The following is a 144,179-nucleotide window of genomic DNA, read 5'->3' as shown; positions in this document are numbered from 1 at the left end:
TTCACCTCAAGATTGAACCCATCTATTTCCTACCTTGATGAAATTTCCCTCTTCCTTGGGGGGAGTGGGGTAGGCCTTGAGGGTCTCTTGAAGAGGCCAGAGGACACTTGCATGTTGGGTATCCATTTTATTTATTTATTTGTTTGTTTGTTTATTTATTTTTATTTTTTCATTCATATGCACATGTATAGTTTTGAGTCACAAAATTTCCTTCCACTTTCCTTTCCCACCTCCCTCCTCACAACAGCAGTCAGGTTAGCATTGCATATACATATTTTTGATAAAAATGTTTACAGATTAGTCATTTTCAGTATGAGGAATTGGTATTAATGGAAAGAGATATAAAAGAAATAATTTTTATAAAGTGTTCAGATTCTGAAGGGATGCTTTTTGTTTTGTTTTTTCTTCCTCTGGATGGGGATAACATTGTCCATAGCCCATCTAATACAGTTGTCCTAGCTCTTTGAACTGCTGAGAGTGGCTGCTTCCATCAAGGTTGTTCATCTCATAATGCTGTTAATGCGTGCATTGTTCTTTTGGTTATAGTCTTCACTCAACATCACATGCCATAAGTCATTCCATACTTCTCTAAAGGCCAGTCATTTATTTCTTATAGAACAATAGTATTCCATAGTATTTATATACCATAACTTGTTTACCCATTCCCCAATTGATGGGCATCCCCTCAATTTCCAATTCTTTGCCATTGTAATGGCAAAGAATTTTTTGTAAAAAGAACTGCTATAAATATTTTGGAACATTGAGGATTTCTTATTTTTTTATGATTTCTTTGGGATATTAGCCTACACTTGGAATTTCTGGATCAAAAGAAATGAACATTTTTATTGCTCTTTGGGCATAATTTTATATTGCTCTCCAAAATGGTTGTATCTGTTCACAACTATGCCCACAATGAATTAGCTTCCCAGTCCTCCCACAATCTCTCCAACATTGATCATTTTCCCTTTTTTTCTCATCTTGGTCAATCTGATAGGTGTGAGATTATACCTCATAGTTGTTTTAATTTGCATTTCTCTAATCAGTAATGATTTGGAGCATTTTTTTCATATGATTATATATAGCTTTCATTTCTTCATTTGAAAACTGTCTATTCATATCCTTTGACCATTTAACAATCAAAAAATTACTTTTAATCTTATAAATTTGATACAATTCTCTATATATGTTTTTTAGAAATGATGCCTTTATCTAGTTGTGAAGATTATATCCCAGATTTCTGCTTTCCTTCTAATTTTGGCAGCATTAATTTTATCAGTACAAAACTTTTTTAATTTAATATACCTTATTTTGCTATAGGGTGTGAGATGTGGGTCTATGCTTAGTTTTTGTCACACTATTTTCCAGTTTTCCCAGCAATTTTTATCAAATAGTGAGTTCTTATCCTAGAAGCTTATTTATGTCTTTAGCTTTGTCAAACAGTAGATTGCTGTAGTCATTTACTGTGTTTTCTTTTAGACCTATCCTAATTCACTAATCCATTACTCTGTTTCTTAAACAGTACCTGGCAGTTTTGTAACTGCTACTTTATAGTATAGTTTTAGATCTGGTAGAACTAGGCCACCTTCCTTTACATCTTTTTTCATCAGTTACCTTACTATTCTTGACTTTTTGTTGTTCCATATAAATTTTGTTTCTATTTTTTGGTAGTTTGATTGGTATGACACTGAATAAGTACTTTAACTGGGGTAGATGGTCATTTTTATCATATTAATTCAACCTAACAATAAGCAATTGACATTTTTCTATTATTAAGATCTTACTTTAATTGGGTGAGAAGTGTTTTATAATTGTGTTCATACAGTTACTCTACATTTGCCTTGGGAGGAAGATTCCAGAGTATTTAATGTTGTCTATAGTTAATTTAAATGGAATTTCTCTGTCTCTTGCTCTTGAGTTTTGTTGTTCATTTATAGAAATGCTGATGATTTATGTGGGTTTATTTTATATCCTGCTACTTTGCTAAATTTGTTAATTGTTTCAAGGAGGTTTTTAGTTGATTTTCCCTGGTTCTCTAAATATACCATCATATCATCTGCAAAGAGTGAAAGCTTTGCTTTTTCATTGACAATTCTGATTCCTTCAATTTCTTTTTCTTCTCTTATTGTTACAGTTAACATTTCTAATACTATATTGAATAATAATGGTGATAATTGGCATCCTTGTTTCAGCCCTGATTTTATTAGAAATGCTCCGAGTTTATTCCCATATTTGTTGGAAAACTCCATTTATTCCTAAATTTTCTATGCTTTCAATAGGAATGGATGTTGTATTTTATCAAAGGCTTTTTCAGTAACTATTGAGATAATCATATGATTTCTGTTGGTTTTACTATTGATATGTTCAATTATGTTGAGTGTTTTCCTAAGATTGAACCATCCCTGCCTACCTGGTATAAATCCTACCTGAACATGGTGTATTATCCTAGCAATAACTTACTGAAGTCTCATTGATAAAATTTTATTTAAGATTTTTGCATCAATATTCATGATTTTTGCATCAATATTCTATAATTTTCTTTGTTTTGTTCTTCCTGGTTTGGGTATCAGCACCATTAAAAGGAATTTGACAGAACTCCTATTTTTTAAAACAGTTTATGTAGAATAGGAATTAATTGTCCCTTACATATTTGGTAGATTTCACTTGAAAATCCATCTGAACCTGGAGACTTTTTGTTATAGTATTTATTGATGGTTTCTTTAATTTCTTTGTCTGAAGTGGAATTATTTAAATAATTCATTTCCTCTTCTGTTAATCGGCAGTTTGTATTTTTGAAAGTATTCATCCATTTCACTCAGTTTGTCCAATTTATTGGCATACAGTTCAGCAAAATAGCACTGATTATCTCTTTAATTTCCTCCTCGTTGTTGGTTAGTTCACCTTTTTCATTTTTAATACTGGTCATTTGATTCTCTTCTTTCTTTTTTATTGCATTAATGAAAGGTTTGTCTATTTTATTGGCTTTTTCATAAAAACAACTTTTATTTTTATTTATGAGATCAGTGGTTTTCTTGCTTTCAAATTTATAAATCTCTCCTTTGATTTTCAAAAATTTCTAATTTTGTATTTAATTGGAGATCTTTAATTTGTTCTTTTTCTAGCTTTTTTTTTTTAGCTGCATACCCAACTCATTGGTGTCCTCTTTCTCTATTTTATTCATATTGGCATTTAGAGATATAAAGTTTCCCTTCAAAACTGCCTTGACTGCATCCCATAAATTTTGGTATGATGTCTCATGAATAACATTTTCTTAGATACGATTATTGATTATTATTTGCTGTTTGATCCATCCATTATTTAAGATGTTATTTAATTTCCAATTAGTTTTTAGTTCATCTCTCCATTATTACATGTAATTTTTATTGCATCATGGTCTGAGAAGTATATATTTATTATTTCTGCCTTTCTATATTTGATTATAAGGTTTTTGTGCCCCAGTACATGGTCAGTTTTGGTACAGGTACCATGTACCACTGAGAAAAAAAGGGATATTCTTTTCTATCCCCACTAAGTTTTCTCCGGAGGTCTATCATATCTAAGTTTTCTAAGATTTCATTCACCCTCTTAATTTCTTTCTTGTTTCATTTGTGGTTAGATTTATCTAGTTCTGAGAGAGGGAGATTGAGGTCCCCCATTATTAAAGTTTTGCTTACTAGGTCTTCTTGTAATTCACTCAGCTTTTCCTTGAGGAATTTGGATACTATACCTATAGGAGCATACATGTTTAGAAATATTACAGTTTCATTACCAAGGGTGCCTTGAAAAGATGTAGTTTCCTTCCTTATCCATGTTAATGAAATTGATTTTTGCTTTTACTTTATCTGAGATCAGGATCACTACCTTTGATTTTTTCACTTCAGCTGAGATATAATTATCTTTTGCTCCAACCTTTTTACCTTTACCCAGTATGTATCTCTCTGATTCAAAAGTGTTTCTTGTAAACAACATATTTAGGATTCTTGTTTTTAATCTATTCTACTATCCACTTCTGTTTTATGCAATAGTTCATCCCACTCACATTTACAATTAAGTCTGTATTTCCCTCAATGCTATCTTTCTCTCTTTTTTCTTTTTTAATTATTTATTTTCATCAATATTCACATGTATATTTCCAATTTACAAAATTTCCCTCTACCCTCCCTTCCCACTCCCCTTCCCTCAGCAGGGAATAGTCAAGAGAGCATTTTACATACATATTTTATTAAATAAGTAATCTGGGGCATGAGGAATTAGGATTAAAGGAAAGAAAAAAATGAGAGATAATTTTTTATAAAATGTTCATCAGATTTGGAAGAGTTGTTTCTTTTGTCTGTTTTGTTTTGTTTTGTTTTTCTTCCTCTGGTGAGGGGTAATATAGTCCATAATAAGTCAAATACAGTTGTTCTAGCTCTCTCTGGACTGCCGAGAGGAGCTGCTTCCAAGATTGTTCATCTCATAATGTTGTTGATGTGTTCATTGTTCTCTTGATTCTACTCCCTTTGCTCAGTATCAGATCCCATAAGTCATTCCATGCTTCTCTAGAGACCAATCCTTTTTGGTTTCTTATAGAATGGTATTCCATAGTATTCATGTACCACAGCTGGTTTAGTCATTCCTCAGTTGATGGGCATCCCCTCAATTTCCAATTCTTTCCCACTACAAAAAATGCTGCTATGAATATTTTGGAACATGAAGGACTTTTCCCATTTTTTTAACTTCTTTATAGATGTGGAATTGGAATTGCTGGGTAAAAGAGTATGAACAGTTTTATTGCTCGTTGGACATAGTTCCATATTGCTCTCTAGAAAGGTTGGATCTGATCACAACTCCATCAGCAATGCATCAATATCCCAATCCTCCCACAACCTCTCCAGCATTGATCATTTTCTCTTTTTCTCATCTTGGCTAATCAAATAGGTATAAAATGATACCTCATTGTTGTTTCAATTTGCATTTCTCTAATCAATAGTGATTTGGAGCATACTTTTCTTTTTCTTTTAGGTTGTTTTTTTTTTTTTTTTAGTGCTTGCAAGGCAAATGGGGTTAAGCGGCTTGCCCCAGGCCACACAGCTAGGTAATTATTAAGTGTCTGAGACCAGATTTGAACCCAGGTACTCCTGACTCCAGGGCCAGTGCTTTATCCACTGCACCACCTAGCTTCCCCTTGGAAAATATTTTTCATATGACTATATATATAGCTTTAAATTCTTCATTTGAAAATTGTTCATATCTTTTGATGATTTATCAATTGGGGAATGACTTGTGATCTTATAAATTTGATGCAATTCTCTATATATTTTAGAAATGAGACTTTTATCAGATCTCCTGGCTGTAAAGATTGTATCTCAGCTTTCTGCTTTCCTTCTAATTTTGGCAGCATTGATTATATAAGTGCAAACATTTTTTAATTTAATATAGTCAAAATCATTCATTTTACAGTTCATAATATACTCTAATTCTTGTTTTGTCATAAATTTATTCCTTTTCCATATATCCAATAGAGTATTTTTAGGTTTATTAATTTATCTGTAGTATCACTCTTTATATCTAAATTCTGTACCCATTTTGACCTTATTTTGGCATAGGGTGTAAGATGGGTATCTATGCTTAATTTTTGCGATATTATTTTCCAGTTTTCTCAAAATTTTTTTGTCAAATAGTCAGTTCTTATCCCAGAAGCTGATATCTTTGGGTGTGTCAAACAGTAAATTGCTATAGTCATTTACTGCAGTTTCTTTTGAACCTATCCTAATCCATTGATCCATTACTCTATTTCTCTTTTGTTGCTTTTTTTTTTTTAGTTTTTGCAGGCAATGGGGTTAAGTGGCTTGCCCAAAGCCACACAGATAGGGAATTATTAAGTGTCTGAGGCTGAATTTGAACTCAGGTACTCGTGACTCCAGGGCTGGGGCTCTATCTACTGTGCCACCTAGCCACCCCCCTTACTCTTATTTCTTAACCAGCACCAGGCAGTTTTGATGACTGCTGCTTTATATTATAGTTTTAGATCTAATAAAGTTAAGCCACCTTCCTTGCCTTTTTTTCCATCAGTCTCCTTGCTCTTCTTGTCCATTTGTTGCTCCAGATGAATTTTTTTACTATTTTTTCTAGCGAGGTAAAGTAGTTATTTGGTAGTATCTGTATGGCACTGAATAAGTAATTTAATTTTAGTACAATTGTCATTTTTATTATATTAGCTTGACCTAACATGAGCATTTGACATTTTTCCAGTTATTTAGATCTGACTTTATTTGGGAGAGTGTGCAACCTTTTTCCATTTATATTTTTTTCTCTTTCCTTTCCTCTTATTCCTCCTCACCAAAATTTTATTCCCTTTTCACTTTGACTTTTCTTTTAAAATTAAACTTTCAACTTATTTTCACTTATACTTATGCCTTTGCCTTCCCCCTTTTTAAATTTTAATTTATATTTTCATTTATTTACATATTAATAAAATAGTCTTGTTGTAGGAGTAAACATAATCCCCCACCCTCCACCCGAACAAAAATAGAAAACCTCGTGAGAAAATGAAAGAAAGAGGAAAAAAGTGCTTCAGTCTGTGTTCAGATATAGTCAGCTTTGTCTCTGTGGTAGAGCACATTCTTTATCATAGGACCATCAGAGAAGTTAACTTCCATATTTTTCCATAGTTGCTGTTGCTGATTGTAATTCTCTCCATCCATTCTTCCTTATTACCATTTATTATATTTTGTCTCTACTTTCACTCTATCCCTCTTCAAAATTGTGCTATGAGGCTGCCAGCAGGTGCAGCAGATAGAGGACCAACCCTGGGGCCAGAAGGCCCCACACCTACATCCCACCCAGAGATCCAACAACCATCTAGTCCCATAGTCCCAGGCAGGCCATCCAATCCCACCATCTTGCAAAAAGTAAAAAAAAAAAAAAAAATGTGTTGTATCTTACTACCCTTTCCCATGATCTACCCTCTCTTCTATCACCTACTCCCCCTCCCCTCCCCTGTCCCCTTTCTCCCATCCACTTTCTCTACTTTTTTCCTGTAGATTTCTATACCCTACTAAGAATGTATGTTGTTTCCTTTCTGAGCCATTTACAAAGAGAATGAAGACTCCCTCATTCTCCCTCACCTCCCCCTACTCCACTCCATTGCAAATGTTTTTTCTTGACTCTTATACATGAAATATCTTACCCCATTCTACCTCACCTTTTTCTTTATCCTAGTACATTCCCTTTTTAACCATTGACTCCATTTGTACAATATATTATACTTTGAAATTCAGCTCCCTCCTGTGCCTTATCTATATGCTCCTTCTAACTGCTCTATTAAATGAGGTTCATACGAGTATTAACAGTAAAATTTTCCCATGTAGGAATACAGATGGTTCAGTGTCATTAAATTCCACATAATTAGTCCTTCACTTCCACCCTCTCTATGTTTCACCTGGCCCTGTACTTGAAGATCAGACTTTCTGTTCAGCTCTGGTCATTACAACAGGAACATTTGAAATTCCCTTATTTAATTAAATGTCCATCTTTTCCCCCTGGAAGAGGATGTTCAGTTTTGCTGGGTAGTTAATTCTAAGTTGCATTCCAAGCTCTTCTGCCTTCTGGAATTGTATATTGCAAGCCCTACAAGCCATTTAGTGTAGATTCCACTAAGTCTTGTGTAATACTGACTGTAGCTCCATGAGATTTGAAGTTGTTTCATTCTAGCTGCTTGTAATATTTTCTCTTTGATTTGGGAGTTCTGGAATTTGACTATAATATTCCTAGGTGGTTTATTTGGATCTCTTTCAGGAGGAGATCAGTGGATTCTCTCAATTTCTATTTTGCCCTCTGCTTCTAGAATATCAGGGCAATTTTCCTGTAGAAACTCTTTAAAATTGAAGTCAAGGCTCTTTTCCTGATCATGACTTTCACGTAGCCCAATGACTTTTAAATTGTCTCTTCTGGACCTGTTTTCCAGCTCAGTTGTTTTTTTCAATGAGATAGTTCACATTTTCTTCTAGTTTTTCATTCTTTTAGTATTGTTTTATTATTTTTTGATTCCATGAAAAATCATCAGTTTCTTTTAGCTCCATTCTAAATTTGAAGGAATTGTTTTCTTCAGAGAGCTTCTTAATTCCTTTTCCATCTGGCCAATTCTGCTTTTAAGGCAGTCTTCTCTTCATTAACTTTTTGGACTTCTTTTTCCATTTGACCTAAACTGGTTTTTAATATGTTGTTTTCTTCAGCATTTTTTTTGGATTTCCTTGACTAAGCTGCTGATTTGGTTTTCATGTTTTTCCTTCATCTCTCTAATTTCTCTTCTTAATTTTTCCCTCTACCTCCCTTAATTGATTTTTCAAAATCTTTTTTGAGCTCTATCATAGCCTGAGCCCAACTGCTATTTTTCTTGGAGGCTTTGGATACAGAAGCTTGGACTTCATCATCTTCTGAGTGTGTGTTTTGATCCTCCATGGGACAAAAGTAATTATCTATCGTCAGGTTTCCTTTTTTTCTATTTCCCTAAACCGTGCTCTGATTTTTGGATGCTTCCCAAGTTTTTGAGTATTATTGGGACACCCCTGCAAGGACCTCAAGTACTTCAAAGTCTTATGAGAGGCTCTGACTGCTCTCCTGACTTGTGCTTTGGTCTCTGGGTGACCACAAGCACACCCTTCTGTCTTGGAGCTATGAGGAGGGTCCCTGTTCTGTTAGGATAATATGGGGGCCCAGACTGCAAAAAGGGCTGAATAAGACAAAGCATAAGAGTCCTGTTCCAGAGACAGAGGAGAGAACTCAACAGTCTCCCATCACCCCCTTACCATCTATGGATTGAGTCCTCTGGGAGTAACTGCCAGGCATCTCCTTGCTGGATAATCCCACAAGCCTCCTTCTGTTTCCTGGGATCTGGGCTGCCCTGAGGGCCATGATTGTGTTGAAGGTCAAACTGGCTCCCACTCACTCTGGATGAGCTTTACCCAGTGATCCTCTAAGTTATTCTTGATGTTCCCTGGGTTGGCAGGTCAAGAAACTACTTCTGCTGCCAGGAGTCAGTATTCCCAGGGACCTAGGTGCCCATGGGCTGTTTCCAGATGGCTGGAGTTGCTTTGCTCCAGCCCAATGATCCTGGCTGTACTGTTGACCCCTCCAGAACCGTGGAACAGAGCCTTCCCATGATCTTCCAGGTTATCTTGAGCTGGAGAATGGCCTCACTGGATCTTTCTGTGGGTTCTGCCTCTCAAAAATTTAGAGTCATAATTTTAAGGTTTTTGAAATATTTTGGAAGAGAGCTCTTGGGAAAGGCTGTCCTCATACCACCATCTTGGTTCCATCCCTTTGCCTTCCTATCAGTCCCTACTTCCCTTATTTTTCCCTTTCCCCAACCCCCCATAGATTAGGATAGATGTTTAAACCCAAGTGGGAATATATCTTATTCCCTCTTTGGGCCAAATCTAGTGAATAGAATTTACTCAGAGTTCACACTCTCCCTTCTTTCTGATTTAAAATTATAAATCTTTGTGCCTCTTCACCTGGTGTTATTTATCACTCTAGTACTATTAATCAGGTATCATCAATCACAGTTTGACTATTTGACTGCTTGATAAGCTCATATTGTTATCAAAGTATCATCAAAGATTGATTGCTTGATTAGCAGCATTGTCTCAAATTACATCAAATTATAATTTTCTACCTTATCCCCTTTTCAAGTACTCACCAAGGACACACAATGTTCCTCATGAGTCAAAGTATGATCCAAAGCCAAATCATTTCTTGAACTATTTGTACCCCTCCTCCAAGGTCTATTTTCTCTCACTCTCCCCCCCCCACTCCCCACCCAAGGTCCTTAACCCCTTGTTAATTGAAGCACAGATTAAGTCAAACCCTGATCTAATTAACTACAAGAATCTTAAAGATCTCTAAGTACTAGGAGGATCTGGAGGTCTCACCTGAGAACTTTACAAATGATTGTATGTTACAGAGACACTGACCCAGGACCACCCAGCTTATGATGTCCTCATTAGACAAAGTGCTAAGTTTTGTCACCAAAATAGAGTTAAAGTGGGTCAAAGGATATTGAGATGCTTAAGCTTAGAGTTAGCACTCCAGAATTTTATCAGGGCTTTTTTTGTCTCAAACATAGTGATGTCATCTTGGACCTCTTCGTTGGAGAGCCAAGACCCAACTTTACCTATATCCTTTAAGTCCAATCCCTTCAATTATATTTGACCCTTTAATTATCCTGAGTGAAGTAAAGTTCTTAAGCATTAGAAGTGTTGTATCTTCCCTTTTAGGGTTGTATACAATTTGATGGTCTTGACAATTTGTTTTGTTTTGTTTCTTTTTTCCTTCCCTTTTTCATTTACCTTTTTCTGCAAATCATGAGTCCTATATTTGGTGATTGAATTCTCTGTTCAGTTTGGATCTTTGTGTCAGGGAATTCTGGAAGTCTTCTATTTGGTTGAACATCTATCTTTTTCCTTGACAGTCTATGCTGAATTTTGCAGGATAGTAAATTCTGGATTGTAATACCAGTAACTTTGCTTTCTGATATATGGTATTCCAGGTCTTCTTATCCTTCAGTGTTGAGGCTGATAGTTCCTGTGTGAGTCTGATTGAGTTTCCTTTGTATTTGAATTGTTTTCTTTTTTGCTGCTTGCAATATTCTCTTCTTTATTTGAGAGTTCTATAATTTGGCTATAACAGCCCTTGGAGTTTTTTTTTTTTCCTGGGGTCTCTTTCTGGAGGGGTTCTGTTGATTCTTTCAATCTTTAAATTATTTTCTTGTTCTAGCATATTTGGACAGTTTTCCCTTATAATTTCCTGCATGATGTTTTCCAGGTTCTTTTGTTGATCTAGGCTTTCTAGTAGTCTGATGATTCATATATTGTCTCTTCTGGATCTATTTTCCAGGTAATTTGTTTTCCCTAAAAGATACTTTAGGCAAGTGGAGCCAAGATGGCGACAGGAGGGGTTGATCTCTTAGGTGCTCTCTCTCTCTGATATTTCCAAACTTACAAAATAAGGACTCTAACTGAACTTTCGAGAGACAGAACCCACAGAGGGAACCAGTAAGGAAATTCTCTAGCACAAGATAACCTGAAAAATAGTGGAAAGGCTCCGCTCCACGGGGTTAGAGGGGCAGTCACCAGAGTGAAGGAACTTCAGCCTCCTGGAGGCAGACCCAGTGTGCTGGGAGCCATGGCTCATAGCAGCAGGGGCAGTTTCCTGATCTACACTCCGGGAAGCACTGAGCATAACTTCTGGGATCAGCGGGGGAACTCTGATAAAGTGAGCATGTGAAGCCCAGCCCTCAGGGCTCTCAGCAAGCAGAGTGGCCTCTGCAGCCCAGGAACCAGAAGCAGGCAGAGCTGCTAAGCAGGAGGCCCCAGGAGTGAGTGCTGAGTCTAGGTAAGGGAGTGGAGAGAGACTTCCAAGGTCTGTCCTCTGTACCTGGAACAGGACTATGGGGCTCTAACCACATTCAGATCCCGATCACAGTCTAGGTTCCCTCAGAGAACAGCAGGGCCCCCCCACCTCAGCCCCAATGCAGAGAGGTGTACTTGTGGTCATTCACAGACTAGGAGGGAAGACAGAGCTTCACACAGAGAGATCCTTGTGGGGGCATGTCCCAACAATACTCAAAAGCTCAGGACACACCCAAAAACCAGGCACAGGCTGGAGAAACGAGTAAGCAGAGAAAAAAGAGGAACACCATTGAGAAATACTTTGTCTGTGATCCCAAGAAGGATCAAAATACTCAATCTAAAGATGATGAAGTCCAAGCTCCTGCATCTAAAGGCTCTAAGAAAAACAAAAATTGGTCTCAGGCTATGACAGAGCTCAAAAAAAGACTTTGAAAATCAAGTGAGGGAGTTAGAAGAAAAACTGGGAAAAGAAATGGGAGAGATGCAGGAAAAACATGAAAAAGAAGTCAGCAGCTTAGCTAAGGAGATCAAAAAAAATGCTGAAGAAAATAACATGTTAAAAACCAGCATAGGTCAAATGGATAAAGCAGTTTAAAAAGTTATTGAGGAAAAGAATGCTTTAAAAAGCAGAATTGGCCAGATGAAAAAAGAGATAAGAAAGCTCTCAGAAGAAAACAAATCCTTCAGATATAGAATGGAACTGAGGAAAGCTGCTGATTTTATGAGAAATCAAGATACAGTACTTCAAAACCAAAAGAATGAAAAATTAGAAGAAAGTGTGAAACATCTCATTGAAAAAGCAACTGATGTGGAAAACAGATTCAGGAAAGATAATTTAAGAATTATTGGGATACCTGAAAGTCATGATCAAGAAAAGAGCCTTGACATCATTTTCAAAGAATTACTACAGGAAAATTGCCCTGATATTCTAGAAGCAGAGGGCAAAATAGAAATGGAGAGAATCCACCGATCCTCCCAAGAAAGAGATCCCAAAAAACCAACCCCTAGGAATATTATAGCCAAGTTCCAGAACTCCCAAGTCAAAGAGAAAATATTACAAGCAGCCAGAAGAACACAATTCAAATATCGTGGAGCTGCAGTCAGGATCACACAGGACTTAGCAGCAACTACATTAAAAGCTTGTAGGGCTTGGAATATAATATTCCAGAAGGCAAAAAAGCTTGGAATGCAACCGAGAATCAACTACCCAGCAAAACTGAATGTCCTCTTCCAAGGGAAAAAGATGGACTTTCAATGAACCAGGAAAATTTCAAATGTTCCTGTTGGAATGGCCAGAGCTGAACAGAAAGTTTGATATTTGAATAAAGGACTCAGGTGAAGCATAGAGAATGGAGGAGAAAGGTAAAATATGAGGGACTTAAAGATGATGAACTACATGTATTCCTACATAGAAAAATGATACTGAGAATACTCATATGAACCTTCTCATTTAGTAGAGCAGATAGAAGGAGCTTTTATAGACGAAGCACAGGAGAGAGCTGAATTTGAAGATATAATAAAATGTAAAAATGGAGTCAATGGCTAAAAGGGAAATGAAATGGGAGAAAGAAAAAGGAGAGGTAGAATAGGCTAAGATATTTCATATAATAAGTTTTTTATGGAAAGGGGGAAGGCAAGGGGGAATGAGGGAACCTTCACTCTCATCAGAGTTGGCTAGTAGAGGAAACAGCATATATACTCATTGGGATATAGACATCTAGAGTAAGAAGGAGAGTAGGGGGACAGGGGGAAGGAAGGAATGTGAGTGATGGAGGAGAGGGTTGACTCTAGGGGGAAGAGTGGTCAGATATAACACATTTTCTTTTTTACTTCTTGGAAGGGACTGGGATTGGATGGCCTGTCTAGGACCATAGGGCCAAGTGGTTGCTGGGCCTAAGGGGTGGTATGTGGGCTCGGGGGCTCTTAGCCCTAGGACTGGGGTTCTATCTGTTGTGCCACTCAGCTACCCTACAGCACATTTAAAAAGAGGGACAGAGTTAAAGGAGAGAGAAAATATAGTATATCGTAGTGGGGAAGTACGAATAGAGGGAGTCACGATCAGCAATGGCAATGGTGGAAAAATATGGAAGTAGCTTTTGTGATGGACTTATCATAAAGAATGTGATCCATTATTATTATTTGGGGGGTTGCAGGGCAAATGGGGCTGGGTGGCTTACCTGGGGCTGCACAGCTGGGTGATTGTTGGGTGTCTAGGGCCAGATTTGGGCTCAGGTACTCCTGGCTCCAGGGCCAGTGCTCCATCCACTGCACCACCTGGCTGCACCTATTACTGTTACTATTATTATCATTAATTTTAATTTTTTTCTTTCTTTTCCTATATCATTCATGCAGGTCTATATTTTTTGGGGGAGGGGTATTATTCTTACTCTTTATTTTTTAGGTTTTTTCAAGGCAATGGGGTTAAGTGGCTTGCCCAAGGCCACACAGCTAGGTAATTATTAAGTGTCTGAGACTGGATTTGAACCTAGGTACTCCTGACTCCAGGGCCAGTGCTTTATCCACTGCACCACCTAGCTGCCCCTTATGTTTACTCTTTAACAAGAATATTTTAGTAATGCACAAAAAAACACCCTTTGTACAAAAATAAGAATAAATAAATGAAGAAAAAAAGGATGATTTCTCTCTCATCACACTCAATTTGGATCGATGTATACCATGAAAGCAATGTAAAGAAAGATACTTTACATTTTCTTCAATTTTTTTCAGACTTTTTATTTTGTTTTATGGAACCTTGAAATCTTGTAGATTCATTGCTTTGTATTTGCTCATTTCTAATTTTTTTTTATTTTCTTCATTTCCCTTTTGTTTTTCCTTTTTAAAAGGTATTGAATTCTCTGGTCAATTTTTCATAATTTTCCTGCAAGACTTGCATTTCTTTTTTTTCCCATTTTTTCTTCTTCCTCTCTTCTTTGGTTTTTAAATTTCAAATTTCAAATTAAATTTCAAATTTTAAATGTTTTTAAGTCCTTCAATGAGCTTTTGTATTTGAGTCCAAATTATAGACTTTTGATACTTCTGTGAGTTATTTTTCACTAATTTCTTCTTCACATTGTTATCATCTTTGTCTGTAAAGTGGTTTTCTATAGTGAGTGTTCTTTTCACTATTTTGTTCATCTGTTGTTTTAGCTCTGCTCCTAGAGTATAGGGAGTATATCTCCAAGCTTTTTTTTTTAACTGAAGCTGGTCTGATCCCTGGCTTGTTGGTTGGCCAAGAGCTTGTCTATGCAGTCCAGGCCTTGTCTTTACAGAGGTTTCTTTCTTCCTTTATGTCCAGGTTCTGACTTAGCAGTAGTTTGTTCCTGACCCAGTCCTGTCTTTTACCCTAGTGTTCCCAAGGTTCAGACTTTGTTTGGGGTTCAGATCCTCCTAGCTGGCTTGCTATCTAGCTGCCAGTACCTCTACTACAGTCAAGCTGTAGGGACCTAGTTTGCACTGTGCCTAAGAGCCTCCTGCTGGCTTTCCTGCTCTCCAGCTCTCCGGCATTCTGGACTTTATTTACTTTCCCTTTCCCCCCTAAGAGACAGACCTTCACTGAAGATCTTCCACAACGTCTCCCATTGAAAACTTCTTTGAATCTTTTCTTTTTCTTGGTGGGATTTATAGCTTGAATGTCAGAATAGAGACTTCATTTATCTATGGTAGGCAAAAACTCCAGGAGCATGTTAGCTTCATGCCACCATCTTAGCTCTGCCCTGGAAGTCATTTTAAGCTTCTTTTAAATAATCTTTTATAAAGAAAATGCTCATTCACCTTTCCAGCTGATTCCTTTGTCCTTTTCAATGCCATTCTAAATCAAAAAGTTATGGCTAGTCAGAAATTGTGCCCAAACCACCTCTTCCTACCCCTGGTCACCTCTTTACCCACTCATCTTTCCCATTCCCTTTTCATTCTGGATAGAAATCAGAGGATGCTAGCCAAGGCCTTTAGACACTCTGAATAATTCCATGGATTTTGTGTGTTTTTTCATTTGTTTTTGCTTTTTTTTTAGGTTTTTGCAAGGTAATAGGGTTAATTGGCTTGCCCAAGGCACAGCTAGATAATTATTAAGTGTCTGAGGCTGGATTTGAACTCAGGTACTCCTGACTTCGGGGTCAGTGCTTTATCTGCTGTGCCACCTAGCCACCCCTTTTGCTTCAGTTTTTTTTTAAAAAACCAATAGATATTTGGAAACAGAAAACTCTCACCAATGATTTCTGTAAGTTAGATCAATATAGATCTTGACTAAAAAAAAAGAAACAACAAATTGTACTACATGAATGAAATATGATAGTGTTTTAGAAAATGGTGAATGTGATAAATACAGGGAAATACAGGGAAATTGATATAAAATGAAGAGTTAAGCAAGCTAAATAAGCAAAACAGAATATTCAATGACTACATGAAAAGCATAACAAAATAGTCAAAAATGAATCCTATGAAATCATAATAACAATATTTGACTTCAAAGAAGAGATACAAGAAAGCATTTTCCACCAATTTTTTTATAGAAGTCAGGCTTTTTAGATGTGAATATTACATACAGATATACATATATAACATATGAGTGTACATATATGTGCATATATTTTTAAATTTTTGATGGAGTAGCTCTTTAAGAGGGTAATGGGTAAAGGCATAATGTAAATAACAAATCTAGTGAAATGATCTCATTATTTGAATTCATATTCCCATTGGACTAGAACATATTAACATATTTTACATAATTTTAATTTCAAATAGTGAAAATTCAAATACATGCAACCACTTCATGAAATTCATTATTCACAATAATCACTACTTAGATGTGACACTGGAAAGTAACAGGAGCTATCAATATAATTTTAAAGTAGTAGATAATCCTTTTGGGTGAATGAAGCACATTGCTTTTGGTTCTCTGATAATTGCTATGGAATGAGACCTATGGTCTTCCTTCTGACTTCAGTATAGTTTGCACTATTAGTACAGATCCTTGGATATTCATTGCTCCTGACTCTGCCTAAAGTTGCCTGATCCTATGACCCACAGGGCTGTATATAACATATACCTTGGGCTTTGCCTCTCTTCCTTATAAAGACACAATAGAGGACAACTGTTTGTCCCATATCATAGTCCCGTATTTTGGTCACTCCTCAGTCCTAGATATTTCCTCTCTTCATCACCTTCTTTATTTCTCAGAATAGACAAAAGGTGCCTAAAGGGTACTTCCTGGGAGGTAGGGCTAAGAAATAACAAGACAGGACTCTTTCCAGGACCTGTAATTGAAATGAGCACATTTTAAATCCTTTAACAAGCATCTATTGGAGTGTAAGTCTGGTGCCAGCAGCTGCAATAGTTCTAGTTCCAATATTAAAATTATTGCAGTTAAAAAAGTTCATGTTTGGATCTTGGGATCTAGCTGTTGGTTCACCAAGAAGCTGTCCCAGCCCCTGATTTTTGGAGTCCCCTCAATACTCTTAGCTGTGTATCCCTCATGGCCAAAGAGTTTACTTTGAAAATAATTTAAGTATTCAAAACATGCCTGGGTTTCCTTGATATCCCAGCTAGAAATAATTGGATGCTGATTCTATTTTGTTGGTTTTTGAAACTAGGGACACGATTAAAAGAGATGGTCAAGGAGCATTGGTATTATGCCGCTAAGGTGAAAATTTTGGACCAGGGCCACACGAACCAGAGCAAAAGCATTTTCCAAGAATGTTTTCATAAGTCAAGAAATTACTGATCTAGTAGCATTATTCCTATAACCTGCCTGGCAAGGCAGAACCTGGGAAAACAAAGTCTTTAGGTTCTGGGGGAGTGTGATTAAAGGTCTGAGGAGAGAGACCCTCCTGAGGATTAGCCCAATGAGAGTCCACTTGGATGAATCATGCTTCCACAGGCTGCCACTGCTGAAGCGTCATGGTGCTTCACTGATATGTGAGGAAAGATTAGATAATTAGACCACTAAGAAAAAGTTTAGCTATACTGTATGTCACCATACTGTCACCAGAGGCTAACCCATTGGTGCTTTCAATATGGCTGTAGTTGCACTGAGGTGCCTTGCTGATACAGGAGAGGAAACCATGCAAAGGCCAAGAGATTCCCCTAGCATTTAGACCATCATTAGAAGTCTTGTTTCCTATCAAATCAAGTCATAGGTGAAAGGTTTGTAGAAAAGGCAAATGAGAAGTATATCTTTGCATAACTCACTATAATGAACATAATTTGAAAGTAATGCCACCATTTATTTGGTTGACATGATCATTTTCAAAATCAAAGGACAACTATCATCATCATCATTATTATTATTAATAGGGAATGAAGGAAAAAAATCTGTATCCAACTAACTGTTCACTGATATATCTGAACAAGAAAGATCTGTGAGGGATTCCCTGCATTTGCCCCCCCCCCCCAAATAATGAGAATAGTGAATAGTACTTAATCTATATTTCAAGTGTTTCATGGACTTAGAAAGGTATACAAAAACAAACATACATGCAAATATACTCCAACTCTGTCATTCAGTTTCTTAATCTTATTTTCAGTTTCTGACACAAAGACAATAGGAAGAAACCAGACTGAATTTGGAGATCTACAAGAGTTAGCAAAACTTCATTTTTGAGTGTGGGATACTCATTTGGCAGAGTGGAAAGTTTAAAGAATAGGTAGGCTAACAGGACCAAAGAAGAAAATGACAAACCACTCCAATATCTTTGCCAAGAAAACCCCATGAACAGTATTGATGAACTATGGTCCATTGTGTCATGAACAATCAGACACAACAGAATGACTGACCAATAATGGTATCAATAGACTTGAATTTTCTCCTCTGTTGCCATTTCTTTATAAGAGCTTAGGGTATATGCATTTTCGTTTAGAGGAAAGAGAACTAGATTTGAAGTTGAAAGAGCTTGAGCTATGTCCTACTTGGGGGAACATTTCTTCTTGGTTTCAAGTTTCTGCATCTGTAAAATGAAGGTTTGTGTTAGGTGGTCTCTAGGTGCTTCTCATTCTAAACCTTGTTGTCTTCAGCTATAATTGCTGATTTGACAGAGTACAAAAGGTTAATGGGGAAAATGACTGAAGAACCATGAAAACCACCTTATTAAATTTGATCTCATATAGATGGGAAGTGAGAAAACAAATGAAGAAGAGGAAATAGTGGTCTCCTGCAAGGGACAACATGCACGTACACATGCACACACTCATGATGTTTGTCTTTTACTCTCAAAGAAAACCATAACATCAGGGAGGTGATGCCATGACAATCATATGAATTGCATTGAGTGAGGAGGGTACTGTGCTAAGTCACCAACCTCACTTTCTACTCCAGAGTCATCTGGGTCCAAAGGTTAGATATGAATCAGAACAACTGACTGGATGAGAGGCAATCAGGGTTAAGTGACTTGCCCAAGGTGACACAGTAGTAAGTGTCAAGTGTCTGAGACTGGATTTGAACTCCCAACCTCCTGACTCTTAGACCAGATCTCCATCCACTGCATTACCTAGCTGTTCCTAACATGCAAACACACACACACACACACACACACACACATAATGTACTTGACAGGAAGTTTGAGGTGAGGAAAGGAGAGGGGGGAAATGGCTCAAGAGTTAAAAATAATCAAATCAATACTACTACTAAGGAGAGCAGATGTGATGTAGAAAAGCAGAACCAGAGTGGAAAAGAAGCTTAGTAATCTGAGGAATAAGCAATAAGAAATAATACATAGGACTTCAGGCATCTATGTGCCTATATATAAAGTAAAAATTTCTCTGCAATTCTTCAATGAATCTGTGATTTCACTAATGTGGATTTTCCCTCCAGTGGAACAGATTATATAAGTCATTCATGTCTGCTCATCCTTTTTGAACTTACCCATGTTCTCCCAAGGGTCTTCCATAGACCCACTATATAAACCCTTATAAACCCACTATATAAAACCTTCCATATAAACCCACTATACATGATGTTCTGAATATCTTTCTTTAAATCCTTCTATAGTTTGTGGGTTATATTGAATTATTTGGGATGAAACCAGGAAAATAGCCAAGAAGTAATGGGAGTTGTAATTCTTACAGTATGACTTTCTTGCCAAGAACTGTTTTTTTCAAAGTTAAAGTTTTGAGGGCCAACTACTCAATAAGGCATTAGCTTTGTCAGAAATTAAGAAGTCTATAACTATAATTTGCCATCCTCAAGAAGATTCAGAGTCAGATCATTTTACTCACATACTATTAAATATGGGGGTGATACTGAGGTCTGAACAAGTCTTAATAAGCTCAAAACATGACTATTCTAACTGAATATATCTTTGACCAGCAATATCACATACTAGGTGTGTATCCCACAAAAAAAGGGGAAAAGACCTTTCATAGTAGTTCTTTTTGTTATGGCCAAGAACTGGAAATTGAGGCAATGCCCATTAATTGGGAAATGACTGAACAAATTGTGATATACGAATGGAATGGAATACTACTATACTATATTTAGTAATGAACAGGCAGATTTCAGAAACACTTGGAAAGACGTGACCTAATGCTGACTGAAGTGAACAGAGCACATTAAAAACAGCAACAATATGTGATGATCAACTATGATGGACTTAGCACTTCTTAGCAATTCAACAATCAAAGACAGTTCTAAAAGACCTGTAATGGAAAATGTCATCCACATCTAGAGAAAGAACTGTGGAATCTGAATGTGGATAAAAGCATATTATATTTACCTTTTTTATTTTGTTTTTTGATTTTCCCTTCTCATGGCCCCCCCACTGTTTTTCTGAATCTCACAGAGTGACACAATTAGACATGTATAACCTATATCAGAGTGGGGGAGGGAGAAGGGTGGGAGGGAGAAAACTTTACAAAAATGACTACTGAAAATTATCTCTACCTATAATTTGAAAAATAAATAAATGTTTAAAAAAGAACATGGCCATTCTAGTACAAGTACATAATGCCACCAAGTCCGATGCCCCAGACTTTCCTACTACATACCTACTGAGCTTTGGTACAAGCAACAATTGCCTAATGTTCTCTTTTTAATGGTCTTAGAAGATGGAGATGATAAGAAGACTCAGAATGAGTTCAATTCTTGAATGCAAGGTCATTTGATGGAGACCTATCACTTGGCTATATCCTTGACTTATGTGATTTCAGAGAGGAAAAAGCAATGGCATAAAGCTCAAGGTGGCTACCATGGATTAAAGTCTTGCTATGAAAACTTGATATCCTAGAAAAAAATACACACATACACATACATACATACATACACACATATGCATACAAACAAAAACATGCCCACACACAGAGGATGGATAATGTAACAAGTTAATCTTAAACCAAGTATTTGAAAGATTAAGCAATCTGATAATATAGAATGATACAGGGAAAGAGTCGGAGCCCTGAAAACACATTACCCACCACCTGTTTTGTATCATAGTGTTAGTTGGACTCCAAGCTAGCCAAGAGGACAAGGGTGATTAAGTCAACCAACAAGCACTGAGAAGAATCCATTCACCTGGTGCAGATGGACGGTTAACATTAGAAATAAAAAATGAAGGTGAAGTAGTTGTTTCTGTCTTAAGGGTCAAGGAAGTCTTCTGAGAATGCTGCAGCTCAAGAAAGGGACAGGGGAGGAAGGGGAGTCTCTACCTAAAAGGAATGGGAGAGAGCTAAATCCAGGGGAGGGAATACAAGATCTTTAGTGAGCCTACCTAGCTAGAGGCTATTTGGGGGGAAACTATAGCACAATGGAAAGAACACAGAACGTGGAATCAAAGGTCCTGAATTCAAGTCCTGATTCTCTTATTTACTACCTTATAACCTTAGGCAAATCATTTGATCTCTTTAGGTCTCAGTTTTCCCATCCTAATGATGAGGGTGTTGATGATCTTATGATCCTATAAAGGAGAAAGTGATTTCCTGGGCCACCTGGGTTCAGGATTGAGCCAGGATTTGATGCATAATGGACAGCAGATCACTACAAAATTTAAAGCACTATCAGGTCTCCATTTCCCAGGAGACTATTAGCCAGGCCACTCTATCCCCATCCACTTCTAATAGGAAGCCTTCTAGGGGAAAAAAAAGACATTTAAAGAGAGGAACTACAAGAAGTAGTTGGAGAAGCAAGTCACAGACTGTGGTTCTAAAAGGAAGACAGAAGAGGAAGGCATGGAGTCGAATGAGGATTTCATGGAACAATTCTGTCAGTATCATCTCTGAACTCAGGAGTCAAAGTCAAATCTTGACAACCCCAGGTCTGATGTACAATGCTTCAGCAAATCTCCAGCCTATCCTGAGAGACTTCTACTGATTTCTAAAGCTGATGATCCAGAAATCAAGGAGTTTTTTGGTTTTATTTTTTGTTTTGTTCTTACCACTGGACCACTGAGGTAATATTGTCTCTCAAGAGGATTAGTGATGATTAAAAGATTTTTAGATTTTAATTCCCTTTAAAAAGATTGCATTCATGAGTATAGGACAAGGAAGAGTGTGAAACTTTACTATTGTCCTATTATTTCTCCCTTGTTATTTGCATTATTATTGTATCTGAATTAAATGCTTTGATATTGGATTGTGATAAATCATTTGTGAATAGAGAGAGATGCAGGCAATAGGATTGTACCCTGATTTCCACAATTGTTTGCCCAAAACACTATACCCTAGACCTGGCAAAAATATCTGTGGGTTCCTGAGCCAGGGCTTGTCAGATTTCAAGAAGCTTCAATTACATTTTTTTGAATTTACATTTCAATTTACATTTTACATATAATAATCAATAACTTTTTATTGACAATCTCTCACACAAATTATCTTAATCTATTTACTAGGAATTTAAAGTTTCTGAGAATGAGAGATCAGAGATGTAAAAGCAAAGTGCTAAAATGATACTCAGAAAATGTTTAAATACCAAGAGAAAAACTTAAAGCAAATTTGACAAATACTCTGCATTGATGAGACTGTGGCATTCCTAAAGCATATTGTGGTTGACAATGTTCTTTACAGACACTCTCAAAACAATCATGTGAAATAGTACAAATATTAACCTCATTTTATAGAAGAGGAAGTTGAGGTTCAAAGTGCTGAAATGATTTGATTAAAGCTATATTGAAGCTTAAAGGTGGAGTTGAGATTTAATCTCAGGTCTTCTGACTTCAAGTCCAATGCTATGAGCACAAAGATTGTCATTTGTGTTACAAAACAATTAACTTCCATAACTTCATCTTTGAAGTTTTATTTCCAGTCCCACATTCTCTCTTTCTTTGCACTCTATCCCCAGCCCACTGAGCAGGGAAGAAATACAGTCCTTAGCCCATTACTATTTTTCCACATCCCTTCTAGCAATTGTCATTTCCTTTTCTACCATCTTTGTCAATTTCCTGGATATGAAATAGTATCTCAGAATAGTTTTAATTTGCATTCTTATTATTAGTAGTATTTAAAACATTTTTTAAGGTTTTTTGTAAGGCAAACGGAGTTAAATGGCTTGCCCAAGGCCACACAGCTAGGTAATTATTAAGTGTCTGAGACCGGATTTGAACCCAGGTACTCCTGACTCCTGGGCTGGTGCTTTATCCACTGCACCACCTAGCCATCCCAACCTATTTAAAACATTTTTTCCTGAATATTGATAACTTTGATAACTGTTCAGTAGGTCTTATATCTAAATAGCAGCCCTGAGTGAAACAAGGCTGGTGAGCAAAGGCAGCTTACTGTGGCCTCAGTGAATAGGAGCATGGTGAAGCTGAGGTAGGTTTTGCAATAAAAACTAATCTAGTCAACAAGCTTGCATGCCTACCAAAAGGAGTGAATGACAAACTCATGACAATGCATTTGCCACATTCAGAAAAATACCATGCCACCATTATCAGTGCCTATGCTCCCATCATAATGATGACTACTTTGTAGCATTGTTTGAGATCTGGTACTGCTAAGTAGATCTTCATTCTTTCCACTGATTTCCTTGATATTCTTGACTTTTGTTCTAGATAGATTTTATTTTTTCTTTCTAGCTCTATTAAATAATTCTTTGATAACTAGATTTGTATGGTACTGAATAATAAGTACATTGATTTAAGTAATATTGTCATTTTTTTTTTAGGTTTTTTGCAAGGCATTGGGATTAAGTGGCTTGCCTAAGGCCACATGGCTAGATAATTATTGTCTGAGGTCGGATTTGAACTCAGGTATTCCTGACTCCAGGGCCAGTGTTCTGTCTACTACACCACCTAGCGGCCCCCTATTGTCATTTTTATTATATTGGCTCAGTCTACCCGTGAGCAAATAATTTTTCCTAGTTATTTACATCTGACTATTTTTCTGAAAAGTAACATAATTATATATCCATATTATTTCTGTAATGATGATAGTTGACAGGTAGAATCCCCAATACTTTATACAGCTGCTTTTATATAATTGTTTTAAATGGAAATATCTCTTCCTTCTGGATTTTGTTGATAACAGGTGAAAAAAAAAGATTTGCAAAGGTTTATTTTATATCTTACTGTATAAATTTATAATTTAAAACTTATATGGTAAATTATGCTAACAGTTTTCCTGACATGGAATCAGACCTGCATTCCTGATATAAATTGAGCCTGACCATAGTATATGATTTTTGTGATATATTATTATAATCTCTCTGCTAGTGTTTTATTTAATTTTTTGTATCAATATTAGGGAAATTGTCCACAATCTTCTTTCTGTTTTTTCTCTTTGTTGCTTTATGTGTCAAAATGATGTTTATGTAACAGAGAGAATTTGGTATTTTTCCAAGTTTATGTAATATTAAAATTAACTATTCTTTAAAAGTTCGTTAGAATTCTCTTGCAAATTCTTTTGATTCTAAACTTAATTTTCCTTAGGGAGCTCTTTTATGGCTTGTTTAATTCCATATTTCAGTATGTTTCCTCATTACTGTCTCTGTCTTTGGGATTATTTTGTTTCTGATTAATTTTTAATCCATGCCTCAAAGATCCTTTATAAAATGCAGTTTTTTGCATTATGGTTTTAAAAGGATGTATTTAACATTTTTCTTCTTTTCTGCATTTGTTGATGATGATGTTTTAATGCCTATTTCATTTTTGTGAGGGTGTTTTACATATTTTAGAAATGAATATACTCTTCTTTTAGTCCTTTCAATATTCTCCAGAGGTGTATTACATTTAACCTTTCTAGAATTCTATTCATCTACCTGATGTTTTTCTTGTTTATTTTATGTTTAATCTAGATCTGAGAGTAGTAAATTGAGGACTCCTATATTTATTGTCTATTTACTCTTGTAACTCAAGGAACTTTTCCTTCAAGGAGTCAGATGCTATGACTTTTGGTACACACAATCACTATTGTTAATTCATTGTCTATGGTATGCCATAGAAAAATATATTTCCTTGATTATCTCTTTTAATTTGGTATCTTTCTGCTTTTATTTTTTTCTAAGATCATGATTTCTATTCCCAACATTTTTTTAGCTTCTATTGAAACATAAGTGATTCAGCCCCAGTCTCTTAATTTAAAACCTGAGTGTATCTTTTTGTTACAGTTGTGTTTCTTATAAGTAACATATTTTTGAATTCTGGTTTCTAATCTATTTTGCTATCTGCTTCCATTTTATGAGTAAGGTATCCATTTACATTCATAGTTATGATTGCTAATGGGTATTTCCCTCCAAACTATTCTTTTATTATGTATTCTTTTTTAAATATCCTGTCCTTTCCTCAAGAATCTATATTACATTTTACCACTTAATTTACCTTCCTTCTTATTTCCCCCTTCCCCTTTCTTTTATTTTATTTTCCTCTAACTTCCTTATTGAAACTTTTCCAATTTCTACTTTCCTTTTGATTCTAGGATTTTTTAAATGTCTTTAAATATATCTAGACCCTTTTTTGATCATGCTTTTCAATGATTCTTAAATTATCTTTGATATATTTCATGGACAGTTGTTTCTCTTGTGGTATATTTTACATATTCTTCTAATTTTTCGATCTTTAGACTTTTTTTATTGTTTCTTGATATCTGGTGCCATTACTGGCTTCCACTTGACCAACTCTAATTTTTAATGAACTATTTTCTTCAATTAAGTTTTTTTAACCTGTTTTACAATTAGCCAATTCTCATTTTAAGTATTTTTCTTGCACATTATTGTTTTCCCCAAGCTATTAATGTCTTCATAATTTTCTTACATATTATTTCTTTCTCTAATTTACACCCCTTCAATTCTTTTTTTTTTTGACAAGGCAATCGAGGTTATGTAATTTACTCAGGATCAGTAAGTATCTAAGGTCAGATTTAGACTTATGTCCTCCTGACCCCAGGAATGGTACTCTATACTGCTGGCTGTTCTTTAATTGTGTGTGTGTGTGTGTGTGTGTGTGTGTGTGTGTGTGTGTGTGTGTGTTTTAAGGATTTTGCAAGGCAAATGGGGTTAAGTGGCTTGCCCGAGGCCACACAGCTAGGTAATTATTAAGTGTCTGAAACCGGATTTGAACCCAGGTACTCCTGACTCCAAGGCCGGTGCTTTATCCACTATGCCACCTAGCCGCCCTCTTTAATTTTTTTAAAATAATTTTCCTCTTATTAAAAAAAATTGTTCCTTTGGCTCTTTTAGGAATTCTTATTGGGATTTTGTCTAATTTTTTTTTATTTTTTTACTCATAAATGTTTTCAAAGTATTGTCTTCTTCTTAGTTTTTGTCTCAGACTTCCATGTCACCGTAGTAGTTTTTTTATATTCAGTTGTTGTTTTTTCATTGTTTGATCATTTTTTTCAGATTACCTATTGATTTGTACCTCATGTGAGAGTTGGTCTCTGCTCATCTGGGAGGGGATTCTGGCCTGACCCATCTTTTAAGTCTTTCTGCTACTTCACAGATCAACCTGGGAACCTTTAAGAGTTTGCTTTTTTTTTTTTTTTTTTTTTTTTTTTTGCTTCCAAGATGGTATGACCTAAGGAAAATCCATTACCCTTCTGGTTTGTGTTCTGACCCTTATACAAGCAGGGCCTCTTTCCCCAGTCATCACAACCATTCTTCCTTGTCCTTGAACTGTGACCTGGAGGACAAAAACGAACTGATAGATATTCCTCATTCCTGTTTTCAGGGGGAATACAGGGGATCCTGGTGTCTCTTTCTGCCCAGGTGCTTGGTCCCTTTAATGTACCTGAATGTTGGGTTGCTCTTACCACTATTGTTACCAACCAGTACTACTTCTGCTACCATATTACACTTCTGATCAGCCCCCAGATCTCTCTGTCCATCTTCATGAATTGTTCTGGGCTAGAAAAGTGCCTCACTATGATTCTTTCTTGGCTTTTTCATCCAATATTCTGTTTGGAGCATTTTTAAGATCATTTTGCAAGAGATTTTGGGGGAAGAACTGAAGGTAAAGTTGCTAAAGTTTCACTCTCCATCTTGATTTTGCTCATGAACTCATTTTGAAGAAGAAAATGAGGAATTGCTAAATAAAAAGAACATAGTTTTGGACCACCAGACAGAATTGTTTGGCAACAATTGTTTGTCCTGGTGTATCAATAGGTAGCAGTCAGGTAAAGTTTAGCAACCATACTTAGCAAGCATTATATCACTTAGGGATGGGGTTATTAATGTTCAGATTCATGTTTGGTCACAGCCCAAACAAGTGATATTGGTGAAATAATAACATAACAGCAAAAATACCTGTATAGTCCTCCTGAACCTTGACTGAATGTTACTAATTGTAGAAAAGTCCTTTTACTTGTATGATGATAAATTTCATACTGAAATATCAAGTGAACTATAGTTAGTAGTTATAGATAAGGGGAGACAGCAGACTATTGAGCAAAAATCTATTTCAGAGAAAATACAAAGTAAAACCAACCAAATGAAATTGAAAAATAATAAATACATGACTTGTCTGGTATTTGCTTGTTTGTTTTGTTTCTATATTTCATAGTTATGGGTTGTTGAAGGCCCAGCTTGAGAATAGTTTACATGAAAAAGATCTAGGAGGTTGACTTGCCCACACACAGTATAAACATTAATAACACTGTGATCCAGTTGATGAAACATACGATGTCCTCTTAGATGCCCAGATCAAAACAGTCCTATTGTACTTTAATAGTATTACAAACAAAAAAGTTGGAACATGACCAGAGAAAGATAAGCAGGATAGCAAAAAATTTGAAACCTTGCCAAAAGAGGAATAATTTATTGATTGTATTGTTTCATGCACAAAAGATTTGGAGGGCAGGGATTCCAGTCATCTTCAATATTTCCGAGTCTTGTGAAGAAGTGAGCAGATATGTTCTGGTTGGTAGAATCTGGACTAATAGATAAAAAGTACATGAAAGCAGATTTTAATAAATAAATAGAACTTTATAAGGATAAGATCTGTGAAATGATGAAATGAACTTTTTTTCTGAGGTACTGAATTCCCTTTCACTAGATATGTTTTGAAAGAAGGATGACTACTTTCCCAGTGGTATTCCTGAATAGAATTGGTTGAACTTTATAGTTTTTGTTTATCTTTCAATTATAAAATTCTATGATTTGATCAGAGGTTCAGCACACCAAAAAGATAAATAATCAACTAAATAATCACAAATATCTCAACTGAAGTCATACTTCTAATTTATACTGGCATGTGACCTTGAGCAAATCTCTTGAACTCCCAGTCTTTCAAGGGTAGAAGTTGCAGTGGCCCTAATTAGGGCCTCAGTACATTGATGAAATCACAGGTCTAATAGTAATTAATAATAATAGTAATAATACTAATAGTGGAATATGTTTAGGTAAAGTATGTATTTTGGTGTTCTTAAAAATCATAAAGGATTACTAGTAAAACAAATTTAATTCAAATAAAAATACACAATCCACTACCAGCAGAACACAAACTAATTAGTGCCAATTCCTAGAAGTCAGCCTCAAAGAACTAAATAATATGATTTCACTGAAACATGCAATGATTGGTGAAATAATTTAGTAATAAGCAAAGAAACAGGAAAATAGAGATAAGAGTAAATTAAAAATTAAGGGAATGACCTTAAATGTTCCAAAAATATGATTCATTACTAGGGTTTACCACCTTCTAGAAACTGAACTAAAGTGAATAATTATTCATAAAACAAAACATTAATCAAAAGTACAAGAAGAAAAATCGTAAACATTCATTTAGTACTCCATGATGACTGAAACTTATAGGATTCTGTTCTCTGTATCTGAGCTACTTCTTGGATGTAAGTTGGGCTTTTAGAAGTCTGATGAACTTTTTGTACAGTGCTCTTAATGATCCCAGTCTGTTCATTGGAACATCTTTTTAACACAAATGTTCTCCCAGTGATGTTGTATGTTATGAATCTTGGCACAGCTAAATTTCTGATGAATCAAATCTGCCAGTAATGCAAAGAACAATAGGGAGAAAGGATGGAAAGAAATAGCTTAAAGGACACTTTTTTTTCTAGCTGGCACACAATAAATAATACAGGGAGGCTCTAACCTCTAAATTCCAATAGGGAATCCTTTAGGTCACACCTCTGGGAATGTGCTCATATGATTCTTCTTGAATACTTCCAGGAATTCACTGCCTGAGAATGTAAGCCATTCCACCATTCTTTACTAGTGAAATTCTTGATTTTATTTAGCTAAAACTCACTTCTGTCCCAGAAGAGATTTTAGACATCATTTAGTCCAAGACCTTAATTTTACAGATAAGGAAACTGAGATTCAAGAGACAGGATCTTAAGAACTGAGTCATTTAAATCCAGAGGCCTTTTAATTCTACAATCTTGCCTATTCCAGGGAAATGTTTGGGGCATCTAGGTGGTGTAGTGGATAGAGCACTGGCTTTGGAGTCAGGAGGATTTGAGTTCAAATGCAGCCTCAGACATTTGACTCTTACTAGTGGTGTGATCTTGGGAAAGTCACTTAACCCTGATTCTCTCATCCAAGACTATCTCCAGTCGTCCTGATTCACATCTGGCCACTGAATCCAGATAGTTCTGGAGGAGAAAGCAAGACTGGTTACTTAGCACAGCACCCCCCATCACACAAATCCAATTCATGTGCTTGTCATAGCATCACCTCCCTGATATCATGGTCTTCTTTGAAATGAAGGACAGACATTATGACCAGAAAAGGAAAGGAAGTGGGTCAATATGAGGAAAACAACAAATAACCAATTGGTAAGGATGCATTTTTCACACTGCTACCCCCTGAAATAGTAAGAAATCTAGAAAGAGGTTTTTAGTACACTGGGTGACTCATCAGAGTCAACAATGCTTTTAGGGTTATTTTTTAACTCTAGAAACCAAATTGAGCTACACCTTAGAGAGTAAATCCAGAAGTATATGATGATGACACATCATTCTTTCATCAAAATAAACCTCATTAATTAAGGTTTGAAAAGTAATTAAAAAGGGAGGGAGCACACTTCATTCTCAAAAATACAGTCGTTTTCCTGTGTAATCTTTGCCAAAAAAACATAAGGTTGTAGATTGTTTTTAAATGTTTGTTTTAATGAGTTATGCTTTTAGCCTCTGGGAATAATTTCACTGAATAGCTGAGAAACTGTAATGGAGATATCTTTGTTACCACAGTGACAAGTGAAGGCTTTATTTATATATCATTCTGTTCATAAAGATAGATTTGTTTAAACCAAACTCCTTGCTGCATTTAACACATAAAGAATTCACATCATTGGATAGAGAGGTGTGCCATAACTCTTTATCTAAATGTACAACTTAGATGACTGTCTCTGGGTTCCATGGACCTTTATTTCTCATTCCATTTGAAATTGTTCCCCTAGTGATATGGTTTCTCTTTCTGCTTATATCATTTCAAGTATGTAGTTCATATAGGTCAGTACTTATAAAATTTCTGTTGAGGTTAGGTGTATCTCCAAAAGTCCTTAAGCTGTCTGCAGAAAAGAAGAGAGAGAGAGAGGTCTAGGGAGTGTTGCTTTTTTAAAAGTCTTCTGATTAGATGGTTCCTTTTGCCTCAGTAACCATTCTTCTCTAAAATAGCCGCCTCTACACATTGCTGTAATACTTGTAACAAGAACCAAGAAATTACCAGGTCATTCCAAAGAGCTAGATCTTTCAGAATTGAGTCAGTACAAACGACTGGAACAAAGGTGTCACAGAAAGGGTCCAGCTCCAAAAATGTTTCTTGGAGTATACTCTAGCCAGGAGATATTTTCCTGATTATCCCAATATAGAAATCACAGAATCTATGAGTTTGCTGAGAACTTAGAGATCATTTAAAGCAAACTAATGCATGAATACTCTATTCAACATGCCTGAAAAATGTTCATTGAGTCTTTTCTTGTGCCCTTTCAATGATAGACAACTCAATAAATTGCATTGTAACTCTTTCCTTTATTAAGTAGTTCTTATTGAAAAATCTCTCTCCTTTATTTTGGACTTAATATTACCTTTTACAATTCTATTCAGTTCTTATTCTGTTTTCTAATTCTAGTAAGCCTTTCAAATATTTCAAGGTCACACTCATAACCCTTCACTTAGGTTTCGCTCCTTTGGGCACAATAATACCAAGTTAACAACACATATCATGCTTTGTGTTTCTTCATCAGTTTTGCTACCTTCTCTAATTGTGCACCATTTTTAGCTTCCTCTTAAAATGTAGAGCTCAGAATTAATATCAGATCTATCAAAAGGCAAAGTAAAAACTAGGACTGCCCTTGTTTTGAGGATTGTACTTCATTAAACAGAGCAAAAAGTAGGGATGTGGTGGAATGAGATTATCCAGTTTGCAAGAGGCAATTGCTGATTTTTTAGTATGAGAATTTGCAACTCATATATGAACAAATGCTACAAATGAGGTCTTGATTTATTGTTTTGTTGATTATACAGGCATAAGAAAGTGATGGAGCAAATGTCAGTAATGCAGATTAAACTATCAAGTGTATTATGCATACTTTTTTAATTTACAGAGTGCTAGGTATTAAAGATTTAACAGTATACCCCCGATACAAAGTACCATTACCTTTTTTGACAATCAGTAGGAATCTAGGTGGCATAATCAATGGAAAATTGTACTTATAGTCAAGAAGATTTGAATTTGGATACTGCCTCAGTCACTACCGAGGTGCCCTTGGACAAATAAATAAGCCTCTGCAGTCTCAATATCCTCATCCATAAAATGGGAATAGCAATAGTACATACTTCATAGGGTTGTTGTGAGGACCAAGTGAGATCATAATATACAAAGTGCTTTGTAAATTTTAAAGCATTATCTAAATTTTAGCGACTATTATTATTATCTATTATAGAAGTAACAAAACTAATTAGTAATGTTACCATTTTTAATTATAAAGGAAAACTACCATCATTTCCTCATATTTGTAAATATAAAGGAAAGTTAAATTTAAGTGAATTACCTATAGTGACATGAAAGTTTAGACAAAGGAATGAATTCATTTAATAACTATAAAGTGTATGTAAATATATACACAGATATATGCATATATATAGAAACATATACATATATATATATGTATTTATGTCCTATCTCACAATCTTCCCCTTACATAATCTCTTAAAAAATTGAAACTCAAATCAACCTTACAAGAATAAATCTTTGTCAGAGTTAGGGAAAGGGGAATTTATTTTTATATGGATGACAGAAGAATTAATAGCTGAAGCTAACAAGAAAGAAAGAAAAATTATCTCTCTTGCCAAGGGATTAATAAGTAAAAAATTAGCAACAAAAAGAATGCATACTTTCAATTTATTAAGAAACAAGTTGTCAATTAAAAATAAATCACTGTTTGTGTGTCTGTTTCTGTGTCTGTGTGTGTGTGTGTGTGTGTGTGTGTGTATATGTTGTCTTTGATGAGATTAACCAGATTGGACTAACCATAGAAGGGAAAGAGAATCTATTGAAGATGCAGCCAAAGAATTATTCCTTAACTCTTTTTTTTTTGGAAAAGATGTGGGGGACTGGGACAACACACATCTGTAAACCAATAAAACTAAATCTTTGATTAAGCTCTTAAACAAGAACCATGACAATTCATTGAGTCACTATAATTATACAATCCAGGGATAAAAATATCCCCATTTTATCATTTGGTTGCCTGAATAACCTCCTGATACTCATTTGTTCCATATTACATTTCAGCAAAATTCCACTTTTTTTCTTTATTTCAGGAATTCCAGATTATATTAGTTAACTCATTTCCTTATTTCTCCCATTGAAATCCTATGAAAGATCATACCATTTCTTTTCTCCTTTTTTCTCATGCTTTAAGTACTTTTGGGCTTTAAAGGAAAGTAATAAGAAACAAATGTGCCTGTCACAAAAATATTTGTGCCTTTACTTAATTCCTCCATTATACTCTGATATCCTTAAAGATAAGAACTACACCTTATCAAATTTTTACGTGCCCCAGAATTTATTGCAGAGAATTTGATACTTGCATGAATTCTCTGTATTGACCTTCATATTTCAAAGGTCTGTGAGTCTTACTTCAATGACCCAAACCTCAATCCCTCCCCTGCTAGGTAGCTGGTCTTCTTTAGCTGGTAACTTGAAAAATTCATCACCCAAAAGCCATCACCCAGCACCAATTCCATTCTTGAAATCTATCTAACTAAATAGATAGATACAGTTTTGACTCTTCTAGCATAACATTTAATAATCCATAGTTGTACCAAAATAATGAATCGGATCAACAAAGGCTCAATACACAATAGGCACTCAATTCTTGAAAGAGGATGAATGAAACTGAATTGGTACCACCTAATGAACTGTCCAGGAGAGAGGGCTTTTTTTGGGGGGGGGGGGAGAAAACCCAGCTCAAGAAAATTTTCTAGAAAATACTTAGGATCTTCCAGTTATGGGTATCATTAATAACAGATATTAAAAGGGATGTGGAAATATTGGGACATTAATACACTTTTTGGAAGAACTGTGAACTGATCTGAACAGCAATCTAAAATTATGTCCTAAGAATTAGAAAGCTATCCTCTGACCCAGTGGTACCTCTTTTATGTCTATTTCCCACAGTAATTAGGGGAAAAAGGAAAAGAATTTATATGTTCTAAAATACTTACAGTAGAAAGAACTGGAAATTGGGAAAGGCCTAAACAAATTGTGGTATATAATTGTGAAGGAATACTACTATTGTGCTATAAGAAATAATGAGCAGGTTGTAGAAAAATATGGAAAGAATTGAATGAAATAATGAAGAATAAAATAAGCAGAGCCAATAGATCATTGTATACAGTAATTAGCAATATTGTTCAGTGAATAACTGAATGTCTAAGCTATTCTGAGTATTATATTCACATCACCTCCAAAGGACCTAAGAAAGGTGATGCCATCACATCCATAGAAAGAAAGGATAAATAGAGGTATGCATAGCATGGTTTTACATTTGCAAAGCAATAAATTATATCTTTTGGGGGAAAATACTAGGTGAACTATTTTGCATGTGCTAGCCATAATTTTTCACTCATTTTAAGCTCCATGTTCCCCTATATGTTGTACTGATAGAGGACAGAGAATGGATTTAACTAGAATAGCAAACAGTCAAGGGGCAACTAGATGGCACACTGGATAGAGCATTAGGCTTGGAATCAGAAAGATTCATTTTTATGAGTTAAAAATCTCACTCCAGACATTGTGTGTATGAAATTTTTTTTAGGTTTTTGCAATATAAATGGGGTTAAATGGCTTGCCCAAGGCCACACAGCTAGGTAATTATTAAGTTCTGAGGCCAGATTTGAATTCAGGTCCTCTAGACTCCAGGGCCTGTGCTCTAAGTGGGCATGAAACTTAACCCTATTTGCCTCAGTTTCATCATTTATAAAATGAACTAGAGAAATTGGAAAACCACTTCTGTATCTTTGTCAAGAGAATCCCAAATGAGGAAATAAAAAAGTCAGATGACCAAAAAGACTGTACAACAACAAGGGAACACCCAAATTCTCATCAAATGTAGAAATTCCTTCTACAAATGCAATTACTGCTCCAAAATTTACTATTAGAGACTTCCTAAAGCATTAATAAGTTGATTTGCCCAGGGACACAGAGCCAACACTTCAACATCTTGACGTTAAGGCTGGCCTTCTACCAGCCCATGCTGCCTCTCTTTACTTGTTTTGATACCTGCATGAATTCTCAGTTTCATTAGTTCCTCTTCTAGAAGAGATTACAACTCAAAGGAGACTTCAATCTCATCTAATCCTAGTCTATGACTGTTCATAATACTACTGTAAAGAATTATTCAAAACTTTTCTCAGATTTCTTTTAATATTTTATGGATTTCAAAGCATTCAAGGGGTCCATTCCTTATTTCCTATCAAGTCCCAATCCTTTTCCTAGTCTTTGATGATACTTTTTTACATCACTTCTCAAATGCAATGCTAAAGTCAACCTTAACATTTTATGCATCTTTCCATTGCTCTTTAAGTCTGCTGAAATTTTGATTCTCTTATGGTCATATGATTCACAATCATATAGTATCCCCAAAAGAATATGTTTTTAAAATATGTTTTTCTCATAAGATGTAGAATGGCTGAATAAATTATGGTCTATGATATTATTACAACATAAGAAATAATGAATATATTAGATCCAGAGAAACCAAGGAGGACTTATATGAAGTTGTACAGAATGAAGAAATAGAACCACTGCAATGACTATAATGACTATAAAAATGTAAAGTACTGAAAGATTTAAAAGTACTTATCAATGAAATGATTAATCACAACTGGACAATCTGATGATGAAGCATGTTTTTACCTCCTAGCAGAGAGATGATGGAATAGAAATGCAGAATAAGACATGCATGTTCTTGATTTTATTTTTTTATTTGTTAAATTATAAACTGATAAAACATCAACTAAAATGAGCATTTAAACAGACAAAATAAAATAGAATTGTGAAACTGTGACTTTCTATTGTGTACAGCATACTTTTTTTAAAGTACATAATAGACTCAAAATATAACTTTTAAACTATGACTCTAGGCTTTCTATTCTTTCATGAGTATTTAAAAACATGTTTCAATAAAGTGCTTTACATATTTTTTTCTTTTTTGAGTCAATTCTATCCCTAGTTCTTCTCTCTCTCTCTCTCTCCCTAATAAGCCCTTTCCCCTTTTGATAAAAAAGAAAACCAAAACTTTTATAATAAATATTCATGATCAAGCCAAAAATAACCCTTTACACATTTACTATGTCCCAAAATAGACAAGGTATATATTTTCAGGTGTATTGATTTGTTTTGCTTGGTATATTTATTTGGTTTATATTCTATTTTGAGGTTGGAGAGATGGTAGGTAGTAAAAGTAACGATAATCATGGATATAGAATTGGGACTAACTTGGACTTGGGGAAACAGATGAAGAATTTATGTTGCAATCAGTATCCCCAAAGTAGAAAGTACATAAAGTATCTTATATATGGTACTACATGTAACTGCATGAATTATATGTGACTTCTGTTTGGTCTACTTATGTAACTAATGCAAGACTATGTGTGTATATGTATCTATGTAGGTATATAAACATATATATGCATATGAATCAATTCTAAGTCCTTGCTCTACTATATGTATTTAATTAGGATATTATTATTATTTCCTACTTGCATGTATCTGGAATAACTGCCTGGGACAATCCTATATGAAAACTAGAAGGTGTTTTTGATGAGTACCTGCAGCTAGGTATGTTTCTGTACCTGTATACCAGGTGGGATTTGTAGAGCCTGAAAATTTTTAATTTAGGAGAAAGTGAAAAGAGAACTTTTTTTTTTCATCCTCTGCAAAGAAAAAAAAGAAAAAAGTTTTCTTCATAAGCTACAATTACCTTCTTTTTTAAAGTTTGTTTTTTTTAATGAAAACTACAAAGTCAGTTATATGGTCCAGTGGATAGACAGCCACTGCTGAGTCAGAAGATTCATCTTCTTAAATTAAAATGCTACCTCAGACACTAACTAACTGTGTGACCCTAAACAAGCCACTTAACCCTGTTTGCTTCAATTTTCTCATCTGAAAATGTAACAGAGAAGGAAATGGCAAAGCAATCCAAGATCTTTAAAAAGAAAAACCCCCATAAAAATTAAAATTCCAAATGGGATCCCAAAGAGTCAGACATAACTGAAACTGTACAACAAAATGAAAATAGCCACATGGCATTACCAGTGCTGCAAAAAAGGAAGTTTCTTTTTGCCTTTGGAGTAGGGGGCATAAAACTAAACTAACTTCACTAGTTCTATAATCTACTTCTCTGAGAAGAACCTGTGCCTCATCCTTCTAATCAACTGTCACTTCTGACATTTTAGCAAGAATGTGGTTCACTTCCCCTGTGACATTTTTGTTGGACAAAAGTGTGACATTAAACATGTCAACAGTTAAATAGATAATTGTAAGTGACATCAAAACTAAGTGACTTTATCTTTATCATTTCCCTTTTCACCACTACTTTGTGGAAGTGAAAGATCACGTGGAGTTGAGTCCATGTACTTGTATCTTTTTTGTTGGTCTTGTTCATTCATTTCAGTCATGTTTGGCTCTTTATGACACTATTTGGAGTTTTTTGGGCAAAGATACTGGAGTGGTTGGCCATTTACTTCTCCAGTTCATTTTTTAGATAAGGAACTGAGGCAAACTGGATTAAGTGACTAGTCCAGAGTAACAGAAAATGAGTCTTCCATGGGGCAGCTAGGTGGCACAGTGGATAAAGCACCAGCCCTGGAGTCAGGAGTACCTGGGTTCAAATCTGGTCTCAGACACTTAATAATTACCTAGCTGTGTGGTCTTAGGCAAGCCACTTAACCCCATTTGCCTTGCAAAAAAAAAAAAACCCTAAAAAAAAAATGAATCTTCCTTATTGCAAGCCCCATGCTCCATCTCGTGCACCACTAGCTGCCTCCTATCTGCTTTACCTTGTCCATAAAAAACAATAAAACAAAAAACAAGCAATAACCGACCAACCTCATAATTTCTCCTGGTGATTTACTAGATTGGTCCCCAGACAATAGATAAGGAGTCATTCCAACTTGGTAGGATCTTGCAGAGCTTGGAACTAATGACAAAATCTTCCAGGTCCTAGAGTCACCTCTAAGTCACAATGTAACTTAATAAGAAAACTAAAAAATTTTGTATACATGTAAGCCCCTTCATCCTAGGTAACTCTGAAATGGACAGAAGAAAAGTAGAAGTTTGCTGGGATTTTTTCCTCTTTTGAACTTCTTACACTACAGTAAAAATCAAGGAGTCTTCATTCTTCCCCTATGAAATTCATGACTTGGCTATGAATACATTCACTTTTTGTTCTCTTGATTTGCCACCACATTTACCCTACCACATCAAAGAGCTGTTCAAATGCTTTACTTGAGGCAAACTATAATTTTCTTTATACTTAATGCTTACCAACAACACCTCATAAAGTTATTTGTTTTGTTGCTATCTAGCTGCTCTATGTATATCTTCCTGTATACATTCAAAATCTACATTTTCCATTAAGTGAATTATCCTTTGTTCAGAGATTCTGCCCCTGATAAAACTTGCATACATGCCCGACTACTTCCTAAAACTACTAAAGGATTGCCACCTGAATCATTCCTTAAAATGCATAAAAGCATTTCAAAAAAAAAATTTTCTCAATCACAAAGATGACAGTAAGTAGCTTTTGCCCTACTTTTACTGTCACAGATAATGAGATGACCAAGAAGGTATTTTCAAAGTTTATTTACTGCAAATGTGGAATACATGGTTAACTTGTCATTGCTTGGATTTGTAAAAATCAGGATGGAAGCAACAAATATGCTTATGTTCTACAATCCAACAATTCCCTAAAGATAAGCTTCCACTGGTCTGACATGTCTAGCTATAGAGTCTAATTTCTGAAACTTTGCCCTGACTATTAAGGGCCTACTTCCTATGGCATCATGCTGAGTGAAAAGAAAATGAGACCCCCCCCGAAAAAAATCAAATCTAAATAAATATTTCCTAATAACAAAAGGACTGGAACACTTTTTTTTGCTGAACTGCCACCAATCAAGGAGGAAGGATTGGGTAACTTAGAAAATACCTACCAATTATAATTACATAGACAGAGAAATTTAAAAACAGTATGATGACAAAAAAAAATGGAAATATGGGAACTGAGTGGTGGAGTGGATAGAGTTCTGGACCTGGAAACAGAAGTTAAAAAAACAGCAGCTCTAACCACAATCACACATCCCCTGCTCCCATTCAGTAAACTGTGCTAAGTAATGAAGTACAAAGAAAGGCAAAGTCTCTGTTCTCAAGGAGCTCACAGTCCACTGAGGGAGACAAGGTACAAACTATGGTTGTTATTGTCATTTAATCATTTCGGTCACGTCTGATTCTTTATGCTCCATTTCAGGTTCCCTTGGCATGGATACTAGGGGTTTACCGTTTCCTTCTCTGAATCATTTTACAAATAAGGAAACTAAGGCAAACAAGGTTAAATGATTTGTCCAGGGTCACACAGCCGGCAAGTGTCTGAGGCCAGATTTGACCTAATGAAGATGGGTCTTCTTCACTTCAGGTACAGTATCTATCCACTGAACCATCTAGCAACCCAAATTATGTACAAACAGAATATAGAAATCTAAATTAAACTAATCTCAGAAGGCTGACATTGGCATCAAAGAGAATTAAGAAAGGAAATTTTGGCTTTGATTTAAAGAAAGTCAGGAAAACAAGGAAGCAGAAAAGAAAAAGCATTCTAAACATGGAAGACAGTTTGCAAAAATGCATGGAAATGAGGTAACTGATACAAGGTACAGAAAGGAAATCAATTTAAGGAAGCAATCCCTGGATTGCATAGGTTGTGAAGGAAAGTAAGATGTAAAATGATTTTAAAAGTTAGGAAGAAACTAGATTATGAAGAGCTCTAAAAGTCAAAGATGATCAATAGGGAACCAATAGATGAGTAAAAAATGAGAATGATATGGTCAGATCTGAACTTTAGCAAGATCTTTTAAGCTAGCTCAGTGGGGGGCAGCTAGGTTGCACAGTGGATAGAGCACCGGCCCTGGAGTCAGGAGTACCTAGGTTCAAATCTGGTCTCAGACACTTAATAATTACCTAGCTGTGTGGCCTTGGGCAAGCCACTTAACCCTAATTTGCCTTGTTAAAAAAAAAAAGATAGCTCAGTGGGTTGTGGATTGGAAGTAGTAGAGATGACAAAGGGAGTCTAACCAGAAGGCTGTTGCAATAGTCCAGATGTGAAATGATGATGGTTTGTACCAAGATGGTGGCAGTGTCAGAGGAGAAAACCAGCTTAGACAGAGATGTTAAGTGAAGAGAGAACTGAAGGAAAATCCAAGTTCAAATCTTGCCTTACACTTAATAGACCTGTAACATTAGGAAAACAATTTTTCTGAGCCAGTTTTCTCTGTAAAATGAGCATGATAGCACCTACCTAGGTCAGCTCTTCTTCTGACTCACTCTCCACAGAATACCAAGTCAACAGGTTTAGGCAAGCAACCACACCCCACCTGCCAGCCCCTGAATCATTTTCAGTCTCTCAGAGAAATTCTAAGACAAAATAAAGCATATAGCAGAGGTTCTCAAGCCAGTCCTGTACAGTCCAGGTCTAGTCCAGAATTTCTACAACTCCAAACTTTGAGTATTGGTAATAAATCCTGTTATTTCTTTATACTCCATTCTTTCTAAAAGCCTTTCTTTCCGTCATGTTTCCAGGTATCCAAACCTAAACTCCTGACACTACTAACAGGAAAGCTTATTTTTAACCAGTGATTCTTAACTTTTTTGGTCTCAGGATCTTTTAAAATCTTTAAAAAATCAAGTATTCCTATTAGCTTTTGTTTATCTGAACTTTATTAATATTTACCACATTAAAACTTTAAACTGATCATTTTTAAAATGTCAGTTCATTAAAATTACCCATTATATGTTCAAATATAAATAAATCCAATTCATTAACATAGCTCTATTTTTTTAAATAGTGAGAAGAGTGACATTCTTTTATATCTTTTTTTTGCAAATCTCTCTAATGTCTGACTTAATAGAAGACAGCTGGATGCTTGTGTCTGCTTCTGCATTCAATCTGTTGCTATGTGTTGTTTTGGTTGAAGAATCTGAAGAAAATCTTGCCTCCCACAGATACAGAATTGGAAAAAAAAGAGAAGTATTTTCATAGACTTTTCAGATAATTATGGATATTCTTCTATGATACCACACCAAAACTCATGAGGGAGTTTCTTTCAATTTAATTGCAGTGGAATCTGAAACCATACCAAGGAAATTTTCTTAATCTGTTACATTAAAACCCATTGTTCTGTCTTATATTTTGAATGAATTCATGCATAATCCTCCACTGGTCATTTGAAAAATATAGGTTTACTGGGTTATGCTGGCACCTTGACATATTTCCCTATGTAATAGTAAAAAATCCCATTCTTAAATCATACTGTCAATCTCATCAGGAACATTTTTCTGTATTGAGAAGTTATAAAACCCACAGTGGTGGAAACAGGTTTTCCAAAATTCTAATTTTTGCCTGAAGGCTCAAATGTTAACTTTGGCAATAAATACTATCAGTTGTTCTCAAAGTGGCAAGGCTCCCTACATTTTGGAATAAGTGTCTGCCAAATACCCAAGAATGAATAATCATTGTTTGTCTGTCAGTCTTTCTCTCAAGTAACAATGGTGTCGCGTGGAAAAAGCAGGCAGGCAGTTCAACTCACAAGTCAAACAGTCCCACAGACAAGACAACCATCAACCTTCAGCTGGCAGCACAAGTGCTTCAAGCCTGCTTCCTATTGCATCCCCAGAATATCAAAGTCAAATACTCAAGGCTCAAGATTTTACTAAAATTAATGATTTGTATTGCTTCATCAAAGATATTTTCAAATCAATATGGCATTGACTGACTGATTAGTTTTGAATTTCTTTGCTGAAAGAATACAATGGTTCCAGTACAGGTTGGGGTTGCTGCTTTGTTTCATCTTGTTGCTTAGTCATTTTTCAGTTGTGTCCAAGTCTTTATGATCCTTTTTTTTTAATTTTTTGGTTTTCTTTTTGCAAGGCAATGGGGTTAAGTGGCTTGCCCAAGGCCATAAAGCTAGGTAATTATGAAGTATCTGAGGCTGGAGTTGAACTCAGGTACTCCTGACTTCAGGGCTGGTGCTCTACCCACTGCGCCACCTAGCTGCCCCCTTTATGATCCCTTTTAAAGTTCAGGGTCATGCAGTGACGGGGTAGCAGGTGAGGCAAAGCTGAGTCTCATCTCTGATGGGGAAAGGTTGAATGCATATACCAAGCCATGTCACCCTCATCTCACATCCCTGAACTTCATGTCAAAGATACTCAAGTGTTTTCACACTTATCCAATTCCTTTTCCAGTTGGGGAAACTGAGGCAAACAGTGTTAAATGACTCACCCATCATCAATCAGCTAGTCAATATCAGAGCCTGAACTTGAATTCATGAAGAGAAGCCTTCCTGACTCTAGGCCCAGTACTCATGTACCCAGTACTACTATGCCATCCAGCTGCCCCATGTTTCATGTTGAAGTAGCAACAATTTTATTCACTATCGACAGTTGTTCAAGAATAAAACAAGAGATTAAAAAAAATTGCAACACTGATTATGTAAGTATCACTTGTTTTGCCAAACACTGACATAAAAGATTTTCTTAAATGATTATTTAGTGTTGATACCAGATGAACAGTGTAAAAACAGCAAGTCTGGCCACATCTGTACATTCTTCCATCTGTAAGGCAAAAATATAATTCTGCAGATGATACATTAACTCAGTCTTCAGGTTAATCTTTCACTCATTGGTCACATAATTTCTATAAAACTCCGCCATAATCATTAGAAAATGAGAGTGAAAAAAGGCAAATAACATCTTAGGATCATTATGAAAATGGTTTTGACCTCTAAGACCCCTGAAGGGTTCTTGGACACTACCAGCTTTCAGAATTATCTCTGACAATGAGTAATTGCCTAGAATCAGATGGTATTCCAAATTCTTTGAGATAAGAAACCTATAAATAGTGAAGGAACTTATAATACCCACTTAGAAAATATAATTCCTGGCAAACCCCTTTCTCTGTATTTATTGATAAAACCCCAGTCAGCTCTGAAATGATTTCTCTTCTTCACTTTTGGCATGTAAGTCTCCTTCCCCTCAATTAGTTCACTATAAACTTCACAAGTACATATTTGAAATGTAAACCTCACAAATCTGTCCTTGAAATATAAATCTTAAAAGTGGATAAGGCAAATGAATAATTTTGGATTTCTGTCTCCTTTTTCATGGCAAATCCAAAAGTGGTATTCCTTTTCTTTATCTCTGATGCAACTAGAAAATGTGTTTTAGGAAATGTCTATTATTTGCTCAGATTTAATTGAGAAACTCTAAACTTCTGCTGAAGTATTATTTTGTTGGTTTTTAAATATTTTATTTTTATAATTACATGTAAAACAATTTTTAACATTTTTTTTAAAAGTTTGTGCTCCAAATGTTCTTTCCCTTCCTCCCTCATTGAGAAGGCAAACAATTTGCCATAGGTTATACAATTGCAAAACATATTTCCACATCAGTCATATTGTGAAAGAAAGTAAAAACAAAAAACAAAGTAAACAAAAGAAAGCTTCTGTTTCCATTTCAATTTCCATCAGTTCCTTCTCTGGAAGTGATAAGTATTTTTCATCATAAATCCTTCAGTACTGTCTTGGATTGTTATATTACTCAGAATCACTGTCATTTATAGTTGAACATTGGTGATGCTAGGTGCATAGTGGATACAGCACCAGCCCTGGAGACAGGAGTACCCAAGTTCAAATCCAACCTCAGATATTTAATAATTGCCTAGCTGTGTGACCTTGGGCAAGTTACTTAACCCCTTTGCCTTAAATAAATTTTTAAAAATACCTATAGTTGAACATATTACAATATTGCCATTACCAGGTACAATGTTCTCTTGGTTCTACTCACTTTACTTTGCATCAGTTTATATAAGTCTTTCTGGGTTTTTCTGAAACATGCAAAATCTCTCAAAAAGTTGTGAGAAGAGTAGTAGATCACATGTGCTACATGCTTAATGAACTTTAAATCATCATGTAAAGACTAACTATTCTTGTAAGCCTAAGTAAGTAGACTTGCTATCTTTTGTTTCAAAGTGTTTTATATTCAATAGACAGTTACTAAACATTTGTTGAATCGAATTTAGTAAAAAAAAAGAAAGATAACTGTAAAGGTGTAAGGGAAAAGCCCAATGAATGTTCCAGCTATCTCTTCCTGTCCAAAGGAAAATATCTACATGAAAAAGTAATGCTTTCCCAGTATTTTCAAAATTCTTATTTTAGAAAGCTAAGAGGATAGCTAGGTATCTGAGGAACCAAACTTGTCCAATATCTATTCTACTACTTCCTTGCTCTAAGTGACTAATAGACTAGGATGGGATCTGTAGTTTTATTGGTAAAAAGAAAACCTAAGCGAGGAAATTCTCTTTCAGTAAAGGTGGGTATCTTCTCTGTAAATCTGACCAAGAAGGTCAGAAATTAAGTGAACTGTCCAAGATCATGAAGTTCAAATGGGTCAATGGCAGGACTTCAATCTAAGTCTTCCTGCATGACTGTTGCCTCTCATATTGATTTTAAGAGTTCATATTAACATAGGAATTTACACTTTATAGAGCATTTTCCTCACAACAGACTTAAAAAAGTATTTATATCATTATTCCCATTTTAAATATGAGGTATATAAAAATTGATCAGAATCACAAAGCTAATAAGTAGTAAAACTACTCTTTGAAACAATTTTTTAAAGCTGTCAGATACTTTTTCCCATATGCTGCCATCATTTTACTTTAAGGACTTTGATTAATTCTTTTAGGTCCCATGTTCCCACTTACTCTGTTTTGGCAAACCTTTGAATCAGGTACTAAAACAAGTTCAAATTTTTATATTTTGTCTTCCCTGACCATATTTACTTCTTTTCCTTTCCCTAATTGTTTTCATCGTTGAGATTTTCTATCCTGCCACTACCTTTTACAAATTTCTCTTCTTTAGTCCACTCAGGGTCACCCTTTTTTCCCGTCTTAATTACCCTGATTTTTTTTCACCTCCAATACCTCTTCAGTGATTTTACTTCTAGGTGCCTATGTCTAATCAATCTTTCACAAAGCATTGATTAAACATAGACTATATCCAGGTATTGGAGATGCAAATACAAAAAATTGAAATAATCACTACTTTCAAGTGATATTAAAGAGGGTGGTGGTGAGGAAAGACAATAAGAACAAATAGATGTGTGCATCTTTGTATGTCCTCATAACCATATATGAGTATATAGTCAATATTGACTATATAAGTGTATGTATGTGTGTGTATATGTATTCACCTTCCACACACAAATGCTCTGTTTATCTGCCTACACTTTCCTCCTCCGATCCTTTGCTATTTATGTAGCACTATGTTCCTTTTCCCTAGCTGTTACTTCTATCCCATTGATGTATCTAAAGTTTAGACAAATTCTAAATTCTGATCCCTCCAGATTTCTCTTACTAAAATCCTCTCTCCTTTTACACTTATATCTTTTCTATCCTCATTTCTTCTTATTTCTTCTATCCCCTGCCAAATGTTTTGTCCAAAGGAGAATCTGAGCAAAAAAAGAAAAGTCATATGGAAAGACAGGTGGAAGGAGAAGAAAAACAAGGAGATATGGGAAATAGAGAAAGGGACAAAAGAAAAGAAAAGACAATGAAAGATGGAAAGTGAAGTGAAGGAGAGGAGAGGGATAGTTTTTTCCTTCAAGATGGGGGGGTATACACAGGTAAACTGACCTATATTGGAGCATGAACATTAAAAAATAATGTGGGCCAATTGTATCCTAGGAGAGTATTTCAATTGTCCTTTCCTATGAGGGGCTATGCTCTAGCCACATGTACAACCTGAAATAAAAAACCAAACTCTGTTATTGTGTGACCTAAGATAAATCATCACACACTCGGGTCTCTGTTGTTTTGTTCATTTGTTAATAAAATGAAGTTTTAGGCAAGAAATCCTTCAAGTCTGTTTCAGCCAAGGGTGAGCGAGTAAATATTTAAAAATCAGCTGTCCAAAATTTAAACATCATCATTAACATTTTATCCTTTATTTTCTTAAACACAGAAAATTAACAAAGTAATAAACTTCCAATTATTGGTGTCCATTGATTCCAAACTATAATTGCTCACACAGAAAATTTAACAATCAGGTCTCAGGCTGTAGCTGGCTGTCACACACCCTTACTTTCAGCTCTAAACCCTATAATTCTATAATTAGATTATCTATTAAGATAGGTGGCCTCAGACATTCATGAAAGGATATATTGATGCATAGATATCTTTTAGGCTCCTTGTATTTTTCATAATTCTTTTCATAGCATTTTCCAGGTTTAAAATCCTGCTGAGGTAGGATAAAGTACTAAAATCCTTGCTAGAATTAACAATTAAGTTCACAAACAACCTTCCGTCTATACTAAGCACCTTTATTGCACATCATAAGTTTTAGAATTACAAATGTATGCATTTTCCCAACTACAGTTTGGCCAACATCAAATCTAAGAAATCATATGCTTGATAATCCCACATCCTGTTTTTTAAACAGTGGCAGTCTCTGTGATTCTGAAACTCACCATCAGTCAGGAAATGACAAGTGTCTTCAGAGCCAGTTAGCCTTAGTCAAAATTAGCTTCTATATATTTGGGTCTTTTTGCGGAGCATTAAAGAAATCACCTCTTCTCCCCAACCTTCTTCATCAGTCTTTTTTCTTCTCCCTTTAATCCCTCTCCTTCCCTCTCATCCCCTCCTCCTCTCCCTCTCCCCCACCCCATCTCTCTCTCTCTCTCTCTCTCTCTCTCTCTCTCTCTCTCTCTCTCTCTCTCTCTGAATGTGTGTGTGTATCTTTGTCTCCGTCTCTCTCACTATCCCTCTCTCTCAGGGTAAAGAAGAGTTTTCATCATCAATATGAAGTGGTCCATAGCAATTAGTTACACTAGAACCTTAAACTTATATCTGGAGCACAAAACATTAGTTTCAGCATATAATTTCTCACCTAAAAAAAGATGCAAGGATGAAGCTCAAGTATTCCCACTCACTTGTATTTAGATTCCTAAATACAAGGAATTATTGGGTTTCTCATTGGGAAACTTTCATCACTTTAAATGGAGTCTCCTTCAGTCATCTACATATTCTGTCTCTGTGAGGTCCTGGAGTTGGGCTTAAGCTAGCAGATGGAAACAAGTACTCATATTTCCCAACCAAGTCATAATGTAGTTATATAATCTCAGTATTAGATGCTATATGATGTAATGGATAGAACACCAGCCCTGGAGTCAGTAGGACCTGAGTTCACACTTGACCTTAGACTTTTGTCACTTACTAGCTGTGTGAATTTAGGTAAGTCACTTAACCTGATTGCCTCACATCCAGGGCAGTTTCTAGTCATCCTGATTCATATCTGGCCAAGGGATCTAGGTGGCTCTGGAGAAGAAAGTGAGACAGGTGACTTAGCACAGCATCCCCTCATTCAAATCCAATTCATGTACTTGTCATGGCATCACCTCTCCTGATGGTATGAATGAGGACAAACATCATCACCAATATATTAACCTAACTAGTCACTAATAATCCATAATAATACATCCAAACTTCATTTCTTCCAAACTCTAATTCCATATCATCAACTGCCTGTGGTAGATTTGAACCTCTGACATCACCTCTTATCTCTATATAAGTTTTGTTTGTACCTATATATAAGTTGTTACCTCCACTAGAGTGGAAGCTTCTTGAAGCTAGGGTCTGTTTTTGTCTTTCTTATATCCCCTAGAACCAAGCAAGTAAAAGTTACTAAATGTTAGTTGCCCAGAGACTGGTAGAATATATTTTGGAAAAAGAAATGATCTAATGTGCTATTAAGAGCTTTGAGTTAGAAATCATAAATAATTTTCCCTCACATTCCCAAAATTAGCAAGATTTTTGATGTCCTGTGTTTGCATCAAATACAACAGTGCTCTTATTTCCTATGTTCTTGCTACCTGATGTAAAGAGATTGTTCTTTCTGAATCTTTTTGATATTTTTTTCCTACTTCAATATTTAATATTCAAAATATCCCCACCCTTTCTACTTATGTGACTTTGGACAATTTATTGTATGCTAAATACGACTGCAACTTTGTCCATCAGGGACAGTCTTTCTCTTCCTGACCCAAATTACTTATATGTATACTACTACCACTCCCAACTACCAAGTTGAATGTCATTTTATTGGGAGCAGGGATAGTTCTGCTTTGCAACATAATGCCTTGGACAAAGTAGGACCCTAAATAAATATTCTATGTAGGAAAAATGAATACCACTCAACTCCCCTAAGAAACAATTTCCTCATCTGTAAGATGAAAGGGTTGGCATGATGGCTTCCAAGGTCACTTCCACCATCTAAATCCATGATCCAATGATTCTCAGTCACTTGGCTGTAAGATGAGGAAACTGGTATACAATTCTTAGGTTCCTTTTCAGTTCAAAAATCTGTACTCTGTGAGCTCACAAATGAGCATAAAGATTGACTATGACTAAAAAAAATTCATGACCCAATTGCCATCCTCATTATTAATCTCTGTAACTTTAGCTAGCCAGTTTTTGCCTTTTTTAAAATTTGGTAGTATTTATTTGCTCATGATCCTTTTCATAGCTCTCTATAACCCAAGGTCACCTTTATATAACAATGGGCCATTGGGGTCATGATAGGTTAAAATGATTACAGACTACACTGAAACTTGCCTATGTCATGATTTCTATCCCCTTAGGTATGTTCCAGTAATTCAGAAGTATAGTTGACATCATGAGGGATAAGAGAATTCTTTCACTATCGTAGGATCCTCTGAAACAGAAATTTTTTTAATATTGACCCAGGGACCTCAAAGACTGAGTACATCATCAAAAGGGAAATAAATTGGGACCTGAGAAAGATATGGGTTAAGTCAAATCCACAGTCCTCCTTTCCCACATATTAGCCCATGTTCTCATAATGTCACCTACTTAAAATATTTTGGTTTCCTGTCTTGTGCAAAGTGACAAAATGCGTTTGTCATTTTGCCTTTAATTGCATGATGTTCTCCAATTCCTAAAGGATATGGTAAGACCCATAAAACTGCTGATTACCTGGGGGGCTAATTTTCAGACTTCCTGTGAGTTGTTCATAAGGCAACTATCAAGATGAATGAGGTTTTAAATTCAGTTTTCTTGAAATAAATAAGGCTTATTTATTTCTTCTGGTTCTTATAGAGGTATAATTAACTTGAAATATTGCATTCCTTTGCACCAACATTTAGTCTGATTTAGTCTATCGCGAACCTGGAGAGAAATAATTAATTACATCTGGAGAAAAATGACACAGTTAAGACTTATTTGGCATCATCTCTCAAATTATTGGTCCTCAGCATAATTTATTGGTAAGAGATAAGGCTCTCAATTGCCCTCAAAATGAACAGGTCAGAAAATTTGCTTGTGGATAGGCAGAATAACAAAGCTTTCTTTCCGCATAAGATTTTCCCAAAGAGAAACTAACTGTATATGCAGTACCCCAAACTTGTCTATTTAAAACCCTTCCTTTCATGGCAGCATATTAACAGATGGGAGTGTGTAATGAAAACTTAAAAACTTAAAAAACAGCACCAAAGCAATATCAAATAATCTTTAGTGGTAGCCCAATTATACTTTTTTCATCTAAATTTTATATTAACTACGAATTTGGAAAAGTGTGCTCTCTCTTGAAGAAAATTATAAATTTTCAGTATTTCTCCAAAATGATAAAACTTTAGGATGACCTTATAAGTTTATTTATGGGTGGTAGCAGATCCATTCAGACTCTGCAGTCTCCTCTTTCCCTTCTCCCTACCTCTCAAAGTAATACTTGAAAAACTAAAGGATTACTACTGATGATTTTTACTCCGGGGCGGAAATAATCATCTTCATTCCAAGAGTTTTGAAGTCTTAGTGAATGCGCGCCCTACTGGACAGGCAACACAGAAGAGCATTCAAAAAGACACAACTAGAATACGGGAGGGGAAAAAGGAGAAACGTCTTGGGATCAACTTTCTTGGGCCTTAGGACACTTGGAGGGAAAAAAAAATCATCTCAAAAACCTAAGTATGTTGTGAAGGGATCCCATCGGTATTCTAACTTCAAGGAAGAGCACACTTCTCTTCTCTTTAAAGGTTTCACGGGAAGGCGCAATCCAGTTCAAATGCTTGAAAACCCCCCAGCTTTGTCAGGAAACGTGTCCGATTCCAAGCTAAAGTCAGCCTGGCACATCTTTACCGCCCCTCAGGGGCATGGGGAACGCCTGGTGCCCGAAATCTGCTCTACACTTAAATACCGACTTTGAAATTCCCGACTTTTGGAAGCACGTGCGGGCTGCACTGCGCCCCCGCCCCCGCGGGCAGCCCGGCTCCCCACGCACGGCCAGGCCGAGGCCGAGCCCACGCGGGCGGGCGGCGGGCCCGGCAGGCCCCCGGGCGGCCTGGTCCGAGGCCGGGGCCGGCAGGGGCGGCGCCCGCGGGCCTCGGGGCCCCCGCTGGGCGGGGCCGGCGGCTCCGGCACGCGCGGGTCGCCTCGCCCCGCCCCCTCAGAAGCGGCTCTCTTCCTCCTCCACCGCGCGGTGCAGGCCGGGAAGGAACTTGAGCAGCTGCTTCCGCACGCTGCCCCGGCGGCCCTTGCGGGGCAGGGTCCCGAAGACGCTGAGCACGCCGCCGCCGCCGCCGCCCTCCCACAGCGGCGACCCGGAGCCGCTGCTGCTCGCGCTCGCGCTCGCGTCCCGGGGCCTCCGCGCGCACGCTCTGCGCGGCGCCGCGTCCGCCTCCTTGAGGAAGAAGCACTCGTCCTCCACGCTGGCCCGGCGGCTCAGGGCCTCCTGGCCCGAGTCCTCGCTGTCCGCCGTCGTGGAGCTCCGCCGGCTGCGGCCGCTGCTCGCGCTCGACAGGCGCTCGTGGCCGTTGTGGGGCGCCGCCGCCGGGCACTCCGAGGGCGGCAGAGCGGCCAGGCCCGGGCTGCGGGCCGCGTCACCTGAGGAGCAGACGGGAGAGGGAGCGAGTCAGCGGGGCGCCCCAGCGCGGAGCCGGCCCCGGGGCACGCTCGGACACGGGGCGGCGGGCCGTCACCCCCTTCCTCGGACACGCTTATTCCCAAAGGCGAGGAAGAAGAAAAATAAAGCCAGCATGTATATTACGTCAGCGGCCCATTAAAGCTTTACATGGGGGAATGCAAAGATTTAAAGTAGGTTTTCAAGTTTCTCCAATGAGCGCATTACCACATAGGCACAATAGGTAAATTTTAATGATCTGTCCCTAACGTTGGAAATTTTAAATTCTTCGTTTTTGGAAAACCCATTAAGGAATATGCAGAATACCATCTACACGAATTTCCTAATAATTCTGAGACTTTGCAAAAAAAAAAAAAGTGAATATAAGTAGTGGTGATATACATAAACTTGCGCTTTCTTTTTTTTCCCCACCCAATCTTTGTTCAAGGTAGTCCTTTCTGAAATGTCATCCCTATCCCCGCAACACACATATGTATGGATGGATGTATTAATAAATAAAATTTACTATGTGAATGAATGAAATTGAAAGAACATACTTGTAGACCTCCACCAGCAAATCATGTACAAACAAGATATGTACAAAATAAATTGGGGGTGATGGACAGAAGGTTCTTGGGAAAGTCTTTTTCAGAAGGTGGGTTTTAAGCTGAAACTCGAAGGAAGTCGGGAAAACTACAAGACTTAGGTGGGAAGAAAGAATGCCAGGCAAAAGGGACAGCCAGTACATTAGAGGAGAGGAAGTATCATGTCCAAAGACTATCAAGAAATGTCAGGGAAGCCAGAATCACTGGATCATACAATAGAAAAATGGAGTAAATATGAAAAACCTATTAAGGTCAAAAGAACCAGATTATGAAGGGCTTTAAAAGCCAAAACAGGATTTTATATTTGATTCTGGCAGGAAGCAGGAAGCACTATAGTGAGGGCCATGACATGATCAGACTTGTGGTTTAGGAAAATTAGTTTGGAAACTGAGTGGAGAAATGGAATTGATAGAAACTTGAGGTAGGAAGACCAGCCAAATGGCTAAAACAGTCCAGATGTGAGTCATTACTCAAATCCACCAGTCACTGGTTGCATAACCATTAGTAAATCACCTGAGGTCTCTGAAACTCACTTTAAAAAAATTTTTTTTTGCTCATTTAACGTTCTCTCCAACCTCTTCCCTCTTCCATGTATCCAATATACCAAAGCATATAAACCTAGTGGCTTAGTTTTCAATGAACCTCACTTTCCTAGCTATAAGATGAGTAATAATCGCTCCTCTATTCTGCAGAATTGTTGTGAGGAAATACTTTGTAAACATTAAAGAACTCTATGAATTATCAGTATTATTACTGAATTTTCTATTCTTATATATTTGGACAAGTTCCATATATCTGGTCCATTCTTGTGCACTGGTTAAATGAAAAAGTACTCTAGTTGGTTTTGATTTCATCTTGATAACATATCTGATCTGTGATTAGCAGGATTTATTATACTATGTCCTCAATTTTGGAGTTAGGAAACTGATACCAAATTAATTTACTCAGAATCTCTTCCCTCACTCCAATCCCATGGACTAAATCATCCTTCCTGATCTTTAGAAAGATTCCATTCACTCACTTGATTGGGACTCTAGATTTGACTCCCAAGTCAGGATAATAGGTTGACAGATGCCATAGATCCTCGCAGAAGTTAATTAGGGCAGTTCGGTGCTCCCAAACTGAACAGATGTCCTTAGGGGTCAAGGTTATGGGTACAAACAACAGGTCTTGTGCTCACAGCTAATCAGTGACTCATTTAAGTATTCTTGGGCAAAGAGAGGGTGGGAGGAGGGTAATATTTATTTTTGGTCAGTTCATCTTGAATTCTTTAGGAAATGAAGAAATATTAAGACTGCAAAATAATTTTCATATTCCATCACACTTAGCAATCTTCACACTTAAATATTTCATTAAGGGTTAATTTGTTCTCTCTCTGACAGTGGGGTAGGGGATCAGGGATAGTCTGGTCTATTGAGTTCAGTATTTATAGAATGTTAACTTGAGAAATTCACACACCCCCACAGTTGGTGGTTTGGACAAGCTTTTTTTCTCAAACTACACCAGCCCCAGGAAATGTCAAATTCACAAGTGTTCTTAAACTCAGTCTTTCCCACTCTGAAAGTACAAAATGGCAGGAAATGAAAGATCTATGTTTCAACATTGTCAATTATCCTCTCCCTCTGTTTTTGTCTTGACAGCAAGGTCTAAAGAAGGAAGGGTCCTAAGAGGACATCTGATCCAACCCACATTTGACTAAGAATCTTGATGACAATATAACCAACCAACCAAGTGATCATAAGCTTGAAGACCTTTTGAAGACTTAGATTTATCTCTCAGTTTTACTCCTTCCTATGTGACTATAGGCAAATAAATGAATACATCTTAGCCTTCATTTCCTCCTCTGTAAAATAGGGGAGGTTAGAATTGGTCATAGGATTTAAAAATGGAAAGAACTTTCAAGATCATCTAGTAACACGTCCAAAGGAAAGGGAATACGTATTTATATAGTACCAGACACTGGTAAGTTTACAAATATTACCTCTCCTGATCCTCACAAAAAATTTTCAAGGAAGTTCTATTATTTTCCATATTTTACAGTTGAGGAAACTGAAGCAAAAGAAATTAAATATCTTGTCCAGGGACACAAAGCTAGTAAGTTGTTTGATGCTGGTCAAGTCTTCCTGACTCCTTTCCCATTTCACTAATACCTGAGTCATCTAGCTTTAAAAAGGTAGTAAATCACAAAACCATAATTTTAAAACAAATTTTCTAAATATGCTGCTCTTTCCAATGATATTTTTAATGTCCTTTCCAAATCTAGCTTTTCAAGCGTCTATGATTCTTCATCTTTTCCCAGAGCAGGAAACCAACAAAAAAACCCAGAACGGGTTTTTCTAGATAAAATCTATTCTAGATAAAAATATAATCAAAGTCTATTTCCCAAGTCAAATTGTCATTTAGGACCTATAGAAACACTTTCCACAAATTTTCCCAGTTGTACAACTGAGTACTAAAGAATTGGGAACGGAAGACAATTTTTCAAGTTGCTGTCCTACTGTCTCTACTATAAAAATGTATGTGCTTGCTAGAGAAGGGTAAACTATATCAGTGTTAATAGCCTTCCTTAAAAGACAGTGACCTTAAAACACCTTTTCATCAATTCCTGCTGAAGAGCTTCTGCAAATAATGAGATGAGACTGTGGTTTCTGAGCAGGAAACCAGAATTTACCATGAAGCAGCCGCTGTTCCTGTAACTGCAAAGCTTGCAACTCCACCCATTTTTCCCTCAAGGTTTGCTACAAGAAAAGAGAAAAAAAAATTACTAGTTAGTGAAGAATTCTGAAGAATCTGAAGAAGATATAGAGCTCCAAGGGACATTATAGGTCCTATAGGATCCAGGTCATCAATCCCATTAATTTATATGACAGATGAAGAAAGTAGAGACCGGGGAAGTTACCTTGGACAATGTCTAACCCATAGCTATTAAGTGACAGAAGTGAGCCTGCATTTAATCCACGAACATTTATTAACATCTACTACAAGACAAGCCTTGTGCTGGCCACTGAGCCAAAAGCTCCATTCTAGGAGAAGCACATGTATAGGTTATACCAAACACATATAAAACAGTTAAAAGATAACCTTTGCTGGGAGGGGGCGGGGTGAGAGGAGGGAAGAGGACAGACAAGCTTGAAACCAGCCATTGCAAATAGTGGGGGAAGAGGGCAAAACATTACAAGTAAAGGAAACAGCCGATGGAAAGATAAAGGGAGTGTCACATGTAGGGAACAATAAGAAGGATCAAATAAAAATTCTGGCACATGAAAGGAGTAATGTGTAATAAGGAAGAAAAGTTAGGTTCTCAAGATGTTTACATGCCAATGAGGAAATTTATTTGATCCTCAGAATTAGGTGAGTGACATCATGATCACATCCAAACTTTAGAATAATCATTTTGATGACCTGAACTGAAATTCTCTCATTCTAAGTCTAATGCTCTTTCCACAGCTACATAATGTTGCAGCAGTTTACTGTAAGGAAGTAGGATTTCATAATTAATTAACCCCCTCCCTTTCTGTGTGTATGCATATATATGTAAATGAAAATATTACCAGATGGATCTTTACTTTAGGTTAGTAGTTTTCTTGCATTAAACCTCCCCACTCATGTACAAAGAATCTTGTTAAATAAAGGAAAAGATAGGGAGTTCAAGGGTCATATTTTGGCCCATAAAAATATGTGCCAATAAGATGAAGGCCAAGTTGGGAGCAAGGGATCTTTTTAAACAAAATATGGATGGGGAAGGTATAGCTCAGAAAGCAGAAAGTTAAAGATGAATTCACAGGAAAGTTGTTAAAATTTATTAAAGGCAAATAAACTTATTTCTGAATTTCTTTAGATTCTGCACACTGAACAACCTTAATTTCTCAGGGTCAGATAACTCCACAGTGACATATTTTACAGTATTTGTGTTTGTCAATACACATGTAGTCACATGTGTTGTTGATAATCAAAATAATAAAGAATTTGGCTTGGTTCATTTCTTGTTCTTTCTGGACTAAGACGGTGGTATGAGTCCGCCTCACTGCTCTTGTTGCCAGTTCATCATTGGCTTTACTTGGAGGTCATGCTCAAGGTCCTAGGGCATATAAGGCCCACAGGGAGATTCCACCACCACAATTCTCTAATCCTTCACCTCCTGATATAGAGTAAAACACAACAATTGGAAGACACAGGCTATGAAAAAGGCAGGGGGAAGTTGTAGTTTGCTTTTTTGGCCTTGGAGTTGTGATTTCATTGGTATGGGGATCTTCGGGTGTGGAAATTTCCTCTATTAATGTAGACTGGCAATTAATATGTAATTTAAGAGCCTCATAGTCTTAAAAAAAGATATGGGTTTTAAAGGATTTGCCCAGGATCACATAGCTAGAGTGTGTCAGAGGAGACAAAACCTGAAGCCAGATCTCTGAATCCACAGCTTGGGTCCACCATTCACTAGGCTGTACTGCCTCTCATTTCTGGCTTTACTAACCCGATATTGCAGACCAGAGTTTTCCAGCAAGCTTAAATTAGATTTTTAAGAAAGTTCCATTTGCTAGGACTCAGCAGCATTTTTAAAAAAAAAAACTGCAGAGAATTTTCTAGTTTTATGTCTGTCTCTAAATTCTCCTCTTCTCTGCAGATCCTGTAACTGCCTGTAACAATATTCAGGAGTCTGATTCAAACTCCCATATTGATACAAAAATGAAATGTAGCTTTCTGACTCTGACTTGCATACACACACTCTCTGCATTCCATTAACTCCCTGACTTGCTATGAAAAAATCCAGCATTCACACATTCCTCCAGCATAAAAGGCCCAAAATTTTCCACTCAAAAGCACAGTTACATGGTAATGATGACTTTATTAATAAAAATCATGCCCCCCACCTCTGTTGATGTCATTTTCTATGATAGATGCTTTTCAAAGAGCTTCACACATAATCTCAACTGATCCTCTCCAGCACTGCTGGGAGGTGGACAGAAAAGGTGGTTAACCTCATTCAACAAATGGGGAAACTAAAACTCACAAAATTAAGCAACTTGTCCAAGAGCACAGAATAAAAGCTTCTTTCCAGGTTTCATAATTATTTGTCCAATGGACTATGTTAGTTCCCTAAACTGAAACAAAGATGAGCACTACAAAGAGAGATCAGCTATTGTGTGATCTTAGACAAATCATTAACCTCCTGGGCCTCAGGTTCTTCATCTGTAAAATGAAGATGTTGGAAAGGTCACTTTCCTCTATGATCCCATGACCACCCCATTAGAAACATAGTGTTAAGGGGCAACTAAGGTGGTGCAGTGGATAGAGAACTGGCCCTAGGGTCAGGAGGAGCTGAGTTCAAATGTGATATCAGATACACCTAGCTGTGTGACCTTAGGCAAGTCACTTGATCCCATTTCCTTCCAAAAATAAAAAAAGAGAAAAGAGAAACAAAGACAAAAAGGGTAGCTTTGAAAACACTTTACTGAATTTATGATACATTTTTAAAGCAAGCTATTCACAGTCCTTTATCCCATAAAGAGAGTCCTTGGGCTATAGAAAGACAGTCACAAGCAGATTATAGCAAATTAATGTATCAGTACTGGAACCTAATCAGACCCTATTTAAAGGAATGACCCAGGGAATAGTCTTTTCTTTCATTCTTTGGCAAAGCTGTGACTTCACTTATGGGAGTATTCTGCTAGTGTATACCACAACAATCCTGTGTATTTTCAAGTACTTTTTATTTGCAGATATGTGCTAGAAGCTTGAAATGCAAATATAAAAATTGAAACAATCCTTAATCTTAGGATTGAGGAGCTGACATTCTACTGGAGGGGGTAGTATGTACACATAAAAATGTGGACAGAATAAATATATACAGACTAAATACAAAATTAATACAATTAATCAATTTGGATATATATATATATATATATATATGTAGAATATAGAAAAGGAAGCAATATATAAGGCTAGAAAGATAGATTGAAGAGTATACTATAATGCCAGGTTGCTCTTCAAAATGCCCATCAAATGGGGAATGACTGAACAAATTGTGGTATATGATTGTGGTGGAATACTACTGTGCTAAAAGAAATGATCAACTCAATGATCTTAGAAAAACATGGAAATACTTGCCAGAAATAATGAGGAGCAAAATGAACAGAAATAAGAGAATGCTATATACTATAAGAATAATATTGTATTAAAAAACAGCTTTGAATAAGTTCTTTTGACTATTATAAATATTCAAATTAACTGTAAAGGTCATATGAAGAAAGATACTATCTGCATCCAGAGAAAGAACAGATAATTAAAAGTATGTATAGAATAAATTTGCATACCTGTGTGTATATATACATACATATATGCATGTGTGTATATATGTATGTATGTATATAAAACTATACACACATACACACACCTATTTGTATCTAATGAAAGCATCTGGAGGGAAGAAAAAAAGGAAAAGAAATTTACATAACTTTATTATATATTTAAAGGGAATAGCTAGTTGTACATAATATATTTTCAGTTTTATATTTTTAATTATACTATGTTATGCATATGATCCATAAATTGTAAGAAGAGAAAGATACAATCAAGATAGGTTGTAAAGGGATTTAAAAGTCAATCAGAGGTATTATATTTTATTCTAGAAGCAAGAGAGAGCCACTGAAATATACTGAGAAGGTTGGGGCTGGGGGGGGGCTGACAAATCTGTGCTGCTGGAGGCTTCCCCTTAAGTATTTTAACTTTTTGTGGGTATAATTGTTGTACTTGAACTTATCTATCTGTTATACCTTACTCTCCTCACATAATCTGATTACTTATTTCATCAATAATATTCCTTAGACAACTTTTTGCAAATAAGTCATCATTGGAAATCTGTGATAACTTCCTTGCAAAGAATACTAAATCTTCATCAGGCTCACACATCACCCTCTCCCTTTCCCCCAGGTTCCTCACTCCAAGAGGGCATAGAGTCATATACACAAGTTTATTTAGGCACTTGGGACCTACTTATAACTGCTCCCATTGCTGCAGTCTCAGCCAGCTGAAACCCTGCCCCTGCTCACAACCCTCCGTTCCATAGCAAAAATCAGTGGACTTCAGCTGTAATCAGCTAACTGAAGAAGATGGAGAGACAGTAACTCTACCTGGGGCTGGCACACTCAGCCAGAGCCCTAAGTAAGAGAAACAACTTTGGACAGAACACTAGTCCTCCAAACTCCACAGCCCTGAAGGAAAGGGGACTGCAGCCAACAACAACCTGTCCTATTTCCCCTAGATTTCCCAGACACAGAGAAAAACTGATAGTTTTGAGGTCATAAAATGAGTGATAGAAAAGAAAAAGAAAAAGAAAAAGAAACAAAAGTCATCAAAGATCACAGGAGGAAGAAAACTCAGTTATAAATCTAGAAATAAAGCAGATAAATCAACAGGGAGGATACACAGACACTAAAGAGACTGCATCTTTCTAAATAAACATCATCAGACAAAGGAAACTGAGCCAATGCTTAATGAACCCTGTAAATCCTCAGAAAAGCATGAACCTACAACAGGAAGTTCCCAAATAATTAAAGAATTCAAAATCTCAAGAAAAATTAAAAGGAAACAAATGGCGACATTTATGGTCTGTACAGCAGAAATTACTAACAGAATGGAAAAACATAAATCTGTGATGGTGTGTCTATCTTAAAGAGAGAGAACAACTAATTGGGAATATAAATATACTGAAAATAAAGGACAATTGAGGAAGAAAAGCAAAATGCAATAGTTTTTTTTAAAGCACGTGATCTTTATATATGCAAAATATATTGATCTCAAAGAAATGTTTTTAGAGATAATTCAAAGATCACAGGTCTCCCTGAACATATAAAGTTTAAAAAAACTGCACATCATAATTGCAAGGTATAATCCAAGAAAATTGCCCAGAATTTGTGATTATAGAACAAAGTATTAATTAAAAGAATCCAAAGATCATTTCCAGAAATGCTCTGTGTAGTTTCCCAGATGCAAAGTAGTCACTATTACTTTTATCCAATTCTGGTCTGAATTAAATCAATCAATCAATCAATCAATCAATATTAAGCACTGATTATGTACCAAGCACTGTGAGGCCAAGAATTAGTCGCTGCCCTCAAGGAGCATGTAATCAATTGGGGAGACACCAAGCTAACAAATATATACAAAGCAAGCTATATAGGAGATAAATATGAAGTAATTACCAGAAGGAAGGCACTAGAAATAATAGGGAGTGAGGAAGGCTTCCTATAGAGGGAAGCTTTGTGGGACTTGAAGGAAACCAGGGAGGTCAGAAGTGGCGTCAGAAACAGGGAAAGGTTCCAGGCACAGGGGACAGCTAGAGAGAATTCTAAGAGTCAAGTGATAATGTCTTGTTCTCCAGGCTACTGTCACTGGATCTGAGAATATGTATCAGATTTAGGAATTAATGTTTAAAATTAAGTTTAAAAAATTATCACCTGGACAACAATGTGAAGTCCAGGCAACTAGGATGTCCAGTGGACCTGTGGTCAGGAAGACCTAAGCTCAAATTTAGCCTCAGACACCTACTAGCTGTGTAACCTTGAGCAAAGCACTTAACTGCTGCCTGCCTCAGATTTCTCAAGTGTAAAATTTAGATAATATGACTACTCACCTAACAAAGTTGTGAGATCATCTTGCATATAGCAGGAATTTAAAAAAATGCTTGTTCCTATGAATAATCACAGCTTTCATTCAATTCAATTAGGCATATAGTTACTAACTACCTACATAGTGCTCAAGCATATTGCCTTAGAACACCTCAAAACAAAGGCAAAAATGAAATGAATGAGGTCCTTAAGGAGCTTGTTCTGATATATGGGATAAAACAGATACATAAAATAGAAAACACTGAATATTTTCAGGAGGGACAAAGAACTAATACATTTTAGAAGTCCTGGAGAATCCAGTGTTCTGAACCTCAAAGACCAAGAGAAGTCCCATCCTGGAAGGCAGAAGTTAGGACAAAAATAAAAAGGACTGAGGCAAAACCAAGTTGAGCTGATCACCTCACCCAAAGCACCTCAGGAGTTGGAGACTGGCCCTAAAACAAAAGGCTGGAAGGAGAAGTTAATTTAAGAAGATACAGAGCACTAGAAAAACTACTCCAGAGACACTCAAAAGTTCAACCAAGAAAGAGTAATTCAACAACAAGAACAAGCAGTGACTTAGGATAAAACAGATTTTCCATATGGACATGAGAGAAAAGGTGCAGCAAGATACTTTTTAAATTAGATAAAAGCTAGGAAAGAACAAAAGAAGAATAAATACCTTCAAAAACTAGGAAACCCTAAGTAATAGAGTCCCTGAAAATTAGAACTGACCAAACAAGTCATGAGTAGGCAAAAATTATTAGGAAAAAGAAAATTCAAAAGAATGACAAATAGTAGAAAATATGAGATAGCTGAAATAAAAAGTTACGTGGAAAACAGGTCAAGGAGAAGCAATTTATGAATCATTATACTCCCTAAAAACCTTGACACTATGTTTCTAAAAATCATAAATTAAAACTGCCTAGAACTATTAGAATCCAGGGCAAAGTGAAGACAGAAAATCCACTGATGACCTCCCAAAAGAAACACTCAAAAAGGAAAGTCCTAGGAATGTTACAAGACCCAAATCCTCCATATCAAAAGAAAAAAAAATGCTGTAATTACCTGAAAAAAGTTCAAGCATCAAGTAACCAGATTGACTATCACATAAGACCTGTCTTCTACCAAAGCAATTGAGAGAAGATCATGGAATACAACATTCTAAAAGATAGAAGCTTATGATTAATAATAACACCCTACAAAACTGAACATAATTCTGTTGGGGGGAAAAAGTAGATATTGAACGAAGGGATTCTTAATTGTTTTTGTATCAATGATTCCATTGACATCCAGATGAAGTCTATGGATTCCTTCACAGAATAATATTTTAATAAATAAAAGAAAATACTTTGGATTACAAAAAAATCAGTTATATTAAAAGTTATCTAAATGTATATTTTTTAGTTCTCAGGTTCCAGTTCAAAAACCTCTATTTAAAAGAAATACAGGGCAGCTAGGTGGCACAGTGGATAGAGCACCAGCCTGGGAGTCAGAAGGACCTGAGTTCAAATCTAACCTCAGACACTTAATAATCACCTAGCTGTGTGACCTTGGGCAAGCCACTTTACCCTAATGTCTTGCAAAAACAAAATAAAATACATAACTTTCAAACATTCCTCATGAAAAAACCAGAGTTAAATAGGAACTTTTAAAGGCAAATACAAGAATCAAGAGAAACCCAGAAAGATAAATTTATTTAAGCAACAGACAGAAAGAAGGTATATAATGATGCAGTACAAACATTTTAACCGAAGTAAATTGTGTTCCTTCATATCTTTGATTTTTTTAAAGGTAATGAAGGTGTTAAATAAATAAAGCAAGAGAACCTGGAGGTGGATTAGTTTTATTCTGAAGGGCATTTAAAAGAAGAGAAGAAAGGCTAAAAGCAAGAATACACTAGTGTAGCAAGAGTGATACCTACTCATGTAAGAATCAATGAAAATTTTTTTATGCACAGAAGAGAAAGAGAAAAAAGTTTAGGAGGAAGCACAATCAGCACAGCTTGAAGTAATTTACAGAATACACACACATGCACACGTAGTACACAAGGAAAAAGCTAAAGTGTTATATCCAATCCTCTCATATGTTCAGTCATGTATATGGAAATATCCATAGGGGTGGGGTAGTCTTGAATTTTGGAATAAAAAATAAAATTAAATAGGTAAGTTGAAGTCAGATTGTGGAGGCTTTTTAAAGTCTAAGAAATCATCTTATCCTAGAAACAAAAAGTATCACCTAACTAGAGGTGGTAACTCAGATAGATCAGTACCATAAATATTAATTTGGAAGTTGTGCAAAAAAAATGAATATGAGAAGACATGCAGGGAAATTCATGAATTATTTAAATAGTCCAGGTGAGAGATGCAAAGGACTTGAATTAGAGTGTTAAAGTTGAGAGAAGGGATAAGATATGAGAGATTTTGTTGAACTTAAACTGAAATAACAAAGAAGATTATTAGCTATGATATAGACAATAAATAAATTTGATAGCTGAAAGGAAGGAAAGAATTAAGAATGGCTTCAAGGTTTTTAATTTGGGGTGTCTGTAGGGACAATGATGCCCTTGACCACCCAAAACAAGGAGACTTAAAAGAGTTATGAGTTGATGGGTAAATAGAATTGAGTTTTATTTTTAGTCATATTGCATTTGAGATGATGATGGGAAATCAAGACAGTAAGTTAGCAATGCAGAAAAGAGATTGGGGCAAATCTGTAGATTGGGAGTCATTTGCATTCAAGAGGATAATTGAACTTATCTATAGAATTCTGGAATGCTAAATAATCAGCACAATATTATCTACAACCAGGGGTCTATGGAAGGTCTCATAATTTAAAACAATTCCATCTTCCATTATGACTTTGTTCAGGATGTCTTCCATGTTAGTGATGAATACCTTTGTAAGCACACATCTCAATGTTTTATGCTTCATCTGACATTACTAATCAGAGGGTCATTGAACAGCCTTAACTCCATTAACTCAATCATCAAGAGATCTTGTGTGATTTTTACAGAGGCATAAGAAAGTATTTGTTGGAAGCAAGCCATTAAGGCTGAATTTTATCCTGAGTTAAAATTTTTTGTAATCAAAAAATGTAATCAAATGTTGCATTTACTGTACCATTTCAGTCAATTGTATAAACATTAAAAATATAGTCTGCTGCAGAGAATCATTTATGAAGAGTTTCCTAGTCCCTTCTCATATTTTCATCAAGGATATTCTTAATATTTGTGGATCTCATAAATATAAAGGTGAGAATACAATTAGTAATGTTCTCTCATTTTTTGTGAGTAAATGGATTTCATGATTTTTCCCAGTCCTTTGGTATTTTCCCTTTCCTGAGGTGCATGGTAAAATGAGCCTCAAAGCTCTCAACACTATTTACTCCCATACTGATTTCCTCAGCGTACACTTTGTCTATTCTAATCACTCTTGACTGTCTTCTCAAGTGACCTTTCAAATTCCTCTTCAAACATATGGGCAAATGAAGTGTTAATGTCCAAATCCATTGATTTCTCTAGCACTAATATATAGATAGATCATTAAAGAAACATTGAAAAATTCATTCTACTTTTCATCTCCCTACCATTTTTCTCTTTGAAAACTGGGAATGCAGTCTACTTGAGTCTCACATCAAATTTTCTGTTGATTTTTATACACTTCTACCAGATCTAATTCTGAAGAAATGACATTCTATTCTACTTTTAAATGTCTCTAGCAGAAAGCATTCAGCTTCCCTCTAAGTAATTTTTTTTCCTAGTTTGGAATAATCTTAATTTCCGGGTAATTCATCTCAGTACCTAACCATTATAAAATTTCTAGGACTACCTAAGAGAAAATTATATACAACTCAGCAATTACAGAACATTTTATTTCTGCTTTTTAAATTGGAGTTTTCTTCCACTTCTATATATGTTTTTAGAGATTCTTGAATACTTAAGCAAATTTTTGCCCTTGACTTTCATGTCTCTCCACTTGGTAAAGGGATCAAGTAATTTCTGGCTAAGGCAATTCAGTTGCTATTTGGGCTATTTGGGTTGTTATTTGGATCCACAGTTTTTCATCAGTGCAGAAAATTATAATCAAGGTCACTACTGTTACCTTTTTATATTTTCCCTTTTTGAAATACTGAAGGTTGTTTTGGAAAAGTTAAAATGAAGCTCTTGCTATTCTCAATTTTATTCTTCTAATTTACCATATTTTATCATATCAACACATTGATGATTTTGCTGTGCAAAGACAGCTGATTTAGATGACTCCCACATCAGTAACCAATTATTTCCTATGTGATAAGATTGCTTTGTTCAAAATCTTCAGTCTATATTCTGAAAGTAGCTTTATAATCATGAGACTTCTGGGGAGTAAACTGGCACCTGGTCTCTTTTGTTTCTCATAGTGGAGCCATATTCTCCAACATGATTTGTCCCATCAACCCCCTCCTTTCACTGAAGTTGTTGAATGTAAAAATATATGTTGATGTGTTCTGAAGGATCTTTCCTCATGCCCTGCAACTAGTTATTATTACATAAGCCGAAATTATAATAGTAGCAAATTGTTGAAACCCTTTGATTCAGGGCATGTATCTCAAAGAGATCAAAGACAGAATGGAAATCCCTGTATGTGCAGAAATATTTATGGCATCACTTTATATAGCAGCAAAAACCTGGTAATCAAACAACTGCCCATCAAGTAGGGAAGAGCTGAGAGAAATACTATATATCCAAATAATGGAATATTATCTTGAAAAATGATGAATATGACAGATTCAGAGATATCTCAAAAAGATGTATAAACTACTGCAAAGTGAAATGAACAAAACTCAGAGAATAATTTTCACAGTAACACCTATAATGCAAAGGAGAACAAATTTGAAAGGCTTAGGCACTCTGATCAAGGCCATAATCAATCACAATTTCAGAAGAATGATTAAGTAATTTTCTTTCCATCTCATGGCAAAGTGGTTATGGGCTGGAATTGCAGAATAAGAAATATATCTTCAAATATATATATATGTGTGTGTGTGTGTGTGTGTGTGTGTGTGTGTGTGTGTGTGTGTGTATTCATTTCACTTTATTTCACAATAAGTGAATCATTGATTTGTATCGCCTGTTTATTTTTTATGATGGGGGAATTCTTTGAGGGAAAGGGAGTAGAAAATTTAGAAAGAAATGAGCATTAATAAATCATTTTCCACAGAAGGAAGTTCAAAAGAGGACACAAAAACTTCAGTTTTATTACTCTTGTGTTATATTAATATATACTTTTTAAAATGTTCATAAAAAAAATCACAACTTCATATACAAAAGCCCAAAAAACAGCAGATTACATTTTTGTAACACTATATGCATTTCTGAAACCTGTCTTCACGATCCCATGAAGTAATTCTGAAGACATTGAGGTTTATATAAGTGGTTTGTTTCAAGTCATGTGACAAGAACCAAATGCTAGCCTCAGTCTCCCAACTTTAAGTCTTGTGTTCCTTCTATTACATTTGTTCTCTCTTTGACCTAAGAACTAAATTAGAACTGTTCTTCAAAAACCTGAAGGTGTTTTCTCACACTGAGGATGTCTCTGTTCCATCACTCGTCATCCTCTCTTCATGGATGGTTTATTTTTCCTGGACTACCCTTCCATGAGGTGGACTATGAGGTCCATCAATCGTGTTCCCTTCATGGCCTGTGCCACTCCTCACTTTTTGGACTTCTCTGCCTCCTTGATAGAAATATCCCTCCTCTCTACCTGCCCCACCTGCTGACTTCCTGTCATATATATGGCTTTCCCCCACTAGAATGTCAGCTGACTGACTAAAGTCTTTAAGGAAAATTTCATTTATATCACTAGCAGCATATAGCATAGTGCCTGGTACATAGAAAGCTATGAATAAACTTTTATCTATCTGTACTGAACACTGAATTTATTCCCTGAACTATTCTAAGTATTATGGAAGATACAAGAAAAAAAAAATAGAAGGTCTAGATCCTGTCTTTAGGGTCTTGCAATCAAATAGGGAAAATAAAGCATAGAAATGTATAACTAGGGAACATTATTGATGCTACATACTACTGTGAATAATTAAGGACTAGTCTCTGAGTTTTAGTCTATGAATGTGAGTTTAGGAGGGCGTGGTGACAGACAGAAGGGACCTCTAATCCAACCCCTTCATTTTTCAAATGAAGTAAATAAGATCCAGAGAAATTAAGAAGGCTGCCCAAGGTCAGGCTGGTACTAAGTGGAAAGTAGTAAGAGCGGCACTGCGGGCTTCTGGCCTCTTTTCAGCCAAGGATCTGGCCAGACTCTGCACCTCAACTTCAGGTCCTCGCAGCTCGGGGCAGGCGTGGCCCCCGGAGCCCGCGTGGGGGCACGGCCACGTGCCCGGTGCCAGGGCCCCGCGGGCAGGCCTCACGAGATGGCGCGGGCTTCCCCCATCAAGGCCTCCGTATTGTACTCTGAGGCAGAGGCAGAAGGGAGGCGAGGACAGACAGGAGAGCGGAAGGCGGAGATAGAGGCCAGCAGCGAGGGGGCAAAGACGATGGGGCCGGGGCTGAGAGGAGTCCCGGGATGGCGCGGAGCCGCACAGACAAGGCACAAAGGGCCTCGGGCTGGGGGCGGCCATTAGCAGGAAGCCGGGCCCGGCCCGCTCGGCCCTCCTTCCGGGCGGGGGAGTCATGTGACTTGACGCCCCGCCACCTGGCCAAGGGCCGCACCGGGCCCCGCCGGGTACTTTCAGGGGGCGGGAAGGTCTGGACAATTAAAGGGCAGGAAAAGGCCTTCCGGGGCGGGCCTTCCGGGGCAGCCCTGCCAGGCGCCGCCAATCCGCGAGCGCACAGCCGGCCCCGCCCCCTGCCGCCCCGGCGGGGCCGCTTCCGGCCCGCTCGGGCCCGCATCCTTCCATCAGGGACGACGGTGCGCCACGCGGCCTTAGATTGCCTTACCTTCAGGACCTGCAGCTTGGCCTCCAGCTCCGCCTTTCTCAGGATCATGGTTCCATTCACCGTCTCCAGCCTGCGCGGGGAAAGAGGGGGCATGGCAGCGTTGGAAACGTGCTGCCAGCTCGGCAGCGTGGCCTTACGGCATGGGGGCAACGGCAAAAGCTTGAGCCTGGGACCCAGCTGGGACCTCGCCACCAGGAGGCTCCGGGTATAACTCACTACGCCTACAAACCGCTAGCTAGCCTTTATACTGATGAGTCGTTTAACAAGTAATTAAGAAGCTCAACTACTTCCATACAACCTAGAGAATCTCAGCTGCTGCCCATGGACCCACATTCTGCTACAGAGCCTCAAGTAGCTCCTCTTAGTTCTGGCGCTGGAGAATAATATGACACCCAAATTCTCGGCTCTCGCTTTAAAATTTTCAGATTGGGGGGGGCCTAGGTGGTGCAGTGGATACAGCACTGGCCCTGGAGTTAGGAGTACCTGAGTTCAAATCCAGCCTCAGACACTTAATAATGACCTAAGCCGTGTGGCCTTGTTGGGCAAGCCACTTAACCCCATTGCCTTGCAAAAAAAAAACTTAAAAAAATAAAAACTTCATATGAAACTAGAAAAATCTTACCCTTGAGGGGGAAACTGAAGCAAAATGTTCCATATAATTAACACTTATACATTTTCTCTTATCTAGTCTAAGAAATATTTGAATGGCTAGGTACTAAGATAGCCATCTTGACAGTAATACTCAATGCAGTAGAAAAGCTTACTGAGAGGACAAAAAAAAAATATTGCTCTCTGTAAGACATGTTTAAAGGCAGAATAATCATTTGTTCAAAATTAGATTTGGTGTGTTCTAGTCCAGAGATAGTTAAGTGGTACAGTGGAGAGAGTGCTGGGTCCAGAGTCAGGAAAATTCATCTTCCTAAGTTCAAATCAAGGTGTGACCCTGGACAAGTCATTTAACCCTGTTTGTATCAGTTTCTCATCTGTAAAATGAAGTGGAGAAAGAAATGGCAAATCACTCCAGTATTTTTACCAAGGAAACCCAAATTGGGGTCATGAGGAGTCAGATACAATTGAAATAAATGACAATAACCAATTTAGAGGTAGGTGATGAACTAGGTACTTTCTACAGTTTCCTGCCATCTTGTAAAATTCAATGTTTTTCAGAAGTAAATTTCTGAACTCTTTAGGACTGAATTGCTATAGTATCATGTAGTTAATAAACTTTAAGAAATTAATGTAGTAGCATAGTAATGCAGGCTTGAAGATGGGAAAGACCCAAGTTCAGACCCTGTCTTCTGATGCATTCTGTCTACAGGACCATGGGAAAATTACTCTTAGCATGATATAAGATATCTTACTAAGACAAATTCTTAACGTGAAGACCTATGAAGAGATTTCAGGAGATTCAAGAAATTGGATGGAAAAAAATTACATCTTAATTTTCACTAACCTCAAAGTGAAATTTAACATTTCCTCCAACTGTATGAGAACAAGACTTGGAGAATGGGGTTCTAGGCTTCATAAATCTGACAAAAAAGGCTAAAAAACCCTATCTCTAAAATTATAAAATGCAGAAGAATTGCCAATCTGCATGTATTAGAGGAGTACACAGAAGTTCCATATACCAAAACAGCTTTAAGTGAACTACTTTTACTCTTGTCCGAAGATAGGCTGCTTCGTGTTTTAAGTAAAAGCCATCCTCCTTCCTAGAGGATTTGGTTTTATAAAGGGTTGAATTTACAGACCATTATTTAAGTAAATGTTATCAATTTTAATCAACTATCATAATTGTATTTTGGGTGCTCATATGATATCTAGGTAATGAGCTCTTCCTTGGGCATAATCAAGGCACTTCTGCAGAGACTCAGACTTTTGCAGAGCATAATGACATCACAAAGTGTTCAATGGTTCTCACTTTTTTTTTCAAATGGCAAAGCCATCTATCTGTCCACACCCTCCCATGGCTTGCAACTCAGTACATTATCTAATCAACTTTCCCCACCAACCTTCTACTAGCACTACCAAGGAAGGCAAGTGTCATAGGATTAAAGACTAGATGAGAGCTCAAAAAACATCTAGCTCCATCTCCCCAGTCTTCAAATGAGGAAAATGAGTCACAGAGAGGTGATTAATTACCCAAGGTCACAGTATGTTAAAGATTTGAGATTCAAATCCAGATCCTCTAACTTTAAAATTGTTGCTCTTTCTACTACAGAGTGCATGAAGGGAAATAATATTTTCTCCACTCCACATAAGAGAATATGTTGCTTATCCTCAACAGAAATTAAAGGGGATAATCAGACTTATTTAAGTTTTATTGGCCTGAGTTTCAAACAAAGAAGGACAATATCTCAACATCAGAATCTGGATATCACATTAGGAGGTGGTTTGGTGAAAAGCAATGCTTTCTTTTTTTTAAAAAAAAATTATTTTTTAAGACAATGGGGTTAAGAGTGACTTGCCAAGGTCACACAGCTAGGCAATTATTAAGTGTCTGAGGCCAGATTTGAATTCAGGTCCATTCTCACTCCAAGGCCAGTGCTCTATCCACTGGACCACTTAGCTGACCTCTGCTTTCTTTCTCTTACAAATAAAATATATGCTTTTGAAAAGAAATGATTTGCTTATGACATAGGAGAGGAAAATTAGACTTCCTGATCCTAGGACAAAAAGAACACAAGAGTAAGAGTCAGGAGGCTTGGGTTCCTAATACTAACTCTGTCATTCTGCCAGCCACAGTTTTTGTTTGGGGACCAGTTTTGTCTCCACTGCACAACACTGTCTTTCAAAGGTTCTACACAGGTATAGAAAAGGTACCTGAATTATTCATATGAACTGTTTGTTCTATTGTTTTAAGCAAAACAGGGTTTTTAACCCAGAATTCATGATTTCTAAAATATTTTGATATCTGTATTTAAATATAATATAATATATTCCTTTGCAATCCCATGTACTTTATGCATTTAAAAACATGATTCTTGGAAGGGTTCCAGAGGCTTCATCAGTCTATTGTAGGGCTCCAGGACTCATAAAAAGGTTAAGAAGCCTTACAATATAGCACACCATCTGTGCAAGTTAACCCATCAAAAATCTAAGAAATTCCTTTGAGCCCCCCAAAAACTTGTGTCAAGACTACAGTGTTTAGAATCTTTTAAAATGAAAATGAAATCTAGATACACTGATACCCATAATGTTCATAAAGAATTATTGTAGGATGTATTTATACTTAATGGAAAACGTGCACTGTACTGCCGTTCCCCTTATGCTTTTTTATCAAAAATAATACCAAACAACAAAACTTTTCTATATTAGGTGCTGAATAGTTACCTTAACCTGTTTCCTGCAGATTTTATCAGTTCAACGACTTGTTTGTGAGTAAAACCTTCTGTGTTAACTCCATTGATATTGGCAAGGACATCACCTGGGAGATGCAAAGAAAAAAAGAGAAAATGAGTATTACGCAAAAGCATGGCCTCCCAAGTCTGTATTTCAGACCTAACCAAAAGTTCCTTTTCAATTAAGAAATGAAAGGGAATCAAAATTCATCTCAATTCAACAGTCCTTGGTATGGATGACGGGCACATATGATCAGTCTTTGCTATCAGAAAATTATTACTTGTTAAATTCTTCAAAATAGTCTTCTAGCAATATAAAGGCATATTGGGATAGAGGACAGAGTTTTGGGCTTGGTGTCAAGAAGAGTGATTTCAAATCCTGCCTCTGATATTTGCTAGATAGTATTCTGGTGAAGGAAGACCCTTAGTCTCCGTCCCCTCCTCACATCACATGAATGTAGTATTCTATTCACATACTGCCTGAAAAAAAAAATCAGGATAAGAGATAGTAGGATAGTTACCAGTCTGTAGTCCAGAACGGTAAGCTGGACTTTCCTCGTCTACTTTAAAGATATATGTGTATATCTCAGCCAAATTTTGGTTCTGTAATAGTTGGGTCTGTAAGTATGAAAAGCAAGACTCAGGATTACTATATTAGACTTTCAAATTCATTTGTTACAACCAAAATTTCCCTTCTTAGTTTGCATATAAAGCACATTTTTTTTTTCCCCAAAAAAAATTATACCGGGGACAGTGGCAATTTTAGAAAATCTTTTGTCCTATGCATCAGTGTACATTGTTTTACCAGGGAATGAGCCCCAATCTCATTAAATTTCAAAACTTTAGAAAGAAGGATGCATTGCATAGTTCAAAAGATTAGTTATTCCAACTTTAGAGGACCCTCAAAATATCATCATAGTACATTTTTAATTAATAAATTTCTTCTTATTTGCTAAAGGAACAAGAGTTATGGTCAAAAAGTAAAGAAAAAATCCTCTTCATGTTCATTTCTAGCTGAGGATTTTCTTACCCTAGAATAAAAATATGTAGTTACAGAGAGAAATAAGGAAAGATTGATTATTTTAAATTAGAGTTCCACAAATAATGACGATCTACCCCACATTTATATAGTGGCACAGTATTTGATTCAATTATCTTCATTTCTGAAAGCTTTGTTATGTCTGCCTGGAATACCCACAGACTCATTAGTCAGAGAACTAAATTAGAAGAAGTTATGTTTCTCCTATTATATCAATTTGACAAAAATATTATTTTAATTCGGTGCAGAAACACAGACTATAAATTGGATCAACACATTGTCCCAACATCATAAGCTTAATGAGTTTTTCCCCACCCTCTTGTTTTATGAGGCCTAGTTTTGTATTGATATAAAATAAACAGTTTGATTTTAGCAACTAGTTTAAATATTCCTAATCATAAGTTAGCACATATCAAAACACATCCTATCTAGAAGAAACAACTAAGATCCTCATCAAAGCCTATCCTTTCTTTTTCGTTATATAACATAAGAATCATCAACCAACACAAACATTTCAAATAATAATTACAGCAACAGCTTCCATTTATATGACACTTTAAGATTTGCAAAATGTTTTACCTGTTATCTCATTTTATTCTCTCACTAACCCTACTAGCTAGGTACTTTATTATGCCCATGTAACAGATGAGGAAGCCAAGGCTCACAAAAGTTAAGTGACTGGCCTAGGATTATACAGCTAGTAAATATGAGGCAGGATTGAAACTTCAGTTTTCATGAGTTCAAATGCAGTAGTATATCTCATGTGCCATCTAGACATGCATTTTTTTAGAAAGTCTCAAACCACAGAATTTGAGAGCAGCGAGTTCCTTAGTGGTTCTATAGTTGAACCTATATGAGGCGAACTTCACTATAACTTAACTTGCACTTTATTAGTTACAATGTCAAAACTGTTCAGGCCTGATAGAACTTAGACTATTACATAATTTAATTTCCCCTGCTTCCACTTCTCCACCCTAAACCTAATTCCCTTTCTTCAGAAGCTTCAATACACCAACCCTGGTTTATAAGATAAAAGAATCCATTTCACTTCCCCACCCCACCCTAACCAGATACAGGGTGATACTGCATTCACAAATGGTCTGGGTCTAAGCCAGTTCTCTATCCACTTCACCACCCTCCTTTCCAGGCTGATTGATACTACAGATATTATTTCCCATTCTACATATGAAGAAACTGAGACTTACTGCTTAAGTGATTTACCCAAATTTACATTGTTGGTCCCTAAGTGGGTATTGTTAACCCAGGTTTTCCTAGCTATTTGTTCAATACTCTAGCTACTGTGTAATGCTAACTCTTATGAGCACAGGTTGAGGCACAGTGAAGAAGGGAGGGCCTTATTCTCCTACAAAGATTTCCCAGAGGCAGCCAGTTCATTTTCTCCTCTCCCCTATTTGTAAATGGTCGAAAATAGCCACTTGAAACTAAGTAAAGAGCAAATCATTCCTCATCTTTTTTTCCACATTTGGCCAATAGAATGAATAAACTATAAATTAATTCATGAATTAATAATTAAACTGTAAATAATTAAACTAAATTATACAAACTTAAATAAAATTGTGCAAAGACTGAAGGTTGACATAGTATGGACTTTACTTGAAGGAAGAGACAAGGAATTTTGCTAAAGAATTAATGACAGAGGCTTACTTGAGATAGATAAAAAATATTCATATTACAAATTATTAAGTGATCCTAATCTCTGATGATGATGATGATAAAATTTCCATAAACAGCCCTTTTAGTTATCAGAAGACAAAGATGATCTGCTAACAGAAGACATGGCTTCTCACAAAGTTCTGCTAGAACTTTATATCTCAGTGACCTTGGAAAAAATTTTGAGGCATTTGGGCTAAATGATCTCTGTTCCCCCTCTGTGATAAACTGATAAAAGTTTTACATATTGATATATATGTGTGCAGACACATATGTATATATATATATATATATATATATATATACACACACACACACACACACACACACATGCATACATACACAATTGATATTCATTGTAGAAAGGACCTATGCACAGGAAATAGGGCACTATTTCCTTTAAGAAGGCTTCTTATTTACCATGATTCTGTAGATGATGTCACAAGTCAGTTGATATTTCACACTCCAAAAAGACAACAAAAACTATAGTATCTATGCAGCAAAATAAGAAATTTATCAATTGTATGGATGTATCATGTCCTCAAGACAGGTGGCAGAATCACAATTCAAACAAGTCTGGATTGCACTAATTTAAAGCAAAGGTGACATGAGGGTATCCAATAGACCTTCTTCCACTACCTGGCTTAATTCTTCCTCTTTAGACTTATTCATTGCAGTTAAATTGAGATCATTTCTCTATTTTTTAATACAAGAAAATGGTGTTCTTGTAAGTGCATTTCCTTATTCTAAGAATAAGGACTTTCTAATGCCAGTGAAAAGGACAGGTCACTCTTTCTAAAGGAAAAATGTGTAATGAAAATTGAAGAATCATAGATCTGGGATAGAAAGAAACTCAGAAGTCACCTAATCCAGGTAAGGAAACTGAGACACAGAGAGGCTGAGTGATTTGTTAAAATCACAAAGGTGGGAAAAGGCAGTAAAGGTATTCTAATCCAGGTTCTCCAGCTCCCACATTGATGTTCTTTCTAGCATTTTATACTGTCTCAGGTAATCTAGGCACCACGTGCAAAAAATCTCATTCAGAAACTAGATTAATCTATGATCAAATTAAGCGTATCTCAGTGAAATTCAACAGTCAGTAAAAAAATATAATCTGAAACATTCAACAATATTAAATGTCAGTGGATTCAATTCATTTTTCTCACATTAAGTAAATGCTCAAAATTAAACTTTAAGCATAAATTATTACAAGCCAGTTAGAGTTGCTATTAGTCCTGGGCTTGATCTTTCTGAACCTCAGTGGTCATTCAGCAAGCAAGTTATGGATAGGAAATATCACTAGATAGAAAAAACACTAGATAGAAAAAAAATCTAGATGTTTCCTCCATCACCTATAAAATTAGATAAATTCCCTATAGCTTAGTCATTTATGTTTGTACTCATAGTGTGTATCTATTCAATCCAGTCAACAAACATTTACTCTGAGTCTATTATGAATGGGATGATGCATAGCATTCAAAAACAATATGGTTCCTGTCCTAAAGTTGACATTCTACAGGAGGAATACAGGATGTACACCATTAAGTCATTATCAAGTAATACAATGTAATTTCAAGAAGGAAAGAACAGCTTCCAGGAGTAGAGGTAAAAAGGCTTCCTCTAGAAGCGTCAAAAACCTTTTTCATAATTTAAATTTAAGTATATTCATTATGATCAGATTTGTCTTTGGCATTTTCTACCTTATATGCTTCACTAAAAATCATCAAAATGGAAATAATTAAAACAATGTCACCTATCATTGAGTTTCTTACTAGCATATCTGTACAATATCTCTTAGAGGAAAAAGAACTGGGTTCAAATCCTAGCTGTTACCTTTTTTGACCATGAGCCAGTCACTTAGCTTCCCTGCACATCAGTTTCTTCAATTGGAAAACAGGGTATGGATAAGAGAGTGTGAGACAATTCCTAGTCAGAAATAGGAGACTAACATATAGGACAGAGACTCTGATTTGGAAACCAAGAAATTGAATCCAAATCATGATGCTGATTTGAATTTCCTGTGTGAGTCTGAGCAAATCACTTAACCAAGACTGTTTTGAGGTTTCAATAAGGTGACTTTAAAGTGTTATGTAAATATCAGTCCTTTATTATTATTATTATTATCATTGTCATTATTATTATTAACCTCCAGCCCTCCAGTGATGGCCACATTCCCTAAGTTTTCCACTGCACTGTTGCCATGTTCAAGTTTATAAATTCAAATAGGGGTGTGCTGGTAAATGTTTAATAAATGGACTGGAAAGGGATAGGGGAGAAATAGGTGCAATACTTAAATGTAATCTACATTATTAATACTCTTCAAAGTTCCGACAAAACAAAACAATAAATCAAGCCTTGATCTGTAGCAATTGCTTTTTTTTTCCTGAGGTGTAAATGCTCACAATTAAACTTTAAGCATAAATTCTTACAAGCCAGTTTTAGAACTGGTATCAGCAGAGTCCTGGACTTAATCTTTCTAAGCCTCAGTTTCCTCATTTGTTAAATGAAGGTGACCTCTAACATTACATCTAATTCTAAAGCTATGATTTATTTCTCCAGTTATCATCCAAGGAACCTGAATGATCTCTGCCTTCCTTCATCAGAAGACGTTCAGGTTCCTTGAATAATAAGCTAATGTTTTCAGTCTTATCACTTTGTGATCCCATTTAGTGTTTTTCTTGACAAAGACACTTGAGTAGATTTGCCATTTTCCAACTCATTTTACAGAGGAACTGAGGTCAACAGGATAAAATGACTTGCTCAGGATCACGCAACTAGTAAGTGTCTGAGGCTAGATTTGAACTCAGGAAGATGTGTCTCCTGATCTCCAGACCCAGCATTCTATCCACTGTGCCACTAGCTGCACAAGATTAAGATAAAGATTTAAGGTAAAGAGCAGCTCTCAAATCTTGAAACTTCAGTTGCAGCCTGTCCCGCCTTGGTCTTCCCTTTCTTACCCACCCCAAACCTAATCCAAATGCCACCCTCTTATCCAAGACCAGTTTCCTCATTCTCCAGTTCCCATCACAACATTATTTGAGAGGAACTAACCATGACATCACCTGACACATTTTCTTACTGAAATGTCTAGAAAATTTTTAAACTGCCTACCTGAATTTCAAATCCAAATGTTCCATTATCCTGCTTTTCCACAGTAACCAGCCTTCTGTAATGAAAACACTGCATATGGAGATCAAAACATCATATTTGAACACAAAATTACGATTAAGGAGAACTGTTAAGATTAAGAACAAACTAACACCAATTCCAGTGATTATGTGCATGTGTATATGCATGTACACTTGCGTATTTTTAACAATACTGAGAGTTGAGTCCTTAAATATAGTATGTTGGCAAAAAACAAATGAACATTTTTTCCCTATTTTTTTTACCTCTGTGGCCAGGAGAAGTCACCCAAAGAACTTGATCTGATCAAAGCATTCTGAAAACAGGAAGAAGAAAGTAAAAAAGATGTCAATTTTTAAGTCTATAAAAAAACAGTCCTTAGTTTATAAAACATTTGAGATCATCAAGGAGCTAATTCTATAACTTTTGCTTTGCTCAGTCCCTGAAGTCATTCATCTCTGAAAGGCAGTTCATTCAGTTCTTTATTGAAAGGAAGAACAGACCAGAAGGATCTTATTTTGGTAACAGGAAACAGGCTCAAGTATTCATCTCATAGCACAACATTAAGGCTTCCATAATACCTTTATCCTCTGGAATGATAATTAACATGACAAAATTCCTAAGGCTCCAAAAAGAATTTCATGTACAATCTATTTTTAAAAACAGCCTCTGAAAGGTGATCCCAACAATTTCTAGTCATCAGTCACATTCAAAAAAAAAAACACACACACACACCTATAGAACAACATAAAAATCAAAATGTCAACAAACTTCATTCTGTCCTCACTAGCAATCTTGTCCATAGAGCCTATGTGCTTAATAGGGACTTTTTGGGAATGAGGGTGAAGTGGAGGAAGATGGGATGGTGAAGATGAAGATGATGAGGATCAAAAGAAATCATTTGCCTACCACAAGATTTGATATGTATTCAATATGTAATTATATATATATATATATATATATATATATATATATATACACACACACACACATAATACAAAGGTACAGAGGAAAGAAAAAATAGACATTTATATTATACCTGATGATCCCCCATTTTATAATTGAGTGAAATGAGGCAAGGAGTTAAGCAACTTGCCAGGGTCACACAGCTAGTATAGGAGGGTAGATTTGAATTTAGGTCTTCCTGACTCCAAACCAGGCACTCTATCTTCTCTTCTATCATCTGCTTTTAATGTGTGTATATTGCATATTATGTCAATTATAGCATAATATATTCTATCACTATATATATATATATACATACATATAAATGTGCATGTACAGCTACATGCTGCAAATGATAAATTGCCAGGCCTGGAGGCAGGAAGATTCATCTTTCTGAGTTCAAACCTACCCTCAGACATTTATTAGCTAGGTGACCCTGGGCAAGTCACTTAATCTATTTGCCTCAGTTTCCTCATCTGTAGATAAGCTGGAGAAGGAAATGGTAAGCCATTCCAGTATCTTTGCTAAGAAAACCCTAAATGGGGTCATGAAGAGTAGGATATGAATGAAACAACTGAAAAACAACACAATATATAAGTGGATACACAAAAGATTAATGATTTCATTTGTGAGCCCCAGATATGAGGTTTCCCTCTATCTTCTCCCAAAGGAGATCATGACCCACTGGTGATTTAGGAGATAAGCCTAAACAGGGAAAGCCTTCATAAGCCCTACCCAGGGCCACACAGCCAGTAGAAATGTCAGTCTCAGATTGATCACTGGCCTTCCTAACTCCTAAGAGTTGTCAAACTCACAGTCTGCTGACAGAATGTACCCATATAACTCTTGCCTGTGTGCAGCCCAAATCAGATTAAAATGTACTGGAGAAATATTTAACAAAAGAAATAAAAAATGCAATATGGCATTGCCAATGTTAATTTGTAGTTTTCTAAGTCAATGTGCTGTTCTATTTGAATGTGCCTGCACTGACAGCACTGCTACCTCTCTGCTCTTATATTTATACAATATGCCTGTATACACAAAAGATTTGTGATTTTCCACTAGTGTTGGGAACTCTATGTGTGGGAAGTTCCCCAACCTCCAACATTTCTGCCCAATCATATCGTAGTTGACAATGCACTTACAGGTCAAGCCTTATCCTGAACTAGAGCTGAACATATATCTTCTTGCCTCATTTATTCAGAAAGAGAAAAGCTTAACCCTCATAATGGCTTAGGCAAATGAAGGTGCCCTACTAGGAGACAGGAAATCTTGAGTTCAAACCTTGCATTAGACATATATTAGCTGTGTGTTTCTGGGCAAGTCATTTAACTTCTCTCAGACTCATTTTCTTCATCTTAAAGACATGGTTGTCATGTAAGCCCTTCACAAATTTTAAAGAGCAAAATAAATGCTATCTATTGATTCACACGTAGACTATATTGGCTCTGGCCTCAGCTCTCTCTTATGGTCATTTTGAAGCAGTTTTAATTGAATATATTTTACAACTGGCATGCATGTCCACAGTAAGGGTGGTTGGATGGCACAGTGTATAGAGCACCAGCCCTGGAGTCAGGAGGACCTTACTTCAAATACGACCTTAGACACTTGATAATTACCTAGCTGTTTGGCCTTGGGCAAGTCACTTAACCCCATTGCCTTGAAGAAAGAAAGAAAGAAAGAAAGAAAGAAAGAAAGAAAGAAAGAAAGAAAGAAAGAAAGAAAGAAAGAGAAAGAAGGAAGGAAGGAAGGAAGGAAGGAAAGAAAGAAAGAAAGAAAGAAAGAAAGAAAGAAAGAAAGAAAGAAAGAAAGAAAGAAAGAAAGAAAGACAGAAAGACAGAAAGAAAAAGAAAGAGAAAGGAATACTAGAGTATTTAATTGAATACAGTCTTGGTTAAGTGTCAAAGAAAAGTCTATATCCCAACAGCACAAAGACATCTGCTCTTGGAACACAGGCAACCATGGCCCCAGACAGGCAGATCCTGCTTGCAAATTCAGGAGAGGATAACCAGGTCTCTATCTCTTGGGGATCTGGTTTTGATAATGTATTACAAAAAAGGGGCCCAACACTGAAATTAATACTCCTACTAAAATACAATCTATATAATAATTCTCACTACAAAGAGCCAACTGAGTGCATGAAACATCTGAAGGTCAATATGTAGGTCATCCAGCAGGGAATTAAACAGGGTTTAGAAAACTCAAAATGGAAGAGAAGGAAAAGGAAAGAGTATGACAGGAGCTTATTGGCATGATAATAATGAGATCCTTCCCTGAAAGCCTGCACAAATGGAATATACATGACGTGTGTGACTCCCAACAACAGTGCCAATAACCTTCTCACTCGGGCAGTCTGTTCTTTGGAAGGAACAGCCTGTCACCAAAGCTGGAAGCAATATTTCTAGGACTTTGGAATTTCCAAGACCAAATGCTTTCATTCCAGTAAGGTTTCCTGTCTGGCCTAATATCCATGATTTGGCACCCAGTCAATCAAGTTAATGCAATGGAAAGTCGGTATCTTATTCTCCCCCAGATCTGACATTTGAGCATTTCATTTTTCTCTCTCACCAATCTTCAATGCAAGCTTGTTTCAAGTGCTGAAGGGTGATCTAAGAAAGCTTAAATGTGTGGGACTCTCTAGACTATGAACCTTGAGGTCTAGGACATTCAATAGGCCTTGGAGTAAGTTATGAATGTAGTCTATCTCTGGGTGGGGGAGGGGCCCTCTCCTGACTTTAGGTCAAAGCCAGAATTTGAATGATGGAATGTTGGAGAAAGGGAAACATAGCAGAGAGAGTCCAGATGCCATAGAAGGAAAACAACTTATCTTTAATATAAACAAGTCAAGGTCAACCTTCTATCCATCTGCATATTCACATTGCTGAAGGGAGTTTCTACAAGACCTAGTTCCCTATATGAACGAAATTTCAGGCTCAGATCACATTTAATCAGTAAATATTAAACAGGTCACCAGAGTCAGCAGACAAATATTACAATCATTGCTACCTACTGTTCTTTACGTCAAAGAACAATAATAAAATAAATATAAAAATAATAAATAAAATAATTAAAAATTAAAATAAATATAAAAAAATAAAATAAAATAATAAAAATAATAAAAACTATTTGTGGAAGGAATGAATGGATGAATGAAACAGTATCTTGATATAGTCTTGCTATTCCTAAGTCTCCTCAATTGCTCTACCATGTAGTCACTGCCATCTCCATGCTGAGAAGGTAAAGGTCACTTCTAGGTCTCCCAAATTTTTGCTTCTCCCTCTTAATTCTGAATAAAATAAAATCTTTTAATATCAACCAAATAGCATGTCAGGATCATATTCAAACAATTTAAAGTAGGGAGGACAGGGTTGGTATGAAAGATGGAACTTATATTTAACATCTGCTCCACAACAGAGACAAAATTGGGGACGGAAATCATGCCCAAAAGGGAATTTTCTTCCTTTTCTCATAAATGTGTAAACAGCATTTTCTGTAATTTATATCACTGTAATAATGGTTTCCAAGGAAGAACTAGAGAAAATGTTTTCCATTGTAACCAATCACATTAAAAATTAATAAGCTCTTAGATTTAATTCTAGAAGAAATGTTTGGGATCATTAAGTCCAACCACCTCATTTTAAAAATGAGGAAGTTGAGGCCTAGGGAAGTTAAGTCACTTTCCCAAGATCACAAAAACAATTTAAGAGGCAGGGTTGAAATCAAGTATTTCCCCTATGACTTTAAATCCCATGCCTCTCCGTCCACACGCTACCTCTCCAATGTCTGATTACCTTGGTCAGACAAACTGAATAATACCCTATCCCTAAGTTCTTGACAATTGCAGCTGGGTAACAATAGAATGAACTCCATCATGAATTGGTGAGAGCAGCATCACTGGAGTTTTCAAGCAGATGGATGAAGAAGATATTCATGCATTGGCCGGATGACTGCACAGGTCCTATTCAATTCAAAGATTCTGAGAACCAGGCTGATGCCTTTGCAGCACTGGCACCTTCCTCATTAAGAAGAGAACCACAAGAGGTGGAGGGAACTTCCATAAGTCATCTGGTCCATCCCCTGTGTTCAGTGAAAATCATTCTAGCTGATTACAGCATGAAATTTTTGATTCTAGGAAACAAGTCACTATTTAGTTCTAACCCATATCTAGGAAGGCGGATTTCACAGTCTTTCAAAATAACCCTTCCTGTGGTAACTAACCTTGAACCAAGCCCAAAGCTAGGTGAAGAGTTGACAATGCTAAATATCAATAAGTATCCATTGATGGATTGATCTGGGTTAAAAGATTTGCAAAGGAAAGTCAACCTGTGTCAAATTCTAAATTAGTTCCTACTTAGATTAGCAATGAGAACATTTTAACCACTTAACATTTAAATCAAAGTGTTCGCAGTTTGACACCATCAACAATTCTGACATGCAGCATGCCCTGACATGAAACCCACCTTTTTTTCTTTAACCTGTCAGATTTTAACAGTGTATGTATGGTTGGCACTGCTCCACAGATTCACGTGAGCTCTCCTTATTAAATAATCTGCTAAAAGGGAAGGAGGAGAAGCTGACCCCATAACAAGGCCTGAGGCCTTTCCCAGGAGCTAGTAGTGCCCCTCGGGGTTCCAGCCTGACTGTCCATCTCAGCCATCTTTCAGTGTGGTTGTGATGGCACCAAAAATCATGAATGAGAAGCTGGTGTGTGAAGCACGGCATATGCTGGCAACAGCTGTCTTTTATTACACATTATCTAATATGAGAAATCCAGGCTTAGCAGCTTGGCAGGGCTGCAGCGCAACTCAACGGCAAGAAGCCTGGTCCGATCTTAACCCTTAGCACTCCTAGACAGTCACTCCCTGATCGCTCAGCTCCCCACCACACAGGGATCTTATTCTTAGATAAAGCATTTACAAAGCCTCCCCTTCCCAGCCCCCGGAGGGGCCTGGAACCTGCAGCTCTGTGGCAGCTCCCTGGAGTCTGCATTCCTGAATCCATACACCTTCCCTACAAGCTCACAGAAGATGTCTGGCACAGGGGAAGTATTCAATAAAGGCTTCTGAACAGATAGACTGGCAAAAGGTGGATGGAATCTCTCATTGTGAACATGTCTAAAAAAAATGTAAAAAAAGGTAGCTAATACTACAAAGAAGTTTAGACCTCTTTCCAACATCTACTTCTGCTGCCCAGTAACAAGAGAGTGTTGCTTCCTGTAGCTCACTCTGCACATTCATTTCAAGAAAGTGTTTGGGGGCCATTATTCACAGGTGTATATTTAGTTCTAAAAATGAACAATTGAAGTTAAATTCTTTATTTTCTTTACCACTTTTCCACACAAACACACAGACACCTTCACTAGCATTCACAGTATTGTGTTTTTTCTTTCAATGTACTTCAAAACCTGGAGCAAGAGATAAACTTGAGACCTAGCCAAAGGCAAGAACACCCCACAAAAATAGTGCAGCAGAACTGATTTTTTTTCTAATTGGCAACCAAGAGGAGAACTTGGGCAAAGCAATTTCATAAGAATGTCTAATCTCATCTCAACTATTTTAGTTTCAGCAAAATTAGGTGCATAAGCTCAGGCTTTCCATGGCACTGAATGAAAAGGGCTAATTCCCTTTTTTTTGGAGATGAATTAACTTGGGGTTTCTCCTCAAACAAATCATAAAATTGACAAAAGATGTTCTTGCATTTTGGGGCAGCTGGGTGGGGTAATGGATAGAGTGCTGGGCCTGAAATCAGGAAAACCCGAATTTAAATCCAGTTTCAAACACTTAACTAGTTGAATGACCCTGGGTAAATTACTTAACCCTATCTATCTCAATTTCCTCATCTATAAAATGACTGGAAAAGGAAATAGAAAACCACTCCAATATCTTTGCCAAGAAAATCCCACAGGAGCAGAGTAGGACACACCTGGAAACCAACAAAGAATAAGATAATAAGTTGCTCTGGGTAATGTGTATCATTGCCTCAGAATAAAAGCATATAGAAGACAGAGAACATCCCATAAGATGGTGGTCATGGTGCTTTAGTACATTGGAGATAGTTAATAAATAGAAAACAATGACCACATCCCAACACTCAAGTTCTTAGAACCTTTTCTAGCAAGTTACCTTTGTAATAATTGCCAGAATAAAAAAAATGTAACCAAAAATAATCAGAATATCTATGGTTCTTTAGTCAAAATTACCCTTGAAGCAAAATAGTAGAGTTTGCACAATTTGAAATATGGCAACTTCCAATTTATATTCCTGGTACTAGTGACTCATAAGATCATAAATTTCAGACTTGGAAACAACCTTAGAGATTATCTAGTCCAATCTAACCTCATTTTACTGATAAGGAAACCAAGGTCCTAAGAGGGAAATGACTGACCAGATCATAGAGTTAAAGGAGGATAGGGAGGAGGAATGTTGTTCGGCCTTTGTTCTCAGAGAGGACCATGACATCAAATGAAATTTGATTTAAGTGAGCCAGAGCTGTGCAGTCATCAACCTCCCTCTCTCTCTTCCCCAAAGTAATAGGAGTCCCATGACAACACACAGCTCAAGAAAAGAGACAATGGCCCTGAATGAAGAGAGAGACCATGGTCTTTTAAAGCTTTTCCAGGTCCCAATTTATCTGAGGCAAAGCCACCTCAATAATCAAAGGCTAGCTGAGAACTTAGGTAAAAGATGGCTTAGCTTTTCTTCAGAAGAGAAATAATCTGGGAGGACAAGAGACCCTCTGAGTTTCCAGAGAGGATGGACTGGATGAGATTCAAACCTAGTCCTTCTGACTCCAAACCCAGTGTTTTAATGTGAGTGCTCAGTGAAGACCAATTCAAGACTACAAAGCATTACCCTAAGATTTATGCACTCTATGACCCCCTTTGGAGTGTTCACGTATCTGAAGACTACCCTTTTCTTCCATCTCCTAAAAAGATCTTCCAAAGAAAGAACTGAAGTGCTTTCCAAAACTATTTGAGAGTAGGAGTAAAATACCAACTGCACAGACCATGATGTCTGTCTGACACCTCCTACAACCACAGGTAGCCTTGTATACACATATACACACACACACACACCACACATATACATATGAAATCTATTTTTAAAGAATTCTAAAGACAAACATCCAAAAGATTCTGAAGATTTATCTTTTAAAAAAAAAACAAAACTGTGGGCTGGCCAGCTACAGTTTTACAGAAACGGAAGCCAATACTAACAAGAAGTATGAATTGCTGATGTCAGACACAAAAATGTTGAAAATAACAAAGTGGGCAGAGAAACACCTGTCTTTTTGGTAGCCAACCAGGGATCCTGCTGCCTGAAATCAGAGTTCCTGCCAAACTAGGGATCGGCCTCTAGTAATAAGCTAGAGAAACATGAATATTAGCATATTCTTTTGTGGGTTTTATTTTTTTGGTCAAATGAGTCTGTTGTGAGGTTCTGAAATGTTTACAGAGATTAAATTTCTATGTCCCTTGTCTTTCAAGGATGAAGAAGTACCATAGAAACAGGGTTGTTCTAAGTACTTCCTAACCACAACACAAAAAATATTTCTTCCAGAAAGATATATTGGAAGTATGAGCTTAAATGTTGAGAGGTCTTACAATTTAGGAAAGGATGAAAGAAGGAGAAGCACCGCAGGATGAAGGAGTAGAAATGGAGGTTTATATGTGAGTGTCCATATTTGGTATTAAGATTGTAAATACATGTATGCATATTCTCTGCCCCAAAATAAAAATGTCATGGAAAGAACCAGCCACATAATCATGAAAACATAGGTTCTGGTCCTCTGACACATTCTGATCTTGTGACCTTGGGCAAGTCGTTTAACTTTTCATTCTCTCAGACAGTTCCCCAAGATTATATAGTGCTAAGAAAATGCTGGTTGACATTGTTTGAGGAAGTGCTGATCCTATAATGATGAAATGAAAGGCCATTTAAAAATCATATTAATTAAACAACTGGCTAAAGAGAAGAGAGAATATGCAAGCTTGATAGAGTGATGAAAAATGAAAGAGGAATAAATTACGAGAGTTCTTACCCCTTATATCAAAGTCAGAAGAAAGGACAGGGTCTACTTGCCATGTATCAAATGATACTCTTAACCTGTTATCCTAAATTACACATTATGGGTAAGCATCACTATGGTACACAACTCTATAGTAGAATTACAACTAGGGGTAAGGCAATCAGTCTTGTCCTACATCAGAGGTGTCAAACATACTGCCCCAGTGTCTTCAACTATATTAAAATGTAATTGGGAAATATTTAACAAAATAAAAATATATATGATATAAATATGTGGTATATAATATAAAATATATAAGTATATCATATAAATATATCATATAAATATATATAAAACGAATAAAAACGATAGAACCTAATGCTGATATGTGATTTTTCTATGAGGCCAGCAAGGTTCTTTATGTATAATTTAGTGACCCATAGCTCAGTCCATCACCACTGTCCTACATACCAAAAATTAGCGGGAAATTGCAACATAGAAGCATAAAACTTAATACCTAGTTAGCCAAAACTCATTAAAATGTTAACTATCAGATAGTAGGCTCTCTCCCACCTGAGTTTCAGTTTATACAAATCAGTGTCACAGGATCTCTCTTTCCTTCTCTCCACCCCACCCCCACCCCGTTGGTATACCAGGTCTCTTTTTACACAGGGCCTGGTGTCCCAGGATCTCTGAGTAACCCTCTATCCCAAAATATTTTTATCTTAAAGAGTTTGTTTGAGAGTAGATTTTATGCTACTTTCAAAAGTGTTAGTTATAACTCTGCTCAATATATAATACTTCTGAAACTTGCATTAATTAAAACATGAATTATCATTCTGTTTCACTCTACAGTATTTTTTGTCAAATACATGTTGCGAGTTGATTACAACAATTGTCATCACATCATATCCCTTAAAGAAGAAATTTTTTTCTGAATTGAGAAAAAAATTATCTCTCAAAACCATAGCAAATTATATCTTCTTTTTAAAGATTCCTGAACAAACAATGGATCAAACAGAGTGGACTAGGGAGTTTAAATCTATCATTACTTTGATCTTCATTAAAACTTTACAAAAAACAAACAGAATGTCAGAAGAGTACACTATTGCTATTATACATTTAAATAATGATATTTGTACTGTGGAAAGTTTCTGAATATTTTCTACTTTGAAAGGTTCTATTCTGAATCAGATATATAATTGAACTTATTTTGTATTCTGGAGGGATTTTACTTTGCCGATTTATTTACTAAATATTTAATAAGCATCTATTAAAAGTAGAATACTCTGCTAAACTCTGGGCAAGGTAAAAAAAGCCAAAATAAACTAGTGGTCCTCGCCTCATAGAGTTTATAGTCTCAAGGGTATAATAAATACATAAAGAAGTATAATACATGATAAGTATATAAAGAAAATATATAAACAAAGCCCTCCATGAAGTTGAGGAATGGGGGAAGGGAATAAAGAAGGAGAGAGTTGTTCTTATAACTGGTAATAATGGAACCAGCAAAACAATGTTTTTTAATCTATTTAACCAATAACTTCTTTTAAGCAGCGTGAAAGGTGCAGAATAAAGGTTTGACTGAACATTTTCAGAAGTATCATCTTACTCCAAAGGAAATACTTTGCCCAGAATCGAGCATAAAAGTTGAAGAACATATTAGCTGTAAAACTTTAGAGAGTCCATCTCAGAAACCAGACCCTATTCTGATTAAGATCTTAAAGTGTTTTTAGCATGACTACAGATGGGATGGAGGGGGAGTAAGAGGGGAATACACACCCAATAATAGCTCACACAGGTGGTCAAGGAGTTACATTGATCCGATGAACTTAAGAACCTTAAGTTCCTCAGCACTTCTCCAATAAAGGCCCCAATTGGCTCTATGTTTTACCAGCATCCCGGCATTAGGACCCACTGCTCCTGCCTAGCTCGCCCACACTGCTTTCCAGGCTCTGCCTGCACATCGAAGCTCATCCTTGGAGAGCGCAGAGGCTGGGTGAGGAACCCACCGACTGGGGACCGTCCAAGTGCCCCAAAGTACAAAATGGTCATCGTACCTGCTTTCGTCCCCGGGGCAGAGTGGCCACTGTGTCTGCCAGCATTTGAATCCGTTTATTATCCACCTGTGGGCTACCTGTGGACGTAGAGTACAAGCTATAAGCTGGGCCTCTGCAGTTGTCCACCAAGTTGTTGTTGTGCTGGATAAGCCTTTGGAAAGACATTGTGCATAGAGGTCACTCCAGCTCACACATTGCTTAGCCTTGCTGGCCAGGGAGAACTAAAAGTATAACCTTCTTGACAGGCAATCAAAAGTAGCAAAGCGGAGAGTCCCATGTGACTTCTGTGGTTGGAGGTGCTTGCTACACAAATCCCTTTTTTTGCAGATCACTCACATTTCTTAGTGCCTTTTTTTTAAGCCCATGGGAGAACTGAGAGGTAGTTTTTGCAATTAAAGAAAATCAGCTTATTTTTTTCACTCTTGGCAACGGCCAGAATTCTTATGCTTTCATGTGCTATGACAGTTTGTGTTCAAAATACCATCTGCTTTTTTTTTTTTGGTGGGGGTGGGGGGAACCTTTCCCAAGTTTAATTTGCTAAATGCTGTCACATTTTTTTTCTCATCTTATTCCCCAGACCTCTCTCCACCCCAAGCACACAGGCATATATAAACATACTTGATATAAGCAAAAGTCAAAAATGTGTGGTCATGAAGCTGCTGACACTATCAGTAAAAAGCGCAGGTATTGGTCACAATGTTTTCCATGTCTCATGTCTCTTCTGTGTGTGTGTGTGTGTGTGTGTGTGTGTTTGTGTGTTTATCTTTGTTTCTGTCTCTCTTTGTGTGTCTCACTTTGTCTGTCTCTGTCTCTCATGTTCACTTTCTGTGACTCTGTCTTGTCTCTGTCTTTCCTCTTCCTCCTCCTCCTCCTCTCTCTCTCTCTCTCTCTCTCTCTCTCTCTCTCTCTCTCTCTCTCTCTCTCTCATCTCCCCTCTTTTTCTTTCTCTCTTCTTTCTCTTTCTTTTCCCTGTAAGGTACTTCCCTCAGAGTATACTCTAGTCCATCAATGCTCATCAAAGACACATTTACCACCACCCACTTAGTCATAACCATTCATCAGTCTTTTTGCTATGCTTCTCCTTTATCTGAACAGAAATATTCATCTTAATACAGGTCAGTGACACAGAAAGGCCCAAATTAGTAGAAGAGTCAATTCCCATCAGCAGACTTTTCTGTTTCCCAGGGTCAGCAGGTATCCAGGACCCAGGACCTCGACGTCAGATAAATAAGAAGACTGGAGTGTATGGTCAATTGACTTAAGGATAGACAGAATGAAAGAAGAACAAATTCATGAAATTCAGCTTGACTAGAAGATTTTTTTTTAATTCTTTTAATATATAAAATAAGGGGCAGCTAGGTGGTGCAATGGATAGAGCACTGGCCTTGGAGTTAGGAGTACCTGGGTTCAAATGTGACCTCAGACACTTAGTAATTACCTAGCTGTGTGGCCTTGGGCAAGCCACTTAACCCCATTGCCTTGAAAAAAATCTAAAAAAAAAGATACAAAATAATTTGGTTAAATGGCAGAAGGAAGTAAGAAGGTCTTCAGACAATGGCTAAATGATAATTTGTTGGGGATATTATTACATAAGAGTGAAAAGTGCTTTCCAAACCAAAGGGAGACATAAAGGTAAGTTATTACCATTATAGAGACTTTCTGACAAGTATGGATTGAAATACATAACCTCTTAATTTCCTTCCAATACCAAGATTCCCTGATTCAATTCTTTGATTCTGCGAAACAAAAGTGAAACAGGGAGGATGAATCCAGGTTAGCACTGGACTAGGAGTCTTGGGAGAAAGATGATTTTGTATCATTTGTCAATAACTAACTATGGAACATTGAGTAAGTGATATAAGCTCCCTGGGTTTTAGTTTATTCATCTGTAATATGGAGATGGAAAATGACTATAGCTCCTTCCAAACCTAAATATGTATATATATATATATATATATATATATATAGATAGATATAGATATAGAGCTAGAGCTAGAGCTAGAGCTAGATATAGAGATAGAGATAGAGATAGAGATAGAGATAGAGATAGAGATAGAGATAGAGATAGAGATAGATAGAGATAGAGATATAGATATAGATGATATAGATATGGATATAGATATGGATATGGATATGGATATGGATGTAGATATGGATATGAATATGGATATAGATATGGATATGGATATGGATATGGATATAGATGAGAGAGAGAGGTATAGATATATAGATATAGATATAAAATTATGCACTAGACTAAATATGTGTCTCAAGGTCACTGTGGAGGCTAGTCATATAATTCAAATAGCATAATATTTCTTTGAACTGATACTGAGTTCAAATATACTGAATTCAAGAGCAATTCCGTCTTGAGAGCTTTCCAAATAAAAATAGTAAAATCTTGAGTTGACCTTTTTTAAAAAAAAAGTGTGCCAACTTAGCTACAAAAGAATACTTTTACAATATAGCTCCTTATTCCATGTGTAGGAGGTGCCCTTCAGGTGCCCCCATTACAACTTTTTGGGAGCTGCTCAAGTTTCCATAGTTAGCATTAGTGGCAGCATGGTGACATGGATTGTACTAGAGTTCCCAAACTATAACAAATACTTAAGTTCAAGACTGGTTAACACCATTTACAGTTGATTATATGGATCATAGCTTTTGAACTAGAAGGAACCACAGAAAGTCATCTAGTACAAACTCATTTCACAGATGGGAATACTGAGGCCTAAAGATGCTAAGTGACTTGCCCAGAGGCAAGTAGTACAGGAACAGGTAATACGTATCTGAGACTAAATTTGAATGTAGGTCCTCTGAATCCAGAGGTCATCTAATATAACTACAGATGAGAAAACTGAGGCCCAATAAGGTTAACTCCTTTGAACATAATCACATAGGTAAGTAATTAGAAGGACCAGGATTTAAATCCACCTCAAGGTTCTCTAATACCTAGTCCAACAGGCTTTCCTCTGTATTAGTTCTATGCCCAACACTAGCCTTATAAATGAATTCACATTGTTACAAATATTTTCTTCAAAATTTTGAACCTAAAAGTAATAAAGTTCTAAATAATTTCAGTCAGTAAATAAAATACTATTCCATTATGCCAAGAAAAACTTAACTGTAGAAACTAAGTTTTGAGCCAAATCATGTCCAGAATGGTAGCAATCTTGTCTCCATGATGAGATGCACCACAAAGAGTTGACTTCAGTTATCAGAATAGATACTCACCTATATGAAGAGTTAGGACAAGGAACCTTAAAATCTTTGGCAAGGCTTGAAAATTGTGCCTCTGGTCTATGTTACTATCCATCTGTGACTTTATGCTTTTTCTGTAATACAGTCAACTGAGGTTATCACAAAATAAATAACTGCATGATTTTTTTTTGGTAACATGTACACTTATTTATCAACTAGGTACCAAAGTGTAGATAGCGCACAAGGCCTGGAGTCAGATAGACCTGAGTTCAAATATGGTCTCAGATACTTATTAGCTGTGTGACCCAGTACAGACCACTTCACCCTCTTTGCCTTAGTTTCTTCATCTATAAAATGGACTAGAGAAGGAAATGGCAAACTACTCCAGTGTCTTTGCTAAGAAAACCCCAAATGGGGTCATGAAGAGTTGCCCATGACTGAAATGACTGAACACATACTTATCAAAAGTAATATTAGAAAGTGTCCCTCGATTCACCTTTTCTCTCTCCACCTCCACTTCTCCTCCACCCCTCCCTACATGATGTTCTCTGAGAGTCTGCCTACATTGACTCCTCTGCCTACACTATAAGTTATTATTTGAAAAATCCTGGGGAAAGAACTTTTGGCCTCCATCAGAACTAGCAGGGTGTCTGAAATTCTACCAATGGGAATTAAGGTTAAACTTCTACTTATTAAAATGTTAAGACTCCTGGAAGGAGTAACATTTTCAGTCATTATCTACTTGTTGAGAACTGGGGCCCAGGAGAAATTAAAAACCCCTAAAGGAACCTTTGGTAGAGATTACTAAGGTACATAAGTTCAGGACATTTGCAATCTACTAGAAAATTAAGACCAGGAATGAAACATAACCTAGATAATTAGGAGTGAAAGGTGACACTGGAGGCTAAAATAGACAAAAAAAAAAAAAACCATTCAAAAAGGAGAAGTGGGTGTAGGGTCCTAAAGACAAATTTAACTGACATCATCACTGTTTGTAAAGGGCTGCCTCTAAGATTATTTAAGGAAACTTACTAAAGGAAATGACTTCAAGAAGAATGACTTCCTGCCCAGAGTCTGATGCCTAAGATTACCAGCTTCCTACTGGTCTCCCAAACCACTGAACTAATAGGAATATGACACAGAACAGCTTTGGAGGAGGAGATTGGCAAAGAATCTTGAGAATTAACTATAAAAGCCAATATAATTCTTTTCCTTTCCTAGAAGAAGTCTTGAGATGAGGGTTAAAATCCAAGACCAGCAATAGTTGATCTATGTTTCAGTGCAGACTTCTTATGAAGAAGTCATGAGATGAAGGTAAAAATCCAAGAATAATAACAGTTCATCTATGTTTCAGTGCAGACTTCTTGTGAGGTTAATTGATTTTGTTTAATTAAGGGTTTAATATGTCATTGGCACACAGACATATTTAATAAGCTTGGTTTCCTAAGGTGAAATAAAAGGCTTGCAAAATTGAAACATTCAGTACTTGAAAAGTGCAAATCTGTTTCCTTAAACAGGTATCATCAATCCAGGCAGACTTTTCTTAAACAGATTGGGTAAAATAAGTATAAACAGAGACTGAGTTTATAAATTTGGTAATCTGATATAATTATTTTTGACCCTTTTGACCCAGATACTATAGTCTCACTGGTCTTATGCTATGGCATATACATTCAAAAAAGGAAAGTTGATTCAATTTCAACTGATATACACAATATGAAAGAATCTGAGACAATAGAAAATGTCTATTCTATTCTGTTATTGGTATAATCTTAAGAAAACATTACATTGCACCAATCAAACTACCAAAAAACTCTCACAAAACTAGAAAAATAATAATGAAATTCATCTGGTGAAACAAAATGTCAAGAATATAAAGAAATTTAATGAAAAATATTCAAAAGAAGGTAACTTAGCTGCATCATATCTAAAACTATATTATAAAGCAGCAGTCAGAAAAACTGGCTTGTATTAGCTAAGAAATAGAGAAGTGGATTAGTGGAATAGATTAGGTGCAAAAAAAATAGTAAATGCCTGTAATAATCTACTATTTGATAAACCCAAAGACTCTAACTTTTGGAGTAAGAACTCACTATCTGACAAAAACTGCAGTTTGGAAAATGTATATTATTTGGAAAATAATATGACAAGAACTAGCATAGACTCACAACTCACATCTGATACCAAAATAAGTTGAAATGGGTATAAGATTTAGATATTAAGGGTGATATCATAGACCAATTAGGAGAACAAGAAATAGTCTATCAGATCTATGGAACAGATAGAAGCTTATGATCATAAACATAGAAAATATTGCAAAATGGATAATTTCTATACATTAAATTAAAAAGTTTTTGCCAAACAAAACCAATGCAACCAAGATTAGAAGGAATGCTGAAAGCTGGGCAACAATTTCCACAGCTACTTTTTCTGATAAAGATTCATTTCTAAAACATATAGAGAGCTGAGTCAAATTTCTAATTTCTAATCGATTAATAGTCAATATGAACAAGCAGTTTCAGATGAAGAAATTAAAACTATTTAGAGTCATAGGAAAAAATGATTCAAATCATTATTGATTAAAAAAATGCAAATTAAAATAACTCTGAAATATCACCTTATACTCAGATTAACTAAAATGACAAAAAATGATCAGTGTTGGAGAGGATGTGGGAAACCTGAGACAATAATGCACTGTTGGTATATTTGTAATCTATTCCAACCATTCTGGAGAGCAATCTGGAACTATATCCAAAGAGCATACCCTTTGATCCAGCAATTCTACTACTAGGTCTACATCCCAAAGAGATCATAAAAAAGACTTATAGCAATTCTTTTTGTGGTGGTAAAGAATTGGAAATTGAGGGGATGTCCATCAATTGGTGAATGGCTGAACAAACTGTGGTATATAAATGTGATGGAGTAGTATTGTTTTGAAGGAACTCATGAATGGGCCAACTAGAAAAACCTGTAAAGACTTAGAAGAACTGATGCCGAGTAAAATGAGCAGAACCAGGGAAAACATCATACACATTTACAGAAACATTGTTTGATAGCTAAATATGAAAGACTTAGCTTTTCTCAGCAGTACAATAATAATTTAAGAGAATTCTAATGAATTTTTGATGGAAAATAGCATCCACATCCAGTGAAAAACTATGGATCCTGAATGCAAAGCAACTACTTTTATGCTTTTTTTCTCTTTCTCAAGGATTTTCCCCTTAGTTCTAATTCCTCCTTCACAACATGACAAATATAGAAATATGTCAAAATGATCGTACATGTACAACATATATCAGTTTGCTCACTGTCATAGTGAAGAGAAAGGGAAGAAAAGGTGGTAGAAAAATTTGGGACTCAAAAGCTTGCAAAAGGATGAATGCTGAAAATTGGGCGGGGTGGGGGATAAAATAAAGAGCTACACTGGATTCTCAAGCACCTTAATTTGTCTAAGTCAAATAAGTATGAGTAGTCCATGCTATTGGATGGGGATGAGGGGGGATGAAAAGGAACCAACCATGGGAGACTAAGAAGCATATTAATAGAAGTAGAAAATCTTTAGCTATCCATTTCATGAACTTCTAATTGAATGAAATAATTTTTAACTGTTTCCTTTATTCTATTTACTTTGGTGCCTACATCAGTTTTTTTGGAAAAAATTCTCTATGTCTATGTATGTGGGTGTGTGAAAGCAAAAGAGGAGAGAGCTATCTATAAAAGTATTCATGTGTAGAGTAAGTAGGAGTATTTTTAGCTTTGGTGTTACCCTCAGAGATACAATAAGTTAGTTCGCTTACCTGAGAACATCAGTATATGAAGGCTCTTCCAGTACAGTGAAGAGTTTCATATTGTAAATGAGGCATATCCTAAAGCAGTCACCTTACAGTTTGGTGGAGAACAGTAAATTACCATGATATTATAGAATCTCAGAAATGCAAGGAATCTCAAGGGTCATCTAACCCTGAATTTATACTTGAACAGAAAATTTCTATACAAATATCACTATTTTCTAATTTCTACTTGAAATTCTTCAGAGATAGAGAATACCCTATACCTCTCAGAGAAGTCCATTCCACTTTTGATATTGTTTAGAAATTGTTTCTTGCATTAAACCTAAATCTGCCTCTAAGTAGTTCCTGCCAATTGCTCCTGGTTCTGCCCTTTGTATTAAGACAGAACAAGGCTAATTCCTCTTCCAGATGACAGTTCTTCAAATATTGGAAAATAAATACCTTGCCCCACTTCATACATACACACACAGAATATTCTCACCTCTGCCTAAAGACTCTCAGTTTCTTCTATTGATCAATCAATTAACTGATCAACAAGAATTTCCTTTTTTTCTTTCTTTCATTTTTTTCCAATCACATGCAAAAATAGTTTTCAACATTCATCTATTTGCAAGTTTATGAATTCCACGTTTTTTCTACTATGCTCACTTTCTTCCCCACTCCTCTTGACAGCAAACATTGTGGTAAAAGTTATATATGTACAATTGTGTTTAATATATTTCTATACAAGTCATATTGAGAAAAGGGTGGGAGAAAGGGGAAAAAACATGGGAGAGAAAAAATAAATAAACATAAAAGAAATTTTAAAAGTGAATATATTATACCTTGCTCTGCATTCATATTTCATAGTTTATGTTGTTATTTTGGGGGAAGGGTTATTTTTTTTCTGAATGTGGATATCATTTTCCATGACATATCCCTCAGGGTTGACTTTGATCACTGTACTGCTGAAAGGAGCTACATCCATCATAGTTGTTCCATCTTACAATGTTACTGTTCATGTATAAAATGTTCTCCAAGTTCTGCTCATTTTACTTACAAATCATGTAAGTCTCTCCATGATTTTCTAAAGTCTGGTCTTACAGAACAGATTTCTTACAGAACAATAGTACTTATAACATTCACATACTCCTAACTTGTTCAGTCATTCCCCAATTGATGGGCATTTCCTCAATTTTCAATTTTTTGTCACTACCAAAAGAACTGCCATAAATATTTTTCAACAAGCATTTCTTTAATTCCTGATATGGCCTAGATATTGATCTAGGCACTGGGAATACAAAGAAGGGAATGGAAGAGTCAATAACATAGTTACATACAAAATACATATAAAGGAACTTGTTAGACATAAAAAGACCAACATGATGAAAGAATAAACATTTTCTTTGATCCTCACAAATTCTCAAATCTTTCCAAAAATAGGAATTATGCAAAAAGAGATAAAGTCATTTCAGCTAAGTCCATTGGGATCTAGACACCAAGAACCCTTTTAATGTAACAATAAGATGAACTTATAACAAAAAAAGACTAATTCCTAACTCTTAACACTCAATAACTCCTTCCCACTCACCATCTTGCTCCAAGAAGTCAATCCAACAAGCTTGCAATAAAACCTAATTCTCCTATAATCTTCCTTCCTAAAAAAAAAACCAAAACAAAAGCTTGCTCTAGCTGGGCCATATTGAGGCAGTACTCTGTGATGCATTAGAGAGAGGGGAAGAGAGCTGAAGAACAGAGAGAATTGGAGGAGGATACATGTGTGCAGCTACGTGGTTCTTCACTAAGACTAAAGAAAAGAACCCAGCATCCAGATAGGGCCAATTCTATTCCCAAAGAAATCGCTTGTGATAGGGACTGAGACTGGTGAAATGTGAATTACTGGTGTGGGAGAAGGCTAAGCTAGATTTGAGTCTAATCCCTGGTGAAACTACCATCCAAAAGGGAGTCAGAAATTGAACACTAAGAAGTTATTTGGAGTATGAGAAGAGTCTGAAATTATCAAAGATCTCAGAAGAAAGAAAATTCAATTAAAGACCTTGACATAAGCAGATAAGGAGGGAAAATATTAATAACAGAAGGGAATATGACTTACAGATCATCTAAGAGTCTAGACATTAATGAAAAAATATTGCAAGACAAGAAAGTCAATCAAATGCCTAAAAAGGTATATTCCTTGTGGAATCTAAAGACCAATGGAACTCTAAGAGTATACTATTCCCCAAAATACCTTCTTAGGGTTAATATTCCTTGTAAAGTCCTCTCAGGGTTAAGAAACATTAAGACAAGAACAGACCATTGATTGTGGAATCTAAAGACCAATGGAACCACAAGAGTGGAATATTCCCCAAAAACCTTCTTAGGGTTAATATTCCATGTGAAGTCCTCTTTGGGTTAAGAAACATTAAAATAAGAACAGACCATTATTCTTAGACTACTTCTAGAAAGACCTTGCCACCTATCTTATGATAAAACTATTTTTACTAACTGGGAAAACAGTAGACTATACCCATGAAAAACCTTGCATTACAAAGAAGCTCCTTCTTGTTTGATAATAAGTACTGAAAAAAGAGGATAGTAGACTTTTTTAGAAGACCTTGCATACCTAGACATTATTTCATCTAGACAGATGAAACCATTCTAGTCTTCTCTTTTTTTTACTGGGTAGATTTTTTTTTTGCATAAAGATTGTAACTCTGAAAACTCACCCAATTGGGTTCAACAAGAGGGGGGCTAGGGAGGGAGGATCATGTTAGACCATATAATCTTGCTTGACTGTACCTTGGATGTAGCTCCTTGATCTTCACTACCTTTGTGAGATTTGGAGTGTGCCCTTCTCTTGAGAAAAGCAAATAAAAACTTTCTTTTGTTCAGACAAATCCCTGAAGATTTTGTTTAGTCTATTTTTAACACACAGTTTGGTGCATTGGCCAGGAAAACATCTGCTCTTTAATAATCTCCTTGATACAGATATGAGCAGGCGCACCATGCTGATAATTTCAGCAGCTCATGATTTAGGGCCCAGGCAGTTTCCTTGAGGAGTAAGAGAAGAATCCCAAAGGCAGACTTAGTTTGAGCAAAATTGAAGGTCAGAAGACCTCTGGAGGAAGAACTACAAGGGAGATGGGCCCTACCATAGGAGAAGATCCAGAGATGGCGCCATGGTTCCTTGAGTTTGTGTGCATAAGCCCAGGTAAGCAAGATCCATGAGTCTGGATTTGATCCAGATAAAATCAGTGAGCACATAGATATTATAGAAAATAATGGGAAAACTGAGGATTTAAGAAAAGAAGAGTCTCCAGAAAAGATTTAGGACTATCCCCCAATGGGAAAAGTCATATGGTTTATTCTGTCTGAAGAGGGGAGCAGAGGATATTCCAATAAGACTGTGAGATTTTTTCCAAGCAGCTGTTTGCCTTCTCAAAAGTTATACCAGTTAAAATCAAGAAGTGTTAAATATTACAACTTTTGAAGGGAAAATGTATTGTGAAAAGTAGAATAATGTATGTGGCTTTTATAGTTGTAAAATAAAGTATCAAATTATCTATGGGGATCCAGTTCAGAACAGGATGAACTAAAGTCAAAAAGAGTTAATGAAAAAGAATAGTGGAACAGAATTTTAAGGGAAAATGTAAGTTGTATTGTCTGAGTAATGGGTTCTGAAAGAATTGGGAAGAGAATCAAGGCATAGAGACAGTTGGGGTTTTTTAAACCATTTGTTAAGTATGAAGTTGGTTAAAGCATATAGACAGAAGTGTGAGCAGGTCTGATGTTGTATAAGTAAAAAAATTGTTTCTAGGATTTTGAGAGCTTTGGGAGGTGATTTAAAAATCACTGTAAGAAGAAAAAAGTATAGAAAGCTAAAAGTTCAAATGGAGATATGTGTTTAAATGAGGTTGGGGTAATCTGAAAATTGCATTAAACTAATACTTTTGCATTATCTAGCAGTGACTTTAAACCCCATAATATGAAAAGTTTGATATAAAAGCAATCACTCAGTAAATGAGCGATTGGGTAATTGGGTAATTCTGTAAAGTACTAATTTTTTATACAAAGTAATCTGAAGATACATGTAAACTGAATTAAGGAGTTTGTAAATGTTGTTTGGCTCCTCCAGAGTCATAAGAGGAAAAGTAACTAATGTATATGCCATAATAGAGAGGGACAGAATGGTCTTGGTGGAAGCTGGGAGTCTGCCAAAACTATTGTCAGTACATAAGTGTGAGTTATACGCTCTTAATCAAGCTTTAATATTACTAAACATAATATTTACACAGATTCAAAATATGCTTGTATCTGGTAAAATCTGGGGTGAACAAGGAACGATAAACAGTAAAGGTAAAAAATACATACTACCTTGAAATCTCAAGTTTTGGGTAATCTCCAATTCCCAAAACATAAAATGTTCTAATATTAAGAAATGTTGGTCAGTGAGAATAAAAAGGTCTTATGAATTAGAGCATTGAGAAATTAGAATTGTGCTAAGAAAACTATGCAAACTTTTAAGGCTTTGAAAAGAAAAAAATTTAAGGTTATTTTGAATTTGACTTTTGGAATTTAAGAGAAGTTTAAAGAATATCTTGTAATTATAAAAAGGGACTTTTAGCAACATCTGATCTTAAGAATTTTTCTGTGTTGCAAAATTCTAGGCAGTAAAGGATTCCCTTTACTGAATACATGAAATTGAAATATGTAATGAATAATTAGTAAACTTTATATAAGAACAGATTCAAACAACTGGGGTTTTTTGAGAATTTAAAATTCTGTTACAATATGAATGGATTGAGATTTAATCTATCACATTTGTAAAGATTTTTTTATGAGAAAACCAAAGAATACCTTTCCAACAGGTTATATCTCTCAAGGTCTTTTTGGCCCAAACAGTTTGTGAAAGGCTTTGTTTTTTTCAACTGGTATTTATGAAGGAGAATATTTATATGTAAGAGCAATGTAGCTTATTTAATATCTGTTATTTAAAAACAAGAAATTATATATGTATCTTGTAACACTGGCATACATAAAAAGTGTACATTGGGTTTTTAGAATTATTATGCATATAACTAAATTAATGGAGAATCTTATTTTCTTTGTTTTGAGAATAGAAGTGTATTTTGCAAAAAGAAGTAAATAATCTTATGAAACAGATTTGTGTGTAACAGATATTCAGTTATAAAGTTAACTTTAAGAGAACCTATTATTTGTTTTGCTTTGAGAGAATGAGATGTCAACATGGAAACCTTATGTTTCATTTAGGTTAAGAATGTAATGTTTAAATTTTAAAGAAGTAAAATTGAAGATTCAGAAGGATAGTGTATAAGAGATTGAGAGGTATATCTTAACTACAAATACCCTTTCCAATAATGGAAAATAAATGAGAGGGGCTTTTGGAAAATGATTAGGAAATTAAAAATTATGTAACCCTAGTTAGATGACTTATCATTGAGTAAGATGCCGAAGAGTGTTATCACTCATGTGATCTATTTTTGGAAATATATGCTATTTTACTGTAATAATGTCAAAACCTGGAATTGGGGCGGCTAGGTGGTGCAGTGGATAAAGCACTGGCCCTGGAGTCAGGAGTACCTGGGTTCAAATCCAGTCTCAGACATTTAATAATTACCTAGCTGTGTGGCCTTGGGCAAGCCACTTAACCCCATTGCCTTGCAAACACTAAAAAAAAAAAACAAAAAAAAAAAACTGGAGTTAATGATTGATTCTTTTGTAGGGATAATGAGGGGAATTATCAAAGGTCATGACCCTCTGGGTTCCCTGAAATTTTTAAATAATGTGTGGGATCTTGCTCTAAAATCTGTAGATCCAGGTATAAAGGTAATAGTGTAAAGATTGTTTTGTGAATCTTGTACTTAATGTGTTACACTTATTACAATTTTGTTACATTTGTAATTAATAACACATGTTGAAAAATTTAGAGTCCTTTAAGATGTTCTAATGGATTGAAAGAATTCTGAAAGTAATGATATGCATTTCAAACGGATAATAATTAGGTTTGTTATAGAAAATTGTTTGCATAAGAACTTGCTAATTTTATAAGTAAATTGGAGTTTTTGTGGTATATGTACACACACACAAACACACACACATATCAATCAAGGTTGTGGTTGTTTGCTTTGAAGTAAAAGTACCTGAGCAACATAAAAACAATAATGATAATAATTTGTGGGGTTTTTTCTGTGACAACATCTGACTAATTGTTATGTGAGAATTCTGAGAATAATCTCCTAGGCAAAGGAGGTGCTTATTTATTATGTAATACAGCAGGCTAGGAAGGATTTCTAGCCAAGCTGTCCCTAACATATCATCTTTATCCAGAAATAAAACAGATATGATTTCAGACAAAGGGATGTGGGTCCAGAGATTAAAAGTTAATGCCGCCAGAAAGATAGACCATCCGATTAAAATATGGAACACAACTGTGAAGAGTATCTTTGTATGTCAAGGAATACTTCAGATGCTGGGGAAACTTGACTGCTTTTTTGAATAAGTTTAGAAGGTAACCCTATTTAATGAATTCTGATGACAGGAACACAGAGTAGATTTATGTGATATATGTGTAGAGAAGGGTGCTGATTGACTGTGACCCCCCTCCCCCCATTCAGATTATAATTAGTATTTAGTCCTTGAGAAGTGAATTCACTTGGAGATCTAATTAAATGGAATTACTATTTCAGATTATGGGGTTTTTAATTGACTTTTGCTTTGTGTCTGACATCAGGTATGATCAGCAAAGGAAGTGCTGTTGAGTCAATGCTCTCTTGAAGCCTGGAAGCCCAAAGGAGATTTGGAGATTACACAGGTGACAGGTATAGTGGAATAAAAAATTGAAGGGACAGCTTTTCAGTGCAACCTGAGGTTGGACCCTTTTGACTTGACTTCCCAAAATGTGACATTTGAATAATGTCTCACCAGATAAATCTAAAATTTGGCTTAAGACATTTGATTAACCACATGACCTCTGCCTGAAAACTGACACTCAAAAATTTTATTTATAAAGGAATTTTCCTTTGATTTCTTGGATCTTATAGTAAATTAATAAAAGTCAATCTGATATAGAAATTTTAAGTCAATTGGAGTCTAATAGTTAGATAGACCAATAGGTAGTTTTAATCTCTGATGTTAGCTATATGTTTTTGTTTTTTGTTTTTTGTTGTTAGGCTTTTGCAAGGCAAATGGGGTTAAGTGGTTTGTCCAAGGCCACACAGCTAGGTAATTATTAAGTGTCTGAGATCAGATTTGAACTCCTGACTCCAGGGCCGGTGCTTTATCCACTATGCCACCTAGCTGCCCCATTAGCTATATGTTTTGAGAAGAATTAAGATCCCTTGATTTTAATTTATTTTATTTCATTCTAGGAAAAAGGATAGTTAAGTAAGAAGAATAAAAAAGTTTGATTTAATCTCAAGATATACTTCTGTGCAGTAGCAGTTTCAAGTTCTACTTTAGGAATGTAATGAATGTCAGGACAATGAATATATAAGAAGAAGAATCACCTATAGTTTAGTTTGAAACATTTTGGAAAGAAAGAAGAATTTATTTTAGTTAAGGATGCTTGAATTATTATTTTAATGAAGAGCAAGAGATTAAGGCTGTTTGTATGTTCACTTGCTGACCACTCTTTGTACTAAGATGATCATCTAATGTAAATATAATAAACTCAAGTTAACTTGATAATTTTGAACATGTTCACTTGTGAAGTGAACAATTATGGAAGTTTTAGTTTTGTTAAAGTAAAGTATGTATATCAATGTGACAGTGAGTAAGTCAAAATGTGAATTGTAATAGCTCTAGAATTCTGTGGTCTAAATGTGGAAACATGAGTCTAAGTCTGATAAGATGTAGTTTATTTTATTATTATTTACCAGAAGAGAAGATCTCAACAAGTCATCCTACCTGGAGAGTAGAATGGACTCTGCAGATACAGAAAGATATTGAATGTCTCCAGGGGAAAAGAGAGAGATTGGATGAGTTCATCTTCCTCCATTATATCTGTGTGTGTGTGTGTGTGTGTGTGTGTGTGTGTGTGTGTATATCTATATTTTAAAAAAAGAGGAGGGATTGAGTGAAATATTCCCAATAAAACCTTCTTATGCTTAATATTCTTAGTGAAATCCTCTCAGGGTTAAGAAACATTAAGACAAGAACAGACCATTATTCTTAGACTACTTCTAGAAAGATCTTGCATTCTAAGTTAGCCACCTAACTTACGATAAAAATATTTTTACTAACTTGGAGAACAGTAGATTATTCCCATGGGTAAAACCTTGCATTCCAAAGAAGCCTCCTCTTGTTTGATGATAAGTACTGAATAGGAGGATAGTAGACTTTTCTTAGAAGAGCTTGCATACTTAGACATTATTTCATTTCAACAGATGAAATCATTCTATTCTCTTTTTTTATTGGGTATATTTTTTTTCATAAAGATTGTAACTCTGAAAACTCAACCAATTGGATGAGAGGGGACTAGGGAGGGGGATCACATTAGGCCATATAATCTTGCTTGACTGTACCTTGGATGTAGTTCCTTGATCTTCACTACCTTTGTGAGACTTGGAGTGTGCCCTTCTCTTGAGAAAAGAAAATAAAAACTTCCTTTTTCTCAGACCAGTCCCTGATGATTTTGCTTAGTGTATTTTTATCACACACACACACACACACACACACACACACACACACACCCACTAACACAAACACATACACAAAGAAGAATGTTCATGAATGGTTTAAAAAACAAATATGAATTGTGAAAATATAATTTATGATCTATATAGCAGAAATAATTGGTAGAATAGAAAAACTTGAATCCAGGAAAAAAGAGAGAAAGACATAGGCAGAGACAGAGAGAGAGAGAGAGAGAGACAGAGACAGAGACAGAGACAGAGACAGAGACAGAGAAACAGAGAGAGAGACAGAGACAGAGATTATTTGATTGAGAATGGAAATATATTGAAGTAAAGGACAATCTGGAAGGAGAAAAACAAAAAGCAATGACATTAAAAGAAAACATGTTCTCTATATAAGCAAAATATATTGATCTCAAAGTCAAAATACATAGAGACGAAATCATAAAAAAACAGAAGTCCCACATGTTCTAAAATAGTCATAGCAGCTTTTTGTAATGGTAAAGAATTAGAAATTGAGGGGATGCCCATCAATTGGGAAAGGGTTAAACAAGTTACGGTACATGAATACTATGGAATATTATTGTGCTATAAGAAACTAGAAATGGTTGGATTCCAGGGAAGCATAGAATGACTTGCAGTATCTGATGCTAAGGGAAGGGAGCAGAACTAAGAGAACAACACACACATTAATAACAACATCATGAGATGATCAACCTTGATGGAAGGAGCACCTCTCAGCAGTTCAGAGAGCTAGGACAACTGTATTAGACTGGCTATGGACAATGCTATCCACATCCAGAGGAAAAAACAAAACAAAACAAACAAAAACAAAAAACAACCCTTCAGAATCTGATGAACACTTTATAAAAATTATCTCATATATCTTTTCCCCTTGATCCTAAATCTTCATACCAAAAATGACTAATCTGTAAACATGTTTATCCAAAATATGTATATACAAAGCTAACCTGTTTGCCGCTAAGGGGAGGGGGGTAAGAAGGGAGGGTGGAAGGAAATTTTGCAATTTAAAAAAATACATGTGCATATGGATAAAAAAACCAAAAAGAAAAAAAGAAAACACATAGAGTCAATTTAAGGATTATAAGGCTCCCAGAAGGACATCACAGGTCTAAAAACCTAAATAATTATGCAAGAAAACTTCATAGAACTTCTGAACACAGAAAATAAAATGCCAGTTTAAAAAATCCATTAAAAAATTCCCCCCAAAATCCCACAAAACCTTATGTTGCAAACCCCAAGTGATACAGTGGTTAAATTTAATAATTCTATTGACAAACAACAAATTCCACAAATATTCAAGAGAAAGACCTTCAACTATAAAGGGAAGAAACTGGGAGAGCATCCAGAAACTGGGAGAGCAATGAATGTGATTTGAATAGTCAAGGGAACTCAAGATGCAACACAAGGTGACCTTCCCTACAAACCTGAGGCTAAAAATTAATTTTTAAAGCTGGACATTATTTTTAAAGTAGCATTCCAAGCATTCCTGGAAAAAAAAAACTACTCCTGAACAAGCCATTTGCTTTTCAAACACCCCAGGCAACAGAGATACAAGAAAAATTTTTTTTTAAAAAATACAGTAAACCATAAAATAGCAAAAGACCTTTAAGAGATTTCTTTCTAAAAGTGTACAAAGAGACAAGATTGAAAGCAGGAGTCAAATAGAAGTGATGGTGGAGAAAAAAGCCTAAAACACCATGGTCTTAATCTGGACACCTTACCCACAGGGAAATCAGTGTTTCTGTGGAGCTCAATTACCAAGAAACTGTAGGATCCGTGAAAGGGGAGGGGAAAGAAGCTAGAGGGGAATAAGTGATGTAATCAAGTTAAAAGTATAACAATGAAAGGAAAACAACTTCTGATGTATCTCAAGAAGAGATTCTATAGGAGACTCGGGAGAGGGGTAAAAGGAGAGATGAACTCTTCCATAGGTAAAGAAAGGCAGGGGCGGCTAGGTGACCTAATGGATAAAGCACCAGCCTTGGAGTCAGGAATACCTGGGTTCAAATCCGGTCTCAGACACTTAATAATTACCTAGCTGTGTGGCCTTGGGCAAGTCACTTAAACCCATTTGCCTTGCAAAAACCTTAAAAAAAAAAAAAAAAGAAAGGCACCAGAAGCTGACTCAGGCTTGCAGCAGAGTCACTTCCCACCCCTACCAGGCCCCCAGTTTTCTCCCCACTCTACAAGTTTAGAAGGCTTCTGCACCCTTCCAGATGTACACTTTGTTTCCTCTTCAACTCAGATTCGAATTAAGTTCCAATATTACTAGTTTTCCACCCCACCTGCTTCTTCTGTATTAGTTCTTCCTTTCACATGCTATTTTCACAATATAATTGCTCCCCTTTACCATTTCCTTATCAATTTTGTTTTTTAGAATAACTGTATCATACACAACTAAACCCCAGATAGTTTCTTTCAAACTATCAGTAATGATGCAATTTTTAGAATACTACTAACATTTTCTGATACACACACACACACACACACACACACACACACACACACACACACACTGACACTCAGACAAAGGATTGTTATAAAGACTAAATGAAGTAATGTCTGTAAAGTACATAACACGATGAAATTCTTATTCCTATATTGGAGAGTAGAGGAGCAAGAAGTGTAGATGGGGAGAGAGAGAGAGAGAGAGAGACTATATATGAATATATATATATATATATATATATATATATATATTGCTCTGGACCCATTTGTTTTGAATTAGAAACTTTATTGTGTGCCAATATATTGTGTATTTATATATATATGTATATATATATATGTAAATAGTTTAATGAGTGCTTTCTAATTAGTCTTTAATGTTTTTCTTATATCAAATTATCTATTGAGTTCTGAATTTTTTGTTACAAAGTTTTTAAATTCACTGATCAAATTTTTTTTTCATTCAGGATTATGCTCTTTCCTGGTAAATTAATCTTGGATTCAACCCTGGCTCTTGCTCTTCAAAATACAATATTCTAAGACCTACAGTGCTTTAAAGTAGAAGCTACTAGGTCTTGTGAAATCTGTAACTGTATTTCTGCAATATTTAAATTGGTTTTTTCCACTTGTAACTGGCAATATTTTCTTTATAATCTGGGATTTTTGAAACTTGGCTTTGACATTCCTATAAAAATAACAGCATAATCCCTATCCTAAAGTAGCTCTCACTATTTCCCTAAGTACTCTCTAACTATTATATCTTTTCTACAATATAGTCTTATTTTTTTCTCCTTTTTGAAAAATGGAGCCTCTTGCATCTAACTCCAACCCTACAGACTCTCCCCTATTTGCTTTGCCAGAGATCACAACCATTGTCTATTCTGTCTGATGGTATAAACAGAGAGGGAAACTCCCTATCCCTCCTCACTGGGAAAAAAAAAAAAGAAAGTCTGGTCCTCAAGTGCTACAAAGGAGGCCACTAGTCTGACAAAAATAGTTTGTTTTTTCCCCCCTCATTTGCTCTTATATCTCTGTGTCTTATCTCTCTCTAGTTATCTGTATCTCCGATTCTTTCTGTTTCCACCCCCCCCACCCACCCACCCACCCACCCCCACCCCCCCCCCCCCCCACCCCGCAATTCTCTCTCCCAAAGATAGGCAACTAGGTGCCTCACTGGAGATAATACTGAGCTTCACACATCTACTAAATGTGTAACCCTGGGCAAATCATTTAAATTCTCTCTCAATTGTAAAATAGGAATAATCTCCACAGGACTGTTATAAAGACCAAATGAGATGTTTGTGAAGCACCTAGCACAGTGAAATTCTTATTCCCATACTGGAGAGTAAAGGGAAAGGGGCCTGGGGGAGGCAGGGGTTGCGGGGGGGGGGGGGGGGGGAGACAGAGAGACAGACAGAGACAGAGACAGAGACTGAGACAGAATGAGAGTGAGAGAATGACAATGAATGACAGAGACAGAGTAACAGAAAGACAGAGACAGAGAGACAGAGAGGCAAAAGAGAGAGAGCGATATAGAGAAAGAGACAGAGACAGAAAGGGGAGAGAGAGAGAGAGAGAGAGAGAGAGAGAGAGAGAGAGAGCGCGAGAGCTTTGGACCCATTTGCTTTGGATCAAAAAGGAGGGACAGCTAGTTGGCATAGTAGATAGAGAACTGGCCCTGGAGTCAGGAGGACCTGAGTTCAAATATGACCTCAGACGCTTAATAATTGCCTAGCTGTGTGACCTTGGGTAAGTCACTTAACCCCATTATCTTGCAAAAAACAAAAACAAAACCCCAAAACATTTTGTGTGCTAAAAGATGAGACTACCATAAACCACACATTAAAACTTGTCTGAACCAGAAAAATTACTCTGCACAGTCTTCAATTCTAATTAGAATCTATGTGGTTGGTGTACAAGTTGATTCTTCACAAAAGCTCAGACCCGCCTAAAAGTGATTGGTTGTCAAACTTTTTATCAGAGGACCTTCTCTAATGGGGAATAACAATTTAGGAAAAAACAGTTGTTCTTTTCCAGGAGATATCAACTTCCCAGTGAAATATTTGAGCATCTGTCCAACAAAGCACAAGTTGTAAGACCAAGGTATAAGTCTTCTTACATGAGAAAACAGTTGTATTTTGGGATTCTGACTCACAGTCTGAAAGCATATTTGTTAGACCAGATTTTGTCTGTTCTAGACAAAGAAAATAGAGAAACTGGAAGACTTAATGATTTTGTCTTAAAGATATAGCACATTCTCATTCACAACTGAAAAGATCAATCCTAGACACTAGAAAGGACTGAGCCAAAATCGCACAGGTAACAAGTGGAAAATCTGGGAGAAGACCTTAGGATTCCTATCTCCTTGTCATGTGCTCTTGCCACTACAAAATATAATAACACACTTCATATAATGGGAATGGGGGAGGTGGGAAGAAGGAAACTCTAAAAGTCCCTGGGCATATTCATAATTATAGCTAGCATGTGTTGTGCTTTAAGAATTATAAAGAGCTTTATAAATATTATTTCATTTAATCCTCAAACTTACCCTGGGAGGTAAATGTTATTAATATTGTTTTATTGTTGAGGAAACTAAGGCAGACATCAGTTAAGTGATTAATTTGCTGAGAGTTACACAGCTAATAAGTATCTGAGGAAAGAGTTGAATGGAGAAGATGTTGTGTATACTACTGGAATTACCAAAGAATGTTGAGTAGAGGAGGAGAAATCCATGTCTGTGACTGAAAATGAGGGTTGTTCAACACTGTCCCACAATATCTCTTGTTCAAAAAGTCATTTGTTGTCACCCCTTTGCTTTTATAATTGATATTGGCTATTTGGATAGGGATAGGGGAGCCACCACCCCCCTTTCTCCTAATTGAAGTTAGAATATGCTTCTACAAGGACTGCTGATGGCAATTCAGATAGCAAGAGATTTTTGCTTTTCAACATTATCTTAAATATTTAATGAATTTCAATAATAGTTTCTACTAATAGTCACTTATTAGGGTAATGTTACTCTAGGTGAAATATAAATGGAATAATCAGGGCTTCCCAATATCTACACTGTCCATAAACTTGAGCAATCTAATATTTTATATATGAGAAAAACATTTTTTGTTTTTGGTTTTTTTTATTTGAGACTGACAATTTCATTGCTATTGGAAACTCATAATATACAGTTTGGGAACATTCTCCATTAATGGAGAGCCACAATAGAGATGTACTTTACAGTCTTAGTAACTTGGAAGCATTGAGGGTTTGAGTGACAGGACACTTATTCAACACTTATTGTGTTGAAAAAACTTAGTGGAAAATATAGCACAAAATGGGCAAAAAAGGAGGCCTCTCTCAATAGTAATTTATTATACCAAGGCTATCATACATTGGGCTGCTATAACACGCACATAGATTAAGTACATACACATAATAATTTGAGATGTGAACAAATACCAACAGTTGGAGGGATCCAGAAGAGTTTTGGGGAGGAGGTGACATCAGAGCTGAGACTTGATAAGGTTTTTGAGAGACAGGGTTGATATGGAAATGCATTTCAAGCATGGGGAGATGGTCTGTGCAAATACTACAGCAAAAGATGAAATCTTGAGGTACAGACCTGTCCTCTTTAACTAGAATGTTGAGTGTGAGATCAAAAGTCATGTGAAATGAGGCTAGAAAAGTAGGTTGGAAGCAGATTACTCAGGTCCTTAAATGCCAAGCTGAAGTTTGCAATTTATCAGCAAGAAACATTTAAGTGTTTAAAATGTATTGGCCATTGTGCTTGTGGTCAAAGTAAGGGAACACTGCAGCTGCCCACTGTCTCTGCCCTCGGTGATCTCCCATTCTAAAGGTGGAGACAGCATGTGAATAACAAGATAGAGAGTAATTGGAGGATAAGAGGATGCTAGCACTTGGGGCTGACTGAGAATGGCCTCCTGGAGAAGTGAGATTTGAACTGAATACATAGAGTTTTGAAGCAAGTGAATCTTGAGATTTTATTTTGTCACTTAGGTAGAAGAAACATTAGAGGAGGGAGAGTCTGGGAGAAAAGGGTAGTTCATTTAGAAATTTATTACACTTATCCAGGTGACAAGCATAAGGGCTTTACAAAGGTGATCATTTAAGTGGAAAGAAGGGAAAGGTCACAGGCTTTGGGGAAGGACACCAGAGAGGTGGTGGAATTAGCATCAGCAAGCATAGACTTGGTAGATGATTGTATAAAAAAGATTGAGGGAGAGGAAAGAATCCAAGAGGACTCTGAAGTTACAAACCGGTGACTTAGGGGACTGTGGAAATGGGGAAGTTTAGGGAAAGAGTGAGAATAGCAACAAAATGAAGGAATATGATTTTGGAAAGGCTGAGCTTGAAAAGTTGACAAGATGTCCAAGGGAAGTAGTCAATTGGTTATGCAGAATTGGAGTTTTAACAACATTCAGCCTAGGTATGAGAGCAATAAAGAGGTGCAGTGTATAGACCACAGGCCTAGAGTCAGGTCTGAGAGTTCAGATCTGGCCTCAAACATTTAACTAGTTGTGTGAACCTGGACAAGTCCTTTAGCTCTGTTTGCCTCAGTTTCCTCATCTATAAGAGGAATTGGAGAAGGAAATGTCAAACTATACCAGTATCTTTTGCCAAGAAACCCCATGGGCAATATGGTTCATGGAATCATAAAGTGTCAGATAAGACTAAATAACTGATTAACAACAAAGCTGCTAATATTCAAGCTTTCTCAAACTCTGTTATATGAAATAAAATTAGAGATCTGACCTTCTCTTTGGCTTTTTTTTACTTTGACCAGTCTATCAACATCAGTTTACTTATCTTAGCTCTACCTTTTTAAATTATAATATATATATATATATGTATTATATATTATATATAATTTTATATTATATTTTAAGAATATTTTCCCAAATACCTGTTATGAAAGTTTTTTCAGCATTCATCCATATGCATATGTATATTTTTAAGTTACAAAATTTCCTTCCACCCTCCCTTCCCACCCCTACCCCCTTAGCCACAAACAATCAGGTTATTATTGTAATACACATTTGTGTTCAACATGTATACAGTCATTTTTGGTATGAGGAATCAGGATTACAGGAATGAAATACATGAGAGATACTTTTTTAAAAAGTGAATGTAGTGTTCATCAGATTCTGAAGGATTTTTGTTTTGTTTTGTTTTTCTTCCTCTGGATGGGGATAGCATTGTCCATAGTCAAACATCAGCTTATTTAGATTTCTTAGAAGTTGTACTAACTTTAAGGGAACAAACAGAAAGCTCACCTTCTAGGAACTTATATTTGTAAAGTTTCTTCCATTTTTCTGGTGTGACACATATAAAATGTTTATATATGGTCAGACATGATTTAGAGCTTTAAGGGATCTTAGAGATTTAGGAAAGTAAGGCTCAGAAAAAGAAAGAACTTTTCCAGGTTGAGAGGAAATAGCATGGACAGAATGTAAGCAAGGTCTTTTAACTCCAACTCTTGTGCTCATTAAGTCAACAAATATGCATTAAGTATTGTGTACACTACACTGTGCTAAGATGCCAAGCAAGCTTTAAAACTGTTACAATCTCGTTTGGTTAATAATTGACCATTTCCAATTTTCTTATCATCTCTTTGTATCTGTGGCCAACTCTGTCCTTTCCCTTTTTGTCTTTCCTATCAAATCTCATAAAACATCATCAATCTCCATACTTTCTTCCTTAGTTTTCTCACCTGCTTAATGATCATTACTCCCAGGTATCCAATACCAAGGCATCCGATGTCTTTAGCAGTTTTTCAGTGATGATTGCATTTCAGTTGTGACCCAGTTTGGGGACTTCTTGGCTGAGATACTGATGTGGATTGCCATTTCTCTCTTCAGTGAATTAAGGCAAGCAGAGGCAAAGTGATTTGTCTAGGGTCACACAATAAGTGCCTAAGACTGTATTTGAACTCAAGTCTTTCTCATTCCAGGCCTAGGGCTCTATCCACTGAGCCACTGAGCTACTTACAAGCTAATGAGTGTTTAAAAAAAAGAGCCAAGTAGATATGGTCAGAAATATGATCTTAAAATACATCACTATCCTTATATGCCACTATACAATTACATAGAATTTTCACATTATTATCATAAATGGTTGCTAGGACAATAGTCAGGGAAGTTATAACTGTTCTTTTTACATATTAGCAAACTAAGCCTCAGAAAAGTCACTTTATATGACCTTTATCAAACCCCTCAACCACCCTGGTTCAGTCTCTCATCTATAAATAAAAGTGTTGCATTAGATGGACTCTGATGTCCCTTCCATTTTTAGTTCTGTGACCTTTGAAGCTGATTCTATAACATGACCAGGACCATACTGATATGAAGCCAGAGCTCAGCACAATGTATAGCATATAGCAGTTATCTAATAATTGCTCCTTGTCTAAGCTACAGAACCAAGATTAAATCTATTGTTTCTAACTCCAAAGTCAATTAATGTTTTTTCTATTCTGTCTCATGTTAATGGACTCCAGAGAAACTCATTCCTAGAAGACAACCAACATCCTCCTAAAGCAACATCCTTATGATGTCTTTTATTATAAACAAGCAATCACAACTTCATGAAAATTATGTGAAAATTAGTTTACAAGAGAAATGAATGTGAAGCCCAAAGAGTTCACAATCTATACGTTTGCATTTTTAAAACTGTCCAATAAAGGAAGGAAAAAGAAACAAAGCTCCACCTAAAGGGGCATGGCAAATGTGTAGTAAAGGTGGGAAAAGGTTATGAAACCCATCCAGAACTTGGGGAGCAAGGTGCTGATAAAAGATCCAGTATTTCTTCTTGGAAACTGCTAGTTTTATGTATCTCAGCACTTAGCAGATGTTGATTTATGCACCCAATGGATTCTGTTTATTCAAATGGATGGTAAGTCCCTCAAGGACAAGACTCATATGGCTCTTCATATATTCAAAGGTCAGCAGAGTGTTATATGTATGGTAGACCACAAAAATATGTGTTGATTAAAAAAAACAAATGAAATTCTTTTGTTTTAACCAAGAAAAGCACAAAGTAAAAAAAAGTATACTTTCCTTTTTAAAAATTTGGTGATAACATACAATTTCAGCACAATAAAAAGATCAAAAGACAAAATGAAAATGAAAAAAACCTCAGCAATGTTTCTAGTGAAAAACCATCATTTACCAAAACCATAGCTAGCAATTATGGTGCACAAGGCAATAAAAATGAAAAATGGTCTGAAATCAACTAATCAGCTTTGTTAATAAAGAAAAAAAATCACCTGGAGGTGTTCAGAGACCCTGGGAGAAATCTCATACTTCAAACTAAAAGCCTCCATTGAGGGAGATACCTCAAGATTTATGGTGTGTGTGAGAGAAGCCAAAGAAGCCCCACGGCACCATGAGGTCACAATTGGGGAAATGTATTTCCTCCTTTGCATTCATAGTAACTAGCCCCTGAGTGCATTGCAGAATTTCATTGCCGCCTGAAGTCACAATCCTTTTTTTTTTTAATTTCATTTAAGGCAATGGAGTTAAGAGTGACTTGTCCAAGGTCACACAGCTAGGTAATTATTGTCTGAGGTCACATTTGAACTCAGGTCCTCCTGACTCCAGGGCTAGTGCTCTATCTACTGTGCCACCTAGCTGTCCCACACATAATGGCTTTAATCCCTTCTAGGACAACTTTTAAAATTGGATCACTTTTCAACTGCCCAGAAGACATGAATTCAAGAGGGATAGACTAAAAAAGGCTGCTTTGGATAACTTTGATTTTTCTTATTGCTATCTGATTGAACTATTTTCACAGACAATTTTTTTTTATATTTGTACCCTAGAGTCTTTTAATCCTGGGACAAAATTAAATAAATAATCCATAAATGTCAAAATATTATCATTTTTCACAATTCACTCTACAACATGCTCCTTGTTTGCCTTCCACTATGCATTGGCTTGACAGCTTGGCTCTCAAAATAGGGTTGTAAAGTCGTCCTAGCAACAAGAAAACAGGAACTATATGAGAGCTGGTGGATTTACATCACCAATTGATCTCCATTTCTTAAGTTTGGCACATTCCATTTGGCCTATGTTCTCCATTTCAGGCTCTGGAATGGAGTTTCCTTAAGATTATGGACTATGGGGGGTCACTAGGTGGTGCAGTGGATAGAGCACCAGCCCTAGAGTGAGGACAGGAGTCAGGAGGATCTGAGTTCAAATTTAGCCTCAGACACTTAATAATTGCCTAGCTGTGACCTTGGGCAAGTCGCTTAATCCCATTCATTGCCTTAAATAAAAAAAAAAATTATGGACTACGTCACAGCAACACAAGACTAAAAATTCACCTCTTCCTTTCTTTTACACTAAGCCTAGCAGACTTTGGAACCTTTCCCTTCCTTCCAGAGTACTGGTTAATAATCTACTTTACTATCTCTGTACCTCCTGAAGTAGATGAGTGGAAGGAGGAGGCAAAAAATATTTATTTCAAAAGTTAATAAATAAAATGTCAACAGGATAATAGATTGTTATATTGAATTGGTTTTTTTTTTATTTTATTTGTTTGGCTGTACTTATTTAAACAAAATTTAAATTTTTTGGAAAGTCAAAAATTTCATGTAAACAAATCTATCTAAACTAACATCTCCCCCAAACAGATAAGCTCAAAAGAAATTGATTAGTTTTGCTGACATAAACTTAAACAAACTTAGTTTTTATTTTTATCACGTTTATTATATATTTATTTTTAACATGTTTTTGAAATTTGAAATCCAAACTATCTTCCTTTCTCTCACACCTTCCCCAATCCACTGAGAAGGCAAGCAATATAGTATCAATTATACATGTAAAATCATGTAAAATATATTTCCATATTAGCCATGTTGCAACAGAAAGCAAAAAAAGAAAAGAAAGTGGGAAAAAATCTTCAGTTTGCACTTGAGTTCACCCAATATCTCTCTCTCTCTCTCTCTCTCTCTCTCTCTCTCTCTCTCTCTCTCTCTCTCTCTCTCTCTCTCTCAGCATTTTTTTACCACAAGTCCTCTGAAGTGTCTTGAATCATTTTATTGATCAGAATAGCTAAGTCTTTCCATAGTTGATCATCATTACAATATTTTTGTAACTTGAAAATGATCAAATGATCTCCTGGTTCTGCTCACTTTAATTTGCAACAATTCATATAGAGCTTCCTAGGTTATTCTGAAGACATTTTTCTCACTCTCTCTTAGAGTACAATTATATTCCATCACAGTCATAAGTTGTTCAGTCTTTCCCCTTTTGATGATATCCTCTCAATTTCCAACTCTTTATCTCCACAAAAATTGCTGCTTAAATATTTTGTACATATAGGTCCTTTTTCTTTTTGTTTTATTTCTTAGGATGATATGTGTACCTATTTTTTTTTAGAAAAATGTTTGGGACTTGAAATTGAATAATTTTAATATAAATTGGAAATGGATTGAATTGTCAGATAAAAAGAGGTCTGTGTATGGGGCTGAAGAAACAGATTTAATACCATATTCTATAGGAAACAAATACACAGAAACTAAAGGTTTGAAAAAGTGGTCCTTTTAATTCAATAGCTATTTTAAAAAAAATAGTGAATAGCATTGATATTTGACAAAAACATTGAGAAGAAAATAAATTATTGAATTCTTACTCTTAACCCAAATGAGAAAGCATAACTTTAAATATATATGCATAGAGGAATAGGGCATTTAAAATAGGACTTGGAAAAGAAATTCTCAATCATGTAAAAGGAAATTGAACAAAAATTAATAAATGGTGATTCCAAATAATACTCTCAAAAATGATAAGATGGAAAGATAAAGAAGTTATAGGTTTGAAATGAGTAAGAATTGAAGTAACTGGTTTTAATAGATTTATGAATAAGCAATAGGAAAAGTATTTATTTATACAAGTAGCATTGAGGAAATAAAATTGATAATTGTGATCATAGAGTATTCTAGGCACATTAACAAAAGCAGAAATATTATGTACTATACTGACAGATTTTGATAAAGTAAAATGAGAAGTTCATAATAAAATGGCTACCCAAAGTCGTCATCTGATAACCCTGGTTTTTGAAGTCTATTCTGGTAGAGTTAACAACTTTTATTGATTCTGAATTGCTGTAGGGACAGCTCAGCAGTGCAGTTGATAAGGTACCAAGTCTGGAGTGAAGACAGATGTGAGTTCCAATCCAGCCTTGGACACCAGCTTTGTGACTGAGCAAGTCTCTTAACCACATTTGCCTCAGTTACTTCATCTGTAAAATAAGCTAGAGAAGGAAATGGGAAACTACTGCAATTCTTTACCAAGAAAATCCCAAATGGGGTCACAAAGAGTCAGACATGACTGAAACAATGGAACAATAACAAAACAACAAAAAATAATTCTGGAAAACAGAACAATGATCAAAAACCAATTCGAAAGGACTTGTGATGGAAAACATCATCCATTCATATCCATAGAAAGAACGATGAAGTCTGAATGTGAACCAAAGCTTACTATTATTCATTTTTTAAAATTTGTTTTATACTTGTTTTTTCCCCTCTCGTGTTTTTTTTTATTTTGTTCTGATTCTTCTTTACAACATGACTAATATTGAAATATGTTTAACATAGTTATATATAGGCAACCTATATCAGATTACTCGCTGTCAAGGTGAGTGTGGAGGGAAGGAAGAAAATTGTGAAACTCAAAATCTTACCAAAAAAGAATGTTGAAAACTATCTTTTCATGTGGTTGAAAAAAATAATTTATATATTAAAAATAAATTAAAAGACATGGAGGGGAAAAATAATGCTGGAGAGGCTTTAAGTATTGAGAACTAGTCCAGCAAAGGATAGAGAGATTTATCACCATCCTTTTTGGACTTGGGAACAATGAAACATTGAAAAATATTACACTATTCTCATTTCTAAGAAGTCTCTTATGTGGCTGCAATATCCATAGCATAATGGTAGATAAGGGGACAGAGTATGCTAAGAATCACACAGATTTCAAATTGTTTATAAACTTTAAATTGACTTTTGATCTCTAAATATGTGATCCTTGTCTAATGGCCAATGTACATACTGTTAGGGGAATCCTACCAATCGATATTCTTCCTATAAAATACACATATAGGGAAAAAGAAAGTTGAAACAAAATAGAAAGATGTGTCCCTGTTAGTCTTTGAAAAGGTAAAGACAATATTTGAAAGAGTTGGTTTTAACTTATCCAAAGTCAATACGAATTATTTCATATTATATCTGGTTATCTAATATTATATAACCAATTAGATTTTTAAAAATACTCTCAGGAAAATAATTGCAGCTTGTATATTTATTTCAGTTGCTAAGGATGAAGAAGTAGAGAAATTCTGCAAAGAATTTGATATCTCCAAATAAAATCAATACTGATATTCAATGACTTCAATATAATAATGATGGGAAAACTTGAGGGTGGGGGCAGCTAGGTGGCACAGTGGATAGAGCACCAGACTTAGAGCCAGGAGGACCTGAGTTCAAATCCAGCCTCAGACACTTAATAATTACCTAGTTGTGTGGCCTTTGGCAAGCCACTTAATCCCATTGCCTTGCAAAAAAACCTTAAAAAAAAAAAAAAGAAAAACTTGAGGGTGCTGAGAAATATATGAGCATCATTTAAGAAAAAGGAATGAGAATGCCAATGACTGGAGTTTGAAGAGAAACATTATATGTTTTTTTCATGAACACTTTAAGGAAAAAGGTTGATAATGGACATGGAAATTACAAGAAAACCTTTAATGGAATAGATTATGTCCTAATGGAGAGGAAAACACATTATTGATTTAGAAAGTTATTCTAGAATCTTCTGTGTATATCTGGACCCCTAACTTTTCAGAACAAAAAACCAGAATTAACAAAAAGCAAGTATAATGAATAATATGAGGGAAAGATACGGTCTACAAGTGAAATAATATTTGATCCTAAACAATTTTAATAAATAATCAGCAATGAGAATTGGGGAATATCAGAAACTGCATCAATATCTATTATAATAATTGAATATAGAAGTTTAGCCACTGAAAATATATTGTCACAACAAGAAAACCAAGAGTCCAGAAAGCACCTTAGTCAGCAAACATCTAATTTCCTTACCAAGTGAAAAGAGGTGGCAGCCAAAGGCAATAGTTGATTAGAATATAAAATTGTTCATAAAATATTAGAAAAAAGAATGATAGTGAACAGTGTTATTTCATAAAGAAATGAGAAGCAATGGAAATTTAAACAAATTTAAATAAAGCTTGGCTCTTAAAGAGATCCAATTAAATAAAGTAATCTTAAGGGCATTTAAGGATGAAAATTAAATGAAGAAAACAAATAGAAAGAAAAAGAAAAAGAATGATTACAATATAAAATTTCTTTCATCAATCAGAACAATGAAACTACCACACTCGGACCCTTAACAGCACAGTCCCTGTTGTACTTATTAAGGTAGTAGAAAAAGCAATCAATGATAGGAACAAAGATAGAAAATGTAACTAGACTGAACCAAGAGTATTTAAAGGAGTTTCAAGCTGAAGTAAACACAAAAAGGAGAGCACTAAGGGTTCAATGTGCAAAATATTTGAAGTGGATGACACTAAAGTAAAGAAAAAACAAGCAATCACAAAACTTGGGCCTTATTAAATCTCTCAGTGGGGGACCAAGAAAACATCAACAACTACCAATTTAATGTCTTAATGTCTCGCCTTTACAAAATATTGATGGAAGTTACCCTTAAATGGACTGAGGGCATCCTCAGTGTGAGGATTAGTAGGGAACAAACAATATTCCTCATTGGATCACAATATCATAATTTTGCAATTGATTGAAAGACATAGGAAAAAAAATTCTACTGTATTTAGTTTCCCATTATGAAGAAGACATTGGATTCACTAGAACAAAATTCTATCTCAGAAATTCCAGTATTGTCTCTCATCCATACATCAAAATCATTGAAGAGACCTTGAAAGACAAAAATAATATAATTAATCCTATTCAATGACCCTCACTATAATTAAGTATCTGTGAAAGGCATTAAAAAGACTAATAAATGCTCACAGAAGGTGATTGTCACCAGGATGGAAAAGCCTGAGTTCAGAGTCAAAACCGAAGCAGTTTTCCCTAAAGGTGTTGAGGTCCTATAAATGCTTCTATTTGCAGATGACATTGTGCTTTTTTGCATCAAGCATTGGAAAAATCAGAGTCTCCTGGAAGAGACCTATAACCACTCAAAAGAGTTTGACTCACAATCTATACATGAAAATCAAGTGAGTTAAAAAAAAAGTAATAATCCATCCATTGGATGGAAAAATCTATTTAACTTGTCTAGAGTTTGTATATGTGGGACAAATAGAAAAAGTTACAGAAGAACTAGAAAGAGAGAAGTGGTGGTACATTGGTATTAAGGTAGCTGAGTCCTGAATTGTACAGAAGTAGGAGATAGGGCTGTATTGCCTTTTGAAAAATGTGAAGCTCTTTTTAATTGCAGGGTTTCAGTACAATATGAGATATAATAGTAGCCAAAAATTAAAAATTGAATAGTTATGGAGACATATATGATGGCTGTGAGTAGGCTGCAACATATTTGCAATGAACAACTTCAAATAAGAAGAGTAAGAAACATCAAGGAATATCAAGGAAGAAAAACCTGGACTGGCCATATTGTGAAGGTTACCCACCAGAGCATCTCCTGGTAAATCACATAGTGTCAAGAGAATCCAGGCATGTTGGGTGGAATTTCTATGAAGTATTTATGGAAAGACTTGGGCAAGAGTCATGAATCAAAATAAGGCCAAAAATCTACATCAAAGCTTCAAAGTTCCATGTCAGTGAAATCACAGATCCATTTGAGTAAATGATAAAATGCACAAAAGGTACATGTGGAAAAAAATGTTTTTATTAATTAATGCACGAGTGAAAGAAGAAATTATAAGAACAATGATAGATTACCAAAAGAATGCAACCAAAGCAATGTTCAGATAAATTTATAACACTGATTCATTATAATAACAAGAGAAAAACAGAAACTCAAAGTTGAGTTGGCATTTCAGGAACTTGGTAAAGGAATAAAATAACATACAAAAGGAAAGCAGGAAAAGGAAACAATTCCAAGATTATAAACGGAATTAATGAGATATAAAAGTAAATGTAATGAGAAGTAAAATCAAGAATATTTTAAAAAGAAAACTGAGAAACAAGTAAATACTCATTTTTTAAAGGAGAGAGAAAATAAATCATTAAAATAGTTTTAAAAGGGGGAAATTACAATAAATACAAATGAAATCAAGAAACTTATCAGCAACTATTAATTCATAATGTATGCTAAAGTCAGTGAGATGTACAGTATATACAGTACCAGACTTGAAGTCATAAAGCACTGAGTTCAACTCTGACCTCAACCACTCAATGTGTGATCCTGGGAAAGTAATTTCTGTTTCCTCAACTGCAAAATGGGAACAGTAACAGCATCTCCCTCTCAGAGTTATTGTTAAGATCAAATGAACTAAAAAACAAAACAAAACAAAAAAGACCAAATGAGACAATAATTGCATAAAACTTGGTGGATAGGTGGTGCAGTAGATGGAACACCAGACCTTGAATCAAGAGGATCTGAGTTCAAATGCAACCTCAGCCACTTGAGACTTATTAGCTGTGTGATCTTGGACAAATCAATTTAACCTCATTGCCTTACAAAGAAAACAAAAATTCAAAAAAAGCCTATCCCTGTGTCCAATATGTAGAATGTGTTATAAATGTAAGCTATTATTATGCTAAAACTTGAGAATTTAAAATAAATATATATAAAACACTAAAACAAACAAAACAGTAAATGATTATCTTAAATAGAACAATTTCACATGATGAAATCATGTAATATAATAGCGAACTTCCCTGGGAAAAAATTACCAGGACAATCAAATTCTTAAGTGAAATCTTATAAATCTTCAAAGAACAAATAATCCCTATATTACATAGGTCGGTTCTATGTTTAGTGAAAGAAAAGAATATGCTACCCAATTCTTCATTTATGGAACACATGGATTTTCATTCCAAACTGAGAAAAAGATAAGGAAGAAAAAAAGAAAAAATTATAGTCTAATATTATTAACAAAACTCAAAGAAAAATAGAAAGACAGGCATATGAATTATGAAAAGCCAAGATTCATTTATTTCAAATTATATTATTAAGCAAATGGAAACTGTTCAAACATATTGACAATTAGAAAATGGAAATTTTTTCATATCCACTATAAAATTTCTGCCCAAAATGTGTGTATATAAATATATACATATATTTATATATGCACATATACATATATGTGTATATATTCATACATATTTATTTATACATAGCTTATATCAGATAGTAAAACAGTCCAGGTATATTTTGAATGATTTACTTACTCTTGATTCTAGTAGGTATACCATCAAGAAAAACTAGAAAACATTTTTCTCTTTCTTCCCAACATACTGACAAACTCTCCATTTGAAAGGACATAGTACATGTTACAAAGATTTTATTAATATCAGGAAGGAAAAAAGGAAAACCTTTCATTCCATCATTACTCCCTAAAACGTATTAAAAATCACAAGCCGTTTCTAGCAGTCACCAATAGCACTACCTTCTCTGGCAAGGGAGAACATATATGGGGTGTTCTCCAGTTATTCTGTACCATCTCCCCATGTAAAGTGAGGTAAAGTCACTAGTCATTTTTTCTTTATTGCCACCACTCTCCTCTCTAGCTCACCTCTTTCCTTTTCTTCTCCATTTCACTTTTTAAGTTTCACTATGGCCATACAAACTTTCAGTTATTACCATATAGTTTTCTCTATTGATAACATGAAAAAAATGACAAGGGGAACAACCCCAGAATCCATACCTACAGATAATATGAATAGATTTAGAAAAGACTAATTAAAATATAGCTGTAATTTATATTTTTAAACAAAATATAAGAATTTCCACTACATAATTTTACTTCCCAGTCAGCTCCATAACATGCCACTGAATTTCATACTTCTCTTTCTCCTCCTGTTGCTGTTGGGAAATCTGACTTCTATTCCTGGGACCTGGGCTCTTGTTGTTGACCTTACACTTGATCTTCTTAAAACTTAAGCCCACCATGCCATTTTTTCTACCACCTCCATGTGTTCTTTTCTCTCTATTGAAATAGAAGTTTCTTGAGGCCAGAGAATAAATAAACCTTTTTTCTTAGATTTGTTTCCCCAGTGCTTAGCAAAGTATCTGACACATAGGTGCTTTAATCGTTTTCATTCATTCATTCATTAATATGATAAATGTTTAAAACCAAAGACAATATTACAAATAATGAAGGAAAAGATTGGAGTTACTATCATTATTCTCACCCTTCCTAGCCATCACCCAGGGAACCAATTCTCATAGGGAAGGGTCCAGCTATCTCCACCAACTGTCAACCAACTGCCACACACTGGGCAAGGAAGCAGCGAGCAGAGGCAACTAAAGCCCGAAAGGGGGAGATGGGATGCAGCAAGGGTAGGCACGTGAAACCCTCACGCTCCCCTTCACGCCCCACTACCCTCAGACCTTGATATAAGAGCCCTGAACACTAAGAACCTTGGGAATTAGCAGTGTCCCCAAAACCACCAGACCTTCTTGAAACCCATTATGGAGAGGGAGCTCATCACCACCTTCAATAACTGGTGACCAGCTGCCACCAATAGACAGGACTGGGCCAGGAGCTTTGGGAATATTGGTCTCCACCTTCCCTGCCAGGTCACAAGTTCTTCTTCTGGAGAGCTAGACAATGCAGTGGACAGAGCACTGATCTGGAGTCACAAAGATGATTCCAAGTCTGCCCTCAGACACTTACTAGCTGTGTGACCTTGGACAAGTCACTTAAGCTTTGTCTACCTCAAATGGAAAAATGAAGATAAACAATAGCACCTACCTTCCAGGGGTCTTTGGAGCATCAAATGAGATAACACTTGTTGTAAGAATCAAATGAGATAACACCATGCTGACCACAGTGTTTGGCTCATGTTTTCTTCCCTCTTCTTCCAGCCTAGCCCCAATAACCCTCATCTAGGGAAGCAATTCTTTTGGAGAAAACTCTAGTTATCCCAGATGTATGATAATGCTCAAATGAGATAATTAATATAAACTATTTGGAAACTTTGAAGTGAAATATAATATCAGACATCATCATCATCAATCTATAGTTCCACTGCGTTTCTGCCCAAGTAATGTTTATAGAATAACTCAGGAGCATGTTTGGTGAATGTTTAACAACATGGGGCTCAAAAAAAAACCCCAACAAAACAAATATCCATGCACTTTTAAGATTAATCTGCATCATTAACACCTTCTTAATTTTAAAAATTCAGCAAAACAACAAATCAATTCCTAATTTGTAGTGCCTGCTGATTTTTGAGGAGTACATGCTCACAATGAAAATTAACAATAAGCTAGCAAGCTGCCATTCTCCATTGATTGTCACCTAGCTGCCACACACATATATAGGGAAAGAAAGACAGCCTGGCTGAAGTATCAAGGCACAGCAAGAGAGAGACCCGCAGCAGCATGTACAAATCAGCCAAACTACCATCAGCACCTCAACTGCTATCCCTGAGACCTGAATGGAGACATCCCCAGTCACTGAACCTGATAATCTCAAGAGTAGTAATGCTTCCAAGGAGGTGACCCTGAGCATGCCACTTTACCTCTCTGGATCTCTATATGGACACTGTAAAATATGAATAATATACCATCTAATTAATTAGTTAGTTGAAAGGGAGAAAATACATAATGAAGGAAAAGATTAGAGTTACTATCATTATTCTCACCCTTCATAGCCATCACCCAGGGAATCCATTTTTATAGGGAAGGGGGTCTTGGAAACATGAAAGTGCTATAAAAATGCTAATTATTTTTACTATTAATGAATACTTCTTCACCACCACCACTTGTTGAAGAAACTTCTAAATACATTGATTTGCATAAAAACATAGATAGTAGCATAGCTAGAATCTGAAACCAGATCTTCCAACTGACACTTCAATTCTCTTTCTTCCACAATAAGCAATTATGCACTTGATTATCAGCTTTAGATCACTCCTTTTTTTCTCCAGGAAAAAAAACCCAAAACCAAAACTATTTACATTTTTGTTTGTCTTTTTTTTAGGTTTTTGCAAGGAAAATGGGGTTAAGTGGCTTGCCCAAGGTCACACAGCTAGGTAATTATTAACTGTCTGCGATCAGATTTGAACTCAGGTACTCCTGACTCCAGGGCCAGTGCTTTATCCACTGCGCTACCTAGCCGCCCCATTTGTCTTTTTAAAAATATTGCTGCTATTTCTTCCATGTAAAGAAGAGAAACATCTTATTAAGCTGACTGGAAAAATGATTACATCTAACAATTAATAAAATTTAAACACCTGTCTTTCTCCTCTTTGACATCACTTAGTACTACAGGACCAGAACTGATGATATAATGGATCTAAACTCAGCTGCCATTCAGTGTTGTTTTCATATATTTTATTTTAGTCACTGTGTAATTTATTCTACTGGTTTTGTTTAATTTGCTCAGCATCATCAGTCATATGTCTTCTCATGGTTGTTTTTTTTCCTGTATTCCTCTGTTAATAATTTCTCACATTAGGATTATATATTTTTGAAACTATGCTTCAATAAGTTCAGCTTTTCTAATGCCAATTAATGGGTATCCACTTTGTTTGTAATTGCTTTGTTTCCAGGTTTACTAAAACCACAAAGTACTAATATGACTATTTCAAAACGTACAAAGGCTTTCTGCCTTTGTCCTCTTTGTGATAGATGACAATATATGAGACCACCACCAAGGTCTAGGAAGAATTTGATCATTTCTCTCATCTATTTCTAGTCTTTTAACCTTTCCTCATATATTCAATCTTCTAATCTTATAAGTAATCCTTTTTTAAGTTGTGCCCCCAAGGTTCTGTGCTCCATAAAACATACATATGGGCATTCACTAAAATATCAATTAATTTAAATTCATTTGTTGATGCTATTGACAGTTTCAGTCATCTAACCCCACTTCATATGTCTCAGTAAAAAATAACACTTTACTGCTGCTTTGGGATTTTAAATTAATTGCTTGAATATATTTCCTTTTCTACTCTCTTCAGCATTTTACAGATCAGATCACCAAGACTTTGGGAGTTTGACACATCAATTAATTTAGCATTCAATCCTGCTGCCTACTGCCTGCCACCCAGCCATCAGCCAGGGGATGAATATGGAGGAGCCCCTCTACCAGCTTGGCAATAAAATAATCACAAAGAACTTTGATTAGTTCCATGCTTCCCTCAATTTCTAGAAATCTAATCTATCATCTATCTAATAGAATTTAATACTTAATAATAAGAAAGCAAGAAAACATTTTATTCTTTTAAAAATTATTCCACAGTTACTTGGAAAGCATCCTAAGAAAAACAGCATTGATGGGAATGCTGGCATTTCTTCACAAGTTATTTGAAATTAAATTTTTTTAAGATTAAAATTTTAGTCAGTTTTGATACAGAGCTGAAATCTGAGAGCTTAGAGATGATTTAGCCAGTAGTTCTTAAACTCCTCCTGAGTTAAAAGCACTATAGAAATGCCAGTTATTATTATGATGATTATTAGCCTAAAGTCACCAGGCCTAGCAAAGCCTCCATTTCCTAAGACCTCTACTGCAGCCTGTGCTGTATGAGCCTGTGATATTTATAGCACAGTGCAGAAGTGTGCGGGTTAATGTTTATCAACCAGAATCCAAGAAAAATAAATGAATGCCTAGAGCAATACAGAAGTATGCTAGTTAATGTTTAACAACCAGGATCCAAGAAAAAAAAAGAAACCCTTTTAAATTTTATCTGCATTATTAATACTTTACAAAGTCTGGACAATCAACAAAGCAGTAAGTAAATCAAGGCCTGATTTGTCAATGGTGATTTCTAAGGTGAAAAACAGGCCAGTGTCACTGTTGGAAGGTTTTTATGCCTCTACTTACTTAGTTGTAAAATGAGAGCCTCCTAAAGTTCCTTCAGATTCTAAATCTCTGATCCTTTTAGAGCAATTTATCAGGAAAGATTGTTGAGCCTTTGTCTCAGAATGTGGAACAGAAAACTATCTATCCAGAGAGCTTTAAGGGAAGTCTTACTGAAGACAAGCACAGTGAATTATTTTTGGCAGCTGCTTTTCCTGTTCCTCTTTAACACTAGTGCCTTCCCTCTGTTGGTTATCTTTAATTTAGACCAATATATCTTGTTTGCATTGTATCATATCACAACCTGTTACGTTATATGACGTCCTTAAGAACAGGAACTGGTTTTTAGGGGATTTTTTGGCCTTTCTTTAAGGCTTAGTCTGATGTCTAAAATATAATAGGAAGTTAATAAAGGCTTATTGACAGACTATTGAAAACTTTTTTTCCTAGACCTGGCAACTTTGAGAATCTGAGCAAAGGGCAATGTCACTTTAATCTCTCAGATGAACATGAAGGAGATTCAGTTTTACTTCTGTCCCATGATTAGAAGAATGAACATCTAGGGCATTAGCATCAAATCCACAGCCCTAGGAGGGACAACATACTCCTCAGGGTAACCTGAACCAGATTAAAATATAATTGAGAAATATTTAACAAAATAAATAAAAATACAATAAAACACTGATAATGTTAATATGTGGTTTTATTAATGTGGCCCATAAGGATTCTTATATAGATCCCCATTTCTATTTGAGTTTGACACCTGACCTAGGAGTTTGGAAGGCACTATCAACTTATCTTTATCAATTTGTGAGGGTCAGTTCCTGCCCAACTAAATAGATTGCCTTTGACTCATTGTTAATCTTGGGGGGATGTGGTAACTTTGTTTGTCAGTCAACATTTTGTCTGGGGGGTTTACATTTTATATATATATATATATATATATATATACATATATATACATACATACATACATATATATACATACATACATATATATACATACATATATATATATGGAGAGAGAGAGAGAGAGAGAGAGAGAGAGAGAGAGAGAGAATTCACCAAAAACGATTCTTATCATCAAAGGAATGGAAAAAACATTGCTATATTGTCATTTGAGAGTGAGGGGGGGAGGAAGAGATAGTTGAGACATCTTATTCTCCTCTCCATCATACATATCTCATCTCTGCATTTGCCACATGAAGAAACAAGAAAAAAGTGTGGAGAAGCCTGAGAAGCAGGCACATTATGAATAGCATTTTTTTTAAATTACAGCATCTGATGGTACTGATGGAAAAATTTCAGGCTATACAAAATTGAAAACAGAATACACAAAATACCAATAAACGGCACAGAGAGAACTAATTATGAGCATTAATTTAAAAGAATGAAGTTTTTGAGTAGCAAATCACTACAAGCAGCTTTCCACATCAAATGTACCAGATTTTAAGACTTTTTTCATAAGCATTTTAATGAGCTACTGTTTAATGTTAAGTCTGGCTTACATACCAGTTTGTTCTTGTTGGCACAAATGTGGACAGAAGAAATATCAGGTGTCCTCAGTTCTACAACTAATCCATAGAAACAGAAGTTTATAATTTGTGGCCTCCATCCAAGTCCAAGTGAACCAAATAAAGAAAATCCCAAATAATTAAGAATAATCATAAGACCATAGACTTAGATCTGGAAGGGACTTTGGAGGACATTCTGGCCAATCTGCTTATTCTACAGATGGGGAGACTGAGGCCTAGAGCAGAGAAATGACTTGCTCAGAGTTATGTAGGTAGTAAGTAGCAAATCTAATTTTCAGGCCCAGATCCTCTGATTCTTAATCAATCCTGCAATGGGCAGGATACCCATGAAGGTAGGGGATTACTAGATGATAGAAAAATAAATTATTCTTTAAAAATAGATAGATCCTAGTTTTAACTCTAATATTATTCTAAAGAGTTTGAAAGAAAAAAAAACTGACATAAGATTCTCTCACAGGAGTCTGACAAATAATATGTCAAAGAAAATAGGTGGCTAACCATCAGGATCTGGTGAGGTTATTAGACCAGCTTCTATTCCTTATCCTATACATTAGGCTGTTCTTCATGGTTTTGAGAGCTCTGAGTTTGTTCCAGGACAGCTTTACTTAAAACTAAGTTCTAGACTAAGAATATAGGCCAGGAGTTCTTAACTTTTTCTGTGTTTGGCAATCCGATGGAACCTATGGACCCATCCTCTGAATAATGTTTTTAAATGCATAAAGTAAAAGACATACAATTTCAAAGGAAATCAATTATATGAAAATAGAACTATCAAATCTAAAAAAAATGGATGCTATGAAATCCATTTGCAGACCCCAGGTTAAGAAACTCTGCCCTACAACTAGGTGACATAGTGAATAGAGCACTGACCCTGGAGTCAGGATGAACTGAGTTCAAATCTAACCAGACACTTAATATTTACTTATTTACTTGATATTTACTAACTCTTCCCTAGAGTGAAGCAAAATCAATAAATTAATTGACTCATAATCTGATAACTTTACAAACCTTTTGGATCATAGGGAGCCAAGTCTAAGCTTCCAGTTCAGTTTGGACAGGGTAAGAATCTTTCTATACCACACCCACACTCTAGACTCCTAACCATATACACTTCTAAGACTGATTCAAAGAAGTAGTTTTCCTTAACTATTTTGTGTCACAAGGGTTTCCTTTTTTCTTTTTTAAATTATTCAGTTGGTTCAGGGATAGTGGAAATAGAAGATGATAACTTCTTGTAAAAATAAAGTTTTATAAAAAATACAAAGATTATAAAGGAAACAAAATTAGTGAAAATAGAAGTTTAATTTTTTCCCATTAAATAAACACTGTCTCAGAAGCAAACTGAAGTAGGGCTATTGATAAGTTAGGAATTTGAGGTCTTATTTTAATAATCTTGTTGTTTACCCCAGTGTCTTGCACAATGCTTTTCACCTAATTTCATCACAGATGCCAAGAGAGAAAAGAATATTCTAGAGAAAAGAGAAGTCAACAACATTAATAGATAAAGATTAGTCAAAGAAGGGTGAGGACAAGGAAAAGATTATCACATCCTTGCTCAGTTAGTAAATATCTTTGTTGACCTTTCAGAGAAAAGTTTCAGCACAGGGATTACAGAATACAAATTATAATGGTTAGAGAAGTGGTTTGTTGGTGAAGTCAGCATGAAGCTGATAATTGGTATTTCTTAGAACCTGGGCAGAAAAAAAAGTGAAAGAAATAGGTTAAAAGTTTGAGGGAATGACAGAATCAAATGCAGGGTTTTTTTTTATTTTTTAAGGATAGGAGAAATATAGAGATAATTTGTAGACATCATAAAGAGAACATAAGATGAGAGAGAAGATGAGGAGATAGGATCAAGGCAACAAGTACAGAAGTCCTTGTCAAGAAGAACAGGGAATTCTTCTTCATAGGTTGAACCTAAAAAAAGAGAAAGAAGAAGGGAAGCAAGGAAAAGAGGGAAGGAGGAGAGGAGAAAGGGAGGGAAGGAAATCCTTAGTAAGCACTTACTATGTTCTTACTAATGTGTTCATTGACACTTCTAAGATTGGCCCAGGTTAAAATAGAGGTTGAGACACAGCTAGTGTCTGAGTCTCAATCTGAATTTGGTTCTTCCTGACTTCAAAAGTAGGGGGAATAGGAAAGCTCATCGCAGAGGTCCTCAGTTTTTGGTTGAGAGAAAGCAATAGGATTGTTTGAGGAAAGAGGGCAGTGTGAGAAAATAAATCAGGGAAAAAGAAAGGAATTGTCATGCAGAAATGAGGGTCCAACTGAGAAATAAGAAAGAAAAAAATGAAAGGAAGAAGGAAGGGAGGGAGGAAGGAAGGAATGAAGCAAGGAAAAAATGAAATGAAGGAAAGATATAGTTTCTTTCTATCCTCAAGGACCTTAATCAAACAGAATATGAAAGACATATTGACAGAGACAATATAAAAGTATGAACAAAATGTTATAGTTCTAACACAGCAAGGGAGAAAGATTTGAGAATAAATGACAGTGTGAGACCAAATAGATTAATTATAGGGTCAAGATTGTGAAGGGAGAAAAGTAAAGAGAAACAAAGATGACAGTCTGGAAGAGTACTGAAATTTAAGATATTCTAATTTCCACCATAAAGAAAGGAAAAAAGGGGATAAAAACTGACTTTCTTTGGAACTCTCTACAGGCTCTTCCTTTATTTTTTTTTTTTTTTGCTTTCCCTCATCTTTTCCAGTAATCTTTGGTTTACCCTATTCAAAAGTAAGTTTCTTAAAAGTAGAGCATTCTTGTTTACTTGTGTCCCTAGTGCCTAGGATATAGTTTGTTGTGTCTTTCTGTCTGTCTGTCTGTCTGTCAGTCTGTTTGTCTGTATGGTTGTGTATCTAAAAGAAAACACTATTATCTGTCTGTCTATATTTCTGTCTCTGTCTGTCTGCCTTAAAAAACCCTAATAACCCAAACCAAAATCCTTTTTTGCAAGTGTATTTGTACTACAGGGGATTAGGAAGTTAAAAGGGAGGAAGATGAATAATTTTGATTGCAATTATTTGTCACCTTTTTCAAATGCAAATTTTACTTTTATTTTCCTTGAGAGACATAAAAAAATAAACCTAAATTTAAAAACTGTACAGTTTACTTCATCATCTTTTCCTTACTCAAAGTTCAGTGGACATTTGACTTGTCTGTCTCCAAAATGATTGGCAATTTTCTGTGAATTTTAATATTTGCAACATATTGGTGTGTATACATTAAGTAACAAGCATATATTGATGTCAACCAAAACAACATCAGTCTTCTCATTAATTCCAGAGAATAGTTTTCCAATGGCAAGTTGGATTAGGTAGGTAAAATGGTAGGTTACTACATAGTAGATAATTTGGTAGGTAAATAAGTAGGCTGACCAAAGAAAAAGAGATGCATATTGGAAGCAGAGCAAGGAAAATTTCTACGAATTATCTGAGGAGGTCACACTTTTAGTATCTACTTAGCAGATAGTCACTTTATCTCTATATTAAATTAGTAGATTTCGTGATTATGTCATCATGTAGCTACTTGCTAAAGCCTAATGAGTAATGAGTAGTTAGTTCCTCTATGACTCAGGGTTCTCTCGGTTTTTTCCTGTTTGGTTTAGCTTTCCCAAGGCTCTTAGTGACAAGCTATATTTTATTTCAGCTCCCAAAAACAATTTGTCCTTTTTTTTTCTTTCTTCTCTTGACTCAAGTGGTTATCATGTAAATTTGGGATATTTTACAAACAAATTTGCTATCTCCTTTTTTTCTAATTTTCCTAGATATTTTTGGTCCTGCCCAACACTGTTTGCAAAAGATATCTCTATTACAGTGTATCAAGCATCAGCCTTCCAAATAATTGCAAAACATCCAATAACAGGTATATCTAAATTCTACATAAGGATATCTCATGAGTGTGTTATAGAGAAGACTAAAAGATGATAGTAATTGCATGGTGGAGGAATGGACACCCTCCAAACTCTTGCTCATTATAACTACCATTTTTTTAAGGTAGAATGAAAGTCTTTAATTAACTTTGTAGTATTCTCAGAAGATAACATTACCTAGAAATAACATTGTAATATTCTGAGGACAGGTTTTATGGAACAAAAGAATACTATCTTTGGGTAACAGTGAGTAACCCTGTGTAGGCTGTTAGGAGACTTCTAAGACAGGTGAAATCAGAATGATTTTATGGTTTGGGAACTACTTATAGTAGAATAACAGTAATAACTAATATTTACAAAGTACAAAGCAAGCACTTTTCAAATATTATTTCATTTTATCTACATGACAACCTTGTGAGGTAGACATTATTAACATTTCTATTTTACAGAAGAGGAAATTGAGGCACGGGTTAAATGTCTTTGCCCAGGATCACAATGCTAGCAAGTATCTGAGAATGGATTTAGATTTTCCTGACTTCAGGTACAACACTCCAAGACTGCCCTGAAGATTCTTACAAGGCAACAAAGCAACATTCAAAACAGAAGTGACAACTTTCCTTCACTCTACCCACCCCTTTTAAATATAAAATGCCTTCAATTTTTCCTCACTTACCATTTTACAAGTAAATTGTCATTGAGTTTAGTAAGTTTAGTTAGCATGTAGTATAAATATCCACTTTTATCTATTATCTGTGTTCCAGATACACTTTTAATGATAATAACAGAGTGGGGGGGTATAGGGAAAGGGATGGTTGAAACACCAAGGCAAACGATTCAGATCAAGCTGCACAATGTTTTGAAAGAAGTCTTAAATTTGGACCTCTGTCACTTAAAAACATTGTGACCTTGGACAAACCACACCATCTTTTTGGGTCTGAATTTCTTCATGTGTAAAATGAGGAGGTTGAACTGGATGATTCCCAAAGATCCTTTCAAGTTGCTAATATCTGGGTTTACCATCCATTAAAGAGCAAAGGTTAGACGAGACTTTAAGAAAGTTAATCCTACAGTTAATGAAGGCCTGGTTTAATGACTTATGCTCCAAGATACTGGTTAGATATCCATATGGCTTCTTTCTTAACAGGAGAATTTGTTTGGATTCAGCAGCTATTGTTGTTGTTGAGAAGTATACAACTCTTTTCCACCCCCTTTGGGAATGGAGTCTATTTTGGATTATCTTGGTAAAGAAACTGGAGTGTCTTGCCATTTCTTTCTCCAGTTCATTTTTACAGATGAGGAAACTGAGGAACAGGGTTAAATGACTTGCCCATGGTCATACAGTTAGTAAGTGCCTGAGGTTGCATTTGAAATCAGAAATATGAATCATCCTAACCCCAGGCCCAGCACTCTATCCCCTGCAGTAACTAGATTCCCCTTGAATTCTGAGCCCGTAGAATCAAATACTGACTGTCTTACTTCCTACTTGTGTAAATTTGGGTTAGTCATGTAATTTCTCTAACTTTCATTTGCCCCCAAATCATCTCTAGCTTATGAGAGATAAGGGACATTGAGAAGTAGAACACCAAATTTCAAAGATACCATCATTATCTTTTTTCCATTTTCTTTAAAAAACAAAAAATGACTTCTCTTTTGCATTGCATTCAGATCTATCTCCATCTTGAAAAAAATTAAGCAAAATTAACCAATCAAGTGATCTCTCCTTTCAGCACTTTAAACTTCACAGAAGTAGTGTTTCACTTCTCTACTAAGATAAAGGAGATTATTTTGTCCATGACCAAGGATGATCATTACAATTCATCTTAACTTTTACATCTTTGGTGCTGTTTTCAATTGTCTTCTTATATTTCTCTGAATTGCTTTTGTATTTTTACTTCACCATACTAATTGTAACCCATTATAGTTATTAATTGTAATTTATTCAAATTTTACCAAATAGATACCCACTTTTTTCTAGCTTATGGTAGTTTTATTTATTATCCAAAAAAAAGAATTGCAATGAATAATTTAGTATACATGGAACATATTCTTCTGTTTTTTACTTTTTTAAGTCATAAGTTCTGTAGTAGGATCTCTGAGTTGAAGTTCATCACCTTTCTTTACAGCATCTAGCTGACACAGAAGAGAAAATGCGGAACTTGGAGCAGCAAGAACTGAGTTCAAATCCTGTCTTAGACATTTCTAATTTTGTGATCTTGGACAAGATATTTGGCCTTTCTTCTGACCCAGTTTTCTCCTTGAAGCAATATTTAAATGCTTACTATTTAATAGGAAACAGGCAAAAATTATAGGACTTACTATCTAATCACTGCACTTGATTTGTACACCTATCATACTTTGAATAATAGTTCTATATGTATATGTCTAATTTCAACTATGGGAATGTAAACTCTGACTACATTTATTTGTTATAAGGGATAATTTCAGTTGGCTCAGGGAGGGAAGAGAGTGATTGCAAAAAAAGATAAAGAAAAAGAGAAAGAAAGAAAGAAAAGACTACAACAAAACATATAATTTACAGAAGAAAAAAGTTGAAAAGATCCCCAAAGAACAAAAGATTGTTAAATTTAATACCTGCTTTTTAAAATGTTTTTAATAGATCACATGTTTTCATGAATAATTTTCTTTTTAGTTCTTTGTGTTTTAAATTGTGTTTATTTATGATTATTTTGATAATAAATATTAAAAGAATATCAAGTCCATTATGCTCAGAGATGGAGTCAAATTCATCTTGATATCTTACGCAATGCCAAACATAGTGCCCTGCAAACAGTAGATGCTCAGCAAATATTTTCTAAATGAAGAGAGGTGAATGCATTAACCACAAAGGCATTTCTTTTGTCCAAATTCTGTTAGAGCCAGGTCAGTGTTCATCTAAATGTGTTATGAACTATACTGTTAACCCTGAACCCTGGAATGACAGTATACTTTCAAATCAAGACACTCAAATAACAGATTGGTGGAGAAACCCATCAATGTGTATTTCAGTTGGCCCCCTTTGCCAACCCCTACTATCTTACTGTCTTCATCCATTAAAAACTTTATCAAAAGCTTTGAAACAGCTACTAGAAACTGTTACCAATTACTTTCACCTAATGATCCTGCAAATAAGAATGTGGGGGTGGGGGGAGGTGGGCAGAGGCAAGGAGCACTGGGGCTTAGGAGATAATTCAGGAAAGACTTAAATAAGGTAGACAAGGATAGGAGTTTGCTGCAGCATTACAAGATCACTGCACTGGAAGGAACCACGAGGGCTTCCTTCCTTCCAACACATACACGGCAAAGAATCTTTTCTATAATATGAAAACAAGTAGTTACTCATGAAACTTTCCTTGATGAACTTAAGTGAAGAGGAACCCACTATCTTTTGGACAGTCTATTTGTGATAGCTCTATTTATTTAGAAAATTTCCCTCTTTTAATCCACATTCTTCTAGAATTGGCTCAGTTGGCCCAGAGGGACTTAATTTTACCCATTTCCACTTCTTATATAGTTCATTCTTTTTCCAGTTCTGCACGAGACTTTTGTATTTGCAAAGCAACAGCCAAATAAATCATTATACCACCAGAAAACAACTGCCACCAAGGGCTGAACTGAAGCAAGCTACAAGATGTTCTTGCAAGTTGGCAGGGCATGATTTGCATTTTGAAACTTGGCTCTTGGGGTGACAGCTAGGGTTGCCATAAGGGGAAAAAAAGGTGGAAATAAAAGATGAAAAAGGGTGATTGTGGAGGACTATGAATTTCTATGTATCATCTCCTTGGCTCTGGTGGAGAAAAATAGCCAAATAATAAACAACAGGGTGATTAATGACCTTGTACATGTTTCACTTCTGTGGCATTACACTATAAGGATCTAACACTATCATCTCACACCTGAGATTAAAGGAGAAATCAAGACAGTCCCATCTGAGACTGAGAGGAAGTGAAGAGAATAAGGCCTTGGATTTATTTCCCTCTAAGTGACATATATCCTTCTACATGTATCTCATGAGAAAAATAGATTAGCATGAGAACAGCATTTCAAGGAAATAGAAAATAAATTACCTGTCAAAAAACAACCTATTTTCCTTTCTATAATTTTAAAATTAAATCTCTTTTATTTTTGTTCAATTGGGCTACATCAACTAGATTTGGGGTTTAGGATTTAAGTTCAAAAGGCTAAAACTGGAAGATCAACTTGAACTCTAGAGGCAGGTGGAAAACTGGGGAAGTTTAAACATGGGTGCGCTCAATGGTTTAATAGGTCAATTGCAAAATATTCATCATGAACTTTTCCCTTTTTAAATCAGCAAACACAATAAATCAAATCTTGATTCATTGTTTTGTTGACTAAACTTAAGGAAATGATAAAGAAAATTTTAGTAATGTGAATTAAATTTAAAAATTTGCCATGCATCTACTTTTTTTTAGAAAACTATTTGTTAATTTTTATCTTCACACCCCTAAGGTAGACTGCACAGATATCTGTACTATCAGAGATGGTTTTTTTTGAAAACCTGGATCTGGAAAGTTTGCTTATGACCAGTAAAGATCAATCTGGGGTTGGGACAGATATGATATGAGTAAGGTCAAAGAAAGGATTGAAAAAGAAAAGATGGCAAGTTCAGGATATTGGCCTTCAAATAGAAAAAGTAATAGTAGTAGACAGATGATATAGAACAAGCTGAAGAGAAAATGAACTGAAACATGGAAGGGTAAGTGACTACATGTTGCAATTATCCAGTTAATGAAAAATATTTCTATATCATCCAGGGTAGATGATATAGAAAATCTAGGCATCCAGGGTCAGGGGTATGGGAACAAGGGGCACAAGTTGTCAGGGACCCCTCACTCTACTAAGAATCCCCTTTACAATATGCTTCATAGATATAGCAAGATAGTAAAAAGTAAAAAGTGAAAAAAGATAGTAAAAAGGCCTGTCTCAGAATCTTGGTACCTTGCGCACATCACTTAACCTTTCGATCTTAAATTACTTTTCTATAAAATAGTCATTGGAATAAATGACCCTAATTTTCATTCCAGTTCTAAAATACTAATCTATGTGATCAATTCAATCTCTACTTATACATTCAGTTCTAAGTCCAAGAACTGATGTATTAGGGTCCCACATGTCTTCTTTGACCAGGTCCAGGCCAGAACTCAGGGTACAAGACATAGAGGAAAGTATTAAAAGATATAGGCGGAGGGGAAATACGCATATTTGCCATAGTTAGAAAGTACATGAGTGGGAGAAGTCAGTTATCTCTAAAACTCAGGTGCAAAATTATCTTGTGTTTATTAAATGAAAAACACTTGTTAGTTCATTCCATGTGTCAAGTCCTGTGTCTGGGAGCATAAACACAAAACCAAAGACAATTCCTGCCCTTAAGAGGCTTGCATTCTAATTAGAGAAAACAAATTTAATGGAGAGTGATATCCAGAGAGAGATATTATGGTTTGGAAAATGGCAGTGATGGGTAATAGATCCAGAGAGAAATATATTGACTAATATAAATAATATTATTGACTTGATTATGATTCCACAAATGAAAAGTGTGGTAAGGAAAGGTGTGAATAGAACATATGTGAGAACAAGATGGTGGGAAAACAAAGATGACAGGGAAATAGGGAAGGATGACTGGAGCAGCTCTGGTAGAGTAGGTCCCCAGTCATCAAGAACATGGAAGAACAAGGTAAACTATTTTGAAGCTAATGGTAGTTGATTTTTTTTCAACATAAAATAATTTGAATTGGATCCCCAACAAGAACAATTCTGAAATACCTTAATTCCATCAAACACTCCATAGTGTCCTGGTCTTCCACCACAAAAGAATGTTTTCTCTGTTTCCACTTCAAGTGACAGTGGCTCTCAAATCTAAGAAGACCTATACTGGCTGTGTGGTTTCTTAATCTCTAGGAGTTCAAGACAACCCTCTCGGATGATAAATTACAGAGAAGGTGCTGAGTTGCACTGGTGGAGTTGGCTTCCTTACCTAAGAATTTCCAAACCACTGAAATCAAAAGTCTTATCTCTACCCAGATTAGTTCAACCTTTCCAGAAATAAGAGTTCTCCCTTTGGATGGAGAAAGGAGCATTTGGTTTCTTCATTTTTCAGTTGCCGGCTCCAGTAATGTACAGAAGGGTGCTGCCAACAGCGTGAGCTGTTCCAGAGGGATTTCTCATCCTGAGCTGCTCCCAGTCTCTGTCATCGCTCCTGACTTTGTGATTCTTTCCATGTGGCGTATAGTGAGGAACTCTAGTTACTCTGCCCTTTTTCTTTGGCATCTTGGTTCCCATTGGTTTCTGACTGTACCCATCCTTCCATCCTAATTCTCTGGACACACAAGACTTTCTCTATTCTTAAGAAAGTGATTTTCATGTCCTGGGATTATGTTTGTAAATCATTGAGTATCTCACCTCTGTTCTTTTTAATTTCTCCATGTTATGTTTCTTCCTTAAGGATATGATTTCTCTCTCAATACATTCAACTTAAATCAATCCATACTATGGGAATGATATAAAGACTAGCAAACTGCCTTCTGTGGGGTTTTGGGGGGGGAGGGAAGCGAGATTGGGGGAAAATTGTAAAACTCAAAATAAATAAAAGCTTTCTAAAATTAAAAAAACTTCCTATTGTTAGTATGCCCACAAACTTACTCAATCCCAGATCCTTCCGGTTTCTTTGACCCTTCTCACACTTCTGAATTGTCTCCTTGAATATTTGTCTATGTGCATATGGATCTATTTTTCCTAACACTGATCATCTTGGCCCAAGTCTGCTTTACAAAGCCTATACCCTGATGTGATTTCTTTGATCTGCTCAAGCCCTAATGACTGTTATGTCATCTTAATAACACCATAGAAATAACTTATTGGTGTCAGGAAGTAAAGCAGCTTCTAGGGTTTGAGGCATTTCTCATGACTCTACAATCAAAATAGATATGGCATATTTTAAAACTGACCAAAAAATGATGATTCCTCCCTCATTGGAATGTTCTTCTTAAACAACACATAGTTTCTATCTAATATCATTTCCATGAAAGTCAGCATAATGTGACAAGTTGGAGAGCCTGCCTATCCTCAGAATCAGGAAGATGTGAGTTCAAGGTCTGCCCCAGATACATATTATCTGTATGACCCTGGATAAGTCAATTAACTTCTCAGTTGCCTTCATGTAGGGGAAAGTTGGTAGGGACTACTAAGAAATCTAAGTATTAACTAACTGGAAAAACTAAAACTGTTCTATCTTGTCATATCTACCAGGAAGGAAGAAATAAGTTTCTAAGGCCTGCTAACAAGAAAATGTTTTGTTCCCACGGAAAAAAGTCTGCTTTGAGGACCACTTCCCACAAAACATACACTTTACATCATACATTCTCACCTAAGGGTTGATAAAGGCAACAAATGACATGCTTTGGGAAAGTATAGTTTCCTCCCTAGGTGCTTCCTTTACTAATGAAATCACAAAAATAAAATATCTGCATGCAGACTAGAAGCATTTAGCCTGGCAGTATACAAGAGCTAGCTTTGTTGTGTTATTTCAGGTCTGAGTCTTCCTGATCCCCATTTGGGTTTTTCTTCATAGAAATATTGGAGTGGCTTGCCCTTTCCTTTTCCAGCTCATTTTATAGAAGAGGAAACCAAGGCAAACAAGCTTAGGGGACTTGCCCAGAGTCACACAGCTAATAAGTACCTGAGGCAGGATTTGAACTCATGAGAATGAATCTCCCTGATTCCAAGCCCAGCAATCTATCCTTTGTGCCACCTAGCTGCCTAAGTACTAACGTACTTAGGCTAAAAGGATGTAGAGCTAGAAGGGCTGGAGTCCAACCTCTTCAAATTACAGGTGAGGAAACTTATTTGTCTTCTTTGGCTGAAGGGAACTTAGGAAATAGCAAGTCCCAAGGTGACTGTAGACATTTATTTCCAAAAATGACTGGTTGATGCTCTGCTACCATGGTGTACCATTGTGGTGGAAATCTGAAAGTTGGCTACATTCGATCAGTTGCATAAGTTGCCAAACTTAATTCTATCTTCCTTTTCTTGTGAACGCATTTAATGAATAATAAAAATAGAGAGAACTCATAATGACAAGAGTGGGGGCAGTGTTTTAGGAGGACAGGATCCACTCTTTTCAGACTGCACTTTTCAGTCTGATGGATTATATATCACAAAGATCTATCACTCAGAAGAATAACTTGAATTTCTCTATAACTTCTTGGTATTACTTTGCAGTTGATTTTTATCATGTTCCCTAGTTTCCTTCTGACTGTTCCTACAGCAATCTCACAAGCCTATAGTTATAACATTTCTGGCAGATACAGCTAAGATAATTCTGATGTATGATCTTTGCATTCTTAGTCATGATAGTAACACCACCACCATTCATTAAATACTCATGAGGCACTGGTATGGTAGAAAAAGTTAGCATATGATTTAAAAGGTGACAGCCTGGTCTAGGGGATAGAAAACTGAATTTAGAATCAGGAAAATGTCAGTTCAAGTCTCATATATACTGACATATATATGTGACCCTGAGTAAGTCATTTTACCACAGTGTTGTTGGCAACCTCTCTAAGGCTCTGAGATTTGGGGAAGTTGTTAATCTGCATTGATAGAAAGACTTCCCTATGACAATAATCCCAGATCCAGTCTCTGTTTGTATCTATACTAGAAGGCAGAACTCTTATTTAAATAATTGAATAATAATTGAAATAATTGAAAATAATTGAACACCCCTCAGATTAATGATCTTATCTATTTAAAGATAGATAGACAGATGAGCTATAAACATGTACAAATGCCAATTTACTCATCTATAAAGATCTATATACATATAGAGAGACATAAATATGAATAAATTCTGATTCCATCAAATGTACATAAACCAAAGAAAATAATATTGTTATGAAAATCAGCCCACCCTTTCTATGAGCAATAATTTTCACATACCATAGAACTGGTCCTGGCAAACTCAAGAAAGGGTTTCCTCAACGTGTCCAAGACAACATCCCAGGCTTTCTCTCAGCTCTGGATGAGTGTGCAATCACATCACCTGCTGTGAAATAAGATACTTGAAAAAAAAACTGGAAAAGAAACACAACCTCATCCAAAAATTAAATCCAACCATTTTCTCTTTCCTGAATCAAGACATCTTGGCTCCCTGGTGCTCATTTCCCCTGAGTAGAAAACCTGTCCTTTTGGGAAAAGTTGGACAGCACCCCAAAGACCTAATGGGAAGGGCGAGGGGAAAGTTGGTAGGGGCTACTGAGAAATCTAAGTATTAACTAACTGGAAAAACGAAAACAGTTCCATCTTGTCATATCTACCAGGAAGGAAGAAATAAGTTTCTATCCAAGGCCTGCTAACAAGAAAATGTTTTGTTCCCACGGAAAAAAGTCTGCTTTGAGGACCACTTCCCACAAAACATACACTTTACATCATACATTCTCACCTAAGGGTTGATAAAAAGCCAAGTCATTGTAAGATACTTTTCATCAGTCATTTTTCTTATTTTTAGAGTCTGAGGCCCATTTCCTATTTAGTAGATAATGTCAAATAAATTCTATTCTGCATGTTTTAACATGTTAAATACTATAGCTGTATGTACAAACTAATTAAAACCTCAGTAACCAAAGAACTGTTTTCTTTAAGAAAGATCAATTAACTTTTATTTGGTCTGTTATTATAATAACAGTAATAACAATAATAATAATATTAGCAACAGTTAGTATTTATATAGAGATTTAAGATTTATATTTTATAAATATTTCATTTGATCTTCACCACAAATTTGTAAGCTAGATGCTATTATTATTCCCAGTCTATAGATGAGAATTTACTTGCTCACAATCTGGAATTATGACCCAAGGGCAATTAAAAATGTGCATACCCTTTGATCCAACAATACCACTATTGGGTCTATACCTTGAAAAGGGTAAAAACATCATTTGTACAAAAATATTCATAGCAGTTCTGTTTGAGGCAGCAAAGAATTGTAAACTGAGTGAATGTCAATCAACTGGGGAATGGCTGAACAAATTGTGGTATATGTTACATTATGGAACACTTGTTCTATTAGAAACCAGAAGGGATGGGAATTCATAGAAGCCTGGAAAAACTTGCATGAATTGCTGCTGAGTGAGATGAGCAGGAGCAGAAGAACATTGTACACCCTAACAGCAACATGGGGTTGATGATCAATCTTAATGAACCTGCTCATTCCATCAATGCAATAATAAGCAATTTTAGAGCACCTGTATCCAGAGAAAGAACTGTGGAGTTTAAACAAAGACCAAAGTCTATTACCTTCAATTTTAAAGAAAATTGTCTTATGTACATTATAATTTTACTATCTCTAATATTTTATTTTCTCCTTAAGGATATGATTTCTCTCTCAACACATTCAATTTCAAACAATGTATAGCATGGAAACAATGTAAAGACTATTAGGTGGCCTTCTGTGGGGGGGGATTGTAAAAATCAAAATCTTACAAAAATGATAGGTAGAAAATACTATTGTATATAATTGGAAAACTAATAAAATATAATAATTTACTTTCTCTCTTGAATCATACAATTAGCAGAATTTAAACTAAGGGCTTTCTGATTCCAGATCTAGTACCCTCTCCACTGAATCACCTAGTTGGTTTTTTTTCCTTCAGTATATCATTCACTAGAAACTCCTGAGAGACAATTTCTGTCCTTTTTAAAAGGACCAGACTTTCAGTCAGTATAATCTAATGAAAAATTCCTACACACACACACACACTTAAAAAAAATGAATCTGTGTGGTGTAGTTTGGAAAGAAAGCCATTTCAGAACTTCCACAAGTCAAGGATTTTGCCATTAAGATGATATCTAATATGAAAAATCTTCTGACATGTGAAAAGTCCTACTTAATTGAGGTTTTGAGAATGCTCCGTTTGGAAAGTTGAAAATGATAGGCGACCCTTTCTCCTCCAGCCCCTACATTTTTGCTCAGGGAGGAAGTCTGCTCTTAATAATAAAAAGAATTAGTAATCAGATCACTCCTGGGCAACTTACTGGCTACTTCCTTAAATACAGCAGCTGCTTATTATATGAGGCAAGCATACCATAAGAGATACTGACCGTGACAGTATTTGTATGGCAGACTCCTTCAGTTCTTGCCAACCAGGATTCAAAATTGTATGGGTGTGGGAATGGCAAAAAAGCTGAAATCTCCATACTTGTAAAGTAAATCCTGCTTGTCTTTCAGGTGCTCCCAGTATTAGGAGCTTACAGTTGCTAGTCACACCAAAAGGATCCTACATGATTTGGAAAATGGTTACCTTACCTATTTTCTCCTTGCTGCCTAGGTGCTACTCTCTCCTCACCTTGATCCATTCTGGACGAGACTAGTCTTTTCTAGTGCCCTTCCACTCCCCCTCTGACCCCTTCAGTTGGTGCTTCAGTCCCTCTCTCCTCCTAATCCTTGGAGCAATTTCCAATTTCATAACATTGAGGAGCCTGGACCACAAGCTCATTCCCCAACTTCCTTAGCTCTTACCTCTCTGGGACACTTTGACCAAGGTTTAGGGAAAGTCACAATGGCGATAGGTGCAGCAGGAAGATCTCAGGCTCCTAGTGAGGCTGAGGGGAGGGGACAGCCAGGGCAGCAGAGGGAGGGTCATTTCATGTGCCACTTCAAACATGACCTAGTGCCAACCATAATATAATTTCTCTTCCAAGTACTTAAAAGTGCTTTGAAAAACATTAACTCATTAAGACATCCACATGCTTAAGTGAAGGAAGGAGTAAATATTATTTCCTTGTTCCAGACCTTAAGATAGACAAGCTAAATGTCTGAATTTATTTGCCAGAGTTCAATTACACAATGCCAGATATACATTAAAGTTCAATGAGTACACTTTGCTTTACAATCTAGGGCTCCAGCTACTAATCTTCAATGATACCTATAATATTAGCCCAATTGTCTTCCTTTGTTACCAGAGAATTCTCAGGGAATGAGGATAGTCTGGAAATGTCTGAAATACAAAAACAAAAAAAAAAAAATCAATAAATTCTTCAGAAAGAAAAATCAAACCCAAGTACTTGTTCTATGACAATATGGACTAAAGTTTATCTCCCTTATACTTATAAGCTGTAGAGGGAGTAAGAATTTGGACCAATATTTTGATAACAGCACATTATAAGTGGAAACATATCAATAAATTGTTTTATATAAAACAAGTACATGCTTTGAGGATATATTCTTTGCTTGAAATGTGATATTGGTTATTAGGCTATTAAATTCTAAAAGAAAATGTTTGGAGTATAAAACTGCCCCCCATACTATTTTGGGTTACCTATAACTAGTACATGTGAACTTGAACAATTTCTCATTCATAAAATCCTAGGATTTAGAATCAGAAGAGATATTACAGATCATCTCTCTGAATTCACACATTTCACAGATGAAGAAATGAAGAGCATCAGAAAGAAGTTGCCCAACATTGCACAGACAGCAAGTAGGAGAACTGGTATTCAAGCCCATAATATCATGAGTCAAAGGGCATTCACTGTTTGGTAATATGTCGTGTATAATTTCAAATAATTTTCTAGAATGTTTTCCAGTTGTATTAACTGCTAGACCTATATTCAAGAAATATCAAAGAAAATATTCTATATGTACTAAAATACTTATGGCAAATCTTTTTTTGTGGTGGCAAGAAACTAGAAGCTAAAGGGATACCCTTCAGTTGAGGAATGATAGCCTAAGTCATAGTATGTGAATATGATGGAACACATGGGAAGACTTCTAGGAGCAGAATCAGAAGAATAATTTATACCTTAACATCAATATTATAAAAATGGACAGTTTTAAAGACTTTTACAAACCAAAAATGAAATGAACTTAATTCATATAACTGTAAAAAATAATCAGCTTTGAAAGCTGTAAGAACTGTGATCAGTACAATGTCCATACTTGATTTCAGAAGACCAATAATTAAACATGCTATCCATGACAGAGAGTGCCAGAGATATCAGGGAAAGAGGACAGAGAATATGAGACATATATATTTTTGTATTCATCCACTAAAAGAATTTGGTTTACTTAACTATGCATATGTCTTACTTTCTTTACTTTCTCCCCAATGGATAGGAGAGAAAATGGATTTCTATTAATTTTAAAAAATATTTTACAGAGGTGTGGGTCTCATACATGTGGAATATTGTATGCATTTTCAGTTAGGGCCTATATTATTAGCCTAATTGTCTTCCTTTTTTACCCAGAGAAGTCTCATGGAATGAGGATAGTCTGGAAATGCCTGAAATATAAAAAAAATATAATAAATTCTTCAGAAAAAAAATCAAGCCCAGGTACTTGTTCTATAAGAGTATGAACTAAATTTCATCTCCCTTATGCTTATAAGTTGGAACGGGAGTAAGAATTTGGACCAATATTTTGATAACAGCACATTATAAATGGAAATGTATCAATAAATTGTTTTATATAAATAAGTACACATTCACTGAAATAGCAAATATCATTTCTGTGTCTTCCTGTGACCCCCTTTGTTTCTCTTCAACAATCCATTGGCTCTATGATCTCACTGATGTGAGTATGCCCTCCAAAAATGAAGATTGCAATCCATTTATACTGCCCATTCTGTTAAACTCTCAGCTATTATCCATCTCATCTCCTCCCTTAAATTAACTGGAGGGGAAAACACCCAAATGCTATAATACCCTGACATCATATAGGTAATGAATAAAATATTGTGACTAGTCCATCAGCTGTCTCGTGCTCTCATTATGTGCCCAGACTATCTTCTTTTCTGATCATATATTTCTCTAAAGATAATCCTTTACACTAGCTCATCTTTAGTCCTATAATAATACAATATCCTATAAATAAAATTGCTGTCTAATTCAATATCTTTAGACAAAGACAGGGGAATAAATTTATTTT

At 35.9% G+C, this 144,179-nt stretch overlaps 1 protein-coding gene across 6 annotated transcripts; it reads right to left on the bottom strand.

Moving 5' to 3' along the window:
* Window positions 1-49,982: 49,982 nt before the first annotated feature.
* Window positions 49,983-141,862, bottom strand: CYTIP (cytohesin 1 interacting protein). Of its 6 annotated transcripts, none has more exons than XM_074215946.1 (10): window positions 141,774-141,862; window positions 139,196-139,301; window positions 86,764-86,840; window positions 76,018-76,067; window positions 75,737-75,791; window positions 70,437-70,533; window positions 69,908-70,001; window positions 66,578-66,647; window positions 53,712-53,778; window positions 49,983-50,419 (listed from the first exon to the last, which is right to left on the bottom strand). In XM_074215946.1, the coding sequence occupies exons 3-10, from the start codon at window positions 86,806-86,808 to the stop codon at window positions 49,983-49,985; spliced, it is 915 nt and encodes a 304-aa protein (XP_074072047.1). In that variant the 5' UTR covers window positions 86,809-86,840; window positions 139,196-139,301; window positions 141,774-141,862. The 6 variants fall into 6 exon arrangements, with proteins under 6 accessions (XP_074072047.1, XP_074072049.1, XP_074072048.1 ...); XM_074215948.1 differs by having other exon boundaries at window positions 139,196-139,298; window positions 141,774-141,855; XM_074215947.1 differs by lacking the exon at window positions 141,774-141,862 and adding an exon at window positions 141,356-141,763.
* Window positions 141,863-144,179: the final 2,317 nt, after the last annotated feature.

Source organism: Macrotis lagotis, chromosome 1 (genome assembly GCF_037893015.1).
Source record: "Macrotis lagotis isolate mMagLag1 chromosome 1, bilby.v1.9.chrom.fasta, whole genome shotgun sequence".
NCBI classification, from domain to species: domain Eukaryota; kingdom Metazoa; phylum Chordata; class Mammalia; order Peramelemorphia; family Peramelidae; genus Macrotis; species Macrotis lagotis.
The sequence above is the reverse complement of the archived record's forward strand: the minus strand, read 5'-3'. Positions and strand labels throughout refer to the sequence as shown.

Bases quoted from the DNA above. Each gene is read 5' to 3' on its own strand.
- CYTIP (XM_074215945.1), bottom strand. From the start codon at position 86,928: ATGTCTTTCCAAAGGCTTATCCAGCACAACAACAACTTGGTGGACAAC. The intron at 70,534-75,736 runs GTAGGCAGTTTA...TCATACTTACAG, and splicing joins CATTTGGATTTGAAATTCAG to ACCCAACTATTACAGAACCA. The intron at 53,779-66,577 runs GTAAGGCAATCT...CTTTTCTTGTAG, and splicing joins CCAAGCTGCAGGTCCTGAAG to CAAACCTTGAGGGAAAAATG.